This window comes from Phyllobates terribilis, unplaced genomic scaffold (genome assembly GCF_046119375.1).
Source record: "Phyllobates terribilis strain yellow unplaced genomic scaffold, ASM4611937v1 Scaffold_66__1_contigs__length_7565176, whole genome shotgun sequence".
NCBI lineage: Eukaryota > Metazoa > Chordata > Amphibia > Anura > Dendrobatidae > Phyllobates > Phyllobates terribilis.
In genome coordinates this window covers 1,484,472-1,628,650 of record NW_027362826.1, presented here as the reverse complement: position 1 = coordinate 1,628,650, position 144,179 = coordinate 1,484,472, and the positions used below count along the sequence as shown (strand labels likewise).

General features: G+C 47.2%; 2 protein-coding genes and 1 long non-coding RNA gene across 4 annotated transcripts; all 3 read right to left on the bottom strand.

Annotated features, from left to right (window-relative positions):
- Positions 1–41,236: 41,236 nt before the first annotated feature.
- Positions 41,237–62,781, bottom strand: LOC141193545 (dynein axonemal heavy chain 12-like). Of its 2 annotated transcripts, none has more exons than XM_073662143.1 (9): positions 62,689–62,781; positions 62,093–62,176; positions 60,441–60,629; positions 60,231–60,350; positions 59,053–59,242; positions 58,539–58,690; positions 57,946–58,087; positions 57,239–57,404; positions 41,237–41,646 (listed from the first exon to the last, which is right to left on the bottom strand). In XM_073662143.1, the coding sequence occupies exons 1-5, from the start codon at positions 62,716–62,718 to the stop codon at positions 59,081–59,083; spliced, it is 585 nt and encodes a 194-aa protein (XP_073518244.1). In that variant the 5' UTR covers positions 62,719–62,781; the 3' UTR covers positions 41,237–41,646; positions 57,239–57,404; positions 57,946–58,087; positions 58,539–58,690; positions 59,053–59,080. The 2 variants fall into 2 exon arrangements, with proteins under 2 accessions (XP_073518244.1, XP_073518245.1); XM_073662144.1 differs by having other exon boundaries at positions 57,946–58,084.
- A 581-nt stretch (positions 62,782–63,362) lies between these two features.
- Positions 63,363–74,637, bottom strand: LOC141193541 (dynein axonemal heavy chain 12-like). Its single transcript, XM_073662141.1, has 4 exons — positions 74,448–74,637; positions 71,703–71,822; positions 63,655–63,764; positions 63,363–63,555 (listed from the first exon to the last, which is right to left on the bottom strand). The coding sequence occupies exons 1-4, from the start codon at positions 74,559–74,561 to the stop codon at positions 63,363–63,365; spliced, it is 537 nt and encodes a 178-aa protein (XP_073518242.1). The 5' UTR covers positions 74,562–74,637.
- A 14,029-nt stretch (positions 74,638–88,666) lies between these two features.
- LOC141193544 (uncharacterized) lies at positions 88,667–100,391 on the bottom strand. The gene is made up of 4 exons (XR_012266457.1): positions 100,324–100,391; positions 92,726–92,832; positions 89,059–89,243; positions 88,667–88,767 (listed from the first exon to the last, which is right to left on the bottom strand). It is a non-coding gene; the product is annotated as an uncharacterized lncRNA (long non-coding RNA).
- Between the last annotated feature and the right edge of the window lie 43,788 nt (positions 100,392–144,179).

Genomic DNA, 144,179 nt, shown 5'->3' with positions numbered 1-144,179 from the left:
TAGGAGCAGGAGCTGAAGACCAGGGACTTGAGCTAAGCGGAGTTCGTCCTGGCAGAAGACTCTGAGAACCGGACACAGGAGTCTGAGGTTGCGGGGACTTATATATACCCAGCAGCAGAAACCCGCCGGCAGGGGATTTCAAGTCCTCTGGCCATAGAAGCCCGGAGGCTCAGTCACGAGCAAGGGACCAGCACTGCAATCGAGGAGCGGGGGCTATCAGAAGGCCCCAAGTCACCAGCCATACAGGTGAGCACCACACGGAACACTCAGGGACGTGGGCTACTTCCACTCGCTTACAGCAAGGTAGCCAGGAAGAGTGCAGATAGTCAGGGAGGCCTACAACTCCACCTGGCCAGGGGAACTCCAGTTTGCTCACAGACTGACCAGGCCTCTTATGCTAGCCAGTACTCCCGGGAGGGTCTGCCTTATCACCATCAGTAAAGACCCTGAACTGCACTGCAAAGCCTCTGAGTCGTTCCTGCTGCGCTCGTGTACCATCACTCCTATCATCCACACTCACTAGCCTGAGGCTATACTCCTCCCGTGGGGAGTTATACTACACTCTGCTGCCCTCACAACATCAGCCTCAGAGGTCTGCTCAGCAGCGGCGGTTCTTATTGACCGCAATCCACGGGTGGCGTAGTCGGACATTGCATTATACTGATACAGAGACTGCCACAATATTGGTCTGCTTTGTAAATGTTTTTTCCCAGCGATATGCGCTCCTGAAGGATGATGATGGAACTTGATATTCGGATTCAAAGAATTTTTATTTCAAACTAAAATACAACCGGTTTCGACTTCTTTGAGTCTTCCTCAGGTATAACATCATGCATATAAACAGATCTATCTACACACTTTTTATAGCAGATATCCTTGCTTGTCATTTTGGGTGGAGACTGAAAGATCTGTTTTTCAGACACACCCAGATACTCAGATATGCAGGATTTTGCACTCTGAGGAATCTAACAAAACCCATATACTAAATGACTTTCATACAGTTTAAAAAAAAAAAAAAATTTTTACACACAAATTTTTTTTTTTTTTTTTTTTCTCCTTTCCTTCCTTCCTTCACACAGAAAGTATTTTCTTTTCTAAAAACACTATAAATATAATTATAATTTTACCATATATAAAATGTCTTCTAAAATGTTATTGAACATACTAAAAGTTTGATTTCATACAGAAATGTAAAATCCTGCAAAAATGTACATTATGACAAAATTTAAAACCTTTTCTTTCTTCATATTAAAACCATTATCAAATGCAATTTAGTAGAAAAAAAAAAAAAAAAAAAAAAAAATATATATATATATATATACATATACACATACACATATATATATATACATACATACACACACATACACATACATGCACACATGCATACATACACACGAAAAAATATATATATATATGCATGCACATGCATACCTGTCGACATTTGCATGTCAAATACCCTCTATAATATCATTTAATCCATCTGGGTATAATGTACCCAGACGGAAGATCCAATATGATTCTTTCCGGTTTAAATTACAAAATGACAAGCAAGGATATCTGCTATAAAAAGTGTGTAGATAGATCTGTTTATATGCATGATGTTATACCTGAGGAAGACTCAAAGAAGTCGAAACCGGTTGTATTTTAGTTTGAAATAAAAATTCTTTGAATCCGAATATCAAGTTCCATCATCATCCTTCAGGAGCGCATATTGCTGGGAAAAAACATTTACAAAGTGGTATTGCCTATGAAAGCTCTGTCCAGTGCTCTCATCAGCTCCCAGATTTCTGCAGCAAACTGAATGGAAAGAGGAATGGAGTGATCCACTGATTGGATTTACATGCTTTACCTCAAGATACCAAATAGGTGAGTGGATTTATACTGAGTATATACCCTTGGAATCTAACTACTACACTTAGAAGCCTGCGCTTCCTATTTTCTCTCCCTACAATCCCCTCTTGTTTCACACAATATTGGTCTGGCCACCCTGAGCCACGGGACCGGGTCGCCACTACTACTCCCAGCATTGCCCTGAAGTCCGGTCCCGGGTGCCCCATGGCCCAGGGGGCGCGTCATATAGATAATAGATAGATGATAGATAGTCCTATGATATGAGATAGAGGTCGTTATAGACAGGTTTATACACTCTCTCCCGAAGTCGGTAAAATCCTGGGTTGCCCAGGGAGATCCCTATAATGCTGATGACTTGGTGGGGTTGGTGGAAAGATACCAGGCGGTTGAGAGTCCGTTGGGAAAACAAGGGGTCGTAGCCTCTCAATACTGGGGTTCCCAAAAGGTGGCGGACACCCAAAAGAAGCGAGCTAGCGCCACACCTGGGGGGCATCCTAGAGTTCAGGAGGGGTCTGAGTTGCTGCCCAAGGTCCCACCCCATAATATAGTGTGTTGGAGATGTCATACCCCTGGCCATATTGCCTCCCGGTGTCCCATAACCTCTGAACCAATGGACTGTAACATGGGCCGGCGTTGCTCTTATTTTGCCTACCCCGCCTGCAGCGCGGTTCGTCAACATGGCGAGGGCCCTCAGGCATGCTCAGTGTCAGTTAACGGGGCACAAGTCTCTGGACTATTGGTCTCAGGAAGTTTGGTGACCCTGATAAGGGCCACACTCCCTCATCGGCTGGTTTCTGGGAAGGTGGTGGATGTCCGGTGTATCCATGGGGACGCTAAGAACTATCCTGTGGCCCAGGTGGATGTAAACACAGACTGTGGCACCACATCTCATGAAGTGGCGGTCGTTAAGGACCTATTGCATCCCATAATAATTGGACGTTACTTTGCATTATTCTGGGGAATGTGGGGGAAAGCGGGGACACCTGGTTGCTTGGACGACAGCCAGATCGCCCCTAAGGAAACTTACCCTCAGAACATAGTAGATGAGTTTCCCATGTGTGTGCTGGTGGGCAATGAGGATGAAGTAGCATCCCCTGAGTCCAATATCCCTGAGCTGGAGGTGTCCGAGGGAAACTTTGGAACTGCCCAACTCAGGGATTTAACTCTGAAAGGGGCCTTTGAAAATGTTACTGTGCTAAATGGGGTGCCTCAGGAACCGGGGGCTGACACTCAGTTCCCTCATTTTGCTGTGAATGGGGATTTGCTGTACAGAATAACCAAGCCAAGGGGTGAGGTAATAGAACAGTTGCTGGTGCCAGGGCCCTATAGACGCAGGGTGTTAGACATGGCTCATTCTCATGTGTTGGGTGGTCACCTGGGTGCAGACAAGATTCAAGAACGGATCCTCCAAAGATTCTACTGGCCAGGTTGCTATAGAGAAATATAGAGTTATTGTCGTTCCTGCCCCACATGCCAGATAACCTCCCCAGTGGCCCACTTCCGCAGTCCCCTAGTGCCACTACCAGTCATCGAGGTTCCATTCGAACGCATAGCAATGGATTTAGTGGGGCCTCTGGTCAAGTCCGCCCAAGGGCATCAGTATATCCTGGTGGTATTAGATTATGCTACATGGTATCTGGAGGCCGTACCACTACGAAACTCCTCCACCAGGTGTATAGCCCGGGAGTTAGTCCACATGTTTTCAAGAACCGGGTTGCCTAACGAGATCCTAACAGACCAAGGAACTCCATTTATGTCGAAGGTCATGAGGGAATTGTGCAAGACACTGCAGATTGCACAACTGAGAACCTCCGTGTACTCTCCCCAGACGGACGGACTGGTAGAGAGGTTTAACAAAACCTTGAAAGCAATGTTGAGGAAAGCAGTGGAAAAGGATGGCCGAGACTGGGACTATATGTTGTTCGCCATGAGGGAAGTTCCCAAAGCTTCCACAGGTTTCTCCCCGTTTGAACCACTCTATGGACGACACCCTCAGGACTCCTGGAGGTGGAGAAAGAGTCCTGGGAAGCTGAGACCACTCCCTATAGGAGAGTGGTGGAGCACGTTGCCCAGATGCAAGAGAGGATTGCCCATGTGATGCCCATTGTGAGGGAGCACCTCCTCAAGGCACAAGAGGCACAGTCCAGGGTGTATAATAGGTTGGCCAGGGTGAGATCGTTCAACCCAGGAGATCGAGTGCTTGTGCTAGTCCCACAGTGGAGAGCAAGTTCATGGCCAAGTGGCAGGGCCCCTATGAGGTGGTAGAGAAAGTGGGGGAAGTCAACTTTAAGATCCACCAACCAGGGAAGAGGAAGCCCTACCAAATTTACCATGTTAACTTGATTAAGCCATGGCAAGATAGAGAGCCTGCGGAAGCTCCCTGTTTAGTGGCTGAGGCTGAGGCCGATGTGAAAGAGGTCAAGGTGGCAGAGTCACTGTCACATGCCCAAAAGCAACAGTGCAAAGAGTTGTTACAGCGAAATAAAGACATGTTTTCGGAGTTGCCAGGACTCACTCAGGTCATAGAGCATGAGGTTCTCACACAGCCTCATGTTCGCGTCAATCTAAAACCATACCAGATCCCCGAAGCCCGCAGAGAGGTGATCTCTAAAGAAGTAAGGCGGATGCTAAACCTGGGAGTCATTGAAGAGTCCAAAAGTGGATGGTCCAGTCCTATAGTCTTAGTGCCGAAACCAGATGGGGAATGGCGGTTTTGCAACGACTATAGGAAGCTGAAGGAGGTCTCAAAGTTCGACGCCTACCCAATGCCTAGGGTAGATGAGCTTATCGAAAGGCTAGGACCCGCTCGGTACATCACCACTCTGGACCTCACCAAAGGATATTGGCAAATTCCCCTGTCCAAAGAGGCTAAGGAGAAGACAGCCTTCTCGACGCCAATACGTCAGGATGCCGTTTGGGTTGAAGGGAGCTCCGGCCACCTTCCAGAGAGCCATGGACCGGATCTTAGCACCCCACAAAGAGTATGCAGCGGCCTACCTAGATGCTATCGTCATATTTAGCCAGTGACTTTGGATTCAGGGAGTTTGGAAGGGAGGACTTAGGACTGAATTGCTGACTGTATTTCATTCTTTCTTTACTTTACTTTTTACTTAATTAATCCACCTGACCTACTTAGCTGATTCCCCCGTCCATACTTGATACTTAATTCATCCCCCGTCCATACTTAACTGATCCCCTGCCAATATCTAATTGATACACTTGCACATCCCTAATTGATCCCCGTCCATACACCTATATATAAATAATTGTGTTTTGTACTTGTATATATATACTGACTGTATCCCCATATTTAGAATGACGTCCATGTTGGACGGAGCCGTGCAGTGTACATCTTGCGCAATGTATGCATTCCGTGAGCACCCACTCGAGGATCCATACTGCTGCGAGAGATGTGAGCATATCGTGCACTTGGAAGCCCAAATTCTGGATCTAAGTGCTCAGATAGCGGTACTGAGGAGCATCGACAACATAGAACGGAGTTTGCTGCTCACCGAGCAGACACTCAATGGGTCAATACTGGGGGTGGAGCATAGAGGGGAAGTGCAGGCTGAACAGGCAGGGAGCTGGATAACAGTAAGGAGGGATAGAGGGAAGAAGTATAGGAAGGCTGGTTCAGAACCGGCATTATTGGAGCATGACAGATCCTCTGACCGCCGGGGGAGTGTATGCTCCAGTAATGAGGGGGAGGGGGGAAGTGTAGGGCAGGCAAGACAGGTTCTGGTAGTGGGTGACTCTATTATTAGGGGGACAGACAGGGCAATCTGTCACAAAGACCGGGATCGCCGAACGGTGTGCTGCCTCCCTGGCGCTCGAGTCCGGCACATCGCGGATCGGGTTGACAGGTTACTGGGTGGGGCTGGCGAAGACCCAGCGGTCATGGTCCACATCGGCACCAATGACAAAGTGAGTGGTAGATGGAGGGTCCTTAAAAATGATTTCAGGGACCTAGGTAGGAAGCTTAGGGCAAGGACCTCCAAGGTAGTTTTCTCAGAAATACTACCAATCCCGCGAGCCACACAGGAGCGCCAACAGGAAGTTAGGGAGGTGAATAAGTGGCTAAAGAGTTGTTGCAAGGCAGAAGGGTTTGGGTTCATGGAGAACTGGGCCGACTTCGCGGTCGGATACAGGCTCTACCGTAGGGACGGGCTGCACCTCAATGGGGAGGGTGCAGCGGTGCTGGGGAAGAAGATAGCTAATAGGTTGGAGGAGTTTTTAAACTAGAGACGGGGGGGGGGGAACCAAGGAAATAGGTGGGATGTGAGGCAAGCAAGGGGGAAGGGGAGAAGTGAATATAATGAGGGTGGAGAGGGGGGTGGGGATAGTACAGTTAGATCGTTAGAGAAGAATAGGATGCTAAATAACCCCAAAGTTTTATCTTGCATGCTGACCAACGCAAGAAGCCTGACCAATAAGGCGGATGAGCTGCGGGCGCTTATATGGGAGGAGAGGTATGACATCGTAGGTATAACAGAGACTTGGCTAGACGATAGCTACGACTGGGCGGTAAATTTATTAGATTATAGTTTATTTAGAAGGGACCGGAAACAGGGGAAAGGCGGAGGAGTCTGCTTATATGTAAAGTCATGTCTAAAACCCAGACTAAGGGAAGATATAGGAGAGGGAGAAGAGGGGGTCGAGTCCATGTGGGTAGAGATAGTGGGAACTAAAAATAATAATAAAATATTACTGGGGGTCTGCTATAAGCCACCCAATATAACAGAGGAGAATGAGAATCTGCTATTAGGACAAATAGACAAAGTAGCAAAACATAATGAAGTGATTGTAATGGGGGATTTCAACTACCCGGATATTGACTGGGAAACAGAAACCTGTAGATCTCAGAAAGGAAAAAGGTTCTTGACAAATATTAAGGATAATTATCTCTCTCAACTAGTGCAGGAACCAACGAGAGGGAAGGCCGTGTTGGACTTAATATTGACTAATAGGCCTGATAGAATAACTGAGGTACAGATAGGGGGGCACCTAGGTAATAGCGACCATAATATTATCGACTTCAAAATGCCCTTCAGTAGGGTTATCAATAAGGGAACAACAAAAACATTAAACTTTAGGAGGGCGAAGTTTGATCAGCTGAAAGAAAGCCTTCAACTTATTGACTGGGACAAAGTTCTTAATCAAAGGAATACGAATAGTAAATGGGAAACCTTCAAAAGAATTCTGAATACTCAGTGCGAGAGGTATATACCATATGGGAATAAAAGGGCCAGAAATAAGAGGAAACCAATATGGTTGAACAAGAACGTAAAAGGGGCGTTAAATAGCAAAAAAGAGGCATTCAAGAGATTAAAACAGGAAAACAGTAAGGAGGCACTAATGTGTTACAAGGAAAAAACGAGAACATGTAAAAAACAAATAAAAATAGCGAAGGAGGAAACAGAGAGACGTATTGCTAGGGAAAGTAGATCAAATCCCAAACTGTTCTTTACGTATATAAATAGTAAAAGGATTAAATCGGATAATATTGGACCAATAAAAAGTGAGGAAGGCAAAATCATAGAGAAAGATGAGGATAAAGCTAATCTATTAAATAATTTTTTTTCGACAACTTTCACAAAGGAAATCAAACTAACAGGAGAAATGAGAAGTGACAAGCTTAATCCTCCACTAAGTATGACAAATCTAACCCAAGCTGGGGTACAGAAACGCCTCAGTAACATTAAAATAAACAAATCACCAGGACCTGATGGCATACACCCACGTGTACTAAGGGAACTAAGTAATGTGATAGACAGACCGTTATATCTTATATTTAAGGACTCTGTTGAGACTGGGTCTGTGCCACTTGATTGGCGACAGGCGAATGTAGTGCCAATATTCAAAAAGGGAGCGAAAAGTGACGCCGGAAACTATCGGCCGGTGAGTCTGACGTCCGTTGTGGGCAAAATTTTTGAAAGCTTCATTAAAGAGGCAATTACGGAGCATCTTGATGCTAATAATCTTTTAATCCCGAACCAACATGGATTCATGAGGAATCGCTCCTGCCAAACAAACCTGATTGACTTCTACGAGGAGATTAGCTCTCGAGTAGATCAGGGGGAACCAGTGGATGTCGAGTATCTCGACTTCTCAAAAGCTTTCGATAGCGTGCCACATAATAGGTTGGTATACAAAATGAGAATGATGGGGCTGGGGGAAAATGTCTGCAAGTGGGTAGCTAACTGGCTAAGGGATAGAAGGCAGAGGGTGGTTATAAATGGAATATACTCAGATTGGGTAAGCGTCACTAGAGGGGTTCTTTACGGTAAGAGCAGTGAGAATATGGAATTCACAGAGTGAGGAGACGGTGATGTCAGATTCACTACACCAGTTCAAGCGGGGACTGGATGCATTTCTAGATACCAGGCAGATTTCAGCATATACTTAAAAATAAAATAAAATAGTAAGTTGATACAGGGATTTATTCTGACTGCTGGTTTCAGAGTCAGGAGAGAATTTTTCCTCAGGTGAAGATTGGCCAAATCATTTGGGGTTTTTGCCCTCCTCTGGATCAACTTTACCAATTACAGAACTAACAGGTCGAACTTGATGGACGCAAGTCTTTATTCGGCTTTACTAACTACGTTTACAAACTATGTTACTATGTTTTGGAAGAATGTTCTCTGGTCAGATGAGACAAAAGTCGAGCTTTTTGGGAAAAACCATCAACATAGAGTGTACAGGAAAAAAAAGAGGCATTCAAAGAAAAGAACATGGTCCCTACAGTCAAACATGGCGGAGGTTCCCTGATGTTTTGGGGTTGCTTTGCTGCCTCTGGCACTGGACTGCTTGACAGTGTGCATGGCATTATGAAGTCTGAAGACTACCAACAAATTTTGCAGCATAATGTAGGGCCCAGTGTGAGAAAGCTGGGTCGCCCTTAGAGGTCATGGGTCTTCCAGCAGGACAATGACCCAAAACACACTTCCAAAAGCACTATAAAATGGTTTTAGAGAAAGCACTGGAGACTTCCAAGGTGGCCAGCAATGAGTCCAGACCTGAATCCCATAGAACACCTGTGGAGAGATCACAAAATGGCAGTTTGGAGAAGGCACCCTTGAAATATCAGGGACCTGGAGCAGTTTGCCAAAGAAGAATGGTCTACAATTCCAGCAGAGCATTGTAAGAAACTCATTGATGGTTACCGGAAGCGGTTGTTCGCAGTTATTTTGGCTAAAGGTTGTGCAACCAAGTATTAGGCTGAGGGTGCCAATACTTTTGTCTGGCCCATTTTTGGAGTTTTGTGTGAAATGATCAATGATTTGATTTTTGCTTCATTCTCTTTTGTGTTTTTTCCTTGCAAGCAAATTAAATGAAGATAATAATACCAAAGAATTTGTGATTGCAATCATTTTCAGGAAGAAACTGAGTATTATCTGATAGAATTGCAGGGGTGCCAATACTTTTGGCCACCACTGTAATAAGTGAGCTGTCATTTATTCATAAGACGTTCTATTCTTCAGAGCTGAGACTGTAAAATAAAAAGTGAAGAATAAAATATCTGATGACTGTTCTTTCACTGTGAGTAAGAAACAGATAATAAAATTAAAGGAAAAATAACTGAGGGGAGAACCCTGCAGGTTTATTGTCCTTCTATAGCTGTATGGTGGCAGGATGGTGACACTGCTGGAGTCCTGGTGAGGATCTGCATGATATTCATTTCTGTTGACTTTTTATTGCCAACATATTCTGCAGTGATGTACATATAGTCCCTGCCCACAATGCGGTACACATGAGGGACAATTTCATATTAAGCCAAGTAACCTATGATGTCAAGGTCTCATATTTACAAGGTGCTTATTGGCAATCTGAGCCGGCGAATGGCTCTGTGTCCGTATATTCGCTATATACTGCCCGTAATATCTTGTAGAAAGCTCACAGTGACTAAAATGTATAAATAGTTCTCTTTGGAGAATTTAATTAGATCCATTCATACCTTACCTTATAATGAGGACTTAAAGGGCTTTTATAACTAGGTAAAACAAGCTTAACGGGACTGTTCAGGACTTATATATTAATGACCGATTTTAGGATAAGTCATCAACAGGGTGGGACTGGGCTGGCGGGGTACCCTTCTGCAGAGGAGAGGGGGAGAAGAGAATGAAAAAATAAAAAAACCTGCGGTTTTAAGGGGCACGGGCCCTTTAAAAGCGCAGGCACAGTGTATGCAGGGACGCGCGCACGCGGCGTTCATTACCTGAACCGCCGCGACACACGTCCCAGTGAAGCAGCTGAAGCTGCGCGTCTCCCTTCCCCGGCCGGCGTATGACGTCACCGGAGAAGGAGGACACCGCACGGGAGAGCAGGAAGGTAAGAGGTGTCTGTGTGTGTGTCTGTGTGTATATGAGTGGATGCAGAATGGGATGGGCCCCTGGCTGGACACACAAGGGGGGGCCCGGCTAGACACACAAGGGGGGACCCTGGCTGGACACACAAGGGGGGGCCCGGATGGACACACAAGGGGGGCCTTGCTGGACACACAAGGGGGAGCCCTGGCTGGACACACAAGGGGAAGCCCTGGCTGGACACACAAGGGGGAGCCCTGACTGGACACACAAGGGGGAGCCCTGACTGGACACACAAGAGGGAACCCTGGCTGGACACACAAGGGGGAGTCCTGGCTGGACACACAAGGGGGAGCCCTGGCTGGACACACAAGGGGGAGCCCTGACTGGACACACAAGGGGGAGCCCTGGCTGGACACACAAGGGGGGAGCTGGATGGACACACAAGGGGAAACCCTGGCTGGACCCACAAGGGGGAGCCCTGGCTGGACACACAAGGGGAAGCCCTGACTGGACACACAAGAGGGAACCCTGGCTGGACACACAAGGGGGAACCCTGGCTGGACACACAAGGGGGAACACTGGCTGGACACACAAGGGTGAGAGCCTGGCTGGACACACAAGGGGGAACCCTGGCTGGACACACAAGGGGGGGAGCCTGGCTGGACACATAAGGGGGAGCCTGGCTGGACACATGGGAAAGGGTGGGCAGGATGGCTATATGGTGGGGCAGGCTGGACACATGGAGGCCAGGATGGATATGTGAGGGGGATGGATATATGGGGGGGCCGGATATATGGGGGGCGGGGCAGGCTGGACACATGATGGCCAGGATGGATATGTGGGGGGCAGGCTGGACACATGGGGGGCTAGGATAGATATGTGGAGGGGCAGGCTCGATACACGTGGGCTAGGATAAATATATGGAGGGGCCACGCTGGACATATGGGGGCCAGTATGGATATATGGGGGGGTGTCAGGATGGATATATGCAGGGGGGAAGGGCAGGATGGATATATGAGGGGGCAGGCTGGACACATGGAGGCCAGGATGGATATATGGGGGGCAGGCTGGAAACATGGAGGCCAGGATGGATATATTGTGGGGGGCAGGCTGGACACATGGAGGCCAGGAAGGATATGTAGGGGGGGCATTCTGGACACATGGAGGCCAGGATGGATATATGGGGGGCAGGCTTGACACATGGGGCTTTAGGAAAGATATATGGGAGGGGGCAGGTTGGACACATGGAGGCCAGGACAGATATATGGGGGGGGCAGACTGGAAACATGGAGGCCAGGATGGATATGTGGGGGAGCAGGCTGGACACATGGAGGCCAGGATGGATATATGGGGGGAACAGGAGGGCCACATGGGGGACTAGGATGGGTATATGGGAGGGGGCAGGCTCGATACACGTGGGCTAGGATAAATATATGGAGGGGTCACACTGGACATATGGGGGCCAGAAGGGATATATGGGGGGTGTCAGGATGGATATATGCAGGGAAGGGGGGGCCAGGATGGATATATGGGGGTGCCAGGCTGAACAAGGGACTTAATTACTGTTTGGGGCCAGATTGAGGAACATACTTTATTAGTTTATGGTGGCCAGTGAGGAACATTATTATTTTAGAGTCCAATTAGAGACATTATTACTTCTGTAATATAATTTACTTTTTAGGAAATTGTTTTCCATGGGATAGGACAAAAGCGGGCTCCTGTTACTGTGCAGGGCGGCACTATATCGCTTTTTTTCTTCAACTGGTGTAGTGTAGAAGTCGGGGGGTGGAGTGGGAATATTCCCTAGAAGAGATCAGTTATTGATAACTGTGTGTTATTTTCTGCAGAGATGATTCCTGGCTGGAAGAAGTGATGGCCGTCTGTGCCAGATGAAGAAGAAAAGCGAAGATGAAGGACTTCACCTAGAGACGTCACTGGTGAGTCAGTGTATTACATGTGACTCGCCCCCTGGGCCGTGGGGCACTCGGATCCGGGCAATAGGGAGACGATGGGGGTAGTAGTGGCGACCCGGTTCCGTGGCTCAGGGTGGTCAGGCCAATGGTAGTCTGCTATGTTCTGCTGATAATGTCCGACTACGCCACCCGTGGATTGCGGTTATTAGGAACCGCCGCTGCATGCAGACCGCTGGGACTGATGAGGTGTGCAGCTAGGGTAGTGTGACTCTCCACGGGAAGAGTGCGGCCCCAGGGCAGTATAATGGATGTTGGGAGTGATGGTAGTGGGAGTCCCAGTGCTGATAGTGCTGGAGGAGCAAGGAGCACACAGACAACAGGTTGCAGTCCAGGGTCTTTACTAAACAGGTAAACTGACCCACAAACAGTCCCGGCTAGGAGGGGACCTGGATGTCTGAGAGCAACGGGGAAATTGGCCCTGGTCAGGGTGAGGGTGTAGGCCTACCGTGCTTTCTGCGCTCCTTCTGACTATCTCCTCCTGATAGGGTAACAGCCCACGTTTCCGAGCTTTCCGTGTTTTCTCGCCTGTATGGCCTGCGACGTGGGTTCCTTTCTGCTCCCAGCCTTGTATGGCTTTACTGGTCCCTTCTGTTGTGGCAGGGCCTCCAGGCTTCTTAGGCCAAGGAATATACAGTCCCTTGCGGACTGGTTCTCTGCTGGGGGGTGTGGAATCCTTCCAGCCTCAGACACCAAAGTCTGGTAGATTAAGTCTATTATCTGCCAAGACAGGCTTGCTTCGCCTCTTGTCTCTGGCTTGTGGCTCTCCTCCTGCCACACTTCCTCTTAGGTGCAGTGCAACTGTCTTTCCCTGCTCTGCTGAGACACGTCTCAGTCCTGAGACAGGTCATCTGGGTTCTCTCTAACCCTGCCCCCAGCACCAGCTTTTATAGGGGCAGCCTGCTCCCCCTACTGGCCTGAGACAGGAGGCATTGCATGCTAATGTTCCCCTGACTAGAGAACCTCCCCCCTGCTCTCAGACACAGCTTTAATTACACTTGTGGCATCCAGGCCAGGGTGACACATTCCCCCCTAGTGAAATTTAGTACTCCGGGACTAAACAGTAAACAAAGACAATATGCATAACAATAAAACATTAATAGACAGACGACGCACAAATTGAGTTCTTAAGGTCACAGTGTGGCCTGTGACCGGGTGTCCATATCACCAGCACAACGGGGAGCCTTAACCAGGTGGGGGTCTGTCCTACCCCAAGTCCTTCACAGTCTTAGTTCATTCCTGGGTTAGGCTCGGAACGCAGTCCATACAAGGTCCCGGTTATAAAAAGTCCATAACCTGTGAGTCCTTACGGTAGCTGCAAGAAACTGAAACAGAGTATTACCAAACATGCATGTAACTTTGCAAACAATTCAACATTTGGCAACAGGGTTATTTACAATTTTAGTACACTCTATATTCTCCAGCGAGCGGGTATCTGTCCCTTTGTGCTCCTGGTTGACCTACGTAGCCCACTATCTGGTGGTGGACTGACTTGGCTTTCCCCACTAGCGTTAGGGGTGCAGCTACCAGCTGGGTGTACAGGTAGGGCAGGCAGCTGTCTGCGGGTCCTTTGGCTTACCGCAGGCATGGCAGGCTCACTGTCAGCAGAGGGTTGACTCTCCTGGGCTGCTGGTACAGGCTCTTCTGCCTCTGGAACTGCTTGCTCCTCTTCACCTTCCGGCTCTGGTGTTGGTTGTTGCTGTGCCGGTTGCAGGAAATGCAGGACAGGTACCACTATGGCATCATTTATGCGAGTCCAGGACTGAGGAAACTCTCCGAGAACGGTGCTGATCATTTCTTCCTTGTCCTCTGCGGGTTCAAGGTCACTCTGATCCTCTTCTGCACTACGGAGTTGCTCGGGGCACCTTTTGAGATGGTCTCTGGAGACGACACTAGTGGTTTCTCCTCCGTCCTTGGTGATTACGCACACCTTTGGGTTGTCGTGGTCAGACTGCAGTACGGTGTAGGGTTCCCTTTCCCACTGGTCGTCCAACTTATGTAGCCTTCTTTTTCGCTTTAGGACTTGCTCACCAGGTTCTAGGGGACTAGCAGGGGCGTGTTGATTGAAGAGTCTTTCTTGCTTCTCTCTCACCTGGGCCAGGCTCTTCTCCACACTCTCCTGTACCTTCTTGTACTGCAGTTGCCTTTCCGTATCCCAGTCCGCATCCGGGGAGGTGTCCTCAGGTATTAGGACTCCCATCTCCAGGTCTACGGGCAGCTTTCCTGGTCTAGCTCGCATCAGGTAAGCCGGGGTGCAGTTTGTAGTATTCACCGGGATATTGTTGTATAGGTCTATCAGGTCCGGCAGTTTTTCTGGCCACAGGCTGCGTTCCTCCAGGGGCAACGTCTTCAGGAGATCAATGACTATATTGTTCATCTTCTCACACATCCCGTTGGTTTGGGGGTGGTAAGGCGTTGTACGAATCTTCTTACAGCCATAGAGGTTGCAGAACTCCTGGAAGATTTCAGCCTCGAACGCTGGACCCTGGTCTGTCAGGACCTGTTCCGGATACCCGTGTGGATGGCAGAAATATTGCTGGAAGGCTCTGGCCACTGTTTGGGCTGTCAAGTCCTTTACCGGGACCACCACTAGAAAACGGGAATAGTGGTCCACGATTGTCAGGGCATAGATGTATCCTGACCGGCTGGGAGCCAATTTGACATGGTCCAGAGCTACCAGCTCAAGAGGCTGCGTGGTGATGATGGGCCTCAAGGGTGTCTTCTGGCTGGCACGGTCCTTCCTCCTTAGGTGACAAGGGCCACAGTCTCTGCACCATTTTTCTACAGCTCCTCTCATGCCGACCCAAAAGAATCTTCCTCTTAGTAGGAACTCCAGTTTCTTCCAACCGAAGTGTCCCGCTCTGTCATGGTAAGCCCCCAGGACCATAGCTGCATCCCTCCTTGGGACCACGACTTGCCAGGTCAGCTCGTGCGTCCGGTGGTTGACAATCCTTCTGCACAACTTGCCTTCGTAGAGGAACAGCTTGCTCTTCTCCTTCCATAGCTGCTTGGCTTCCTCTGGGGCATCTGGATCTAAGCGGGCGTCTTCCCGGGTCAGCAGATCTTTCACCAGGCGGACTGCAGGGTCACTATCTTGGGTCTCGGCCCAGCTGTGGTGAGGTAGGGGATTCATCATCACAGTTGTTAGATCCTCCTCCTTCACGCGGTGAGAGTGTTGAGCGGCTCCATACCGGTGAAACGCGGGGAGTTCTACCTCCTCCAGCTCTTCTGGGTCTTCGTCACCTTCAGGTAAGTGAGGCATCCTTGATAGGGCGTCCGCGTTGGAGTTGGTTTTGCCTGCCCGGTACTTGATCACGAAGTCATAGTTGGAGAGACGGGCCATCCACCGCTGTTCCAGGGCACCCAGTCTTGCATTGTCCAGGTGTGTCAACGGGTTGTTGTCCGTGTACACGGTGAACTTTGCGGAGGCCAGGTAATGCTTGAAGCGTTCCGTCACGGCCCACACCACCGCCAAGAATTCTAGCTTGAAGGAGCTGTAATTCTCCGGGTTCCTCTCGGTGGGCCTCAGCTTCCGGTTGGCGTATGCGATCACCCGTTCTCTGCCCTGTTGGTTTTGGGACAATACGGCTCCCAGTCCCACATTACTGGCATCTGTGTGGAGAATGAAAGGCTGGCCATAATCAGGGTAGGCCAGGATCTCATCCCCTGTGAGGGCCATCTTTAGCTGGCGGAAGGACTCCTCTTCCGGTTTATCCCACTTGAAGGGCGGCTTTTGCCTCCTGGACTTAGACTGTCCGATCAGGAGGTCCTGCATAGGAGCTGCCATCTTGGTGAACCCGGGGATGAATCTTCGGTAGTAGCCTACCAACCCGAGAAACTGTCTCACCTCTTTGATGTTCGAGGGGCTTGGCCAGCTCTTGATTGCCGTGACCTTGTCAGGGTCGGGGGCCACTCCTTCCGCGCTTACCACGTGCCCTAGGTACTGGACCTTTGGTTTCAGCAGGTGACATTTCGATGGTTTCACCTTCAGGCCATAGCCTGCCAGGGCTTCGAACACCTCGGCCAGGTGCTTCAGATGGTCCTCGTAGGTCTTCGAATAGACGATCACGTCGTCCAGGTAAAGGAGGACCGTCTCGAAGTTTCGGTGCCCTAGACAGCATTCCATCAGCCGCTGGAAGGTCCCTGGTGCGTTCCAGAGCCCGAAAGGCATGCAGTTGAATTCGCTCAGTCCCATCGGGGTGGTGAAGGCGGTCTTCTCCTTGTCAGCCTCTGCCACAGGAACCTGCCAGTACCCGCTAGTAAGGTCCAAAGTAGAAAAGAAGTTAGCTGATTTTAGTGCGGCTAAAGACTCCTCTATTCTAGGCAGCGGATATGCGTCTTTGTGAGTGATACGGTTGATTTGTCTATAGTCGACACACATTCTCATGGTGCCGTCTTTCTTTTTGACCAGAACCAAGGGGGCTGCCCAGGGGCTACAGCTGTCTCTAATAACCCCAGCTTCTTTCATCTCTCTTAGCATGCCCCTTGCGTTCTGATAATGTGCAGGGGGTACAGGTCTGTGCCTCTCTTTTATCGGTGGGTGGCTCCCTGTGGGGATGTGGTGTTCTATCCCCTTTACTCTGCCGAAGTCTAGCGGGTGCTTACTAAAGACTCTCTCGTACTCCTGTACCACCCGGTAGACTCCTTGTTTTTGGTGCAGGGGAGTGGAGTCAGCACCCACGTGGAGTTTCTGGCACCAGTCCTCCTTTTGTTTCTGGGAGCCATTACCCTCCGCCTGAGGAGATGGAGGCAAGGGTTCCACGGCCCTGATAGCTTTGTGTTCGACCACAAACAGCTTGGCGAGTGTAGCGTACCTGGGTAAGTGTACCTCCCTCTCCCCAATGTTGAGGATGCGGACGGGCACCCTCCCATGACGGACATCAACCACCCCCCGGGCTGTCAAAATGGTGGGCCTGCTGTCTGAGTACACGGGTTCTACCATGGCTTGGTAGTCTCTACCTCTCAACCCGATTGCAGTCCGACACCAGATCATCATTTCACTTTTGGGAGGCATGGAAATGGGGAATGGGTCACTCAGTCTTACGCTACCGATCTCACCACCAGACAGTTCTACCTGCTGCCGTCTCATCAGGGCCTTTATCTCCTTGTTGAGAACTCTCTGTTGGCTGGAACTAGCATTCACCGCCACCTGTTGTAAGATTACAATTACCTCTGAAAGACAATTTTCAATTACATTAGTACCCACAGTTATTTTAGGGTGACTTTCACGACGGTCAATGTCCACAATAATCACTCCCTGTGCCGGTAGTTCAACTTTACCAATCTTAATGGTCATCTCCTTGAACCCCATCTGCGGCACGGGTAAGCCATTACTAGCGATGATGCTCAAGTTACCGTCTGGATACCGTGTGATATCAACATCAGTCCAATACTGCTTAAAAAGTACATAAGGGATAGTGGTTACTTGTGACCCAGTATCCAGCAAGGCGCTCATGGGGATACCGTCCAGCACCACGGGTAAAACCGGGCGCCCCCCAACGTACTTATTACGCCAATTGTAAGGGCCTGGTGATCTTATGCCTGGGGGTTGGCCCTCTGCCCCAGGTTAGACCCGTTTAAATTACAGTACCTGGAAATGTGTCCGGGCTGGTTGCATCGACGGCAAATGGGCTGTCCATCCTCTGCGTAGCGGTCTGTGGGCCTCCCTCGGAACGACGGGATCCTCCTCTGTCGATGCCATGGGACATCCTCCGGACTTGAAGCCAGCTCGATGGGTCTTGACGGGTCCACTTGCAACGCCTGGACGGTCCTGGTCAACGCCGCGACGCTCCTGGTCTGCTCCTGGACTTGTTGGTGCAGATCTTTCGACGGGGCTTGGTTCAGGGCCTGTGCATCAGCCTCCACGGAGTCCATAGAGGAGGGCGCCGCCTCCTGGTGGTAAGTGATAGCAGGGCGCCGGGGGTTTATAGCGCCACTGGTTGCAGATTCACAGAGCACCCTTATGGCCCTGTCCTTAAATTGGGCAAAGGTCAGGTCGAGGTTCTGAAAGAACATGAGGCGCAGTTGGGCCCTGTGGGCGCTAGACAGCAGACCTTCTATGAATTGTTCTGTTAGCAGCTTATCCGTTTCCTGCACACTGCCAGGGTCAGTTTGTTGAATAGCCCTCAAGGCTTCCTGCAGATTTAGGGCATAGTCTCTGATGCTGTCCTGTGCCCGCTGCTTACATCCATAGAACCTCATTTTAATCTCAGCGGAGGTACGTGTGTCAAAGGTACCCCGCAGCCGGGCCAGAATACCCTTCACAGTCCTTTTCTCCTCAGTGGGCCATGATTTTACCTCCCGCTGGGCTGCGCCAGTTAACTGCCCTGTTAATATGCTGACCTTCTGTTCCTCTGTCAGGGGGTAAACGTGGAACAAACTGTATAGCCTTTCCTTGAAGTCAGTTAGGGCATGGGGCTCCCCTGAGTATTTGGGCAGCCAGGCCGCTCCAGGGATGTAGGGCAAGGAAAAGGGCATCACCGCTGCTGCAGTTGCGTTGGTGGTAGTGGGCGCCTCTGTGTCCGTCATCTTCCTCCCCCCCTAGTTACGCGTGGCCTACCTTCCGACGATCCTCTTCTGTAGGCCGCGGCTCCGCTGCTGCTGCTATGGACGATGACCTGGCGTCGCGTCCTGATGACGTCAGCGTCGCTCTCTCTCCCTTCCAGGACCTTGCGCAGCGTCGGTGCGTGGGGCGGAGCTTCGGATCTCGCGCGGTTTTGACGTCCACGCCCCTCTTCTTCCCGCGCGGCGTCCTGAAGATGGCGTCCGATGGCGGGAAGCAGCTGCGGATGGCGGGAAGGCGGCAGAAGATGGCGGGAAACGGTCCAAGATGGCGTCCGATGGCGGGAATCGGCTCCGGATGGCGGGAAAAGACTCCGGACGGCGGGAAACTTTGCCACAGGTAAGTTACAAAAGTCTTTTTCAGGCACGCAGTACCCGGTGGTTGCGGGCACGAAATCCTGCCGACTACGCCAAAGCTGACTCGCCCCCTGGGCCGTGCGGCACTCGGATCCGGGCAATAGGGAGACGATGGGGGTAGTAGTGGCGACCCGGTTCCATGGCTCAGGGTGGTCAGGCCAATGGTAGTCTGCTATGTTCTGCTGATAATGTCCGACTACGCCACCCATGGATTGCGGTTATTAGGAACCGCCGCTGCCTGCAGACCGCTGGGACTGATGAGGTGTGCAGCTAGGGTAGTGTGACTCTCCACGGGAAGAGTGCGGCCCCAGGGCAGTATAATGGATGTTGGGAGTGATGGTAGTGGGAGTCCCAGTGCTGATAGTGCTGGAGGAGCAAGGAGCACACAGACAACAGGTTGCAGTCCAGGGTCTTTACTAAACAGGTAAACTGACCCACAAACAGTCCCGGCTAGGAGGGGACCTGGATGTCTGAGAGCAACGGGGAAATTGGCCCTGGTCAGGGTGAGGGTGTAGGCCTACCGTGCTTTCTGCGCTCCTTCTGGCTATCTCCTCCTGATAGGGTAACAGCCCACGTTTCCGAGCTTTCCATGTTTTCTCGCCTGTATGGCCTGCGACGTGGGTTCCTTTCTGCTCCCAGCCTTGTATGGCTTTACTGGTCCCTTCTGTTGTGGCAGGGCCTCCAGGCTTCTTAGGCCAAGGAATATACAGTCCCTTGCGGACTGGTTCTCTGCTGGGGGATGTGGAATCCTTCCAGCCTCAGACACCAAACTCTGGTAGATTAAGTCTGTTATCTGCCAAGACAGGCTCTCTTCGCCTCTTGTCTCTGGCTTGTGGCTCTCCTCCTGCCACACTTCCTCTTAGGTGCAGTGCAACTGTCTGTCCCTGCTCTGCTGAGACACGTCTCAGTCCTGAGACAGGTCATCTGGGTTCTCTCTAACCCTGCCCTCAGCACCAGCTTTTATAGGGGCAGCCTGCTCCCCCTACTGGCCTGAGACAGGAAGCATTGCATGCTAATGTTCCCCTGACTAGAGAACCTCCCCCCTGCTCTCAGACACAGCTTTAATTACACTTGTGGCATCCAGGCCAGGGTGACACACATGTACACTTACACTACACACGTGGTCAAAACTGTTGGTACCCCTCGTTTAATGAAAGAAAAACCCACAATGGTCACAGAAATAACTTGAATCTGACAAAAGTAATAATAAATTAAAAATCTATGAAAATGAACAAATGAAAGTCAGACATTGCTTTTCTGCTTCCACAGAATAAAAAAAAATAAATAAACTGATGAAACAGGCCTGGACAGAAATGATGGTTCTTCTTAACTTTATATTTTGCTGAACAACCTTTTGAGGCAATCACTGCAATCAAACGACTCCTGTAACTGTCAATGAGACTTCTGCACCTCTCCACAGGTATTTTGGCCACTCCTCATGAGCAAACTGCTCCAGTTGTCTCATGCTTGAAGGTTGCCTTTTCCAGACGGCATGTTTCAGCTCTTTCCAAAGATGCTCAATAGGATTTAGGTCAGGGCTCATAGAAGCCACTTCAGAATAGTCCAATGTTTTCCTCTTAGCCATTGTTGGGTGTTTTTAGCTGTGTGTTTTGGGTCATAATACTGTTGCAAGACCCATGACCTGCGACTGAGACCACGCTTTCTGACACTGGGCAGCACATTTCTCTCTAGAATCCCTTGATAGTCTTGAGATTTCATTGTACCCTGCACAGATTCAAGACACCCTGTGCCAGATGCGGCAGACCAGCCCCAAAACATAAAAGAGACTCCTCCATGTTTCACAGTAGGGACAGTGTTCTTATCTTGATATGCTTCATTTTTCCATCTGTGAACATAGATCTGATGTGCCTTGCCAAAAACTTCCATTTTTGTCTCATCTGTCCATAGGGCATTCTCCTAAAAGCTTTGTGACTTGTGAACAATGTAGTTTGGCAAATTCCAGTCTGGCTTTTTTATGATTTTTTTTCAACAATGGTGTACTCCTTGGTCGTCTCCCATGAAGTCCACTTTAGATCAAACAACGACGGATGGTGCGATCTGACACTGATGTTCCTTGAGCTTGAAGTTCACCTTTAATCTCTTTAGAAGTTTTCCTGGGCTCTTTTGTTACCATTCATATTATTCGTCTCTTTGATTTGTTATCAATTTTCCTCCTGCGGCCACGTCCAGGGAGGTTGGCTACAGTCCCATGGATCTTAAATTTCTGAATAATATGTGCAACTGTAGTTACAGGAACATCAAGCTGCTTGGAGATGGTCTTATAACCTTTACCTTTAACATGCTTGTCTATAATTTTCTTTCTAATCTCCTGAGACAACTCTTTCCTTTGCTTCCTTTGGTCCATGTTGAGTGTGGTACACACCATGTCACCAAACAGCACAGTGAGTATCTGTAGCCCTATATACAGGCCCACTGACTGATTACAAGATTGTCGACACCTGTGATGCTAATTAGTGGACACAACTTGATTTAACATGTCCCTTTTGTCACATTATTTTCAGGGGTACCATCATTTCTGTCCAGGCCTATTTCAAGAGTTAAATTTTTTTTTAAATTCTGTGGAAGCAGGGTTGAAAAGCAATGTCTGTCTTTCATTTGTTCATTTTCATCGATTTTTAATTTATTATTACTTTTGTCAGATTCAAGTTTTTTCTGTGACCATTGTGGGTTTTTCTTTCATTAAACGAGGGGTACCAACAATTTTGACCACTGGTGATCACTGTATTACCTATACACTATATACAGAGCTCCTGTCTATAATGTCACTGGTGATCACTGTGTTACCGGTACACTGACACTATATACAGAGCTCCTGTGTATAATGTTGCTGGTGGTAATAACAGTGTTGTTAGTATTGTGGTTTTGTATTCATGATCAGTATTGTAGTATTTGGTCACCTTGGGGTGGTAATATATGGTCTGGTCATAGTTTGGCCATATTTGTTCCTTGTATGTGGTATTATTCGGTCACTATGTAGTGGTAATATGTGATCTAGTCAAGGTGTGGCGATATTTGTCCCTTTTGTATGTGGTATTATTGGTGTTGATATAGTGGACTGTGTTGTGTATGGCGGTCATTTTATTCTCGCTGATCTTTCTCAGGAGTGGCTGCCGAAACCAGGAATGGTTGATTAATGCAGAATTGGTGACTTGTTTCTATTATACCTTTTCTCTGATTGTTCATCACCTGTTTTGGCTCCCACTCCTGAGAAAAAATACTGACTGGACACTGACCGAATACTGATAGTAGGGCCGTGGCCTTAGCGATTAAATACTTGGACCAGAGCGGCAGAGATGCACTTACAGGGGTTCTCCGGTGAAAACAAGTAATCACCTCTCCACAGGATCATTGATAATATTGATTGGTGGGGGTCTGACTGCTTGCACACACCGGCAGAATGTGGAGCTTTTCTCCCCATTAGACTGGAGCGGCATGTGAGATGCGACCACTGATCCATTCATTCTCTCAGTGGCTGTGAGCGCTGCTCTTTTTTGCAAGTCTCTAAGAGAATGAATAGAGCTGCGGTCAGACGTCCCACCTGCCGCAGCATTTTAAAATAGGGATAAGTGTTCTGTCAGGGATAAAACTTCCCCATTCTTCCGATAGGTGCGTTTTCCAATGTTCGGACACAAATGCTCAATAAGTGATCACCTATCCTGTAGAGCCCATGGATCGTTGATAACTTGTTTTAACTAGTGTTGAGCGAGTATGTTCTGTCCGAGTATGCTTGGGCCGAGCGCCGAGTATTTACAGCTGCTCGGTGATATGGTTGAATCGCTCCCGTGTGCATGATTTGCAACTGTTTGACAGCTTTAACCCCTTAACGACATGTCACGTATTAGTACGCGCATGTCGTTATCCTCCGGTTCAGTGAGGGCTCCGGCGCTGAGCCCGCACTGAACCAAGCACATGTCAGCTGATTATTACAGCTGACATGTGCCCGCAACAGGCGCGGGTGGAATCGCGATCCACCAGCGGCTGTTAACATATTAAATGCCGCTGTCAATCTCCGACAGCGGCATTTAATGCGCGCTTCCTGGAAGCGCGTCACTTACCCCGCCCATCGGCGACCCCGTCACATGATCGCGGGTCGGCGATGTGTGGTCATGACAACCCTGGGTCTGCAGCAGACACCAGTGGTTGTAATGATCCTGTCGCTATGAGCGCCATCTAGTGGTCGGCGCTCATAGGACAGGACCATTTCTGCTGCATACAGGGGAACTGCTGGTCCCCTGTATGTAGCAGAGGCGATCGGACAGTTGCTGCTTCAAGTCTCCTATGGAGACTACGGAAGCAAGCAAAAAGTGAAAAAAAAAAGTTTTAAAAAATATGAAAAAAAATAAAAAATGTAAAAGTTTAAATCACCCCCTAAAATCATAAAATAAACCCCACATACACATATTTGGCATTGCCGCGTTCAGAATCGCCTGATCTATCAATATAAAAATAGAATTAATGCGATCGGTAAATGGCGTAATGAGAAAAAAATTCTAAACGCCAGAATTACGTTTTTTGGTCACCGTAAAATTGCAATAAAATGCAATAACGGGCGATCAAAACATCGGATCTACCCCAAAATAGCATCTATAAAAACTTCAGCTCGGTTCACAAAAAATAAGCCCTCACCCTGCCCCAGATCCCGAAAAATGGAGACGCTACGGGTCTCGGAAAATGGCACCATTTTTTTTTTTTTTACCAAACTTTGGAATTTTTTTTCATCACTTAAATAAAAAAGAACCTATACATGTTTGGTGTCTACGAACTCGTAATGACCTGGAGAATAATAATGGCAGGTCAGTTTTAGCATTCAGTGAACGTGGTAAAAAAAATAAAAAAAAACCTCAGTGGTATTGCACTTTTTTTGCAATTTCACGGCGCTTGGAATTTTTTTCCCGTTTTCCCGTACACGGCATGGTAAAACTAGTAATGGCGTTAAAAAGTACAACTCGTCCCGCAAAAAATAAGCCCTAACATGGCCATATTGACCAAAAAATAAAAACGCTATGGCTCTGGGAACAAGTGGAGCAAAAAGCGAAAATGCAAAAACGGAAAATGCTCCGCGGCTTAAGGGGTTAATACATGTGAGGAATGTCTATTTCTTACACATTCCTCACATGTATTAAAACCGTCAAACAGTCGCAAATCATGCACACGGGAGCGATTCAACCATATCACCGAACAGCTATAAATACTCGGAGCTCGGCCCGAGCATACTCGCCGAAAGGGTTAACAGAACATACTCGCTCAACACTAGTTTTAACCAAAGAAGCCCTTTAATGCAAACATGTCCATCCCAGTTAGAGTGTCGCCCAGTAGATGTGCAGGAGCCGCCAGTCAATGCTCCACTATAACAGGGAGAGCGGATAACAGATATTTGCATCTTGCTGTAGGTGGGCCCCTAGAGTTAATTTCCCCTGTGGGCCCCAGACACCGCAGTCCGACCCTGGTCATCAATATCAGATCAGTGAGGTTCCAACACACGGCCCCCTCACCAATAAGACAGCAGCTGGAAATACTCAGCGTAGAGCCCAAACAGCACAGCGCTGTACACTGTGTAGTGGCCGATCTTGGTACTGCAGCTCCTATTGAAATGATTGTGATCTGAGCTGTAGTACCTGAAACCAGCCATTGCACAGTGTGCGGAGCTGTGCTATTCCAGCTCTTAACACTGTGTACATCATCTTGCAGAAGTAGCTGATGTCTGGGGATTTCAGGTGTCAGACCCCCACTAATCACTGTATGAGTTCTGCTCTACTCCTTTATTAAAGGGGTGGTCTTGTGTTCCTCTCATCAGAAGCTGAAGATTTACAGTTCTGGCCGGTGGCTTGGCTGAGCCGCTTGTCTGAATTGTGCCCTCTTGCATTCTGCGGGCAGAGGCGGCTTTGCCTCTGCAGAATGGGACAGGCACAGGGGCGCTGAAGTCCACCAGTCTGCAAGTGAGCGCTTCTTGCCAAGGAGACCAGCCACTTCTCAGGTGGTCAGTAACCATAGCAATGAGCTGTACACTGCAGAATTAAAAATCTTTTTCTTCTTGAGAACAGAGAAGATTTTGAATAAGAAGGAAATTGCAAAGTTTCTTGTTTTTACAAGCTCTTTGCAATCTTAGCCTTTTAATACATTCATTTTATTTAGTTATATATTTATTTTACTCTCTTATATAGCGCCGTTAGATTTTGTAGCACCTTACAGACATTATCATCACTGTCCCCATTGGGGCTCACAATATGAATTCCCTATCAGTATGTCTTTGGAGTGTGGGAGGAAACCGGAGAACCCGGAGGAAACCCACACAAACACGGGGAGAACATACAAACTCCTTGCAGATGTTGTCCTTGCTATTATATGAACCCAGCCCCACAGCGTTAATCATTGACCCACCATGTTGCCCACATTCCTCGGCTTTTTTAAGATTTTCTGCAATGAATAAGAACACTGAAGAAAATCTAGATTGATCAACATTTCCTATCACAAATGCAGTTGCTGCAAAACTTGTCCATAGTCCTGTTCCCAGCTGAAAATTGGATACAATTGTATCTTGTGTAGACAATGCTCTGTGAGCTAAATAGCCGGGATCCACTGCTACAAGGCAGGAAACAGACAGATTCTGCTGATGGGTTCTGCTCCCAGAGCATTATTCAGCCTGGACATCTCAGCTCAGAGCAAAACCAGCTATAAGGCTGTGTGCACACCTAGCAGATTTGATGCAGATTTACATGCGTTTTTTCTGCTAGAGAGAAGCGTTTTCACATGCATTTTTTCAAGCAATTTTCCAAGCGATTTTGAGCATCACTTGGAAAAGTGCTTGACAAGTTGATCACACAATATAAATCCATGCAACCGAAATGGATCTATAATGTGTGAACAACTTAGATGCTTTAAATGCAGCATCTATAGTAAAAAAAAGAATCAAAACGTTAATAAATAAAAAAAAAACAACTGTATATTCACCTCTCCGGCGGCCCCCGGTCTGCTCTCCGGTCTCCTCCGGTCTGCTCCCGGCCGCGTCTTCTCTCTTCAGCGTCCCGCAGTGTACGGTCAGGACCTGCGGTGACGTCATTTAGTCAGCTGATGGCCACGCGACCATCACCTGATGCCGACGTCAGCGGTCATGCGACCATCACCTGACTAAATGACGTCAGCGCAGGTCCTGACAGTACAGACAGCAGACCGGAGGAGACCGGAGAGCAGACCGGGGGCCGCCGGAGAGGTGAATATACAGGTTTTGTTTGTTTTTAACTTTTTTATTTCTTTTTTTCACCGCGTGGTAGCCGGGATGAAGAGGAGTTGTAGTCTCGTCTTCCTCCCAGATACCACACGCATCGCGAATAAGCTTCAGCGTAATCGCAGTAGAAATGGTCATGCTGCGTTTTGCAAAGTAATGCGAATTCGGCGCGCAAATTAGCGCATCATGTGCACAGCACATCCGAATTCACATGGCTTTGCATGGCAGACTGTTTTACAAGCGTTTTCGTGGCCGTAAAAATGCCGCAAAAACGCTACAAAAACGCTACGTGGGCACATAGCCTAAGGCTGTGTGCCCACGACGCGTATTTTAAGCGTTTCCGCATGGCAAAAACGCTGCAGAAACGCTTAAAGACGCATGTTAGAAGGTCTGCCATGTTCCCCAATGATAATCCGCATGTGCTGTGCACATGCTGCGGAAATTTCCGCTGCGGATTATCATTGCGGAAAAAAACGCAGCACTACCAATTATTTTGCGGAAGCGCAGCGTTTTCCTGGCCATTGACTTGCATTGGAACGCATGGATTCCGCTTCACTAGATAAGCACATGCGGAATACATGCGTTCAATGTGCGGATGGTACCCGCGTGTGGAGGATGGGAGACTCTCCTCCGGACCCGGGTACCATAGAACCTGTCAAAATAAAGAATAAAATAAAAAATAAATGTTATATTTACCTTCTGACGGCCCCCGCTGCGCTCGTCCTCCCATGTCGGCAGCTCGCGATGGACTGAAGGACCTGCGCTGACGTCATAGTCATGTGACGGCAGGTCCTTCAGTGTACCGCGATCTGCCGGCAGCCAGGACGGAGCGAAGCGAGACTGCGGGGGCCATCGGAAGGTAAGTATAGATTTATTTTTTTATTTTTAACCAGTCGTTGGGGTCACACTATATAAATCCATGCCGTTTTCATGGATTTCTATAGTGTGACCAAGTTGTCAAGCACTTTCCAAGTGATGCTAAAATCGCTTGTAAAGCGCTTGTCAACCCGCATGCGGAAATGCATGTGAAGAACGCTCCACTTCTGCATGTCCCTGGCAGGAAAAACGCATGTACAATCCGCATATACAATCCGCATGTACAATCCGCGTGTACAATCCGCATATACAATCCGCATGTACAATCCGCATGTACAATCCGCGTGTACAATCCGCGTGTACAATCCGCATATACAATCCGCATGTACAATCCGCATATACAATCCGCATGTACAATCCGCATGTACAATCCGCATATACAATCCGCATGTACAATCCGCGTGTACAATCCGCATATACAATCCGCATGTACAATCCGCATGTACAATCCGCATGTACAATCCGCATGTACAATCCGCGTGTACAATCCGCATGTATAATCCGCATGTACAATCCGCATGTACAATCCGCATGTACAATCCGCGTGTACAATCCGCATATACAATCCGCATGTACAATCCGCATGTACAATCCGCGTGTACAATCCGCGTGTACAATCCGCATATACAATCCGCATGTACAATCCGCGTGTACAATCCGCATATACAATCCGCGTGTACAATCCGCATATACAATCCGCGTGTACAATCCGCGTGTACAATCCGCGTGTACAATCCGCGTGTACAATCCGCATGTACAATCCGCATGTACAATCCGCATATACAATCCGCATGTACAATCCGCGTGTACAATCCGCATATACAATCCGCGTGTACAATCCGCATGTACAATCCGCGTGTACAATCCGCGTGTACAATCCGCATGTACAATCCGCATGTACAATCCGCATGTACAATCCGCATGTACAATCCGCATGCGTTTTTTCTGCCAGCGAGATGCAGAAACGCTCAGGAAAAATCCGGAGCTTTTGTGCATCGTGGGCACATAGCCTAAGTCTCTGCATTTGTCTGCTTACACATCAGTACATTTCTGAACACATTCAGCAAAAATTGCAGTACATTTGTTAAAATTGGGCATATAGCATACTATAGGTGCTTCTCATAAAATTAGAATATCATCAAAAAGTTAATTTATTTCAGTTCTTCAATACAAATAGTAAAACTCATATTATATAGAGTCATTACAGACAGAGTGATCTATTTCAAGTGTTTATTTCTGTTAATGCTATTATCTCAGTAAATTAGAATACTTTATAACACCAGCTTGAAAAATGTTTTTAAAATCTGAAATGTTGTCCTACTGAAATGTATGTTCAGTAAATGCCCTCAATACTTGGCCAGGCTCCTTTTGCATCAATTACTGCATCAATGCGGCAATGTGGCATGGAGGCGATTAGCCTGTGGCACTGCTGAGGTGTTATGGAAGCCCAGGTTGCTTTGATAGCAGCCTTCAGCTCGTCTGCATTGTTGGGTCTGGTGTCTCTCATCTTCCTCTTGACAATACCCGATAGATTCTCTGGCCAATCAAGCTCAGTGATACTGTTGTGTGTAAACCAGGTATTGGTACTTTTGGCAGTGTGGACAGGGGCCAAGTCCTGCTGGAAAATGACATTTCCATCTCCAAAAAGCTTGTGGGCAGAGGGAAGCATGAAGGGCTCTACAATGTCCTGGTAGACGGGTGCGCTGACTTTGGTCTTGATAAAACACAGTGGACCTACACCAGCAGATGACACGGCTCCCCAAACCATCACCGATTGTGGAAACTTCACACGAGACCTCAAGCAGCTTGGATTGTGGCCTCTCCACTCTTCCTCCAGACTCTGGGACCTTGATTTCCAAATTAAATGCAACATTTACTTTCATCGGAAAACAACACCTTGGACCACTGAGCAACAGTCCAGGTGTTTTTCTCCTTGGCCCAGGTAAGATGCTTCTGGCGTTGTCTATTGGTGATGAGTGGCTCGACACAAGGAATGTGACACTTGTAGCCCATGTCCTGGATACGTCTGTGTGTGGTGGCTCTTGAAGCAATGACTCCAGCAGCAGTCCACTCCTTGTGAATCTCCCCCAAATGTTTGAATGTCCTTTCCTTAACAATCTTTTCAAGGCTGCGGTTATCCCGGTTGCTTGTGCACCTCTTCCTACCACACTTTTTCATTCCACTCAACTTTCCATAAATATGCTTGGATACAGCACTCTGTTAACAGCCAGCTTCTTTAGCAATGACCTTTTGTGGTTTACACTCCTTGTGGAGTGTGTCAATGACTGCCTTCTGGACATCTGTCAAGTCAGCAGTCTTCCCCATGATTGTGGAGCCTACTGAAACAGACAAAGGGACCTTTTTAAATGCGTAAGAAGCCTTTGCAGGTGTTTTTTGTTAATTATTCTAATTTACTGAGATAATGACTTTTGTGTTTTCATTGGCTGTAAGCCATCATTATCAACATTAACAGAAATAAACACTTGAAATAGATCACTCTGTAATGACTCTGTATAATATATGAGTTTCACTTTTTGGATTGAAGAACTGAAATAAATAAACTTTTTGATGATATTCTAATTTTGTGAGAAGCACCTGTATGTTTGATGCATCTCATTAGCTAAGCTCAACCTCTTCCTTGCTTCACCTCAATTTGAGCCATAAATTGTGATATTTCATTTTGGTGCATTTTATGACTCCTCTTTGTCACACTTTTCTCATAACTATTTTTTTTCTAACTGAGGGAAAATAACAAAATCTTATTTGTTGTACTCAAGTTTTCACAGAAACATCTGATAAAGTGTTGACTTATTTTTCTGGGTTAAACTCTTCCTTTTGGCCCTCTATATATTTGAGTTTGACAGCCCTGATGTAGATGGATGATGATGTGGCAAGAAGGGGCAGAGGGGCAGAGCCTCCTGGCTCTCAGCTTCGCTCTCCACTGCTCACAGGAGACAGCAGTTACTTCACAAATGTAACTGATAGAAAAGATGTCACGTAATAGGGGGTCAGGGGAGCGATGTGCTGCAGGAGGGGGAAGATTAGCCAGGGGAGTGGTGTGCTGCAGGAAGGGGAGGGGATTAGGCAGGGGTGCGATGTGCTGCAGGAAGGGGAGGGGATTAGGCAGGGGTGCAATGTGCTGCAGAAAGGTGAGGGGATTAGGCAGGGGTGCGATGTGCTGCAGGAAGGGGAAGGGATTAGGCAGGGGTGCAATGTGCTGCAGGAGGGGGAGGCTTAGGCAGGGGAGCGATGTGCTGCAAGAAAAGGAGGAGTAGGCAGGCGACTGATGAAATGCAGGAGAGAGAGGATTAGGCAGGAAGCGATGTACTACAGGAGAGGGAGAATTAGGCAGGGTAGCAATGTGATGCAGGAGGAGGATTAAGCAGTTAGAGATGTGCTGCAGAAATAACCAGTATATAGATGAGTGGAGCGATGTACTGCAGCACGGTGCTGAGAGGAGTGATATACTGCAGTCAGTGGCTGTATAGGCAGACAGCGAAATGTTGCTGGAGGGGATTAGACAGGAGAGCGATGTGCTGCATGAGGAGAAGGCTTAGGCAGGAGAGAGATGAGCTGCAGGAGGTGGAGGATTAGGCAGTGAGCGATGTGCTGCAGGAGGGGGAGGATTAGGCAGGTGAGCGATGTGCCGCAGGAGAGGGAGGATTAGGCAGGGAGCGATATGCTGCAGGAGGTGGAGGATTTGGCAGTTGCCGATGTGGTGCAAGAGGGAATTTGGCAGTGGGCGATGTGGTGCAGGAAGGGGGAGATTTAGAAAGGGCACAATGTGCTGCAAGGAGGGGAGGATTAGATGGGAGCAATGTGCTGCAGGAGTGGGAGAATTAAGCGGTGAGAAATATGCTGCAGGACGGGGAGGGTTAGGCAGGGGAGCAATGTGCTGCAGGTGGAAGGAGAATCTGTGACTACAGCCCAGTGTTTAAGGTTTATTGGAGCCTGTCTTTTATATATTTTATTGTTTTTTTTCTGACAAAACTGCATAACATCTGACATGAAGTCCGCTTAGCAGTCACTGTCCCTGTAGATTGTTACTGTCCAGGTTCACCGCGGTCTCTTTTTGTTTTTAGTGCCAATCTGACAGCAGTGAAGGTTCCGCTGATAATGGCGGTCGGGTTCCGAATAGAATGTTCATGTCTGTTCTCATTGTAGTAACATCACGGAATATGCTAATTTCTTCTGACCACACCCGATGACTGAATAAAGGCGCCTCACCCACTTGTCTATGTCATCACTTTGTGGTGTCACAATGATCTAAGGGGATAAAAAAAACGCTCCTGGCAGCTTTACAGTCGTCCCTTCGTGTTAAAGGAGCAGGATGATAGAACCGCACCATGCCAGCCAGAAGAAAAGAAAGTGGAGCCCTTCAAGATGATGAAGCAAGAAAGCAGACTGTGGAAGGCCATCCAGGACCAAGAGCATCATGAGGGCCTGGTAACGTATACTACACAACTGTTCTGTATATGCTCATGCCATGTACACCTATGGTGGCCGATTCATCAAGGCTGGTGGATTTCTATACCAGCATTCATGAAGCGCCTATTGGAGGAACGTGCACCAAATTCATTAAAAAGACTAAACCTCTTAATGAATTTGACTCATCCTTAAAGGGGTTGTTCCCTTTCAATAAATGAATGTCCCTAGCTGCAGGTCATTTAATTAAAAAAAAGAGGTTCCACCATCTCAGAGCTGCAGCAGCTCAGTGCGCTCAGCTGGGCAGTCCGTCTGATTACATTTGTTGGCTGCGGCAGTATTGAGGTGATGTCAGTGCCATACACAATCCCAGGAATGGGTCAGGACAGCACAGTTTGATTCTTTATACCTGCAGCCAGGGTCATTCATTTATTGAAATATCCCCTTAAAGCTGACGTACTACACCTCAAGAAATGTACTCCAGTCAAAAGATGGAGTCAATTTCAGTCCTAATTTACACCACTTTTCCAGCCTAATTTGTAATAAGTTTTCAGGTAAAGCTAAGCCACAAGCGGTCCAGATAAGCTCTGTTCACTATTTAAGAAGTTAAAAGAGTGGGTGTAAAAAGGTCAGAGTATTTAAATGTAAGTTGCGCAGGAATTTACTGAGATTCAAACAGTTGTGCAACACATTTCCGGTGAAAACTGCTTGATGAAAAATGTTCCTTGAATAATATAACATTTCAGGTTAGTGGTAATAGATTTTGTTATGTTACGTTGATCCAGGGAACTAGTCTGATTGCCATATGTGGAGTCGGGAAGGAATTTTTCCCCTAATATGGGGCAATTAGCATCTGCCTCATGGGGTTTTTGCCTTCCTCTGGATCAACACATTAGCTTTTAGGTTGAACTTGATGGACTTGTGTCTTTCAACCTTAAAACTATGAAACTGTCCCTGTATTGAGGTTCAAGGGTGAAGCCCAGGGTTCATTTGGAACCATCAGAAATGGTGTGTTTTGCGCCCAGTCTGTCCAAGAAAGCCTGTTTGAGCCAATGGCCTCAGAAATATCCTAACATTTAAGAAAGTAGCAATAGTTAGGGTGGGTGATCCATTCTAGCCTTAAGTTCGCCCCTCCAGTCAGCATCTACTATGTAGATGCAATCCAAGGCCCTGTAATAAGTCTTTATCACTGTACAGGGCTGTAAGAGTGAAGGCCAGAGTTCCTTTGGAACCTGTAGGATAGACTGGCTTTTGCCAAGTCTTTCCAAAGAAGCTTTTTTGAGCCATAGGTCTTAGACAGGTCCTAACAAGAAAGTGGCATTACATAGGTTTTTCTTTAGTTAGGATTGATTCAACTACTCAAGCCTGAAGCGCACTCCTCCGGCCAGCAGCTACTCTGTAGATGCAACCCTGGGCCTATGGTAACTATCTATCCCAGTGCAGGGGTGTAATGGTAAAAACCAGGGTTCCCTTGGGATCTGCAGAATGGAGTAGCTTGCGCCAAGTCTGTCCGAGAAAGCCTTTTTGAGCTGATGGATTTAAACAAATTTCAACATTTAGGAAAAAAGCATTAATCTATTTCAGTTAGAGTTAATTCAATTACTCTGGCATAAAGATCTTAATTCACTTTGTCTAAAGGAAGTTAGTTGGCAAATTTTTATTGTGTGAACAATGAGGTTATGAAACTGTCTACCACATGAACTTGAAATACTTAATTTTCTAAAAAAAATTCAAGGAGGGCATGTGTGTGCCTTTCTTGAATAATATAAAATTGCAGGTTATTCGTACTAGATTTTGATATGGGACATTGATCCAGGGAACTAGTCTGATTGCCATATGTGAAGTCGGGAAGGAATTTTTCCCCTAATATGGGGCAATTAGCATCTGCCTCATGGGTTTTTTCCTTCCTCTGGATCAACACATTAGCTTTTAGGTTGAACTTGATGGACTTGTGTCTTTCAACCTTAAAACTATGAAACTGTCCCTGTATTGAGGTTCAAGGGTGAAGCCCAGGGTTCATTTGGAACCATCAGAAATGGTGTGTTTTGCGCCCAGTCTGTCCGAGGAAGCCTGTTTGAGCCAACAGCCTCAGAAATATCCTAACATTTAAGAAAGTAGCAATAGTTAGGGTTGGCTGAACTATTCTAGCCTTAAGTTTGCCCCTCCAGTCAGCATCTACTATGTAGATGCAATCAAGGCCCTGTAATAAGTCTTTATCGCTGTACAGGGCTGTAAGAGTGAAGGCCAGAGTTCCTTTGGAACCTGTAGGATAGACTGGCTTTTGCCAAGCCTTTCCAAAGAAGCTTTTTTGAGCCATAGGCCTCAGACAGGTCCTAACAAGAAAGTGTTATTACATAGGTTTTTCTTTAGTTAGGCTTGATTCACCTACTCAAGCCTCAAGCGCACTCCTCCGGCCAGCAGATACTCTGTAGATGCAACCCTGGGCCTATGGTAAGTATCTATCCCTGTACAGGGGTGTAATGGTAAAAACCAGGGTTCCCTTGGGATCTGCAGAATGCAGTAGCTTGCGCCAAGTCTGTCCGAGGAAGTCTGTTTGAGCCAACAGCCTTAAACAGATCCCAGTATTTAGGAAAAAAAAAGCTTTAGTTAGAGTTGAATCAACCACTATAGCCTCAAGCTCGCTCCTCCGGCCAGCAGCTACTCTTTAGATGCAGCCCTGGGCCTATGGTAAGTATCTATCCCTATACAGGGGTGTAATGGTAAAGGCCAGGGTTCCCTTGGGATCTGCAGAATGGAGTAGCTTGCGCCAAGTCTGTCCGAGAAAGCCTTTTTGAGCTGATGGATTTAAACAAATTTCAACATTTAGGAAAAAAGCATTCATTTATTTCAGTTAGAGTTAGTTCAATTACTGTAGCATAAAGATCCTCATTCACTTTGTCTACAGGAAGTTAGTTGGCAAATTTTTATTGTGTGAGCAATGAGGTTATGGAACTCTCTACCACATGAACTTGAAATACTTAATTTTCTAAAAAAAATTCAAGGAGGGCATGTGTGTGCCTTTCTTGAATAATATAGAATTGCAGGTTATCCGTACTAGATTTTGTTATGGGACATTGATCCAGGGAACTAGTCTGATTGCCATATGTGGAGTCGGGAAGGAATTTTTCCCCTAATATGGGGCAATTAGCATCTGCCTCATGGGGTTTTTGCCTTCCTCTGGATCAACACATTAGCTTTTAGGTTGAACTTGATGGACTTGTGTCTTTCAACCTTAAAACTATGAAACTGTCCCTGTATTGAGGTTCAAGGGTGAAGCCCAGGGTTCATTTGGAACCATCAGAAATGGTGTGTTTTGCGCCCAGTCTGTCCAAGGAAACCTGTTTGAGCCAACGGCCTCAGAAATATCTTAACATTTAAGAAAGTAGCAATAGTTAGGGTTGGCTGAACCATTCTAGCCTTAAGTTTGCCCCTCCAGTCAGCATCTACTATGTAGATGCATTCAAGGCCATGTAATAAGTCTTTATCGCTGTACAGGGCTGTAAGAGTGAAGGCCAGAGTTCCTTTGGAACCTGTAGGATAGACTGGCTTTTGCCAAGTCTTTCCAAATAAGCTTTTTTGAGCCATAGGCCTCAGACAGGTCCTAACAACAAAGTGTCATTAGATAGGATTATCTTTAGTTAGGATTGATTCAACTACTCAAGCCTCAAGCGCACTCCTCCGGCCAGCAGCTACTCTGTAGATGCAACCCTGGGCCTATGGTAAGTATCTATCCCTGTACAGGGGTGTAATGGTAAAAACCAGGGTTCCCTTGGGATCTGCAGAATGGAGTAGCTTGCGCCAAGTCTGTCCGAGGAAGTCTGTTTGAGCCAACAGCCTTAAACAGATCCCAGTATTTAAGGAAAAAAGAGCTTTAGTTAGAGTTGAATCAACCACTATAGCCTCAAGCTCGCTCCTCCGGCCAGCAGCTACTCTGTAGATGCAGCCCTGGGCCTATGGTAAGTATCTATCCCTATACAGGGGTGTAATGGTAAAGGCCAGGGTTCCCTTGGGATCTGCAGAATGGAGTAGCTTGCGCCAAGTCTGTCCGAGGAAGCCTTTTTGAGCCAATGGCCTTAGACAGAACCCATCATTTAGTAATAAAAAAGCTTTACTTAGAGTTATAGCCTCAAGCTCGCTCCTCTGGCAAGCAGCTACTCTGTAGATGCAACCATGAGCATGTGGTAAGTCTCCATTCCTGTACAGGGGTGTAATGGTAAAGGTCAGGGTTCCTTTTGACCTGCTTATGCCAAGTCTGTCCGAGGAAGCCGTTTTGAGCTGATGGCTCTACACAGATCCTAATGTTTAGGAAAAAAGCTTTTGTTTATTTCAGTTAGATTAAAAGTAAAGCCAACAAAAGAGAATTTAACTTTCCCCCAAAAATCAATTATTAATATAGCATTTACCTGCCCAGATCTCAGAACTAATGCACTATTAGGATGTAGCAATCCCATATAATTTTTGGGTAAAGTTTTAATACTATGTAATCACCCCCCTCCATTAATTGGTAATATGTGAGTGGTTGTCGCATCAGTATTTTGCACCTGTATTGCTGTCATCGTTATTATATGGTATGATTAGTACTGAGACCTAGGCAGGTAAACACTGTTGCCCTTTTTTTGCTGTGATAATTCCTGAATTTTGGTGGGAATTTAAATTTGTCTTTGCTTTTAATGTTAGTGTAGGGACTCGCAAGCATGAGGACCCTTGACGCGGGTTGCGAGCTTGTGTATTTTGGCCAAAATATTTACTAATACCTCATATATATCATATATATTTTTTGCACGTTATTTTTATTCAGGGTGCAGCCAGACCCATCAATGTTGGCCTTGTAAACTAGGGTGTCTGTCTTCATGGGGTGCACTTAAAAAGTGCTGGGCAGCCCGCCTAATCTAATAGTTTGGGCTTCACTAATAGGCTGTAAGCCAGACATTGTGCACTACCTGTGTGTGACCAGTGCCCTATACAAGGCTTATTTGTGTGCAGTTTTAATACTAAGCAATCACCCCCTCCATGAATTGGTAGGTTGTGAGTGGTTGTCTCATCAATATTTTGCACCTGTGTTGCTGACTTCTTCATTATATGGGTTTGCTGCATCCTTGTAATTATTGTTGCTGTATTTGCTGTGTTAATTCTTGAATTTTGGTGGGAACTTTAATTCCTTGTTTTTGTGACTTTGCTTTTAATGTTAGTGTAGGGACTCGTAAGTATGAGGACCCTTGAGCAGGTTGCGAGCTTGTATATTTTGGCCAAAATATCGACCAATACCTCATATATATCATATATATTTTTTACATGCTATTTTTATTCAGGGTGCAGCCAAGCCCATCTACAGGTGCATCTCACAAAATTAGAATATCACCAGAAAAGTTAATTTAATTCAGTTCTTCAATACAAAAAGTGAAACTCATATATTATATAGAGCCATTACACACAGAGTGATCTATTTCACGTGTTTATTTCTGTTAATGTTGATGATTATGGCTTACAGCCAATGAAAACTCAAAAGTCATTATTTCAATTAATTAGAATACCTTATAACAACAGCTTGAAAAATGTTTTCAAAATCCAAAATGTTATCCTACTGAAATCTATGTTCAATAAATGCCCTCAATACTTGGTCGGGGATCCTTTTACATCAATTACTGCATCAATGCGGCAATATGGCATGGAGGGATCAGCCTGTGGCACTGCTGAGGGGTTATGGAAGCCCAGGTGGCTTTGATAGAAGCCTTCAGCTCGTCTGCATTGTTGGGTCTGGTGTCTCTCATTTTCCTCTTGACAATACCCCATAGATTCTTTATGGGGTTAAGGTCAGGCGAGTTTGCTGCAAATCAAGCACAGTGATACTGTTGTGTGTAAACCAGGTATTAGTACTTTTGTCAGTGTGGACAGGGGCCAAGTCCTGCTGGAAAATGACATTTCCATCTCCAAAAAGCTTGGCGTAGCTAAGGTTTTGGTTCAGGGGGCCGAAACTTCTGAGTGGGCCTCTAACCAGGTAACCCTGATTCCAACTATAGCGGCGCACCCAGATAGTGGATGTAGGAAAACCTCAGCAGATGACCGCGCTGTTACTAAAAATAATCTCTATACAAAGACCAGCACTGATATTACCGCCATATGGTGACATATATTGATAGATGCCAGTCCTGCAGAACATATAAGAGATCACAGCTCAGTTATATATAGTACCTTACAGCTGACGTTCTTTCTGATTAAATTGTTCACTTTTCCCGTCTTTTCCATCTGGCCCAGACCGACACGACAACTTCTCCAGCCAGGGCTCAGAGTCTCAGGTATACAGAGATCACAACAAAGACACATTTGACTCCTTACATTTCAGGCACTGACCACATCTATCCCCAACCTGCACAAACTTCTCATCCTGCTGATACCCCAATACTGAGCCTCTGCTGCAAAATGTGTCCCTATTACTGCACCTACTGTGTGCCCTCTAGATGGTAAAACAAACCTCTAAAATAAAGTAATGCCGTGTGCAAGTGTCCTAGAAAACAGTGCCCACATTGTGCACCCTACAAAGTAATAGTGCCCCTTCGACAGTCACGATAACCTGAGTTCCCCTATAACAATAAGTGCCCACCTAAGATTTAATAATGTCCTGAGTCTCCCCCCCATGTAGAGCTCCGCTCTAACCAGTATGATGTTCTCCTATTCACTATATAATTCCCCCTCACTGTATAGTACCCCCACACAGTATACTGACCCCTTAGTAGCCCCCAAGCTGATGGCTCCAACACTGTATGATGGCCTCCACACCATACAAAGATCCCACATTATCTCCCACACTGTATGATGGCCCCCACACTGTTCAAAGAACCCACATTATCTCCCACACTGTATAAATAGCCTACATATAGTATAATGCACCAGATAGTCCTCAATATAGTATAATGCACTCCCCATAGTCCTTCATATAGTATAATGCACCCCCATAGGCAGAGTCTGTAGTATAATGCCCCCCATAGTATAATGCACCAGATAGTCCTCAATATAGTATAATGCACTCCCCATAGTCCTTCGTATAGTATAATGCGCCCCTATAGGCAGAGTCTGTAGTAAAATGCTCCCCCCATTGACAGAGTCTGTAGTATAAAGCTCCCCCCCATAGGCAGAGTCTGTAGTATAATGCTCCACCCATCATCATAGGCAGAGTCTGTGGTATAATGCCCCCCCATAGGCAGAGTCTGCAGTATAATGCCCCCCCCATAGGCAGAGTCTGTAGTATAATGCTCCCCCCTCCTCATAGGCAGAGTCTGTAGTATAATGCCCCCCCCTTCCTCATAGGCAGAATCTGTAGTATAATGCCCCCCCATCTCATAGGCAGAGTCTGTGGTATAATGCCCCCCCATCTCATAGGCAGCGTCTGTAGTATAATGCCCCACCTATAGGCAGAGTCTGTAGTAAAATGCACCCCCCATAGGCAGAGTCTGTAGTATAATGCTCCCCCTCTTATAGGCAGAGTCTGTAGTACAATGTCCCCCCCATAGGCAGAGTCTGTAGTATAATGCCCTCCCCTGCTCATAAACAGAGTCTGTAGTATAATGCCCCCCATAGGCAGAGTCTGTAGTATAATGCACCTCCCCCTTCCCATAGGCAGAGTCTGTAATATAATGCCGCCCCCCACCCGGCAAAAAATAAATAAACGGTACTCACCTCTCCTCCTGGTTCCCTCGCTGCTCAGAGCACCCAGCCCGCACACATCTTCAGCACAGCGGGCCGGGCGCCAAGTGATGATGCCAGAGACGTCAGTCACAGAAGGGACTAATGGGAGAGAGATCCGCGCTCCCTCTCTCATCAGTAAACTTGCGGCGGTGACGGGCGGTGGGGCCCGATGCTGGCACCAGGGGCATGCCAGATACAGTTACACTGGCGTAGCCCTGGATGGGCCCCCTAAGAGCGAGGGGCCCGGGGCCACCGCCCCTTTGCCGCCCTGGTAGCTATGATACTGTGGCGGAGGGAAGCATGAAATGCTCTAAAATTTCCTGGTAGACGGCTGCGCTGACTTTGGTGTTGAAAAAACACAGTGGACCTACACCAGCACATGACATGGCTCCCCAAACCATCACTGATTGTGGAAACTTCACACTAGACCTCAAGCAGCTTGGATCGTGGCCTCTCCACTCTTCTTCCAGACTCTGGGACCTTGATTTCAAATGAAAATTGGAACTCTGGGACCTTGTGGAGTGTGTCAATGACTGCCTTCTGGACATCTGTCAAGTCAGCAGTCTTCACCATGATTGTGGAGCCTACTGAAACAGACTAAGGGACCTTTTTAAATGCTTAGGAAGTCTTTGCAGGTGTTTTTTGTTAATTATTTTAATTTACTGAGTTAATGACTTTTGTGTTTTCATTGGCTGTAAGCCATAATCATCGACATTAACAGAAATAAACACTTGAAATAGATCACTGTGTTTGCAATGACTCTATATAATATATGAGGTTCACTTTTTGCATTGAAGAACTGAAATAAATTAACTTTTTGATGATATTCTAATTTTGTGAGATGCACCTATATGTTATGGCCTTGTAAATTAGAGTGTCTATCTTCATGGGTTGCACTTAAATAGTGCTGGGCAGCCCATGTTCTGGCCTCAGCAGCGAATTTAGCTATCCAGGGAATCTAGTCACTTAATGTGTATATCAGTTCTGACATTATGTTGCTTGCATTTGAATCCTGTCTATTTTTTATTGTTTGATAACTGCACTGTCTGCTAGTGATTTAATGTATTTGCTCTCGGGCACTCGGAGCCGGGCAATAGGGAGAAGATGGGGGTAGTGGTGGCAACCCGGTCCGTGGCTCAGGGTGGTCAGGCCAGTGGCAGTCCTTTATAAGTTTTAAGTAATGTCCGACTACGCCACCCGTGGATTGCGGTCAGTGCTAACCGCCGCTGCAGTGCAGACCTCTGGGGCAGATGTAAATGTGCAGCTCCGAATAGTACAACTCCCCACGGGAAGAGTAGGGCCCCAGGGTAGTGTATGATGGATGATGGAGGAGATGATTCCAACCGCATTAGCCAGGAAACGGAGGCCTCTTAAACAGTTCAGGGTCTTTATTAGAACAGGTAAAACGACCCAGAAACAGGCCCGGCTAGGAGGGGGCCTGGATGTCTGAGAGCAAGTGGGAAGCTGGCCCTGGTCAGAGTGAGGGTGTCGGCCTACCGTGCTCTCTGTGCTCCTTCTGGCTATTTCCCTTCTGGTAATGTAACAGCCCACATTCCTGAGCTCACCGTGTCCTCTCGCCCTTATGGCTTGCAACTTGGGTCCCTTGCTACTCCCGGCCTGGTACGGCTCTGCTGGTCCCTTCTGCTGTGGCGGAGCCTCCGGGCTTCTTAGGCCAAGGAACATACAGTCCCCTGCGGACTGGTTATCTGCTGTAGGATGTGGAATCCTCACAGCCTCAGACACCAAAGTCTGGAAGATTAGTTTCTTTATCTGCCAGGACAGACTCACTTCGCCTTTTGTCGCTGGCTCATGGCTCTCCTACTGCCACACGTCCTCTTAGGCTGCAACACAACTGTCTGTCCCTGCTCTGGGACACCTCTCAATCCAGAGACAGGTTGTCCAGTTCTCTCTAACCCTGCCCCCAGTTCCACCTTTTATAGGGGCAGCCTGCTCCCCCTACTGGCCTGTGACAGGAGGTATTGCATGCTAATGGCCCTTGACTAGAGGACCTCCCCCTTGCTCTCAGACACAGCTTTATTATACATTTGTGTTATCCAGGCCAGGGTGACACATTCCCCCCTAGTAAAATTTTGTACTCCGGGACTAAACAATAAACAAAGATCATATGCATGACCATAAAACATTATCAGGCAAGTGACGCACAGATTGAGTTCTTAAGGTCACAGTGTGGTCTGTGACCGGGTGTCCATTTTCACCAACACAACGGGGAGCCTTAACCAGGTGGGGGTCTGTCCTAGCCCCAAGTCCTTTACAGTCTTAGTTCATTCCTTGGTCAGGCTCCGAACGCAGTCCATACAAAGTCCCGGTTATTAAAAGTCCATAACCTTTGAGTCCGTACGGTAACTGTAAGAAACTGAAATACACAATTACTAATCATGCATGTAAATTTGCAAACATTTCAACACTTGGCAACAGGGTTATTTACAGTTTTAGTGCACCCTATATTCTCCAGCGAGCGGGTATCTGCCCCTTTGTGCTTCTGGTTGACCTGCGTAACCCACTGTCTGGTGGTGGACCAACCTGGTTTTCTTCACTAGCGTTAGGGGTAGAGCTACCAGCTTGGTGTACAGGTAGGGCAGGCAGCTGTCTACGGGTCCTTTGGCTCATCGCAGGCATGGCAGGCTCACTGTCAGCAGAGGGTTGATTCTCCTGGGCTGCTGGTACAGGCTCTTCTGCCTCTGGAACTGCTTGCTCTTCTTCACCTTCCGGCTCTGGTGTAGGTTGTTGCTGAGCCGGTTGCAGGAAATGCAGGACGGGTACCACTATGGCATCGTTTATTCGAGTCCAGGACTGAGGGAACTCTCAGAGAACGGTGCTGATCATTTCTTCCTTGTCCTCTGCGGGTTCAAGGTCACTTTGATCCTCTTCTGCACTACGGAGTTGTTCGGGGCACCTTTTTAGGTGGTCTCTGGAGACGGTACTAGTGGTTTCTCCTCCATCCTTGGTGATCACGCACACCTTCGAGTTGTCATGATCAGACTGCAGTACGGTGTAGGGTTCCCTTTCCCACTGGTCGTCCATCTTATGTAGCCTTCTCTTTCGCTTCAGGACCTGCTCACCAGGTTCTAGGGGACCAGCAGGGGCGTGTTGGTTGAAGAGTCTTTCTTGCCTTTCTCTCACCTGGGCCAGGCTCTTCTCCACACTCTCCTGTACATTCTTGTACTGCAGTCGCCTCTCCGAATCCCAGTCCGCATCCAGGGAGGTGTCCTCAGGTGTTAGGACTCCCATCTCCAGATCTAGGGGCAGCTTACCTGGTCTGGCTCGCATCAGGTAAGCCGGGGTGCAGTTTGTAGCGTTCACCGGGATATGGTTGTATAAGTCTATCAGGTCCGGCAGTTTTTCTGGCCACAGGCTGCATTCCTCCAGGGGCAACGTCTTCAGGAGATCAATGACTATATTGTTCATTTAATCACACATCCCATTGGTTTGTGGGCGGTAAGGCGTTGTCCGAATCTTCTTACAGCCATAGAGGTTGCAGAACTCTTGCAAGATTTCAGCTCCGAACGCTGGACCCTGGTCCGTCAGGACCTGTTCCGGATACCCGTGTGGACGGCAGAAGTATTGCTGGAAGGCTCTGGCCGCCGTTTGGGCTGTCAAGTCTTTTACCGGGACCACCACTAGAAAACGGGAATAGTGGTCCACGATTGTCAGGGCGTAGATGTATCCTGACCGGCTTGGAGCCAATTTGACGTGGTCCAGAGCTACCAGCTCAAGAGGCTGCTGGGTGACGATGGGCTTCAAGGGTGTCTTCTGGCTGGTGCGGTCTTTTCTCCTTAAGTTACAAGGGCCACAGTCCCTGCACCACTTCTCTACAGCCCCTCTCATGCCGACCCAAAAGAGCCGTCCTCTTAGCAGGAACTCCAGTTTCTTCCAACCGAAGTGCCCCGCTCTGTCATGGTAAGCCCGCAGGACCATAGCTGCATCCCGCCTTGGGACCACGACTTGCCAGGTCAGCTCTTGTGTCCGGTGGTTGACAAGTCTTCTGTACAGCTTGCCTTCATAGAGGAACAGCTTGCTCTTCTCTTTCCATAGCTGCTTGGCTTCCTCTGGAGCATCCGGATCTAAGCGGGCATCTTCCTGGGTCAGCAGATCTTTCACCAGGCGGATTGCAGGGTCACTATCTTGGGTCTCGGCCCAGCTGTGGTGAGGTAGGGGATTGATCATAACGGTTGTTAAATCTTCCTCCTTCACGCGGTGGGAGTATTGAGCGGCCCCATACCGGTGAAACGCGGGGAGTTCTACCTCCTCCAGCTCTTCTGGGTCTTCGTCACCTTCAGGTAAGTGAGGCATTCTCGATAGGGCATCAGCGTTGGCATTGGTTTTGCCTGCCCGGTACTTGATCACGAAGTCATAATTGGAGAGACGGGCCATCCACCGCTGTTCCAGGGCACCAAGTCTTGCACTGTCTAGGTGTGTTAACGGGTTGTTGTCCGTGTACACAGTGAACTTTGCGGAGGTCAGGTAATGCTTGAAGCGTTCCGTTAGGGCCCACACCACCGCCAAGAATTCTAGCTTGAAGGAGCTGTAATTCTCCGGGTTCCTCTCGGTGGGCCTCAGCTTCCGACTGGCGTACGCGATCACTCTTTCTCTGCCCTGTTGGTTTTGTGACAGTACGGCTCCCAGTCCCACATTACTGGCGTCTGTGTGGAGAATAAAAGGCTGGCCATAATCAGGGTAGGCCAGGATCTCATCCCCTGTGAGGGCCATCTTCAACTGACGGAAGGACTCCTCTTCCGGTTTATCCCACTTGAAGGGTGGCTTTTGGCTTCTGGACTTAGACTGTCCTATCAGGAAGTCCTGCATAGGAGCTGCCATCTTAGTGAACCCGGGGATGAACCTTCGGTAGTAGCCTACCAACCAGAGGAATTGCCTCACTTCCTTGATGTTCGAAGGGCTTGGCCAGCTCTTGATTGCCGTGACCTTCTCAGGGTCAGGGGCTACTCCTTCCGCACTTACCACGTGCCCTAGGTACTGGACCTTCGGTTTCAACAGGTGACACTTTGATGGTTTCACCTTCAGGCCATAGCCTGCCAGGGCTTCGAACACCTCGGCCAGGTGCTTTAGATGGTGCTCGTAAGTCTTCGAATAGACGATCACGTCGTCCAGGTAAAGGAGGACAGTCTCGAAGTTTCGGTGCCCTAGACAGCATTCCATCAGCCTCTGGAAGGTCCCTGGTGCGTTCCAGAGCCCGAAGGGCATACAGTTGAACTCGCTCAGTCCCATCGGGGTGGTGAAGGCGGTCTTCTCCTTGTCAGCCTCTGCCACAGGAACCTGCCAGTACCCGCTAGTAAGGTCCAAAGTAGAAAAGAAGTTAGCTGATTTTAGTGCGGCTAAAGACTCTTCTATTCTAGGCAGCGGATATGCGTCTTTGTGGGTGATACGGTTGATTTGTCTATAGTCCACGCACATTCTCATGGTGCCGTCTTTCTTTTTTACCAGAACCAGGGGGGCTGCCCAGGGGCTACAGCTATCTCTAATGTCCCCAGCTTCTTTCATTTCCCGCAGCATACCTTTGGCGTTCTGATAATGTGCAGGGGGTACAGGCCTGTGTCTCTCTTTTATTGGTGGGTGGCTCCCTGTGGGGATGTGGTGTTCTATCCCTTTTACTCTGCCGAAGTCTAGCGGGTGCTTACTAAAGACTCTCTCGTACTCCTGTACCACCCGGTAGACTCCTTGTTTTTGGTGCAGGGGAGTGGAGTCAGCACCCACATGGAGTTTCTGGCACCAGTCCTCCTTTTGTTTCTGGGAGCCATTACTCTCCGCCTGTGGAGAGGGAGGCAAAGGTTCCACGGCCCTGATAGCTTTGTGCTCAACAGCAAACAGTTTGGCAAGTGTAGCGTACCTGGGTAAGTGTACCTCCCTCTCCCCAATGTTGAGAATGTGAACGGGCACCCTCCCATGACGGACATCAACCACCCCCCAGGCTGTCAAAATGGTGGGCCTGCTGTCTGAGTACACGGGTTCTACCATGGCTTGGTAGTCTCTACCTCTCAACCCGATTGCAGTCCGACACCAGATCATCATTTCACTTTTGGGAGGCATGGAAATGGGGAATGGGTCACTCAGTCTTACGCTACCGATCTCACCACCAGACAGTTCTACCTGCTGCCGTCTCATCAGGGCTTTTATCTCCTTGTTGAGGACTCTCTGTTGGCTGGAACTAGCATTCACTGCCACCTGTTGTAGAATTACAATTACCTCTGAAAGACAATTTTCAATCACGTTAGTACCCACAGTTATTTTAGGGTGACTTTCACGACGGTCAATGTCCACAATAATCACTCCCTGTGCCGGTAGTTCAACTTTACCAATTTTAATGGTCATTTCCTTGAACCCCATCTGCGGCACGGGCAAGCCATTACTGGCGATGATGCTCAAGTCACTGTCTGGGTACCGTGTTATATCAGCATCAGTCCAATACTGCTTAAAAAGTACATAAGGGATAGTAGTTACTTGCGACCCGGTATCCAGCAAGGCGCTCATGGGGATACCGTTCAGCACCACGGGTAAAACCGGGCGCCCCCCCCAACGTACTTATCACGCCAATTATAAGGGCCTGGTGATCTTATGCCTGGGGGTTGGCTCTCTGCCCCAGGTTGGACCCGTTTAAATTACAGTACCTGGAAATGTGTCCGGGCTGGTTGCATCGACGGCAAATGGGCTGTCCATCCTCTGCGTAGCGATCTGTGGGCCTCCCTCGGAACGACGGGGTCCTCCTCTGTCGACGCCACGGGACATTCTCCGGACTTGAAGCCAACTCGATGGGTCTTGACGGGTCCACTTGTAACGCCTGGACGGTCCTGGTCAATGCCGCAACGCTCCTGGTCAGCTCCTGGACTTGGTGATGCAGATCTTTCGACGGGGCTTGGTTCAGGGCCTGTGCATCGTCCCCCACAGAGTCCACAGAGGAGGGCGCCGCCTTCTGGTGGTAGGTGAGAGCAGGGCGCCGGGGGTTTATAGCGCCACTTGTTGCGGGTTCACGGAGCACCCTTATGGCCCTGTCCTTGAATTGGGCAAAGGTCAGATCAGGGTTCTGAAAGAACATGAGGCGCAGCTGGGTCCTGTGGGCGCTAGACAGCAGACCTTCTATGAACTGTTCTGTTAGTAGCTTATCCGTATCCTGCACGCTGCCAGGGTCAGCTTGTTTGATCGCTCTCAAGGCTTCCTGCAAATTTAGGGCATAGTCTCTGATGCTGTCCTGTGCCCGCTGCTTACATCCGTAGAACCGCATTTTAATTTCAGCGGAGGTACGTGTATCAAAGGTACCCCGCAGCCGGGCCAGAATGTCCTTTACGGTCCTTTTCTCCTCAGCGGGCCATTACTTTACCTCCCGCTGGGCTGTGCCAGTTAACTGCCCTGTCAGTATGCTAATCTTCTGTTCCTCTGTCAGGGGGTAAACTTGGAACAAACTGTACAGCCTTTCCTTAAAGTCAGTTAGGGCATGGGGCTCCCCTGAATACTTAGGCAACCAGGCCCTCCATTGACGTAGGGCAGGGAAAATGGCATCACCGCTGCTGCAGCTGTGCTGGTGGTAGTGGGCGCCTCAGTGTCCGACATCTTCCTCCCCCCTAGTTAAGCGTGGTCTACCTTCTGACGATCCTCTTCTGTAGGCCGCGACTCCGCTGGTGCTGCTCCGGACGAGGACCTGCGTCGCGTCCTGATGACGTCAGCGTCGCTCTCTCTCCCTTCCAGGACCTTACGCAGCGTCGGTGCGTGGGGCGGAGATTCGGGTCTCGCGCGGTTTGGACGTCCACGCCCCTCCTCTTCCCGCGCAGCGTCCTGAAGATGGCATCCGTTGGCGGGAAAACGGCTGAAGATGGCGGGAACCGACGGAAGATGGCGGGAGACGGTTGAAAATGGCGGGAAACGGCTCCGGGTGGTGGAAAAACTCTTCTTCAGGTACGTGTACAGTCTTTTTCAGGCACGCAATACCCGTTTGTGGCGGGTTGGTTACAATCCTGCCGACTACGCCAAAGCTGACTCACCCCCTGGGCCGTGGGACACTCGGAGCCGGGCAATAGGGAGACGATGGGGGTAGTGGTGGCAACCCGGTCCGTGGCTTAGGGTGGTCAGGCCAGTGGCAGTCCTTTATAAGTTTTAAGTAATGTCCGACTACGCCACCCGTGGATTGCGGTCAGTGCTAACCGCCGCTGCAGTGCAGACCTCTGGGGCAGATGTAAATGTGCAGCTCCGAATAGTACAACTCCCCACGGGAAGAGTAGGGCCCCAGGGCAGTGTATGATGGATGATGGAGGGGATGATTCCAACCGCGTTAGCCAGGAAACGGAGGCCTCTTAAACAGTTCAGGGTCTTTATTAGAACAGGTAAAACGACCCAGAAACAGGCCCGGCTAGGAGGGGGCCTGGATGTCTGAGAGCAAGTGGGAAGCTGGCCCTGGTCAAGATGAGGGTGTCGGCCTACCGTGCTCTCTGTGCTCCTTCTGGCTATTTCCCTTCTGGTAATGTAACAGCCCACGTTCCTGAGCTCACCGTGTCCTCTCGCCCGTATGGCTTGCAACTTGGGTCCCTTGCTACTCCCGGCCTGGTACGGCTCTGTTGGTCCCTTCTGCTATGGCGGAGCCTCCGGGCTTCTTAGGCCAAGGAACATACAGTCCCCTGCGGACTGGTTATCTGCTGTAGGATGTGGAATCCTCACAGCCTCAGACACCAAAGTCTGGAAGATTAGTTTCTTTATCTGCCAGGACAGACTCACTTCGCCTTTTGTCGCTGGCTCGTGGCTCTCCTACTGCCACACGTCCTCTTAGGCTGCAACACAACTGTCTGTCCCGGCTCTGGGACACCTCTCAATCCAGAGACAGGTTGTCCAGTTCTCTCTAACCCTGCCCCCAGTTCCAGCTTTTATAGGGGCAGCCTGCTCCCCCTACTGGCCTGTGACAGGAGGTATTGCATGCTAATGGCCCTTGACTAGAGGACCTCCCCTTTGCTCTCAGACACAGCTTTATTATACATTTGTGGCATCCAGGCCAGGGTGACACACATTGTGGTCCTGTTCTTGTCACAGTTTGGGCAGCGACCATTATTTCCTCTTCTCTTCTGATCGAGAAGTTCCCTTATCACTCATCTTGTAAAGTGGCACAGAGCGGTAGTCGTGACTGAACGTCTGTCTGATTTCGCTCTGGCACTTTACAGACAATGGGTGTCCCAGTCCCAGTGTGGTCTAGGGTGTGGGGTGCAGCACATTCTCTTGTAGGCCGCAGGCCTCCACTGCCTTCAGGCTTCTTTCCTCAGAAGCCGCCGCACACAATTTAGGGGACACAAAGTTCTTTGTAACAGTCAAACATATACTTGACAGTTCTAGTTCATCAGGTGGGTACAGACAGGATAAGGCACAGCAATTCACATTATCCTCCTTCTTAGCATAACTCCTCTTCAGCCCTGTTGCTAGCTCATCCTGTATTTCTCGTCCACCTCTGCAGTGCACCCGGGACTGGCCTTCAACTTCCATCTATGCAGGTCCCTGTCCATCTTCCTTTGTACTTCAGAGTACACAAAGTATCCGGCAGCTCCTATACCAGACCTTAGGCTCTGGACGTGACTGGAGCGATTGCTCTGGATCCCAGTAATGCCTCCCACTGCCTGGAACAAGTGACACATGCTGCCCCTAGCAGCCCACCGCACCTGAACTTCACCTTCACTATGCACTTCACTAACTCTCACTGAACTCACACTATTCTGACTCCATGACTAAGCTGCAAGCATAGGGCGCTGTGAGACACCGTTTCTAGGCTGTCTCTTTACCGTACTCACACATAGTGATGTCTTCAGATAGTTTAACTCGACTGCAAGAAGCACATTGTTGAAGATTCAGAAGAAGATTTATTTTCTAGCAGAATACTCGATGATGTGCAAATGTACAGCAGGTAAAAAGACTTTTTTAGAAACGGGCTGGAAGCACATAAGCTTCTAACATGGCTGAAAATGGTGAATGAGGAAGAAGAATGGAGAAGAAGGGAGGGGTTACTGACATCACAGCTACATCTGAGAGAGACAGGGAGAGACAAAGGACAAACTTATAAGAAAGGAAAACCTAACTGCATAGCAACAAAACAGCAACTTAATGATAGTGCAATATGGTCTGTAAGATTCCCAAATCATGGGACATGGCGCACACTATCAGGAAATGCCCCTCTTTTTATTAACACTAGTGCCCATCCACTGCACTAGTTCTATCAATAACTATTTCCTATCTCATATACTAAACCTATTATCCTTATCCTATGTGTTATGCAATTCAAAAATTCTATAAACAAATTAGGAAATCCCAGAATTATAATAGAAACCCTAAAATACAAATGTTATTAAATCTCATTAAAAGCGGGACATATATCACCTTAAGTGAAAACAAATTAGTCACACCCCTAACGATAGACCCTTATTCAGACTGCCGGAAGAAGCACTTCTCAATCAGAGGCAGGCCACACCCATTGAGTACTATATACAGTGGGTACGGAAAGCATTCAGACCCCTTTACATTTTTCACTCCTTGTTTCATTGCAGCCATTTGGTAAATTCTAAAAAGTTCATTTTTTTTTCTCACTAAAGTACACTCTGCACCCCATCTTGACTGAAAAAAAACAGAAATGTAGAAATTTTTGCAAATTTATTAAAAAAGGAAAACTGAAATATCACATGGTCATAAATATTCAGACCCTTTGCTCATATTTAAGTCACATGCTGTCCATTTCCTTGTGATCCTCCTTGAGATGGTTCTACTCTTTCATTGGAGTCCAGCTGTGTTTAATTAAACTGATAGGACTTGATTTGGAAAGGCACACACCTGTCTATATAAGACCTCACAGCTCACAGTGCATGTCAGACCAAATGAGAATCATGAGCTCAAAGGAACTGCCTGTTACGATGTTAGTAGATACCCTGAAGTCCAATGGCGTGGGCCAAAAGCAGAGACTGAGACAAGAGTAGTGTGAAAGTCTATTTTAAACTCAAGTGCAAAAGATCACAGCAAACAGTTTATGAAGGTAAGTTCATTCCAAACAACACTTCTTAGAACCTAATCTGTAAGGCACGGCCTTCATTACTATTAGGGTATGTAAACGTTAACGATAGTCCAAGTTTACTTAGGTACAGTAATATGCAAACAGAAATAAGGATAGTAAGCAGACGTAGGCATTCCTCAGTTGATTGTGGACTCACGTAGTGCAGAAGAGAAGACAAACTGGAATATGGATCTGGATATTGAAGAATGCAGGAGGTGCAGCGGAGGAAACAGCGATGTCTTAAACCAGAATGAGGGAAATTATGCCAGAATAGGGACAATATGCCAGAGAGGAGCCCATGATGGGGGAAAATGTTATAGCATGAGGTCTGACCCAATTCCCAACTCCATTTGCTGAAATGCAGCCCCAAACTTACAGGACCCTTCACCGTGGTTATGCATCACTATTGACCACAGACACTCATTATTGTTCTGCTCTCCAGCCCTTCAGTGAACAAACTCCCTACAGTAACAACCACATTTTTCATATTTTGGCTCAACCGCGCACAACTTGCCAATCCCCCCCCCCTCCTTCCCCGTTTTCTCTGTTTTAATGCAGTGACTCAGCGTCACTTGGCCTTGTTTTGATGTGGAAGATATGGCTTTTTCACCATAATTCTGCTATGAAGACCACTTCTGGCCAGTCTTCTCTGAACAGTAGATGAGTGAAGCTGAGTCCCACTGGTTGCTGCCAGTTCTGAGCTGATGGCACTGCTGGACATCTTCCGCTTTTGAAGGAAAGTAACCATAATGTGTCATACATCTGCTGCACTAAGTTTCCTTGGCCGACCACTGCATCTATTGACCTCAACCTTGCACATTTTCTTGTGCTTCTTCACTAGTGCTTGAATGACACATCTTGAACCCTCAATCTGCTTTGAAATTTGTGCCTTAGAGACCTTGCTGATGTAGTATAACTTCCTTGTGTATTCTTGCTCAGTCTTGCCATGGTGTATGACCAGACACCTGACTGCATTATTACAAAATCCCTGACTTTGCGCAGGTGTACCTAGAAGAATTGACGCTGTTTTAAAGTGAAAAGTTGGTCACACCAAATATTGATTGGATCTAGATTTTTCGTTTGTTCATTCACTTGTATTTTGTTAATTGATTAAATAGATCATTAACATTTCTATTTTTGAAGCGTTCTTACTTTACAGCATTTTTTCTACACATTTCTAAAAATTATTTTTATGTGTCTTTTATTTGCTCATTAATAATCTGATATACCTTTTGGTATTTTGTGTATAGTTGTTTTTTTGCTGTTGGGGTAAATTGTAGGATATTGATTTCAGAGGGGTTTCCTGATCCTTTGATTGTAGGAATGAGTGGTATATATGTGCTAATAAATTAGGACAAACGTAGGAAATTTAGGAAAAAAATTGGACATATCGGCAGTAATAACATGCTGATTGTGATGTCATGAAGATGACTTGAATTTCCACCATTAAGAGAACAGCATTGCTGGTCATTTATATTAAGTAAATTGGATATTCATTCTTCTTGATTGTGATGTCATGAAGATGACTTGAATTTCAACCAATCAGAGATCAGCATGTTTCAGGTCACCCAGATAGAACAGTCCATGAAACATGAGTCACGGCCACTGTGAGGTCATAATGCTGATTAGAATTTCCACCAATCAGAAAACAGAATTGCCCAGAAGAACCACCCAGGAGGTATGAGTCATCGCCACTGTGAGGTCATAATGCTGACCAATCACAGAGCAGCCATGCCCAGATTTTCCACCAATCACAGAGCAGGCACCCCCAGATTTTCCACCAATCAGAGATAAGCAGTGGGTATAAATAGCAGCCACACCCAGATTTTCCACCAATCAGAGATCAGCAGTGGGTATAAATAGCTGCTGCCGCCTGCCCGGCTTAGCCTTGCACTGGTTGGGTCTCTCTCTTTTTCTCTCTCTTGGTATCTCCCGGTATCTATCCCTCCCCTCTCTCTCTCTCTCTCTTTGACCCAACGGCCCTCTTAAGGGCTACCCCAAATGTGTAAAAGATAGAACCAATATTTGTGTTGTTTGTCCGTTTTATGAGCCTGTGATTAACCCCTTCCCACTCTTTGCTATATATATATATATATATATATATATATATATATATATATATATATTTATTATGTGCAGGTGGGCCTTAAAGGGATTTTCCAGGACAAACATTTTGATGGCTTATCCCCTGGTTAGCTCATTAATATCAGATTTGTGGTGGTCCGGCACACGGCACCTCCACTAATCAGCTGTTTGCAGCTTCGGCCGAGGTCAGATGTAAACAGTGTTGAGGAGCTGAAAAATCACTGATCTGTTCACTCTGTAGTGGCCGCTCCCTGGTGCTGCAGATCAGCTCCTATTACATGAATATTAGCTGATCTGCAGGACCCACAGTACAGTGAATGGAGCTGTGATGTTCAATCTTCACACTATTTACACTTGAGCGCTGCAATCAGCTGATGGGTAGAGCCGGTGCCGCGTGTCGGAGCCCCACCGATCTGATATTGATAACCCATCCCCAGGATAAATCATCATTATTATACTACTCATACATGAAGAAAGCGAGGTGGCACACCGATTTAATAAAATCTTCTTTTATTCCATTTCCATTAAAAATACAGGGAAGCGGCGCCTTTTGCGGACGACGGCCGTTTCGCGTGTCTATCACGCTTCTACGGGTCGAGGCATATGGTCATGGGGGTGTGCAGGGGTTAAAATACTCCCGACCCCACCCCCTGCACCAAACAGCCATACAAAATGTTACAACAAAAAATACATTAAAAACAACCACCCAGGAGGTATGAGTCATCGCCACTGTGAGGTCATAATGCTGACCAATCACAGAGCAGCCACACCCAGTTTTTCCACCAATCAGAGCAGCCATACCCAGATTTTCCACCAATCAGAGATCAGCAGTGGGTATAAATAGCCGCTGCCGCCTGCCCGGCTTAGCCTTGCACTGGTTGGGTCTCTCTTTTTTCCCTCTCTTGGTATCTCCCGGTATCTCTCCCTTCCCTCTCTCTTCTCTCCCTCCCCTCTCTCTTCTCTCTCTCTCTTTGACCCAATGGCCCTCTTAAGGGCTACCCCAAATGTGTAAAAGATAGAACCAATATTTGTGTTGTTTGTCCGTTTTATGGATGGAGCGAGACATGATGTCCCAGATGTGTCCCGGATTCAGGTCTGGGGAACGGGCGGGCCAGTCCATAGCTTCAATGCCTTCATCTTGCAGGAACTGCTGACACACTCCAGCCACATGAGGTCTGGCATTGTCCGGCATTAGGAGGAACCCAGGGCCAACTGCACCAGCATATGGTCTCACAAGGGGTCTGAGGATCTCATCTCGGTACCTAATGGCAGTCAGGCTACCTCTGCCGAGCACAAGGAGGGCTGTGCGGCCATCCAAAGAAATGCCACAGAACACCAGGATTGGCAAAGTCGCCAGTCTGAGGATCTCATCTCGGTACCTAATGGCAGTCAGGCTACCTCTGCCGAGCACAAGGAGGGCTGTGCGGCCATCCAAAGAAATGCCACAGAACACCAGGATTGGCAAAGTCGCCACTGGCGCCCTGTGCTCTTCACAGATGAAAGCAGGTTCACACTGAGCACATGTAACAGACGTGACAGAGTCTGGAGACGCCGTGGAGAGCGATCTGCTGCCTGCAACATCCCTCAGCATGACCGGTTTGGTAGTGGGTCAGTAATGGTGTGGGGTGGCATTTGTTTGGAGGGCCGCACAGTTCCCTTTATTTTTTGAGCAGTGCATATACATATATAAAATGTTCCTCCCCCACCATGTGACATACTGCATACCTCATAGGGACAGCAGTCAGGAAGCACCAGTAGTACCAGCAGCTCCCACAGTACAATGCAAATGTAGCATTCTCAGCGTGTACTGACCAATGCTGTCCACCAGGTGGCATCAGCAGGAAATTACAGGGATGAGACAAGCACTGCATGACAGCCCCGCCCCAATCTGCCCTATACCAGACACGCCCCCTACCAACGCCCCACCCCCGCTGCCATGACAACCGAATTGTTTAATGGCAGAATGAGACCTTATATGAGCAAAGAAGTAGCGGCCGGAGAGCGGGGTCCGCACAGGTGAGCGCCCCCATAACACAGTGTATGTACTGCACGTCAGCTCTATGGCAGACTGTCACCTGTGCTGGATCCAGTACGTGTTACACTTATATCTGTACAGAGACACAGAGGACGCAGCGGGGCCCTGTTGCTATATATTTGTGTGTGTGTATATATACAGTATATATATATGTGTGTGTATATACAGTATATATATATATATATATATATATATGTGTGTCTATATACAATATATATATGTGTGTGTGTATATACAGTATATATGTGTGTGTGTCTATATACAGTATATATGTGTGTGTGTCTATATACAGTATATATATATATGTGTGTGTGTGTATATATACACAATATATATATGTGTTGTGTATATATACAATATATATATATATATATATATATATGTGTGTGTGTGTATATATATATATATATATGTGTGTGTATATATACAGTATATATATGTGTGTGTATATACAGTACAGAAAAAAGTTTGGACACACCTTCTCATTTAAAGATTTTTCTGGATTTTCATGACTTTGAAAATTGTACATTCACACTGAAAGCATCAAAACTATGAATTAACACATGTGGAATTATATACTTAACAAAAAAAGTGTGAAACAACTGAAAATATGTCTTATATTCTAGGTTCTTCAGAGTAGCCACCTTTTGGTTTGATGACTGCTTTGCACACTCTTGGCATTCTCTTGATGAGCTTCAAGAGGTAGTCACCGGAAATGGTCTTCCAACAATCTTGAAGGAGTTCCCAGAGATGCTTAGCACTTGTTGGCCCTTTTGACTTCACTCTGCGGTCCAGCTCACCCCAAACCATCTCGATTGGGTTCAGGTCTGGTGACTGTGGAGGCCAGGTCATCTGGCATAGCACCCCATGACTCTTCCTCTTAGTCCAATAGCCCTTACACAGCCTGGAGGTGTGTTTGGGGTCATTGTCCTGTTGAAAAATAAATGATGGTCCAACTAAACGCAAACCGGATGGAATAGCATGCCGCTGCAAGATGCTGTGGTAGCCATGCTGGATCAGTATGCCTTCAATTTTGAATAAATCCCCAACTGTGTCACCAGCAAAGCACCCCCACACCATCACACCTCCTCCTCCATGCTTCACAGTGGGAACCAGGCATGTAGAGTCCATCCGTTCACCTTTTCTGGGTCACACAAAGACACGGTGGTTGGAACCAAAGATCTCAAATTTGGACTCATCAGACCAAAGCACAGATTTCAACTGGTCTAATGTCCATTCCTTGTGTTCTTTAGCCCAAACAAGTCTCTTCTGCTTATTGCCTGTCCTTAGCAGTGGTTTCCTAGCAGCTATTTTACCATGAAGGCCTGCTGCACAAAGTCTCCTCTTAACAGTTGTTGTAGAGATGTGTCTGCTGCTAGAACTCTGTGTGTGTCATGGGTGTGTCGCCACGAAGATCGTCGCGACTACACAGCCTGACTTCTCGCAGCTGAGTTTTTGGTGCTTTGTTTTTTGTTGTTGTGAGGGAGTTAATTCTCTCTCTCTGTGCTTGACGAGGCTCAGCCTCGCCCAGCTGCAGTTAATGCTGCAGTATTGGGATTCCTTCAAATACCTGCTGGTCTGTTAGGGAAGTTGTCGGTGAAAGCATTTCTTGCAGACCTTCAGAGTGGATCGTTGTTTGGTGGAGTTCAGAGGAGTATGCGGTGTGGTTTGTTCCCTTCCTCCCTTTATCATTTATCTCCTAACCTGTTGTTGTTCCCTCTGTAATTGTGGTGTTAGTTTTTGTATGCAAGGTGGTTTTTGGTTTTCCCCTTGTACTGTCTCGTTTGTCTAGTACTGTGTTTTGGGCATTTTCTATCCTGTTTCCCATTGTTGTGATCGGGGTCCTTCTCAGGACTAGATTACTTAGGTTCAGGGATATTCAGAAGTTTATGGTTACGCTGGCGGCCTGGACCTCTGTACCATTAACAGTACCTCCAGGTTGAGGGATTAGTCAGGGCCCCCGTCTAGGGTCAGCTCAGGCCCCTGACCCCCCTGTACGCTCTGACAGCGTGACAGTGTGGCATTGACCTGGTCTCTAATCTGAGCTGCTGTTAACCTGCGATTTCTGAGGCTGGTGACTCGGATAAACTTATCCTCAGAAGCAGAGTTGACTCTTGGTCTTCCTTTCCTGGGGCAGTCCTCGTGAGCCAGTTTCTTTGTAGCGCTTGATGGTTTTTGCAACTGCACTTGGGGACACTTTCAAAGTTTGCCCAATCTTTCGCACTGACTGACCTTCATTTCTTAAAGTAATGATGGCCACTCGTTTTTCTTTACTTAGCTGCTTTTTTCTTGCCATAATACAAATTCTAACAGTCTATTCAGTAGGACTATCAGCTGTGTATCCACCAGACTTCTGCACAACACAACTGATGGTCCCAACCCCTTTTATAAGGCAAGAAATCCCACTTATTAAACCTGACAGGGCACACCTGTGAAGTGAAAACCATTTCCGGTGACTACCTCTTGAAGCTCATCAAGAGAATGCCAAGAGTGTGCAAAGCAGTCATCAAAGCAAAAGGTGGCTACTTTGAAGAACCTAGAATATAAGACATATTTTCAGTTGTTTCACACTTTTTTGCTAAGTATATAATTCCACATGTGTTAATTCATAGTTTTGATGCCTTCAGTGTGAATGTACAATTTTCATAGTCATGAAAATACAGAAAAATCTTTAAATGAGAAGGGGTGTCCAAACTTTTGGTCTGTACTGTATATATATATACATACATACACACGCTGCATATATACGTATAGTGGAAAAGATAAAAGAAAACTTACAAATAAAAAACTAATTTTTTTTGCGAATATTACCAATTCCCGTGGTCTAATAACTGCTGCAGGAGCTCGATAGGTGGCTGTGCTCCATATTTTTCTAATGCCGGCATGTTCATATCATCCACAAATATGACGCATTTCTTCCCCATCTGAGGTCGTACACGCCTTTCCGTCTTTTGTCCAGTCTGTCCATGATGATATTCTAGAATAAGATGCAAACTATGTGTCGGAAGATTCAATAGGTTGACCACTACTGCGGTGTCTCATTTTCAGGTAGAAAACATCACATGACCGCTGCAGCCAAATCAGCGGCTATTGATTGGCTTCAGAATTGATGTTTCATTCGACCTAGAAGAACTAGTCTTCTAGCTCTCTTTTCTGGCTCAGAAAGAAAGTCACCACTGCAGGCGATCATCTGACACTGGTTGGCTTCATTGACATCTCCTGGTCGAAAAGGAAGTGAAGAGACCGATGGGGACACAGGCGGCAGCGTGGAGAAGCGACAGGGTATTTTTTTTGTTTTAAGACACACATGGGTCCATCAACCCATTTAAATGTATGTCTGACCATCTAATACACAGATCTTCAGGGTCTGCGAGAGAGACCTCTGTTGTTTGTGGGTCTCCTCTCTGGCTCATAGCAGAGGGTCCTAAGTGGCGTATCCCCCCCAATGACATCTATATATCGTAATGAAGCAACCTCTTTCATTTGTCAGAAGGCAGGGTGATAAAAAGAAGACAAACCTGAATCTGATTGGCACTGGTGCGAGCAGAAAAGTTGATGAAGAAGGGAAAGAATTTTTTTTTGTCCAGATTGTTCATCAGTTTGTCTTTGACGTAAATAGATTTCTCTGTCCCCGTCAGTCCCACAAATAAGAGTGGTCTGCTAAAAAAGGAAAGTAGTTTGTAGGACAACCATAAAATCAAACATTTTACAGTGTTGAGAATAAAACTACTAATTTAGGCCCGAATTCAGACGTCCGATAAACACCATCCATGTACGGACCAAGATCTCCGGACCCAAACTCGCCAGCCTCATGGATGTCTATGAGGCTGTCAATTTCAGGTCAGGGGTCCCGCGGCCCGTCCGTCCATCGTGATATGTGTTTCCCGTCCTTAAGTAACTAGCAAACTATTTTCATTTATACAAACTGTATTTAGTACAGACATAAAACAGACAGGTGTGAATGGCGGCCAGTTTTCTGTGTATAGACCAATAGGGTTTCCTAATTCGACTCCACTATCCGAATGGTTTTCCCATACAATAAGTAATTGTGATGGCAAAATGGATAATTGTCAACAAGGTTTCCTAATAAGAGTCATTTTGTTACTCTTACTTGGTGTTTTTGATGCACATATCCATGAGGAAGGTGTATCTGACAGTATCCATAGTTGGCACAATGATATCTTGGATTTTGGTGCTTTTGTCCCACGTGGCTGTGCCTTTAATAAACTCATTCCAGTGAACCCAGCGCCCTCGGCCTTTTAACTTCAAAGAAAAAAAAAGTAGTTACAACTTTGATAAACCATATTCGGACACATTTGATGTAAGGATAAGAGAGCACTGACACATTACATAAGTTTGACATTTAGGTCCTGTTCACACTGCGTTTATGCAGCATGTCTATTACTTTGCCAGAGGATCTGACGGAATCCACTTAGGTCATTGGACTCCATGTCTCCTTCTGAATTCAGTTTTTCGGGGATTCAATCAGAACCTCTGGCAGAGTCATAGATATACGGCATAAACACAGTGTGAACATGTCCTAAGAGACCTAAGATAATAACCCAAAGGCCAAAGTTATAAGTTGCTGAGCATTAGGCTTGATTTCCATGAAGAAATCCCTTTACCTCGTACATGTAGTCATAGACCAGGCCTTTATCGTCCAAAGGACATTCCCATTTCCCCACGGAGGACAGGAAAGGGCTCTGATCGATCTTTCCTGTGACAATTTCTTTGAAAAAAAACATCAAACTTCACTCGGCTGTCGGTGTCACAACAGCCGCCAATGGACCAAACCAGGGAGAAAGCAAAACTGGCCTAAAAGAGAAGAAAAGGGATACAATATACAGCGGGCGAAATAAGTATTGAACACGTCACCAATTTTCTAAGTAAATATATTTCTAAAGGTGCTATTGACATGCAATTCTCAGCAGACGTCAGGAACCTGCCTCTAACAATCGCGGATGACGTGGTCGAGCTTCAAAGGAGACCGTGATTTTTGCTATATGCAGCAATGGTGTAGCATTGCTGTATATAGCACAAGCGATCAGACGATCGCAGCTTTAAGTTCCCTAAGGGGGCTAATAAATACAGAGAAAAGTTACAAAAAATGTTTTAAAAAGTATGAAAAAAAACAAAAAAAAAACCCATAAAACTTGAAATGGGTTTTTTCCCCCAGTAAAAACAGAGAAAATACGTTTTACAAAAAATACACATATGTGGTATCGCCGCATTCAGAAAAGTCCAATCTATCAAAATATAAAAATAATTAACCCGATCAGTAAACGGCGTAACGAGAAAAAAAATCAAGAACGACAAAATTATGTTTTTCTGGTTGATGCAGTATCACAAAAAATGCTGTAAGAAGCGATAAAAATGTAATATCTATCGCAATATGGTATCAACAAAAACATTGTCTCGTACCACAAAAAATAAGCTCTCAAACAGCTCCATCGACTAAAAAATGAAAACGTCACGGGTCTCGGAAAATGGTGACACAACCCAAAAAAATGTTTTTTCCCAAACCTCTAATTTTTTTTTTTCACTACCAATCTAATAAAAAAACTGGACATGTTTGGTATCGGTGTAATCGTACTGAGGAGTGAATCATATTGCTAAGTAATTTTACCACACAATGTACACCGTAAAAACAATTCCCAAAAAATAATGTCAGAATTGTGATATTTTCACAATTTCTCTCCACTTGGAATTATTTCCCCGTTTTCCAGGAGCATAGGAAAGCACTGTCTATACCTGCAGATGGATCAGCCACACTGTGTATGGGATCGGCAGATCTTCCACTTACCAGGATCCAGATACGAATGTTCTTATTATTCGGATCCTCTCTCACCACATCAAAAATCAGCATCTCCAATAATGGTGTGAGTGATATTACCACATTGCCATTGCTGGTTGTCACCAGATCCTATGAGGAAAGACATTAGGACACTGAGGGTAAATCTAGACTACAAACTTGCGCAATGCTCCTACAATTGAGAGGACACATGGCGCCCACCTTGCACTGCTTTCGGAGGAATCGAAGGGAAGGTTGGACGAGCCACTTAAAGAGTTCCTCTAGAAGAGCGAGGTGGTCCTTAGTCTTCAGTGCATCGGGAAGGGTGCTGAGCCAGGACCTCACCAGGGGCGCCCAGCCCAGTTGTTGGGGTTCCAGATAAATCATACCGCAGCGGCTAACAGTGGCGGGCTGGAGAGAGAGATATACTAAGTAGGGTTGCCCTAAGACACAAGCCCATCCAGTTATCTAATTATCTCGCTGGGTGGATGAAAAACAGTCTACAAAGTCGTTTCCAAGTGTCCTGACGTTTCCATCATCCATAGATTACATAGACATCCATTTATTTGAGTAGAAGCTATGTAACATTACATTTTCCCTACATTCAGTGCTGGTGTCAGGAACTGGATCCTCACCATTTAGATGATTGTTGTAGTAGCACCAGAATGAAAGGGACTGACAATCCCTTTAATTATAGCGACTAAAGTGAATGTAGAGATGACTGTCAGTAGCGTAACTAGAGTCCGATGGGCCCCCATTGCAACATTTGGACCCCCTGCATGTTGGTCAGATGTATGGGCCCTTATAGTGTTCTAAATCCTATAAGGACATACGTGTTGCACCTCCTACCCCATTATGTAGTAATATCCCCCATATTGGGCTCCTTCCTGGTATATATGTCCCCTGTTCTGGCCCCATCCTGGTATATATATCCCCCATCCTAGTGTACATGTCCCTTATCCTGGGCCCCACCTTGATATATATATCCCCCATCCTGGTATATATGTCCCTTATCCTGGGCCCCACCTTGATACATATATCCCCCATCCTGGTATATTTTTCCCCCATTCTGGTATATATATCCCCCATCCTAGTATATATATCCCCCATCCTGGTATATATATCCCCCATCCTAGTATATATATTCCCCATCCTGGTATATATATATATCCCCATCCTAGTATATATATCCCCCATCCTGGTATATGTCCCCCATTCTGCCGTTGTACTTTAATGCATAGGAAAAAAATAAATGATTCTGCTCTCTTTTCCTCCGCTCCCCCGCTGTGCGCCATCCTCTTCTGAAGCCAGCATCTGACTTCAGAGTGCAAGCTTCGGGAGCATATGATGTCACTGTCATGCACCCTCAGTCACGTGCACGCCGACATCAGCTGCTGGCTTCTGATTAGCCGGCAGCGTGCATTGTCGTGCACAGACCCAACAGGTCTCTGCGCCTCAATACACTTCGTCTGAATGTGCGTTCGGGGGTGCACATGCAGTTGAAGTTTGCGCTGATGTCGGCGGGCCCCTCACCTGCACAGGCCCAGTCGCGACCTCTGCAACCGCGATCATTACACCCCTGATGACTGTGTATGTAGGACTTCCAAATCGGTGAATGGAAGAGTTGCTCGTGCTGCCAAACTCTCCTTTCACAGCGGCACAAGATGGGGCCTCATATTCGAGAAAAGTTAGGGTGGGTGCCAGAGGAGAGACCCTCATCTATCAGACAATTATGGCCATTTTGTGGATATGCTTTAAAAGATGAGAATACCTCTAAAATTCAACCCTATAACTAAATCTGATTAGTTAGCATTAGATCCCCCGATGTACAAGTATATGGGAACTCCTCTCTTATAGGATGAGTGAAAACCTACCGACGCCTGGGAAAGGTCCATTGTTTCAAAAATCAGACTCATCTGAGGTGACATCTGAATGATCTCCCCACTCATCAAGCAACGCTAAAAATAACAGGACATATTTAAAACAATATTAAATGTTGAACAAATGAATAATAACTTAATCCACGGAGTCTGATCAGTAACCTCATAAAGGATCATTGTAAGCTTTAGTGGAGAAAGTACAATCATTATGTGCACAAATTAATATCTGAAAAAAGTGCAAAAATCTAGTAGCTGATTTATAATTGGAAGATGATCCTGCAATGAATATCTTTTAAAGCGTCTCTCTCCACATACAATACATAAGTCCTCTACTAAAGGCTTATTTCCATCTTCATGAATGGATATTGTCGGATAGTGTTAGGAAATACAAACAGTTTTTGCAATTTACTGCTAATTAAAGATATATAAAGATGCCATAAAATCTAATGTTTTCTATTCTCCATCATGGCTGTAGATATACATGGAGGATAACTTTTTGTATCACTTTTTGTTATGCTACATGGTGATGAAAACAGAAAAGGATATAAATAAAAAAAAAAAAGTTTTCACAAAGTAAAATAGAGAGTTACCTTTTTATTATCATCTAGGACGGTGTTCATACTTTCTATCCCTAGCGTATCAATAGGTCCATCAAAGATAACCCATTTTCTTTCCGGGGTCTCAGATAACGAAAACTCCCGGAAAGTATTAGCGACAATCCCATCGGTCCACTGCAAATGAAGAGAGGCATCAATAAAATTGCTCTTCCCATAAAATCCAGTACAATCCCACAATTGAACGGATTATTAAAGGGAATGCCTGGGATTATGATATTGATGATGCACATGTATTGACTACACGTGGCCCCTATTGAAGTGAACGTGGCGGCACCGGGAGAGACCGCAAGTAAGTGATTTGCATATACGCGGTCACATGCCAACTAGAAGTGCATGACCTCACTCAAAGCAAGTGTATTGAGTGAGGCCAGACACAGTCTATTCAGAATGTGGCTGGAAGTATGCAAATTTATGCTAATTTCTGGCATAAATAATACAATTTGTTGCTTCCATGTCTGATGGGGAAAATAAAACAGTTTCCAATTTTTGTGCAAACAGGGGGTAAGCAATAATAAAATGATTGTCCGGCAATGTATGGCTGGGATCTATGTCTCTGAAGGAACCCCATCTACCATGTCCATAAGCCATAAAAGGGGAGATTTTCCCATTTTCAGCAAAGATATTAGTATTATAAACAATAATTCCAATCATAGACGAACCTCATGTGACACTGGATCAAACTGCCCGAACAGCTGCCCCATGGTGATGGCTTTAGGGTTCACTGTCCGGTAAATCACTTTTTCTTCTTCGCACCCTCGCTCATTCATAAGAGACAGCGTATCAGCGAGGACGTGGAGGACCTTCGTTTTTCCAGAGAACGGCTCTCCAACCAACATAAAACTGCACGGGATAAACAAAACGCAGCATGGTCCATTGTATAAAATGGAAACCGCGAAGAATAAATCCCCCGTCCCATGGACTTCTGTAGTTCCAGCTTACCCGTGTCTGACAATCATCATCTCATACGTCTGGATCATGTCCTCCAGGAAGACCTTCTCGGGCTGGATGTTGTGTCCAGCACAGCTCTCCTGTGCGCATTCAAGGAAATCCTGAGCAAAAGGAAGGTAAAATATTTCATCAGTCTGTTTACAGTGGATCCAATTAGAGGTGGGAGAATACATTTTCAGGACCCAGATCAGTATTCTGTGGCCGCTGGACGGGACCCCTGAGAGCCGCCTCTTAGCTGCCGGCATCCCCGGCTCCTCTTCTGATTATATGGCCTGGTGTACATCATGCTGCAACCATAACATCATGCCAGGCCGGCTAATCTGAAGAAGAGCCGGGGGGCAGGAAGAAATAAGGTGGCTCTCAGGGGTCTCATTCAGTGCCCACTACTGACCTGATGTCACACACAGTGTAGGAAAGACAAAGTGCGACACAAAGGGATGAGGGGAAGGGAGCCCCGACACTAGGGAAAGGGGGAAATGGAGACCTCCTAGGCTGATCTGCAATCACCCTGTCTCCCCTACCGACTCTATATTGGTTCCTCACCAATTGCCGTACAGGAACCTATCCCTGTATTTCCTTAGCGTTTGGCCCTGGATAGGGAAGGGGGGGGGTGAGCACTAGTCGATCCCCACTGACAACTAAAGACAGCAAGGGGAGACAGACACGGGGGAAGTAGCTTAGCTTGAGTCGACTTCAGAGAGATGGCACACACATCCTCTTAGCACCAGAGAGGAAGTAAGAACTGTACTTGCTCCAAGCCTTCACAAGGGGTCATGTGAATATCACTGGCACCTCTGTGTAGCAACCAGGAAGTATTTAAACACCCAGGCCTGATTGTCAATTAGAGCAGGAGGGAGGTAGCCGCTGGGTCCTACAGTGAGACCGCTAAGAAGATGTCTGTAATGCCAAACGAAGGGATCTCCTGCAACCAACTGCAGGGCGACTGTCACATCTGACGCACCCATGACACCTGGCCATTGGATCAGTCTCCTGCAAATTGATTCATTCATCTAAAAAAAAATGTCTCCATAATCTACAACTAAACTAGCGATAAATCACTCACAGATGTTTCAACCATTTTTTTTCTACATCAGATCATCTTGCATTGGAGGTATAAGTGAGCCCCCTTACCGCTGGTGCCCCTGTGCAGCTGCCCAGGTTGCACTAATGGGACCGGACGATGAGTGACAAGGTCATGTAACCCAATTCCAAAGCAGTGGATCAGGATCGGGTGATTTCAATGGGATTGGTCTACCATCTACTGTGTATGGGGGCCTCATGACAGATTATGTTGGGGGACATAAAAATCGGCCGGTTGGAATTTAATCACCCGATCCTTACTTTCTGACCGTGAAATTAGCAGCTGCCATAAGATTCTGGCAGCGACTCTGTCATAGAGAAAACAGGAGCGAGCATTCCTGAATATGGGGGAGCCGGGAAAGACGGAAGGAAGGAAGGAAGGGAGACACAGATCCATTACTAGTGGGTTGGCGGAGCCCCACAGGGATAGTTCACCTCAGATTTATAAAAAAGTGACGACCGGCCCCTCCAACTTAAGCTCCTCCTACTCCCATGTTCTCCAGTCCGTACACAAGCTAAGGAAGAGCAGACAACACCAGCAGAACAGTACAACCCATTCTGAAAAATTCAGAAATGTGAGAAAACAGGTTATGCAAATAACAGCAAAAAAACACACAGTCCTAGGTACAACTCACTGGACCTGACAACTGCGATGAGCTGGCGATGCTGGAAAAGAGCCCTAGTGCGCCAACCCCAGACCAGATGACCGCCATCAGGAAAGGGTCGCGCCGCATCTAGAAACAAAAAAATACTTCTGCCATGGGAGGGTGCTGTGTCTCCCTTCCTTCCTTCGCTGAAAAGGATTTTACAGGTAAGTTCTTACCAAAATCCGTCTTTCAGCAGCAGAAGGGAAGGAAGGGAGACACAGATCCATTACTAGTGGGACGTCCCAAAGCAGTCCAAAATTCTAGGGTGGGAAATAGTGGCAGAATCTCCAACACACCAACAACTTAGGTAAGTGCGCAACCAGCGCCGAATAAAAAATAAAATAAAATAAAGAGGTAACTTAAACCACCGCCGCCTGCAGGACCCTGCGTCCCAAGGCCGCATCGGCGGAAGCACTCACGTCCACTTTATAAAATTTAGTAAAGGTGTGAACGGAGCGCCAGGTAGCCGCCCGGCAGAGCTGCGCTGCCGAGGTCCCCTGACGAAAAGCCCATGACGAACCAACAGCCCTCGTGGAATGAGCTCGAACTTTAACCGGACAAGGCTCGCCCTTGAGCCGGTACGCTTCCAGGATAGCCGAACGTATCCACCGAGCTATAGTGTCCTTGGAAGCACGCTGACCACGTCGACGACCAGCAGGAATCACAAAAAGAGAGTCCAATTTCCGAAAACCTTGCATGATTGTAAGATAGAACTTCAATGCCCGCACCAAATCCAACGAGTGCAAGGCCCACTCCTTTGGACTCTTCGGCTTCAGACAGAGAGAAGGTAACACGATGTCCTGATTGACGTGGAAATGCGACACCACTTTAGGTAAAAAATCTCCACGGGTACGAAGCACCACACGATCCGGAAGAAATTCCAGAAAAGGTGGCGAGCAAGACAGTGCCGCCAACTCCGAAACCCTTCTCAAAGAGGTGACCGCTACCAGGAAGGCCACCTTCCAAGAAAGCAAGTAAAGCGTAGCTGAATCCATACGCTCAAAAGGCTCATGCTGAAGAGCTTCCAGGAATAGATTAAGCCGCCAAGGAGCCACAACCGCCTCCCGAGGCGGAAACTGACGAGCAACCCCATGAAAAAAAGAACGCACGTCCCTACGTGAAGCAATAGCCCTTCGAAAAAGCGCGGATAGTGCAGATACCTGACCTCGTAAGGTACCAACTGCTAGACCCTTGGCCAAACCATATTGCAGAAAAGCCAAGAAGTTGGGGATGGAAAAAACCCTCGGGTTCCTTGACGATCCAGAACACCAAGAATAAAAAGACTCCCAAGTTCTGTGATAAATCCTAGTCGTGGCTGGACCTCTGGCAGAAATAACCTCGGACGAAAAACCACGACGGTTCAAGATCTCGGTCTCAAGTGCCACGCCGTCAAACAAAGTGACTTCAGGTCCGGATGACGAATGGGCTCTTGGATTAACAGGTCCGGGCGAAGAGGCAGTGGAAACGGAGGCGCCGCCAGAAGAGACACCAGCGTCGAACACCACGTCCTCCGTGGCCAATCCGGCGCTACCAAAATTGCTGATACTCTTTCCAGTTTGATCCGCCAAATCACCAAAGGAAGTAAGGATACTGGCGGAAACACATAGATCAGCTCGAACTGGTCCCACGGGGCCACTAGAGCATCTACCGCCACAGCCTCCGGGTCCCTGTACCTGGACATGAATGTCGGAACCCTGGCGTTCAGCCTGGATGCCATCAAATCCACCTGAGGAGTCCCCCACCGGGAGCACAGCAGTGCAAACACTTCCGGATGAAGACTCCATTCTCCGGGATCCACCTGCTTGCGACTGAGGAAGTCCGCCGAGATATTCAGCACACCTGGGATATGAATCGCGGAGATGGCTGGAACCCTGGACTCGGCCCAAACCAGGATCCGAGAGACCTCCATCATGAGTCTGGAACTCCTCGTCCCGCCCTGATGGTTGATATACGCGACAGCCGTCGCATTGTCCGACTGAATCCGGACCGGCAGACCGCTCAAAAGGACCGTCCAATGTCGGAGGCAGAGAAAAATTGCTCTCAACTCATGTTGATCGGTAGAGACGACTCCTCTGACGACCAGACCCCCTGAACCCAGAGGTCGTTCCAAACCCCCCCCCAGCCAGTCAGGCTGGCATCGGTGGAAATCACCGACCACCTTGGGAGAAGAAAGGATTTCCCCAGGGATAGAGTTTCCGGACGTAACCACCATCCAAGAGACTCTCGCACCCTGCGGGAGATAAAGACCGAGCGATCCAGTGAAGTCGGCGATCGATCCCAACTGGTCAGAATAAGATTTTGGAGATCCCGGGAATGAAATTGTGCAAACGGTACGGCTTCCATTGTCGCCACCATCAGACCCAGAAGGCGCATGCATTCCCGAAGGGACATTGCCATCGCCGACCTCATAGCCTGGACATGGCGACGAAGGTTCGTTTGTTTGTCCGGAGGCAGGGACACCACTGCCCGTACTGTGTCGAAATGCATCCCCAAGAACAGGATTGACTGCGTCGGTTTTAATGACGACTTCTTCCAATTGACCAGCCACCCGAAGTCCTCCAGGTGCTGGAGGGAGAGATCGCGAGCAGTCATCGCCTCCTCCGCTGTGGGCGACACAATCAACAGGTCGTCCAGGTTGGGTAGAATCATAACTCCTTGTTTTCGAAGAAGCGCCATGAGTGGCGCCAGAATCTTTGTAAAAACCCTGGGTGCCGAGGCCAACCCGAATGGTAGGGCCACAAACTGGTAATGGGCCTGACCTATGGCGAAACGCAGGAAACGCTGGTGAGCTCTGCCGATAGGGACATGCAAATAGGTGTCGCGGATGTCGATCGACACCAAGAAATCGTACTGCGACAGGGCCGCTACGACAGAGCGGAGAGACTCCATGCGGAATTTCCGGGTCCGGACATGCAGATTCAAATCTTTGAGATCCAGAATGGGGCGAAACTTGTCCTCCTTTTTGGTGACCACAAAAAGGTTGGAGTAAAACCCCTTTCCCCGGTCCTCTGGCGGAACCGGGACCACCACACCCTGCTGCAGAAGAGTGTCTACCTCCCGCAGCAGTGCTGCAGCCAGCTTGGGCTCGGACGGGGTGCGTGACTGACGAAACCTGTCCGGGGGACGAGAGTGAAACTCTATGAAATAGCCTGCCAACATAACTCGCGTCACCCAGGCGTCCGAAATGTGGGACGCCCAAATCGACCCGAATTGTAGCAGACGACCTACCACCCGAGAGCCCTCGAGCGGAATCCTGGCGTCAGTCCGCCTTAGCGGGCTTCTTGTCAACCTCCCGTTTGTCCTGACGGAAATGTTGCTTCCAGGAAATACGGGATTTCTGGGTGGACTTCTTACCGGAAGCCGAGGGACGACCCGATCCCCAAGAAGGCTGACCGAACCGCCCCCTGGTCCGAAAGGACCGACGACCACCACTGGCACTTGACCTGCCAGACGTGGAAGCCGCCGCCTTCCGCTGAGGCAAGGCAGCATCCTTAGCCTTGGCCTTAGCAATCAGCTCCGTGAGGTCCGAACCAAAAAGATGACCGCCTTTGTACGCTAGACTAAGCAAACCTTGTTTGGATACTGCGTCTCCAGTCCACTGTTTATGCCACAGTGCTCTCCTGACTGTGACGGCCGAAGATTGAGACCTGGACAGAATGGAAGTAGTATCCAGTACTGCGTCCCTGCCATAATGTGTCGCCTCTTCCAACAGCTGGAAAAGCCTTTCCACTTCCGACAGCGGAGTTCCATCCTGCCATGCCGTCCGCAGCTGGTCCAACCACCGCAGAGAAGCCTCACCGGCCCACATGGCCCCCAAGACTACACGGAATCCATGACCCGCGGCCTCGTAGATGGACTTCGCCGCTAACTCCGTTCTTCTGTCCAGAGGCTCCTGAAGACTGGCCTTCCCTTTAACAGGAAGCAAGGAAGATTTGCTAAGCTGAGACAGAGGAAGGTCCACTTCAGGGGAGGGAACCCAATTAGCGATCGTCTCCGTGGCGCAGGGATACAAGGCATAAAAAAAACGCATCCCCTGGAAGCATTTATCCGGACACCGGCGTTCTTTCTCCACTGCCTCGTTAAGTTCATCATGCGCCGGTAATGTTGAACGAGCCCGACGCGACTCCTGATACAGCCGGGCCGACTTGCCAGGCTTTGTCAGCTCTTCAGACAGCTGTAACGCTTCCCGCATGGCTCCAATAAGAGCATCCACGCGGCCCGAAAGCGAAGCAGGACGACTCTGCCGATCCTCATCCTCAGAATCGGAGATTTCACCAACCGAGCTTGTTGGTGAATCTGGAGCCTCCGATGCACCGCACGGAGGAGACAGCGCCACCCTCTGGCGCTTCTTGCCTCGTGGTGTCGGTTGCGACTTAGCTGACACCCAATGACCCAGGAGGTTAGAAAGACTGTCAATGGAGCGGGTGAGAGCCTCCACTTTAACATCACTAAGGGTCGAACTTGACGCCGTCGAAGACCTGGGTGTATCAGAAATGCGAGACCGATCCTGAAACGGATCGGGAGAGAGGTCCGCGCCCCCTGGTCCCTGATCCGTCATGCCTCCCACATCAGATGCCAGCATGTTAGAATGAGTATGGTAACCTAGGGTGTGCGAAAATAGCTAACACAGCCTGCTTCCACAAAAAAAAAATTCCCCCCTTTTTTTTTTTTTTTAACTTTTAAGGCACTGAAGGGTTAAAACTCTCCTCTAGAGAGAGTTACCCCAGCCCTGCAGAGCAAAAGTTAACCTAACAAACTGGGGAGAAGCGCCCTCTGAAACAGAAGTGTGCACCCCCAGAAAGAGTTAACAGCCCTGTTGAGCAGACGCCTTCAGAAGGGGTTAATGCTGCTGACACGCTAAATACCTCACTGCCTTAAGAGGTCAGAGAAGTGAGAGTGTCCAGAAAAGCGGTAGCGGCAAATAGCACCTTGCCTGCCTTAGCAGGTCAGCCAAGGTGCTCTGCAATGGAAAGAACAAAAAGGGAGCCTCTGCCTACAGGCAGAAACGACTCACCAGTGCCGCGGTGACTGCTCCTTCTGAGCTGTGAGGGCGGTGAACGGGGAGCAGAGAGCCGGAGGTGCACGTGGAGGGAAGCCGGAAGGAGGGAGAGGGGCGGAGAGCTCAGCGCGCGCTAAGCCAGGAGCTTCCTGTCAGAACTACAATGACAGGAAGCCGAACGACGCGAAGCCCGGCCCCCCGAGCTCACTCACAGAGCCCGCGCTCAGAGAGAAAGCGCGCGCTCTCCTGAAGGCTTCCTGCCTAAAAGTGACGGCAGGAAGCCAAGATAATAAAGCCACGCCCCCCGTTCCAACGGAGCCGTGCTCCTCCGTCCCTGCTCCCCAGCCCCCAGGGTCAGAGAATGCAGCGGTGATCCTCATACACCGTCTGCAAATACAGAAAAGCAGAAAATCACCACATGAAATAACGGCGGCGGCCGCACTCATACACAGAGCACTTACCCCGCTGTGCGCCACAGGGACCCCCAGGGATGTGTGGTGCTGTGACCCCACAGGCGGTGTGCGTCTCTGCCAGGAAGCGCCCTATGTACCCCGGGGCCGGCAGGTTACTGCGGGGACCTCCTTAAGGGGTACGCAGGTCTGCCAGGGGAGGGCAGGGGTCCCGGCAGCGCCGAGACCCCCTGAGACCTCTAGACCACGGGGGGTCCAGGTCTCCTTTGGTAAAAATAAAAAATCTTCTGAGGAGCTGCAAAGGCAGCGACTATCCTCTGCGACCTCAAATTTCAGACTGGAGAACATGGGAGTAGGAGGAGCTTAAGTTGGAGGGGCCGGCCGTCACTTTTTATAAATCTGAGGTGATCTATCCCTGTGGGGCTCCGCCAACCCACTAGTAATGGATCTGTGTCTCCCTTCCTTCCCTTCTGCTGCTGAAAGATAACTATCATCCAAATGATAGCTGGCCAGCTATATAGGAGCTATCACTTGCCATTAATATGCAATTTTATTACCTGGTGTAAATGCCGCTGTTCTCCTGAATCCGGTGCGGTTTTTCTTTTGCTCCTGCACCTCTCCATTCCTGAGATATAGCCTCTTTATAGAAATCTAGTTCATAATTTTTAATAGCCAAGTGGGCGTGGTCATCAAGTCCTCTCTGTGGGAGTCTTCAGGAAGGCCTTGCCCAGTTGGCTTAAAGGGCTAGAGGAGAGTGACAGATGTCAGGAACGGAGAGGAGCAGGAAGAAAAGAAAAACAATGCCGGAGTCAGGAGAACAGCGGCATTTACATATTTATGGCGAGGGACAAGTCCTCTTTAAGTCTTGGAAAACCCCTTTAAGACACTATTATATTTTAATACCTTATAGTCGGCTTCCGGAAGTTGAATGCCAGGGAACAGGTCACTGGTAATCCCATTGAACAGAGGAATATCATGAGACAAAAATTTGGGTTCGTTTACATCCTTAATTGACGGCAAGAGCTAAATAGAATGAAAAAGGATTAAATGATAAAATAATTCATATACAATATGACATGAAACAATATTAAAAGTGAAGAACCCCATTACAAAGGAGCAGTCAGCTCTTGTGGTATGTCTGTATTAGTAAAGAATAGTATTCTCCAAAAAATAAGTATGAAACCTCTTTTCCTAAAACTCTACATTGTATCGTCCCTCTGTTATACCTCCTGGAAATGTATGTGTAAATGACATATAATGTATATATAATCTATATAGGGGACAACCCTATACAATCTGACTGTGCCCAAACAGTGGTGACATTGTCAGACTGTGTAGGGTACTTGTTATTGCCAGATTTCAATTAATTCCTACATTTCCAGGAATGATAAAAGAGGAACGGAACGCTGCTGAGTTGCAGTAAATTATGCTGCAGAATTGTTTCTCCATAGGGAATAGATGTGGCCTCTGTGTTGCACTGTTAATTGCCGGCTGCAGAATGAGTTAAGTGAGATACTGTCAGTGAACTCGTTTTTGCTGGCTGACGGGGAGTTTGTAAATGTTTTATCTGTCTTTTTCTGAGCTCCTCTCAGTTTATTTATGACCACAGACCTTATCAAAATTGAATGTGCAGGGAATCAAAAAGCCGGTGAAAGCCAAGCGATGCAAAATTTTTAATAAAAAACAATTGTTAAGATGATTTTTAGCCTAAAATACATGCGTTTAAGTTAAAAATCAAACTGTCCCATAAGATGAACAAGCTACGTGTTTAACAACTATAGTTTTGACACTTTTGCACAGATGAGATCTAACAAGCCAGGAACAGTAATGTGCAGACATTATTTGCAAGTCTCTGTCTGCTATTATAAAATCAGACAGCTGTAATTTTTGTGATCCAAATGCTTCTCGGTAAGATGGTAATGCTGTCCTATACGAGATGTAAAGCGACCAACAGTTCAGAACTTACAAGAATCTCTTCATTTTCATGGGGGAATTTCAGCTTCAGATTGCCAGCAGCGGTCAGCACAGCCTTTACTGCACGCATCCCATAATCATAATGGAACTGGGACGAGAGCGGCTCCGAGCACAGCCGGGAAGTCATTACCATCTTCACCGAGAGAGGTTTAGCGTGCAGAAAAGCGTAAGAATAAAGGCCGATCTCCGCAATCAGAGCATAGTTGGGGACCATCATTGCTACAGTCCGGAAAAGAACCAGAAATGCGCAAACCAGATGGGTCAGTCAACAAATTAAACTAAATTACTGTAAACTAGGCAGAGAGCCGGGGAACCCATTCTGTCCATTTACACTATCCTCCACCTCAGACCTAAAAGTGATGTGTCTATTCCACATCAGAGGAAAGTCAGTCAAAGTGTGGTTAAAGGGGTATTCCCATCTCCAAGATCCAGTCCCAATATGTAATAGGGGTAATAATAATAATGTTTGCAAATATCTCCAATTAGAAATGTAGTATAGTTCTTCTGATTAGCTATGTTGCTTACCCCCATGTGCAGGACATTGCAGTAGCTTAGGTTTCCATGGTTACGACCACTCATAGTAACAGTTAGTTACTTGCTAGTGGTCGTAACCATGGATACCTAAGCTACTGCTATGTCCTGCACATGGGGTAAGCGACATAGCTAATCAGAAGAACTATACTACATTTCCAATTGGAGGTATTTGCTATTAATATTATTATTACACCTATTACATATTGGGATAGAATCTTGGAGATGGGAATACTCCTTTAACACTTTCCAAATCTCTCTCCACACCTCTACTGTGTCCATTTTGGAAAATAGGAGAATGGGACATCAATATTAAGGAGCTTGCAGAAATGAGGGCATCAGGTGTGGTGATTATACATAGGAAATGTGCAATCTCATATAGGTTTGGGGGAGAATAATCCCTTTGATGAAATCTTATGTTTCTTTTGTAAACCTAGCATTTACTTGAAAGTTTGTGAACCCCTCAAAAATTTCTGTATTACTGCATAAATTTGACTTAAAGCTACATCAGTCTGTGAGGTCACAAAGTAACTCAAGGTAACCGCTAAGCAACTAAAGGCCTCTCCTCACATTAGCTAATGTAATTGTTCATGAGTCCACCATCAGAAAGACAATGAACAACAATGGCGAGCATGGCAGGATTGCAAGGAGAAAGGCAATGCGATTTAAAATGTCACTGCTAAAACTCACCTGGGCACATCAATAGCTAACTGGAATAATGCTTTGTGGAAGGATGAGGCCAAGATAGAGATTTTAAGTGAGAAGCTATATGTTTGCAGAAAGAAAATACTGCATTACAGCATAAGAACCTCCTATCATCTATGAAACACAAAGATGGTAATCGTAACCTGCTTTGGGCCTGTTTTGCTGCACTTGGCCAAGGACGGCTGCCATCATTGATGGAACAATGAATTCTAAAATCTATCAGCAAATGCTAAAGGAAAATATCAGGATATCAGTTCATGTAATGAATCTCAAGAAAACGTGGGTCATGCAGCAAGACAATGGCCCAAAGACACAAGTCGCTCTACAAAAGAATGGTTGAATAAACATAAAGCTTTGGAATGGCCGAGTCATAGTCCTGAGCTTAATCCTATAGAAATGTTGTGGAAGGACCCGATGCAAGGCACTGGGACTCTTTACCTTGAGGTTATCCGGCAGCTCAGAACGTCCCGCGTAGCCAGGATTCATGGTAATGGCTAAGAAGCAATTTGGGTTAAGCTTCAGCTCTGTTCCTTCGAAGTTGAACATGTCCATCTTCGTCTGGATGGCTCTCTGGATGCGGAGAATCTGTTGGGCCACCACGGACAACACCTCCAGCTCAATATGGTTAAACTCATCAAAACACACCCATGTTCCCGATGATGCCAGCCCTTTGAAAAACTAAAAAAAAGTATATACAGTACAGACCAAAAGTTTGGACACACCTCATTTAAAGATTTTCTGCATTTACATGACTATGAAAATTGTACATTCACACTGAAGGCATCAAATTATTAATTAACACATGTGGAATTATATACTTAACAAAAAAGTGTGAAACAACTGAAAATATGTCTTATATTCTAGGTTCTTCAAAGTAGCCACCTTTTGCTTTGATGACTGCTTTGCACACTCTTGGCATTCTCTTGATGAGCTTCAAGAGGTAGTCACCGGAAATGGTCTTCCAACAATCTTGAAGGAGTTCCCAGAGATGCTTAGCACTTGTTGGCCCTTTTGCCTTCACTCTGCGGTTCAGCTCAACCCAAACCATCTCTATTGGGTTCAGGTCTGGTGACTGCAGTGCAGGTCATCTGGCGTAGCCCCCCATCACTCTCCCTCTTGGTCAAATAGCCCTTACACAGCCTGGAGGTGTGTTTGGGGTCATTGTCCCGTTGAAAAATAAATAGCATGCTGCTGCAAGATGCTGTGGTAGCCATGCTGGTTCATTATGCCTTCAATTTTGAATAAATCCCAAACAGTGTCACCAGCAAAGCACCCCCACACCATCACACCTCCTCCTCCATGCTTCACGGTGGGAACCAGGCATGTAGAGTCCATCCGTTCACTTTTTCTGCGTCGCACAAAGACACGGTGGCTGGAACCAAAGATCTCAAATTTGGACTCATCAGACCAAAGCACAATTTTCCACTGGTCTAATGTCCATTCCTTGTGTTCTTTAGCCCAAACAACTCTCTTCTGCTTGTTTCCTAGCAGCTATTTTACCATGAAGGCCTGCTGCACAAAGTCTCCTCTTAACAGTTGTTGTAGAGATGTGTCTGCTGCTAGAACTCTGTGTGGCATTGACCTGGTCTCTAATCTGAGCTGCTGTTAACCTGCGATTTCTGAGGCTGGTGACTCGGATAAACTTATCCTCAGAAGCAGAGGTGACTCTTGGTCTTCCTTTCTTGGGGCTGTCCTCATGTGAGCCAGTTTCTTAGTAGCGCTTGATGGTTTTTGCAACTGCACTTGGGGACACTTTCAAAGTTTTCCCAATTTTTCGCACTGACTGACCTTCATTTCTTAAAGTAATGATGGCCACTCGTTTTTCTTTACTTAGCTGCTTATTTCTTGCCATAATACAAATTCTAACAGTCTATTCAATAGGACTATCAGCTGTGTATCCACCATACTTCTGCACAACGCAACTGATGGTCCCAACACCATTTATAAGGCAAGAAATCCCACTTATTAAACCTGACAGGGCACACCTGTGAAGTGAAAACCATTTCCGGTGACTACCTCTTGAAGCTCATCAAGAGAACGCCAAGAGTGTGCAAAGCAGTCATCAAAGCAAAAGGTAGCTACTTTGAAGAACCTAGAATATAAGACATATTTTCTGTTATTTCACACGTTTTTGTTAAGTATATAATTCCACATGTGTTAATTCATAGTTTTGATGCTTTCAGTGTGAATGTACAATTTTCATAGTCATGAAAATACAGGAAAATCTTTAAATGAGAATGTGTGTCCAAACTTTTGGTCTGTACTATATAATCAAAAGATGTCAGCAGAACATCGGATGGAGTCAGTTTATTATCTGCAATGGAGCAGCTTAACATTGTATGTACCTTTCACATTGCTATGTAGTCCAAACCATCAGAGCAGTTAAAGACCACACACTGCACGGCCAGCGCCTTGGCCAAATCTTTGGTGGTCTCAGTTTTTCCTGTGCCGGCCGGACCTTCTGGAGCTCCACCAAGATTTAGATAAAAAGCACCGATCTACCAATGAAACATGAAAGAACTGGTATGAAATATCAATAATAATTGCTAATAAGTTTCATGCATCATACAAAAGTCAAAAACATTTCTGAGCATAACCCATCACATCATAGCAGAGTCCGCTAGCATCGGTCAGTGAGCGGAGTGATGACCAGGCGTGGGGAGCTGCCCAGGTACTCATAGGCGGACTTCACATTGCAGTTGATGATTCGCACTCTCGCATTCTCATTCTCCCAGTAATAGCGGAGTTGGGCAAGCCACCGGAAGTCTGTTCATGAGAAACTCCTGAGGAATGTAGGAAAAGATAGTCAACCTCTAAGACACTGCAGAATCACAAGGGAGAGTTTCTAAAGGGAAGGCAAATGCACATACATTATAGGACAAAACTCCTAGTCACCAAATTCTGCTTTTTTCATTTAGTCCCATTGCCCACGGTGTATAACATCCGGACTCTCAGCCCCCAGTTTATAAAATCCGGCCTCTCGCCTCCCCCGGTGTATAACATCCACCCCTCGCCCCTAGTTTAGTATAACATCTCTCCCCTCGCCCCCCCTCCAGTGTATAAAATCCATCCCCTCAACCCCACTGTATAACATCCAACCCCAAGCGCTCCATTGCATAACATCTGGCCCCCAGGGTATAACATCCGGCCCCCAGCCCCGGTGTATAACATCTGTCCCCTCGCTCCCTCCCCCCGGTGTATAACATCTGTCCCCTCGCTCCCTCCCCCTGGTGTATAACATCCGGCCTCTCGCCCCCCCGGTGTATAATATCCGTCCCCTTGCTCCTCAGTGTATAACATCCAGCCCTCGGACTTGTATAACATCTAGCCCCTCGTACCCCTAGGGTATAACATCTGGCCCCTCGGCCTTGTATAACATTAAGACTCTCGCCCCCCACCAGTGTATAACATCAATCCCCACGCCCCCGGTGTATAATATCCGTCCCCTCACCCCGGTATATAATATCCGTCCCCTTGCTCCTCAGTGTATAACATCCAGCCCTCGGACTTGTATAACATCTAGCCCCTCGTACCCCTAGGGTATAACATCTGGCCCCTCGGCCTTGTATAACATTAAGACTCTCGCCCCCCACCAGTGTATAACATCAATCCCCACGCCCCCCGGTGTATAACATCCGCCCTCCCATGCGGTGTGCTGTTACTAACATATGACAGAATGGCTGGTGGTGCAGAGCCCTCTGATACCAGCGCGGTCCTGTAATAGGAGCCACCGGGGTAACAAGTCTGGATATTACATTTCTTCCCTCCTAAATCTTCCCCCATCACATGTGAGTGATATTATTAAGGAGTGGAAGGAACTGCAGCAACTCAGGAGACCCCAGAACATTACAGAGCGGGGTCACTGAGTGCTGAGGAGCAGAGGGCAGAACGCTCTCCTGACTCCATAACTGCAGAGTCCAGATCTACTTTGGTAACAACATCACCACAAACACTGCGCCCCCGCCTGGAGCTTTATGGCCGAGCAGCTGCATGCAGCCTTACATCACCAAGCACGATGCCGAGCGTCGGATGGAGTGGTGTGAAGCCGCCACCACAGGACTCTGGAGGAGACCTGTTCTGTGCAGTGACGGATCACACTTCTCTATCTGGCATCTGATGGACGAGTCTGGATTTGGTGAATGCCAGGAGAACGTTACCCTATTAACTGCATTGTGCCCGCTGGGCAGTTTGGTGGTGGAGGTATGGCCTTGTTTTTAGGGGGTGGTCTAGGCCCCTTAGTTCCAGTGAAAAGATATCTTAATGCTTCAGCACAAGACATTTTGTTATGCACACGTCCGGGCTGAGCGGCGTGTGCGTGTGATTGTAGTGATTCCACTGGACCATGAACCGGAGAGTGCCTGGAGGGGCGTGACTAAGTATCTGGCCGATCCGACCAAGATGGCACGACGGCATACGACGCCAGTGCACCAGGGAGAAACCGGGCAGAGGGACCAGGTGCTACTCCAGGTCAAACTCCGGACACGGGGGTTGACCCACACAGGGATTACTGGATCAGGCTGGTTAGGCTGGCGCACAGACTGGAGGGTATAGGCAGGCACGACTGGTATGCAGGCAGGCGGGTAAAGGCAAGTGCAGCTAGAGTGCAGACAGGGAGGCACTAGCAGGTAGGAACACAGGCGGGATAGGACCCAGTACACACTGGGACTCAGGAACAATACAGGTAGAGGGGTACAGGCAAGCACAGCTAGAGTGCAGACAGGGAGGCACTAGCAGGTAGGAACACAGGCGGGATAGGACCCAGTACACACTGGGACTCAGGAACAGGCAGGTTAGGCTGGCACAGACTGGTGGATATAAGCAAACACGGCAGGTATGCAGATGGGTGGATACAGGCGAGTATGCAGGCAGGGAGGTACTGGCCGAAAGGACGGGCTGGAGCACAGAAAGGTTAAGACCCAGTACAGACTGGGTCACAGAACCGCAGATGCGGTAGACAACCACAGCAGAGAGGGAACGCCCGAAGCGGTGGGCAAGAACAGAGCAGGACAGGGCTGCAGGAGGAGCGAGCACAAGCAGGGCAGGACAGGACTGCCGGAGCAGCGGGCACAAGCAGGGCAGGACAGGACTGCCGGAGCAGCGGGCAGAAGCAGGGCAGGACAGGACTGCCGGAGCAGCGGGCAGAAGCAGGGCAGGACAGGACTGCCGGAGCAGCGGGCAGAAGCAGGGCAGGACAGGACTGCCGGAGCAGCGGGCAGAAGCAGAGCAGGCTAGAACCGCCGGAGTGGTAAGCAAAGGGGTCAGAGCAGACTAGAACCGCCGGAGCGGTGAGCAAGGAGTCAGAGCAGGCTAGAACCACCGGAGCAGTGAGCAAAGGAGTCAGAGCAGGCTAGAACCGCCGGAGCGGTGAGCAAAGGAGTCAGAGCAGGCTAGAACCGCCAGAGCGGTGAGCAAAGGAGTCAGAGCAGGCTAGGCTGAGTAGGGGGGACAGGGCTCTGTACACACGGAACAGACAGGAAGGGAAAGGCAGAGCCAGACACCCACAGGGTACTTGCAGTGAAGTAGCGAGTGGACCACAAACTCACAAACGGGAGTACAGAGACAACAAGCAGGAGTTAGGTACGAGTTCAGACTCTGCAGAAAAAGGAAGGGAACGGACATAGAGGCAAAACAGGTAAAGGATAGGAGAGAGTTCAGACTGGAACTGAGTGTACGGAGGAGACCGACACTGCAGCGGGATACAGGAGCGGGTCTGGGAATACGGCCCCCAGAGAGGCAGGACGAACAGGCAAGGAGCGTGTTCAGACAGGACAGACAAGATACAGGAACAGGTCTAGGTAATCGGCCCCTAGAAGGCAGGAGGAACAGGCTAGGAGCGTGTTCAGACAGGTCAGACAAGATACAGGAACAGGTCTAGGTAATCGGCCCCTAGAAGGCAGGAGGAACAGGCTAGGAGCGTGTTCAGACAGGCCTGGAAATACAGCCTCCAGGATAGGCAGACAAGAGAACACAGAACGGGACCTGGCACCTTCAGAGTGCAAGCACACACTGAAAGAAACACTATGCTCAGGCAGGGATAGATGGGCGCAGCTGAGCTATATACCAGGTGACAGACAGCAATAGGCTGAGGACGCACAAGAGGTGTGACCCACAGCAGGTACAAAAAGCAGGAAGTGATCGGGCGCCGCCCTTAAGCAGCAGAAACAGACACAAACAGACAGCATGGAGGGAAGCCAGAGAGACATTCTGGACAGGAGATCAAGTGCGCGCTCTTGCACAGTGGGAGATGGACCACTATGCAAGGACGCCGCCAGGTATGTTACACATTTTAAACAATTGTAGCTTCCAACCCTAAGGGAATAGAAGAGCAGAACTGTTTCCCACACGTTCTCAACCTCAACCCCACTAAACACCTTTAGGATGATTAATTAGAACAAATACTGGAGAATGGCAGCATAAATATGTCACCGCCACATAGGGAAGAACAATGTCAGGCACACATCAATTACATTGCCATATGTCTGCTCAGGCTTAGAATGGCTGACCACTCGGAGAATGACATAATACCTACAAAGAAACCGAACAAAAGGTCATTAAAGGAATTGACATAAAACCCCTTTATTAGTCCATCCATGGTTATAGAACGACACTGCACAGAGGAGGGCGCACACACCATTGATAGAAAATATTACAAACCGCACCTAGGCCATCCAAACCACTGACTATAAAGAAGATCAATTGTGGCAATGAGTCATATACAGGGGATGCCGACACATACAGATGCCAAAACATTCCTATATAGGGACCACCATCTCAATATGCAGAAATGACTACTGCCCCATAGACGTCATTGTAAGTACACCCCAAGATTGCTTTACTGTGACAAGATCAATTGTGTCCTATGAAAACTCAAAGAAAAGAGGGGGGAACATAACATAGATATGGAAAGAACATAGGAATATGGTGAAATGTATGAAGGTGCTCGGCATATTGAGCTGTGATATCTGTAGAGGGACGGACTCCATATTAACATCCTGGATATGGATTAGAATAGGAGGCCATAAAAGCCCCTGTAGGTGTAATGTGGAGGGGGCACAATACCTTTCTCCATGTAGTGTATAATAAATAGAACATGGTATTGGAAAGTTTGCTGCCAGCCATGATGTTTGCACAAACCTGTTTCGATCATTTCCCTGACCACGTCACGAGCGTGCCCCTCTATGGTGACGAGAGCCCCCAATGTGCTGCGAGTCTGCTGGGACAATTTGCCTCCTCGCAAATTGCTCCAAATACCCAGATGTACCTCTATAAAACCCTGCTACAAACAGCATGGAAAACTCAATGCAGATGGATTCATTTTATGCTGGTATTATGGGAAATCCCATACAATGTCTTCCCTTATTGGTAGATATGACGAGAGTAGAGATGAGTGAATGGATTTGCAGGACTCTGGTCCAACAGTCCGGTCAGTATTCCACGGCCGCAGGACCGGAGCCCCGTGAACCGGCATCTCCGGCTCCTCTTTTGATGTCGATGTCATAGTTGTGGTGTGAGGCACAAATGACATCACGCCTGGCCGGCTAATCAAAAGAGGAGCCAGGGATGCCGGCATGTAAGAGGCGGTTAGCAAGGCTCCCATCCAACAGCCACAGACTACTAACCTGCTCTCTTAGACCAAGGTCCTGCAAATTTAGTTGCGCATCTCTAGACAAGATGCATGAATCAATGCAAAATCCCAACAATACTATGGAGCCTTTTGGGTACCTTCAAGATATTGAGCCGCTGTACAACTGCAACCCCCAGGAGAAGACCCCTGGGCAAGAACACTACATGGGCTCTTTGCAGTCTAATAACGTACTGTGAAATAAGCTGCTTGCATCTTTGGATGTGAATGTGGGTCCCCTTACCTCTGTTGCACCAATGGTATATCCCCCCCTGGAAACTCCTATAAGCTGCGTCTCTGGGTATGACAGTCTATTAGCAGGAGAACTCATGAAGTCTGTCTATGAATGTATATATATGTATTTCTCCCAGAAAATTATTACAATTACACGTTTTGTTGTTCACATGTTTATTTCATTTGTGTATATTGGAACAACACAAAAAGAAGATATTAGTCAACAATTTTGGTTCTCAAGTCCTCAGACAGTTCTCTTCTCCTCTTTCTGTTCTCCCTGCTTAGTGTGGCACGTAACAACGCAAAGACTGAGTCAACTTTTCCCCTTTGTATCAGGTTTCAGGTGTGATTTTCATATTGCCCGCACCTTTTACTTGCCACAGGTGACTTTGAACGAGCATCACATGCTTGAAACAAAATTGTTTACCCACAATTTTGGAAAGATGCCAACAATTTTGTCCGACCCATTTATGGGGTTTTGTGTGAAATTATATCCAATTTGCCTTTTTTTGTGTTGTTCCAATACATACAAAGGAAATAAACATGTGTATAACAGAAAATACACATGCAATTTTTTATGGAAAAATACTTCATTTTCTGGAACAACTTCAAGGGTGCCAACACTTCCGGCCATGACTGTTTATAGTGAAGCAACCTTGATCAGTAAAGGAGCTTATGCCGTACCTCCGGGCCACTGCCGATAGCTTCATGCACTTCACTTGTCCAGAACATGAGACACACAGAGCACGACCTGTCCCGGCCATTCCCTCACCCAGTCTTTTCTTGCAGTCGCAGGGTATGCCTTTTAAAAAACAAAGTTAAATTACGTTGACAGAAGCATTTAAGAGAGGGACAACCTTACTAGTATTATCTAGCAAATTCATTTCTACCGATTGCAGGTAGAAGATCTGCTACCTGGCTCTATTGCAAGAGATACATCATCCACAAATCATTCACTGCCGCCAAATAATCTTATACAAATATAAAAGAACTAGATGGTGGCCCGATTCTAATGCATCGGGTATTCTAGAATAGGTATGCGGCCGACCGGGTGCAATCAGCAGAGCTGTGTTTAAATTTGGCGCCAAAATCGCTGATTGGTCGCGTTCGGCAACCGCGACCAATCAGCAAAGCGGTGTTTAAATTTGGCGGCTATATCGATGATTGGTCGCGGGCGGCGGCCGCGACCAATCAGCGAACCGTGTTAGTGAGGACTGGAGAGCGTGTTTAAATTTGGCACCAAAATCGCTGATTAGTCGCGACCAATCAGCCGAGCGGTGTTTAAATTTGGCGCCAATACTGCTGACTGGTCATGGCCGCCGACCGCGACCAATCAGCAGAGCGATGCAGAGCGGGGTTTAAATTCGGCGCCAAAATCACAGATTGGTCGCCGGCCGCGACCAAACAGCAGAGCATTCTTTAAATTTGGCGCCAAAATCGCTGATTGGTCGAGGCCGGCGACAGCGAACAATCAGCAGAGCGTTGTTTAAATTTGGCGCCAATCTCGCTGATTGGTCGCGGATGGCGGCCGCGACCAATCAGCAGAGCGGCGTTTAAATTTGGCGCCAATCTCGCTGATTGGTCGCGGCTGGCGGCCGCGACCAATCAGCAGTGCGGTGTTTAAATTTGGCACCAAAATCGCTGATGAGTCTTTGCCGGCGACCGCGACCAATCAGCACAGCGGGGTTTACATTTGGCCCCAATGCTGCTGATTGGTCTCGGCCGGCGACCGTGACCAATCAGCAGAGCGTTGTTTAAATTTGGCACCAAAAACGCAGATTGGTCGCGGCCGGTGGTTGCGACCAATCAGCAGAGTGAGGTTTAAATTTGGCGCCAATACTGCTGACTGGTCACGGCCGATAACCGCGACCAATCAGCAGAGCGTTGTTTAAATTTTGCGCCAATACTGCTGATTGATCTCGGCCAGCGACCGCGATCAATCAGCAGAGCGTTGCTTAAATTTGGCGCCAATCTCGTTGATTGGACGCGTCCGGCGTCCGCGTCCAATCAGCACAGCAGTGTTTAAATGTGGCGGCAAGATCGGTGAATGGTCGCGGCCGCTATTTAAATGTGGCGCCCAAATCGGTGATTGGTTGCGGGCAGCGGACGCGACCAATCAGCAGAGCGGTGTTTAACTTTAGCGCCAAGATCACTGATTGGTCGGGTGTGGAGAGCGCGACCAATCAGCGAATCGTATTGGTGAGGAGCGGGGAGCGGAATCGTATTAGAGAGGACAGGGGAGCGCCCCTGCCTGTGCGGCTACTTCCGCTGCGAGAACCCGGGACATGAGCGGGCGCTCGGAGCAGAAGTATCCTGACCCGCAGCGCCGCTCCCCGGTCCTCCCTTCACACCCTAGCCGCTGATGTCCCCACAGTATCCGCAGGGTGTTACAAAGGTCCGGACATTTGTGTTCAAAATCGCTGATTGGTCGCTGGCGCTGCCCGCGACCAATCACCGATTTGGGCGCCAATTTTAAATATCGGCCGCGACCAATCACCGATCTTGGCTCCACATTTAAACACCGCTGTGCTGATTGGTCGCCGACGCTGGGCGCAACCAATCACCGATTTTGGCGCCACATTTAAATTTAAATAGCGGCCGCGACCAATTGGATGTCAGCGCCGCTCCCCGGTCCTCCCTTCACACCCTAGCCGCATGGATGTCAGCGCCGCTGCCTGTGCGGATAGTTCCGCTGCAAGAACCCGGGACATGAGCGGGCGCTCGCAGCAGAAGTATCCGGACTCGCAGCGCCGCTCCCCGGTCCTCCCTTCACACCCTAGCCACTGATGTCCCCACAGTATCCGCATGGTGTTACAAAGGTCAGGACATCTGTGTTAAAAATCGCTGATTGGTCGCTGGCGCTGGCCGCGACCAATCACCGATCTTGGCGGCAAATTCAAACACCGCTGTGCTGATTGGTCGCCGACGCTGTGCGCGACCAATCACCAATTTTGGAGGCACATTTAAATAGCGTCCGCGACCAATCAGTACAGCGGTGTTTAAATGTTGAGCCAAGATCGGTGATTGGTCGCGGCCGATATTTAAATTTGGCGCCTAAATCGGTGATTGGTCGGCGGCAGCGTCAGCGACCAATCAGCGATTTTTAACACAAATGTCCGGACCTTTGTAACACCATGCGGATACTGTGGGGACATCAGCGGCTAGGGTGTGAAGGGAGGACCGGGGAGCGGCGCTGCGGGTCGGGATACTTCTGCTGCGAGCGCCCGCTCATGTCCCGGGTTCTCGGAGCGGAAGTATCCGCACAGGCAGCGGCGCTGACATCCATGCGGCTAGGGCGTGAAGGGAGCAACGGGGAGCGGCGCTGACATCCAATTGGTCGCGGCCGCTATTTAAATGTGCCGCACAAATCGGTGATTGGTCGCCGACTTGGCCCGCAACCAATCACTGATCTTGCGGCCAAAGTTAAACACTACGGTGCTAATTGGTCGCGGACGCTGACAGCGACCAATCACCGATTTGGGCGCCACATTCAAATATCGGCCGCGACCAATCACCGATCTTGGCTCCACATTTAAACACCGCTGTGCTGATTGGTCGCCGACGCTGGGCGCGACCAATCACCGATTTTGGTGCCACATTTAAATAGCGTCCGCGACCAATCCGCACAGCGGTGTTTAAATGTGGAGCCAAGATCGGTGATTGGTCGCGGCCGATATTTGAATGTGGCGCCCAAATCGGTGATTGGTCGCTGTCAGCGGCCGCGACCAATCAGCACCGTAGTGTTTAACTTTTGCGGCAAGATCCGTGATTGGTTGTGGGCCAAGACCGCGACCAATCACCGATTTGTGCGGCACTTTTAAATAGCGTCCGCGACCAATTGGATGTCAGCGCCGCTCCCCGTTCCTCCCTTCACACCCTAGCCGCATGGATGTCAGCGGCGCTGCCTGTGCGGATACTTCCGCTCCGAGAACCCGGGACATGAGCGGGCGCTCGGAGCAGAAGTATCCCGACCCGCAGCGCCGCTCCCCGGTCCTCCCTTCACACCCTAGCCGCTGATGTCCCCACAGTATCCGCATGGTGTTACAAAGGTCCGGACATTTGTGTTAAAAATCGCTGATTGGTCGCTGGCGCTGCCCGCGACCAATGACCGATTTGGGCGCCAAATTTAAATATCGGCCGCGACCAATCACCGATCTTGGCTCCACATTTAAACACCGCTGTGCTGATTGGTCGCGGCTGATATTTAAATTTGGCGCCCAAATCGGTGATTGGTCGCGGGCAGCGCCCGCGACCAATCAGCGATTTTTAACACAAATGTCCGGACCTTTGTAAGACCATGCGGATACTGTGGGGACATCAGCGGCTAGGGTGTGAAGGGAGGACCGGGGAGCGGCGCTGCGAGTCCAGATACTTCTGCTGCGAGCGCCCGCTCATGTCCCGGGTTTTCGGAGCGGAAGTATCCGCACAGGCAGCGCCGCTGACATCCATGCGGTTAGGGTGTGAAGGGAGGACCGGGGAGCGGCGCTGACATCCATGCGGCTAGGGTGTGAAGGGAGGACCGAGGAGTGGCGCTGACATCCAATTGGTCACGGACGCTATTTAAAAGTGCCGCACAAATCGGTGATTGGTCGCTGTCTTGGCCCGCGACCAATGACTGATCTTGGCGCCAAAGTTAAACACTATTGTGCTGATTGGTCGCGGACGCTGACCGCGACCAATCACCGATTTGGGCGCCAAATTGAAATATCGGCCGCGACCAATCACCGATTTTGGCGCCAAATTTAAATATCGGCCGCGACCAATCACCACAGCGGTGTTTAAATGTGGAGCCAAGATCGGTGATTGGTCGCGGGCAGCGTCGGCGACCAATCAGCACAGCGGTGTTTAAGTTTTGCGCTAAGATCAGTGATTGGTCGGGTCCGAAGACCGCGATCAATCATCGAATCGTCTTGGTGAGGACCGGGGAGCGGCGCTGCCTGTGCGGCTACTTCCGCTGCGAGAACCCGGGACATAGCGGGCGCTCACAGCAGAAGTATCCCGACCCGCAGCGCCGCTCCCCGGTCCTCCCTTCCGCATGGAGGTCAGCGACGCCGGCGGTCCTTCCGCTGCTACCGGCTGCATCTCCATCCCGCAGATGGGTCCGTCGGTCGGGTTCCTTCTGCTGTTGCCGGCCGGGAGATGAGCGCCTTGCGCCGGTCATCTCCCGGCTGCATCGCCGCTCAGCTCCGTCCCGCAGATGAGCCGCTAACGGCCGCCATCTTTTTTTAGAAATCCCCCGGCGCTGATTGGCCGCTGCCGGACCAATGAGCGACGCGGGATTTCCTGGACAGACAGACACACAGACAGACAGACAGACGGGATAAGACGATTATATATATAGACTAGATTAGTTCCAATTAATGCTTTTGGTCTGTAGGTAGATCCGTACCATTCGTAACCGAGCAATAACATCATGCACGCTCCTTAACATGACATCTTCCCCTTGGATGAGCCACTTCTCCACGGCCCCCCGAGCCTCGGAGGTGGAGATGGTCTGGATGAGCTCTACGCGTTCCCCCTCGGTGCTGTACATGGCTTTGATGTCCAGGTTAGGAAGGAACTCCAGCTTTGCGATGCCTTCAAAGCCCTTCTTTAGATGTGGTTGGACCCGCAGAGGGTCTTTAGTCTCAGAGAGAATTTCTAGCATTTCATCGTTGGACAGGAAGAAAAAGCTAAAGCGAAAATGCACAATATGATAAAGATGTCATTAAAGTATTGGGTCAGGCGCCATTTGTATTAGTGTCTATGTGAGAAAATAGAAAAGCAAAGCTTTAAAGTAAAGATTCAGTCCCCATACACATTGGATTAAAATAGTTTAAACCTGACGATTGCAGCAGGACCGGCCTACCCACTGATGTGTATGGGGGTCTCCTGACTCTCCCCCGATAGAGGATGTCAGGGCCAGAAGGATAGGGCAGATGGGATTTCAATACCCGGTCTTTTGGTTCTCAGGGGAGATAACCCGCTGCCGGAGGTGTCCAGTACCGACTTTCTCCTCTCTCCCCATTAAATCAGCAGAATAGGTGGGAGTCAGGAGAAATAGCCAAATAACCATTCAGACCACGGGTATCTCATATGTCATGCGTATGGTTAGCTTAAAGGGGCTATCCAGCTTTGGGAACTTTTTTTTATTTAACTGAAATGTGTATTCCCATCTCCAGGATTCTACCCCAATATGTAGTATGCGTAATAATAATAATATTAGCAAATACCTCCAATTAGAAGTTTAGTATAGTTCTTCTGATTTGTTTTGTCGCTTACCCCATGTGCAGGGCATTGCAGTAGCTTAGGTTACGACCACTAGCAAATAACTGTCACTATATGAGTGGTCGTAACCATGGATACCGAAGCTACTGCAATGCCTTGCACATGGGGAAAGCGACATAGTGAATCAGAAGAACTATACTACACTTCTAATTGGAGGTATTTGCTAATATTATTATTATTACTACGCCTACTACATATTGGGATAGGATCTTGGAGATGGGAATACCCATTTAATTGCGAGTATTTGCGACAATTCAGTTTCATTAAAAATGTTGCACCGTTAGGCTTTTTGTTTCCTGCACATTCAGCTTTGATGTGATCTGTGGTCATAAATCGGCTAAGAGGAGCTGAAAAAAGACAGATTAAAAATAAGTCCAATAGCCAGCGCAACACAGAGCCAATAGAAGGCAAACAGTGCAAAATTATTAATGAAATCCAATTACAAAAATGATTTCAATGCGTTTAAATAAGAAAAAAAAATATTTAAGGAATATATACAATCATTGCAACAAGTGAAACGACTATACGGTGGGAAAAAAGCCTCTTCTTCTCCAGCCCTTTCATGATTTTATCCAGAAGCACATTGCTGTCCTGAAGTTTCTCCAGAAGTCCGGTCAGAGAAGTGGCGCTTAAAACCTAAAACAAAGTAGATAGCCCATAAGTAAGATTCCATTACATAGTTATAGAGACTGAAAAAAGGTCACATTCATTGACTATTGTGCCAATAGTTTATATTAAAAGAAAAATTAGAACCTATTTGGATAGAAAATAGAAGATGCGGGAGGCTGGAGTCCAGGCAGTGCGGAGCCCCATAACCCGGGATCCTTGTGATGGAAGCATCAGGACACGGACTCTTGGAAAACATCAATCCTGGATGCAAGATGACCGTGCTTTCTTGTATCAGTCCACCATGAAGCATCCATTTACCTTCGGGTCTTTAACGCAATGTTTCATGATCTCTCTCCAGTTTCTGTCCACAGTCTGGAATAAGCGTCCTTCTTCAGGCATTTGCTGCATGATGTCCTCAGAAGAGAAGATTAAAGCCACTGGGTCGGCACCTTCAGCCATTCATCAATGGTTTCCTGGATCCTTATCAGTCGTTCCTCCCATTGCTTAAAGGAGGAGAGCAAAAAGTTAATTACACATAAAATGAAAAGGATAGAAAAAAAATGCTATCATTTTAGAAGATAAATTATCAATGGATATGAATTCTGAATTGTTGGACATTTGTAGGGAAAGTTTGGCGAGACTCCTTGATACCATCCCCTTTACATGTAAGCTGGAGCCGCATGTAACTTTAGCCTCGGAGATCCTAATGAAACCTTAGCTTCTGCTAATAAGCAAGTGAAGATTTTAAGCTGAGTGACAACATTTACTGTGGGTGGGAACTCCTTAATCCCTTCAGGACCGGATAATTTTTTGTTTTGCATTTTTTCCTTCCCTTCTTCAAAAAGCCATACATTTTTTAATTTTTCCATTGATATAGCTGCAAGAGGCTATGTAATGTGCTGTAGCTTAACCCCTTCCCAACATATGACATACTGTTAAGCCATATGCCATGTTCCTGCAGATGTGCAAAATTTGGACCTGGGCCCCCACCAGCATGTTGGTCAGATGTATGGGCCCTTATAGCATTCTAGATCCGATAATGATGCGCGTGTTCGTCCCTGCCTTGGATGTTTCCCATTGTAGCCCCATCCTATAATAATGTCTCTCATTCTAGGCCCCTTCCTGGTATAATGTTCCCCATCCTGCGCCCCTTCCTGTTATAATATCCCCGATCCTGGGCCTCTTCCTGTTATAATATCCACCTTCTGTGTATAATACCCCCCATCCTGAGCCCCTTTCAGCAATAACGTCCCAATCCTGGGCTCCTTCCTGGTATAATGTCCTTGGTCCTGGGCCTCTTACTGTAATAATGTCCCCCATCCTGGCCCCTTCCTGTAACAATGTCCCCAATCCTGGTACAATGTCCCCCATCCTATAACAATGTCCTCCATCCTGGTATCCTGTCCCCCATCCTAGGCCCCATTCTGGTATAATGACCTCCATCCTTGTGCCCTTCCTGGTGTAATGTCCTTCATCCTGGCCCATGTCATGGTATAATGACCCCCATTCTGGTATAATGCTCCCTATCCTGGGCCCTTTCCTTGTATAATGTTCCCCATCCTGGGCCCCTTTTTTATATAATGCTCCCCATCCTGGGCCCCTTCCTTGTCTAATTCTCCCCACCCTGAGCCCCTTCCTTGTCTAATGCTCCCCATCCTTGGCCCTTTCCTGGTATAATGTTCTGTTGTTCTTTTGTAATACATTAAATAAACAAAAATAAATGATTCTTCTTACCTTCCTGCGCTCCCACGACATGCGGCGTCTTCTTCTGTAGCTGATTTCAGTGTGCCGGCAAGGGCAGCGCATGACGTCACTTCCATGCGTCGCTCGTGACTGGCACGCCGACATCAGCTACTGGCCTTTGATTGGCTGGCGGCATGCATTGCAGCTCAGGGACCCGGCATGTCCCTGCGCAGCAATATACTTCAGCCGAATGTGCGTCCTCAGACTGTGGAAGTGCCATACATATATGAGATGGGAATACCACTCTGCCACTGTGCGCTCCTTTATGCACTTTACCCTCCTTTTTGGCACTCTTTGTGGTAAGAGACTACCTTAAAAAATGTTTTATGTGACATGTATCTGATTATTTGTGGGCAGGAGCATTATTTAGATGGATACCTGATGCATATGGCAAGTGTAAATCCAATGACTATGGAATACTTATGGATTACTTTTTGATATATTATTACACTCATTGGATTGTCTTGATATACTAACCTTATGCTATATTATCTATATTGCTCATGTCCCACTGTGACCATATGCGTGACCATATATGTATACTTTGTAACATATCTTGCTACATTGGTAATCTAATTAGTGTCTTTATACTATCCGTATTATGTCATTTCTCTTTTTACTATGTACGTTTTTTAACTTGATGGAATAAAAATTTATATTTTTTACGCCAATTAACTCTTTCTTCTCCTATGTACCCATGTGTTTCATGAGTTGGCTCAGTTTGGCAAATCTGGGATATATTTCCCCCCGGATATGCCAACTTTACCCCTATAGGGTCTATTTAGTTGTATCACTCTGAGTCTATGTCTGATCCAGAGATACAATAATGAACATGAATCCTTATATATCACGGATCTTGCAGCCGCCTTTACCTGCTTGGACATAAGTGTTACATAGTTACATAGTTTAAAAGGCCGAAAAAAGACAAGCGTCCATCCAGTTCAGCCTATTTCTTGTACACTGCAGCTATTCCGCAGCGTTGATCCAGGGGAAGGCAAAAAAAAACCATGCGGTATAGGCCAATTTACATCATTGAGGAAAAATTCACTTCCCGACTCCAATCTGGCAGTCAGATTAAATCCCTGGATTAATTAACTATCACTAAGCATAAGATGTAATTTTATTGTTCTCAAGAAAGGCGTCCAGTCCTCTCTTGAACTCATTAAGTGAGTTGGACATCACCACTTCCTCTCCCAGAGAATTCCAGAGTCTCACAGCTCTGACCGTAAAGAATCCCCTTCTATGCTGGTGCAGGAACCTCCTTTCCTCCAGACGCATAGTGTGCCCCCTCGTCTTTGTCACCATCCTTGGTATAAACAGGTCATGGGAGAGATCTCTGTACAGCCCCCTGATGTATTTATACATGTTTATGAGGTCTCCCCTAAGCCTTCTCTTTTCCAACGTAAATAGGCCTAATTTGGACAACCTCTCTGGGTATTCTAGTCCCTCCATTCCCTTTATTACCTTAGTCGCCCTCCTTTGTACCCTCTCTAGCTCCAATATGTCTTTCCTGAGTACCGGAGCCCAGAACTGTGCACAATATTCTAAGTGCGGCCTTACCAGCGCTTTATACAGAGGAAGAACAATGTTCTCATCATATGCCCCTATTCCTCTTCTGATGCATGCCATGACTCTATTTGCCTTCACAGCTGCTGCCTGACACTGGGCACTCCAATTTAATTTGCTGTTAACCAAGACGCCCAGGTCCTTCTCCATGTCAGATTTCCCCAACGGTTTCCCATTTAATATGTATGGGTGACTGCTGTTTTTCTTTCCCATGTGCATGACCTTACATTTATCGGCATTGAACCCCATTTGCCATTTTTTGGCCCAACTCCCCAATTTATCTAAATCCTCCTGTAGCTGTGCCCTATCCTCATCTGTATTAACTACGTTACAAAGTTTAGTATCATCTGCAAATATTGCTATTTTACTATGCAACCCTTCCACTAGATCATTAATAAGTATATTAAATAATATAGGGCCCAAGACAGACCCTTGAGGCACCCCGCTAGTCGAGACGCAGTTATAAAAGGAATCCAATTTGTCCGCATTAATCAACTGCAGGGCATCTTGATTGGCAAATAGATTGATCACGTTGGGGTACCAAGTGTTCAGCAACTTTTCTTCTGTCTTGGCACAAGCCAAGGATCCGCTGTTCCTCAGGGATTCACATGCTACAGGACCCCTGGACCTGACAAAGAATAAAGCACTTTATCATATTAAACCTGACAGGGCACACCTGTGAAGTGAAGACCATTTCCGGTGACTACCTCTAGAAGCTCATCAAGAGAATGCCAAGAGTGTGCAAAGCAGTCATCAAAGCAAAAGGTGGCTACTTTGAAGAACCTAGAATATAAGACATATTTTCAGTTGTTTCACACTTTTTTGTTAAGTATATAATTCCACATGTGTTAATTCATAGTTTTGATGCCTTCAGTGTGAATGTACAATTTTCATAGTCATGAAAATACAGAAAAAGCTTTAAATGAGAAGGTGTGTCCAAACTTTTGGTCTGTACTGTATATATCCACCCATATACAGTATACATATACACACATATACAGTATACATATATACACACCCATATACAGTATACATATATATACACACATATACAGTATACATATACACACCCATATACAGTATACATATATATACACACATATACAGTATACATATATACACACATATACAGTATACATATATACACACATATACAGTATGCATATATACACCCATATACAGTATACATATATACACACATATACCAGTATACATATATATACACCCATATACAGTATACATATATATACACACTTATACAGTATACATATATACACACCCAGTATACAGTATATATATATATACACACCCATATACTGTATATATATATATATATACACACCCATATACAGTATACATATATACACACATATACAGTATACATATATACACACATATACAGTATACATATATACACATATATACACACATATACACACACATACCAGTATACATATATATATACACACGCCCATATACAGTATACAGTGCTGGCCAAAAGTATTGGCACCCCTGCAATTCTGTCAGATAATGCTCAATTTCTTCCTGAAAATGATTGCAATCATAAATTCTTTGGTATTATTCTCTTCATTTAATTTGTCTTCAATGAAAAAAACACAAAAAGAATTGTCCTAAAGCCAGATTGGATATAATTCCACACCAAACCTAAAAAAGGGGGTGGACAAAAGTATTGGCACCCTTTGAAAAATCATGTGATGCTTCTCTAATTCGTGTAATTAACAGCACCTGTAACTTACCTGTGGCACCTAACAGGTGTTGGCAATAGCTAAATCACACTTGCAGCCAGTTAACATGGATTAAAGTTGACTCAGCCTCTGTCCTGTGTCCTTGTGTGTACCACATTGAGCATGGAGAAAAGAAAGAAGACCAAAGAACTGTCTGAGGACTTGAGAAACCAAATTGTGAGGAAGCATGAGCAATCTCAAGGCTACAAGTCCATCTCCAAAGACCTGAATGTTCCTGTGTCTTCCGTGCGCAGTGTCATCAAGAAGTGTAAAGCCCATGGCACTGTGGCTAACCTCCCTAGATGTGGACGGAAAAAAAAATTGACGAGAGATTTCAACGCAAGATTGTGCGGACGGTGGATAAAGAACCTCGACTAACATCCAAACAAGTTCAAGCTGCCCTGCAGTCCGAGGGTACAGCAGTGTCAACCCATACTATCCGTTGGCATCTGAATGAAAAGGGACTGTATGGTAGGATACCCAGGAAGACCCCACTTCTTACCCCGAGACATAAAAAAGCCAGGCTGGAGTTTGCCAAAACTTACCTGAGAAAGCCTAAAACGTTTTGGAAGAATGTTCTCTGGTCAGATGAGACAAAAGTAGAGCTTTTTGGGAAAAAGCATCAACATAGAGTGTACAGGAAAAAAAAAGAGGCATTCAAAGAAAAGAACACGGTCCCTACAGTCAAACATGGCGGAGGTTCCCTGATGTTTTGGGGTTGCTTTGCTGCCTCTGGCACTGGACTGCTTGACCGTGTGCATGGCATTATGAAGTCTGAAGACTACCAACAAATTTTGCAGCATAATGTAGGGCCCAGTGTGAGAAAGATGGGTTTCCCTCAGAGGTCATGGGTCTTCCAGCAGGACAATGACCCAAAACACACTTCCAAAAGCACTATAAAATGGTTTTAGAGAAAGCACTGGAGACTTCTAAGGTGGCCAGCAATGAGTCCAGACCTGAATCCCATAGAACACCTGTGGAGAGATCGCAAAATGGCAGTTTGGAGAAGGCTCCCTTCAAATATCAGGGACCTGGAGCAGTTTGAAGTGACCGCGGGCAAGGCCGCGCATTGGTATCTATGATCTGGCCCAGCAAGATCCCCACACACAGACTCTATCTTGACAACCGTATCTTTACTCGCATACATTTTTAACACAGCAAAGAAAAAAAAACAATAAATGACAACCGTAAATATGCACAGTAATAACGTGTACTGATAAGCTGACCCTCACTGTCCCTACTCACACGTTACCAGTCCTTTACTCCAGAAGGATGTGTCCCCCGTCGCAGGCCTGTCTGTCTTTGCAGGAAGGCGTCCCAGCCGGAAAAAAAAACAGGAACAGCAGAATTCGCGGAAACAAAGGAAGGGATACTTCGGCCTCTCGCCAGAGGTCCCGCTTACAGTCTCTCTGATCCGGATAGAAGCTCTGGTGGGTCCCCTTATGTAGTCCACACTCCAGTAGCAGGGAGTGTAACAGCTGAATCCTTCAGCAGTGCAGGAGCTGGGGAAGGCTCCGAGGATATGGTGTCAGATAGAAGAAATCACGTTGAGAGTCTCTCCTGCGCCACACACGAGGGCCTGCACACCGTCCTGGCTCTTTTCACAGACCACAGCAGACTCTGCGCGCGCTTTTTCCTGCTTCCCACTTTGGTCACGTGACTCTCTAGGGCGGGACACAGGAGGCTCAGTCTTTTTCTCTGTCATCACACCCTGCGCAGGTGCAACCTCTGGCCACAAGGTGGCAACATCATCCTGTGTAATCACTTCTGTAACAGGCTCTATATCAATTATCACAGAACAGCCAGAGACGGCCAGCTCACTACAAGTTTGCCAAAGAAGAATGGTCTACAATTCCAGCAGAGCATTGTAAGAAACTCATTGATGGTTACCGGAAGCGGTTGTTCGCAGTTATTTTGGCTAAAGGTTGTGCAACCAAGTATTAGGCTGAGGGTGCCAATACTTTTGTCCGGCCCATTTTTGGAGTTTTGTGTGAAATGATCAATGATTTTATTTTTGCTTCATTCTCTTTTGTGTTTTTCCTTGCAAGCAAATTAAATGAAGATAATAATACCAAAGAATTTGTGATTGCAATCATTTTCAGGAAGAAACTGAGTATTATCTGACAGAATTGCAGGGGTGCCAATACTTTTGGCCACCACTGTACATATATATATACACACACATACAGCATACATATATACACCCATATACAGTATACATATACACACATCTACAGTATACATATATATACACCTATATACAGTATACATATATACACACCCATATACAGTATACATATATACACAGTATAGATATACACACACATATACAGTATACATATATATACACACACATACAGTATACATATATACACACCCATATACAGTATACATATACACACCCATATACAGTATACATATATACACACCCATATACAGTATACATATACAGTACAGACCAAAAGTTTGGACACACCTTCTCATTTGAAGATTTTTCTGTATTTTCATGTCTTTGAAAATTGTACATTCACACTGAAGGCATCAAAACTATGAATTAACACATGTATAATTATATACTTAACAAAAAAGTGTGAAACAACTGAAAATATGTCTTATATTCTAGGTTCTTCAAAGTAGCCACCTTTTGCTTTGATGACTGCTTTGCACACTCTTGGCATTCTCTTGATGAGCTTCAAGAGGTAGTCACCGGAAATGGTTTTCACTTCACAGGTATGCCCTGTCAGGTTTAATAAGTGGGATTTCTTGCCTTATAAATGGGGTTGGGACCATCAGTTGTGTTGTGCAGAAGTCTGGTGGATTCACAACTGATAGTCCTACTGAATTGACTGTTAGCTGTTTTTTTCTTGCCATAATACAAATTCTAAGTAAAGAAAAACTAGTGGCCATCATTACTTTAAGAAATGAAGGTCTGTCAGTCCGAAAAATTGGGAAAACTTTGAAAGTGTCCCCAAATGCAGTTGCAAAAACCATCAAGCGCTACAAAGAAACTGGCTCACATGAGGACCGCCCCAGGAAAGGAAGACCAAGAGTCACCTCTGCTTCTGAGGATAAGTCTATCCGAGTCACCAGCCTCAGAAATCGCAGGTTAACAGCAGCTCAGATTAGAGACCAGGTCAATGCCACACAGAGTTCTAGCAGCAGACACATCTCTTTAACAACTGTTAAGAGGAGACTTTGTGCAGCAGGCCTTCATGGTTTAATAGCTGCTAGGAAACCACTGCTAAGGACAGGCAGCAAGCAGAAGAGACTTGTTTGGGCTAAAGAACACAAGGAATGAACATTAGACCAGTGGAAATCTGTGCTTTGGTCTGATGAGTCCAAATTTGAGATCTTTGGTTCCAACCACCGTGTCTTTGTGCGACGCAGAAAAGGTGAACGGATGGACTCTACATGCCTGGTTCCCACCGTGAAGCATGGAGGAGGAGGTGTGATAGTGTGGGGGTGCTTTGCTGGTGACACTGTTGGGGATTTATTCAAAATTGAAGGCATACTGAACCAGCATGGCTACCACAGCATCTCGCAGAAGCATGCTATTCCATCCTGTTTGCGCTTAGCTGGACCATCATTTATTTTTCAACAGGACAATGACCCCAAACACACCTCCAGGATGTGTAAGGGCTATTTGACCAAGAAGGAGACTGATGGGGTGCTACCTGGCCTCCACAGTCACCAGACCTGAACCCAATCCAGATGGAACTGGACCGCAGAGTGAAGGCAAAAGGGCCAACAAGTGCTAAGCATCTCTGGGAACTCCTTCAAGATTGTTGGAAGACCATTTCCGGTGACTACCTCTTGAAACTCATCAAGAGAATGCCAAGAGTGTGCAAAGCAGTCATCAAAGCAAAAGGTGGCTACTTTGAAGAACCTAGAATATAAGACATATTTTCAGTTGTTTCACACTTTTTTGTTAAGTATATAATTCCACATGTGTTAATTCATACTTTTGATGCCTTCAATGTGAAAGTACAATTTTCATAATCATGAAAATACAGAAAAATCTTTAAATAAGAGGTTGTGTCCAAACTTTTGGTCTGTACTGTATATATACATACAGTATGCATATACACATATACAGTATACATATATATATATATACATACATATAGAGTATCTATAATATAACGCTACAAGCGTCCCTCTGTCTGAAGCCTTTATAGTCTGCGCTAGTGCGACACGCCTGCACAGTCTGGCTCCAGACTGAAGAACGCATGGAGCCGTTACAGGTAAGAGGAGTGTATGGTGCTGGAGATCGAGGTATGCGTATACACTGAACACATACCGCGATCTCTGGCGCCATACTTACATACTTACCTGACCGGGATGAGCGCTACCGCGGCGCCTCTGTTCGGTCCAGAGTCCGGGGGAAGAGGGAGGCATTGAAATCGGCACATGCGCATAGCGCTATCCGGCGCCATTTTACTGAAGACACATTTGCAATGTGTCTTCAGCAAAATGGAGCCGGACAACGTGGTATGAGCACACGCGTACTTCGGCGCCGCACTCCTCCCCCGGCCTCCAGCAGAACGGGAAACAGCGCTGGAGCACAGGGAAGAAAGGTGAGTATAAGTGTTTATTTTCTTGTATGTGTGTGTAGCATGATAGGGATGAGGGGTGCCATACATACCAGGATTGGGGGGTGAGGGGTGCCATACATACCAGGATTGGGGGGTGAGGGGTGCCATACATACCAGGATTGGGGGGCGAGAGGACCATACATACCAGGATTGGCGGGTGAGGGGACTATCCATACCAGGATTGGGGGGTGAGGGGTGCCATGCATACCAGGATTGGGGGGTAAGGGGACCATGCATAACAGGATTGGGGGTGAGGGGACCATGCATAACAGGATTGGGGGTGAGGGGTGCCATGCATAACAGGATTGGGGGTGAGGGGTGCCATGCATATCAGGATAGGGATGAGGGGTACCATGCATACCAGGATTGGGGATGTGAGGGGGTACCATAGATACCAGAATAGGGATGAGGGGGTACCATGCATACCAGGATTGGGGGTGAGGGGTACCATGTATACCAGAATTGGGGGGTGAGGGGACCATGCATACCAGGATTGGGGCTGAGGGGTGCCATGTATACCAGAATTGGGGGGGGGACCATGCATACCAGGATTGGGGATGAGGGGTGCCATGCATACCAGGATTGGGGAATGAGGGGTGCCATGCATACCAGGATTGGGGAATGAGGGGTGCCATGCATACCAGGATTGGGGAATGAGGGGTGCCATGCATACCAGGATTGGGGGTGAGGGGTGCCATGCATACCAGGATTGGGGAATGAGGGGTGCCAAGTATACCAGGATTGGGGGTGAGGGGTGCCATGCATACCAGGATTGGGGGGTGAGGGGTGCCATGTATACCAGGATTGGGAGGTGAGGTGACCATGCATACCATGATTGGGGAATGAGGGATGCCATGTATACCAGAATTGGGGGGTGAGGGGACCATACATACCAGGATTGGGGGGTGAGGGGACCATGCATACCAGAATTAGGGGGTGAGGGGTGCCATGTATACCAGGATTGGGGAATGAGAGATGCCATGTATACCAGAATTGAGGGGTGAGGGGACCATGTATACCAGGATTGGGGGATGAGGGGTGCCATGTATACCAGGATTGGGGGTGAGGGGTGCCATGCATACCAGGATTGGAGAATGAGGGGTGCCATGTATACCAGGATTGGGGGGTGAGGGGACCATGCATACCAGGATTGGGGGGTGATGGGTGCCATGTATACCAGGATTGGGGAATGAGGGGTGCCATGCATACCAGGATTGGGGAATGAGGGGTGCCATGCATACCAGGATTGGGGAATGAGGGGTGCCATGCATACCAGGATTGGGGGTGAGGGGTGCCATGCATACCAGGATTGGGGGGTGAGGGGTGCCATGTATACCAGGATTGGGAGGTGAGGGGACCATGCATACCAGGATTGGGGAATGAGGTGTGCCATGCATACTAGGATTGGGGGGTGAGGGGACCATACATACCATGATTGGGGGGTGAGGTGTGTCATGCATACCAGGGTTGGGGGGTGAGGGGACCATACATACCATGATTGGGGAATGAGGTGTGCCATGTATACCAGGATTGGGGGGTGGAGGGACCATGCATACCACAATAGGATGGGGGCAGCACAAATACCAGGATGGGAGACCATATACCAATAAAAATGCTCGCCACCCGGGCGTAGAACGGGTTCAATAGCTAGTACATATATACACGCATATATACAGTAATACAGCATATACATACACATATATATACTGTATATCCCCACACACACACACATATATACAGTAATACAGCATATACATACACATATATACTGTATATACACACACACATATATATATATATATCTGGCGACAGGGCCCCGCTGCGTCCTCTGTGTCTCTGCACAGATATAAATAACACGTACTGGATCCAGCACAGGTGACAGTCTGCCATAGAGCTGACGTGCAGTACATACACTGTGTTATGGGGGCGCTCACCTGTGCGGACCCCGCGCTCCGGCCGCTACTTCTCTGCTCATATAAGGTCTCTCTTTCTGCCATTAAATAATTCGGTTGTCATGGCAGCGGAGGCGGGGCGTTGGTAGGGGGCGTGTCTGATATAGGACAGATTGGGGCGGGGCTGTCATGCAGTGCTTGTCTCATCGATGTAATTTCCTGCTGTTGCCACCTGGTGGACAGAATTGGTCAGTACACGCTGAGAATGCTCACATGGTGGGGGAGGGGCAGCTTATATATGTATATACACAGTCACAATGCAGTTAGGGTTATGTTCACACAGTGTTTATTTAAACGATTTTTTCCACATTATAAAACTCAGTGTTGTCAGGAAAAGCATTGCATGTATTTTTGATGTATGCCTCACACTAAATACATTTTTGAAGATTTTTTTTTAATCTTCCATCCTATACTCGGGCACTGGCTGTATATTGTTGTGGCCCCGGGACTTGCTTAGATCCGCTGGGTGGCATTGCCAGCTACATTGCAGTAAATGGGTGACCTGAAATCCCACATTTATCCTGTGACCAGTTAGGGACTGTTTTTTCTTAAAGAAGGGGCTCGAGTTATTAATCCCAGACAATCCATTAATGGAGTTTCCAGTAGTATAATAATGATGATTTATCCTGGGGATGGGTTATCAATATCAGATCGGTGGGGCTCCGACACGCGGCACCGGCTCTACCCATCAGCTGATTGCAGCGCTCAAGTGTAAATAGTGTGAAGATCTGAACATCACTGCTCCATTCACTGTACTGCGGGTCCTGCAAGTCAGCTAATATTCATGTAATAGGAGCTGATCTGCAGCACCAGGGAGCGGCCACTACACAGTGACCAGAGCTGTGATGTTCAGCTCCTCAACAATGTTTACATCTGATCTCGACCGAAGCTGCAAACAGCTGATTAGTGGAGGTGCCACGTGCCGGACCCCCACAAATCTGATATTAATGAGCTAACCAGGGGATAAGCCATCAATATGTTTGTCCTGGAAATTCCCTTTAAGGCCCACCTGCACATACTATGTATATAATATATATATATATATATGGCAAAGAGTGGGAAGGGGTTAATCAAAGGCTCATAAAACGGACAAACAACACGAATATTGGTTTCTATCTTTTACACATTTGGGGTAGCCCTTAAGAGGGCCGGAGAGAGAGAGAGAGAGAAAGAGAGAGAGAGAGAAGAGAGAGAGAAGAGAGAGAGAAGAGAGAGAGAGAAGAGAGAGAGAAGAGAGAGAGAAAGAGAGAGAGAGAAGAGAGAGAGAAGAGAGAGAGAGAAGAGAGAGAGAGGAGAGAGAGAGAAGAGAGAGAGAAGAGAGAGAGAGAGAGAGAGAGAGAAGAGAGAGAGAGAGACCAAGAGAGAGGAAAAAAAAGAGAGACCCAACCAGTGCAAGGCTAAGCCGGGCAGGTGGTAGCGGCTATTTATACCCACTGCTGATCTCTGATTGGTGGAAGATCTGGGTGTGGCTGCTCTCTGATTGGTGGAAAATCTGGGTGTGGCTGCTCTGTGATTGGTCAGCATTATGACCTCACAGTGGTGATGACTCATACCTCCTGGGTGGTTCTTCTGGGCGGTTCTGTTTTCTGACTGGTGGAAATTCTAATCAGCATTATGACCTCACAGTGGCCGTGACTCATGTTTCATGGACTGTTCTATCTGGGTGACCTGAAACATGCTGATCTCTGATTGGTGGAAATTCAAGTCATCTTCATGACATCACAATCAGCATGTTATTACTGCTGAGATGTTCAGTTTTTTCCTAAATTTCCTACGTTTTGTCCTAATTTATTAGCACATATATACCACTCATTCCTACAATCAAAGGATCAGGAAACCACTCTGAAATCAATATCCTACAATTTACCCCAACAGCAAAAAAACAACTATACACAAAATACCAAAAGAGATATCAGATTATTAATGAGCAAATAAAAGACACCATCACATAAAAATAATCTTTAGAAAGGTGTAGAAAAAATGCTGTAAAGTAAGAACGCTTCAAAAATAGAAATGTTAATGATTTATTTAATCAATTAACAAAATACAAAGTGAATGAACAAACGAAAAATCTAGATCCAATCAATATTTGGTGTGACCAACTTTTCACTTTAAAACAGCATCAATTATTCCAGGTACACCGGCGCAAAGTCAGGGATTTTGTAATAATACAGTCAGGTGTCTGGTCATACACCATGGCAAGACTGAGCAAGAATACACAAGGAAGTTATACTACAACAGCAAGGTCTCTAAGGCACAAATTTCAAAGCAGATTAAGGGTTCAAGATTAGAGATGAGCGTTGTTCTGCTCGAACTATTCGCCAATCTCAAATTCGAGCTGTTTTGGGCGGTGTTCGAGCCGGTCGGCGAACACGAACAATTTGAGAAAAATTCGGCTGTTCGAGGTTATGTTCGATAACTGTTCGTGCACCAAAATCATAACTGGATTTTTTCTCAGTAATGATGAAAATTAATGTTAATACGCAGTTTGAGTGTACAGCGGGGCGGGGGGAGGGGCAGGGGATGGATCTCTGCAGGAACAATGAAGATCTCCATTTTTTTTTCTCTTTCCCGCATTTGCAGTGGGGAGGTGCAATCTGTCAGCCTATCAGCAGCGCACACACGGAGCGAAGTGCTTTTTTTCACACAAGCAAGGGCATGTGTGATTGGCAGTGTATGTCACATGTCCTTGCCCTATAAGACCAAGCCATTTTCCCAGTCGCCACCATTTTCTCACTGCTGCAGCTGCGTGTTAGACGGCACCGCTGTTGCTGTGTGCGCTATACCTTGTTAATTTCAAGCCAATTTTCGCACAAATATACAGATAGCTTGGGAGTAGGGACTAGTTGTGATTGCAGTCCTTTTAAGGACTAGGTTACAGCATTTCCTACGACTTTTATCAGGCAGGTCTGTGCTCTTAAATAGATAGATTGTGGGAGTAAAGACTAATTGTAATTGGAGTCCTTTTCAGGACTAGGTTACATCAGTTCCTATCAGTTTTTGCCAGGCAGGTCTGTGCCAGTGCTGTGCAAGTTTTTTTCACAGCATTTGGCTGAATCTAGCAAAGCTAATCCTTTTTGGCCTATTGCAGAGTGTGTTAGTCAGTGGAGTAGCCTATCTGTGTTGCAAGATATACCACCTGTGTATATGTAGCACCCTGAGGATTCGGCTGCTACAGGGGTATTGCACCTCAACCCAGAGGTGTGATATTCCACTCCCGGGTAAGGATGGAGTGTGGACCTGAGCTCGGTAGGCTGCATGCACTACACACATCCCATTTCCGAGGAACAGACCAACGGTACTCCCACTTAGAAATGTGCAGGTACGACCGAGTCTGTTCCTGGCTGGAGTGGGAGGGGGGTGGTACATCCCAAGTAGTGTAGGGGCAGATAGGGGGAGCAGCCTGGGTAAAGATAGGAGCTCATTGGGTGCTGGTCACCTGAGCTCACACATAGAGGGTGTATATAAGGTGGGCACCAACTAAGAACAGGGTCAGTTGCAGAGAGAAAGTCAGCGAGCAGAGGAGAAGAGGGACCCAGAGTGAGAGAGGAGAAAGAGAGACCCAGAGGGGGAACCAGAAGAAAAGGACTCCAAGAACCCAACTTAAATCCCCGGGTGAAGAGTCGGCACAGGGTACCGGAACCCAAGCTGGTGGGGGCAAAAACACTCCCCAGCCAGAGACCGGAGACCGTGGGCAGCGTTTGTCACGGTCACCCACCACATCCACCACGAAGGCATACCACGAGGAGGGTCAGGGAACCCAAGGCCAAGGGTCTCCCAACAGAAGGCCCGAGGGAGCTGGACCTGGGTGGATCAATAGTGGGGACGGCCAGAGAAAGGACAGAAGGAGAGCTCAGGGTCACGCTCCGGACTTATTTGGGAGTTGGCTGGATCCAGAACCTGGTGGACGCAGCACGGCTCGGGAGGTCACTCGAAGCTGGAGTGACCAGAACATCAGCAGTGAGTAAACATCCTAAACTGCATAACCCGACTCTGTCTCTGATTGCCGTCTACACTGCATCACCACAACTCCCATCCTCTGCACCTGATCCCCCTGAGGCTATACCCCACCCGTTGGGGGTTATATCACCAAAGCTGCACCTACACCACCAGCCTCAGCGGACCCTGCTGCAGCGGCGGCCACAGTGACCGCAACACAACGGGTGGCGTAGTCGACATTAAGAACTTAGTAACATCTGTAGGACTGCCACATACAACTGAGTTTGACACCCTGGGCACGGACAGGGTCACAGCCACTCGGAAGACTACAACTCCCATCTGATCCGGCTCCGGATATTCCCCCTAAAGAATATGGCCCAGGGGGCGCGTCAACTTTGGCGTAGTCGGCAGGATCACGTGCCCGCAACACCCGGGTACTGCGTGCCTGAAGGAAAGTGCAAGTTTACCTCAAGAAGAAGTCTCCTGCCGGTTCCGGAGGGTCCCCGCCATTGGACCCCATCACCAGTCGATTCCCGCCGGTTGTCCGCCATTAACAGCTTTTTCCCGCCATCTGCAGAGTTTCCCGCCACTGGGAAGCGATTCCCGCCATTTCCAAAGGTTTCCCGCCTTGGAAGAGCGGACGCCATTATGGGCGTGCCAGAGGGTGGTGAGAGGCCACCTCCCATCGTGGGCCAGGACCGAAAATGGCGCCAAAAGTGGAAACCGCCCCCACCAACAGAGACTGTGATGCTGGAGGTGTCTGTCAGCGTGAAAGAACCGCCCCTGGAGCTGACAGTCACCCAGTGGCCCCGGGACCGCCCTCGAAGTGGGAGGAGACGAAAGAAAAGAACGAAGATGGGTGCCGCCTGGAGCAGTCTGGAGCGAGCGCACCCGGAGGCAGGAAGCCTGGAGAAGAGTAGCAGAGAAGCTCACCCGGAGATGGCGAGAGAGCAGAGCAGCACCGGCCCGCTGGCCAGGAGCCTGCTGGAAGAAGAGCAGAGCAGCACCGACCCGTTGGTCAGGAGCCTGCTAGAAACCACGACCCCACTAGGCCTAGTGGAGGTCCTTGCACAGCTCCCCCGAGACCGGGAGTGTGCACAGACTGCCCTGGAGGGCCTCGCACGGAGGATGGCCCGGGTACAGCGAGAGACATTGGCGGAGTGGAGCCGAGAGATGGCCCAGCAAACCAAGACCCGGAGCACGCCAGCCAAGATGAGGAGACAGACCGCCTCTGAGGACGGCGCGGGAGGACCCAAGGCCGGAGACGGCGCCGAGAAGGGAGCCGAACGCATGGAGGCAGGTAAAGGGGACGTCTATACCCCAAACAAGGACACCGCTTACCTGCCCCAGCTCCCCGTCGCAGAGCCCGAAAGTCCCCCTGCTGTGCCCGAAAACGCCGTGTCACCGACGCAGACTAGGCCCCAACCGGAAGCCGCCGCCGCGACCCCTGTGACGCCATGCGCACCGACCCCGAGCGTGGCAAAACAGGAAGTAACACCAGCCTGGTCGCAGGGCCTAGAATTCCCGGGAGTCGCAGCACCAACAGCGCCCCCTACCTCCGCGGAGCCTCCGGCCTGGCCGCAAGGCCAGGTGGCCCAGGGCGCCGCCGTCCTAACGGTGCCCTTCACCTTCCAGGTGCCCCAGGCCTGGCCGCAAGGCCTGGGCAACCCGGGCGCCACCACCACCGCGCCCGCACCCGTAAAACCAAGGGTGCCGCGTCTGGGAGAGGACTTGTTGGCTCAGCACACGTGGCCGGACGGGCAGCCTTTCATCTGGCCCCAGAGGTATTATGAACTGGAGCACCAGAGGAGAGTTGGGGCCATGTGTGCACCCCTGATTCCGGCTCCGAAGCCCGTGATAAGGATCTCGCCCCCGCTTGAAGAGACCCAATTTGAGTGGGACCCCACCGGAGAAGACCTAATGGGGTTCACTCAGGAAACCAGGGCAGCTGCAGCGGAGCGTGCTGAGTGTTGCCGACAGCAGCTCGAGGAGTTTGCGAGGGAGCGGAGAGAGAGGCGGGTCCGGGAACAACAGGCTCAAATAAGGAGCGCCGAGCAGAAGAGCCGAACCAGGAGGGACCCCCGTGCAGCGCACAGTCCCCGCACCACCGGGACTGTAATAAAGTTTAACCTGCAGCATGGGTGGGGCTTCATCAGAGACAACAACACCCCCGGCGACGTCTTTGTCACGCGCAGAGATGTGGAGTCCCATCTGCCGGAGGGGCACAGAGGTCGTGACCTTTATATCGGGGACGAGGTCACCTTTACCCGGCACAAGTGTGCCAAAGGACCTTACGCCCTCCATGTGCATCGCCTGACGGAGGAGGAGCTGCGATGTGAGGAGGAAGAGCAAGAGGATCCGGACGGGTCTGAAGCTGAGATCCCCAAAGAAGGAGCAGGAGGAAGACGCTGTTGAGTACAGCGGAGCAGGTGCTGTAAATAGTTACCCGATCGGGGTATAAAGAAACTGTTATTGCTAATATAGTCCCCGTTGGGACCAGCGGAGTGAACTGTTTACCCGTTTACCTTAACCCCACAGGCTGAGGACTGTGAGCAGCCATTCCCTTTCCCTCCTTACCTGGCCGAGGACTGAGAGCGGCCATACCCTTGTACATAGTTGCGCTTCCTAAAGCGCCCCCTACCGGTTTTATAGGAAAACCATTTTTCTAGAAAGACTGTCGCACTGTACCCGGTCACACGTTGCACAGTGACCGGAGGAGGAGCCAGAGGCGACGAGAAAGTTTTATATATATAATGTTTTATATATTTTATATGTTTATGAAAAATTTTGCATGTTATGTGATGTTTTTGTCTTACAGCCCGAGGACGTGCTGTGATTTACCAGGGGGGAATGTAGCACCCTGAGGATTCGGCTGCTACAGGGGTATTGCACCTCAACCCAGAGGTGTGATATTCCACTCCCGGGTAAGGATGGAGTGTGGACCTGAGCTCGGTAGGCTGCATGCACTACACACATCCCATTTCCGAGGAACAGACCAACGGTACTCCCACTTAGAAATGTGCAGGTACGACCGAGTCTGTTCCTGGCTGGAGTGGGAGGGGGGTGGTACATCCCAAGTAGTGTAGGGGCAGATAGGGGGAGCAGCCTGGGTAAAGATAGGAGCTCATTGGGTGCTGGTCACCTGAGCTCACACATAGAGGGTGTATATAAGGTGGGCACCAACTAAGAACAGGGTCAGTTGCAGAGAGAAAGTCAGCGAGCAGAGGAGAAGAGGGACCCAGAGTGAGAGAGGAGAAAGAGAGACCCAGAGGGGGAACCAGAAGAAAAGGACTCCAAGAACCCAACTTAAATCCCCGGGTGAAGAGTCGGCACAGGGTACCGGAACCCAAGCTGGTGGGGGCAAAAACACTCCCCAGCCAGAGACCGGAGACCGTGGGCAGCGTTTGTCACGGTCACCCACCACATCCACCACGAAGGCATACCACGAGGAGGGTCAGGGAACCCAAGGCCAAGGGTCTCCCAACAGAAGGCCCGAGGGAGCTGGACCTGGGTGGATCAATAGTGGGGACGGCCAGAGAAAGGACAGAAGGAGAGCTCAGGGTCACGCTCCGGACTTATTTGGGAGTTGGCTGGATCCAGAACCTGGTGGACGCAGCACGGCTCGGGAGGTCACTCGAAGCTGGAGTGACCAGAACATCAGCAGTGAGTAAACATCCTAAACTGCATAACCCGACTCTGTCTCTGATTGCCGTCTACACTGCATCACCACAACTCCCATCCTCTGCACCTGATCCCCCTGAGGCTATACCCCACCCGTTGGGGGTTATATCACCAAAGCTGCACCTACACCACCAGCCTCAGCGGACCCTGCTGCAGCGGCGGCCACAGTGACCGCAACACAACGGGTGGCGTAGTCGACATTAAGAACTTAGTAACATCTGTAGGACTGCCACATACAACTGAGTTTGACACCCTGGGCACGGACCGGGTCACAGCCACTCGGAAGACTACAACTCCCATCTGATCCGGCTCCGGATATTCCCCCTAAAGAATATGGCCCAGGGGGCGCGTCATATAGAATACCAATTTTTTTACTGCACCTAGTGAAGTAAAATCTTTTGGGCATAGCATCATTCTATTAGTCCATCTATACTGACCTCCATCAGGTTGCAAACTGAATATAATTTTTTTCTGCATCTAGCTCTGAAAAAATATTTGGGCTTCTAGCAGTGTGTGGGACTTGGTCTATTAGTCCATCTATACTGACCTCCATCAGGTTGCAAATTGAATAAAAAAAATTTCTGCATCTAGCTCTGAAAAAATATTTGGGCTTCTAGCGGTGTGTGGGACTTGGTCTATTAGTCCATCTATACTGACCTCCATCAGGTTGCAAATTAAAAATAATTTTTTTCTGCATCTAACCCAGCCAATAGTTTTGGCCTAATACCACAGTTTGGCCACTCAGCTCTGCTCGGTTACCATCCATTGTTTTTTTGTGCAAACAACTCCAGAGTTGTGAATTAGTTAACCACCAAAATGAGTGGAAAAAGGCCTGCTGCTGGTGGAAAGGGGAATAGGCGTGTTGGGAAGGGGAAAAAAGGTTGTGTCCGTGGGGTAGGTGCAGAAGAAAGACCATCTTCCAGCCAAACTAAAATGTCTACTTCTTTTAGCGGACAATGTGATAAGATCCCTTTCTTACGGCCACGCCAATCGCTACAAATTCCAGATGAGGCACAAAAACAGCAGGTGCTTCAACGGATATCAAGTGCTCCTTTAAGTGGGCTCTCCTCCACATCAACTTCAACATCACAAATACTCCAGTCCTCAAAGGTGTCACCCAAATCGCACTTGCTTCCTCACAGCTCCCAAATCTCCAGCTGCCCGTCTGAGTATGAGGTAGAACAGATGGTTGAGTCTGCAGAGCTGTTTACTCATACTATAGCCTGGGAATCAGAGGTCGACTCCAGCGCTTCTGTGAATCCAGACGAGGAAATGATCTGTACTGATGCCCAGAATCTTTATGAGTCGGATCCAGGACCAGACGCAGAAGGTTCTGACCATAATGTAGACCCTCATTCCCAAACTGTAACTCCTGTTGGTGGAGACAATGAGGAAGACGATGATAAGACTCAAATACCTGATTGGAGCGACAACTTTAGTTTTTTGTCAGGGCAGGAACAGGTTGGCTCTGAGGACGACGGGTGTGATAACGCACAGGGTGATGATGATGAGGTCGGAGATCCCACTTACTGTCAACCCACAGTCAGCCAAGAGATGAGGTCAGCAGAGGAGGTGGAGGAAGATGCTAGTGACGACGAGGTCAGGTTGCGCCTTCCTGGACAGAGACGTAGTACTGGAAGCACGTAAACAACTGCATCCTCAAACACAACTCTGCCTCTCACCACAAGTCGTGGTGGCTCTTCAGGTCGCATGGGTGCTAAGCCTTGCATAGCCTGGGCATTTTTTCAGATCGATAAAGATGACCCAACTCGTGTTATCTGTAACATTTGTCAGCAAAAGCTAAGTAGAGGCCAAAAAATACATAGTTTGAGTACTTCATGCATGAACCGGCACATGGACATGAAGCATAAGTTGCAGTGGGAAGCTCAGTGTGCTACAATGCGGTCTAGCCGGCCGGGCCAACCACCGTCTGCCATATCTTGTGCATCCGCGGCCTCTTCATCCTCTGTGACTGGGGGGACAGCAGTCACACCTGTTTTGGGGCGCAGACCTGCCACCTCTTTACCCGCAACAGCCAGCGTGATTGGCAGGTCATCATTTTCTTTGGAGGTGGTAACACCAGCTGGTCTTGAGCGCTGTCCGACATCGATAGCACCACCTTTGGATCAAGGCAACCTAACATGTCCGCCTGCATCTTCCTCACAGACCGGCAGTTTGCCGGGGACACCCTTATCAACCCCGTCTAAGCACAATAGCCAGCCCTCGGTCCCTCAGATGTGGACAAGTAAAAGACCATTTCCTCCTAGCCATGAGAAAGCTAAGAGGTTGAATTTCACCATCTGCAAGCTCTTGGCTACAGAAATGCTGCCTTTCCGCCTGGTGGACACAGAGGATTTTCGAGACCTTATGTCCGTCGCAGTGCCCCAGTACCAGATGCCCAGTCGGCACTACTTCTCAAAGAAAGGTGTGCCTGCGCTCCACCAGCATGTCGCACACAACATCACCGCTTCTTTGAGAAACTCTGTGTGTGACAGGGTGCATTTCACCACAGACACTTGGACGAGTAGGCATGGACAGGGGCGTTACATGTCGCTGACTGGGCACTGGGTAACTATGGTGACAGCAGGACAAGGGGCTGCTGTCCAAGTCTTGCCGTCCCCACGAGTTGTGCGTCAATCCTCTTTATGTCATTTTTCCTCCACTGCTTCTGCCTCCTCAACCTCCTCTCGGTCTTCCACCTGCACCCAAAGCCTGTCTGGTCATGCCACAAGCTTTCTAACTGCGCAGAAGGGATCCTGCACACCTCCTTACTATGCTGGCAGTAGGGCTCAACGTCATCAGGCGGTTTTTACATTGAAATGTCTGGGAAATGTGAGTCACACAGCTGAGGAGTTGTGGTCAGCTCTGGAGAACCAATTTCATGAATGGTTGTCTCCACTGGACCTGAAACCAGGGAAGGCCGTGTGCGACAATGCTGCAAACCTGGGTGCGGCCCTTCGCCGGGGCAATGTCACACACGTGCCTTGTATGGCTCACGTGTTGAACCTGGTTGTCCAGCAATTTTTAGCCCACTATCCCAGACTAGATGGCCTTCTGCAGAGGGCACGGTCGCTGTGTGCTCACTTCCGCCGTTCGCATCCCGCAGCTCAGCGACTTACATCTCTACAGAAGTCGTTGGGCCTGCCACTTCACCGGCTAAAATGCGATGTGCCTACCCGGTGGAATTCAACTCTGCACATGTTGCAGCGACTGTGGCAGCACCGACAAGCCCTGGTGCAATACGTTCTGACGTATAGCCTGGGCCAACGAGATTCAGAGGTGGGGCAAATCACGCTGGAGGAGTGGTCTCAGATCAGGGACCTATGCACCCTTCTGCACAGTTTTGAAATGGCGACGAAGATGTTTAGTGCTGACGATGCCATTATCAGCATGACTATTCCGGTGATTTACATGCTGGAGCACATGTTAAACAGAATTCGGAGTCAGGTGGTGGCACAAGAGGAGGTGGAGGAAGTAGAGGAGGAGGAGTTGTATGCGGAAGGGCTAACATCTGCAAGGTCCAGACGGTCGGCAGCACCAAGGCGGCAGGCATGTGAGGGTGGGGGAGATGATTTTACCAGGGCGCATGGTAGCAGCCAAACTAGTGAGGAAGGTGCAGGAGCCCAGGAAGAAGTGGAGGACGAACTGATGGAAGACTCATCAGATGAGGGAGACCTTGATCACATTTCTGTTGTGCGAGGTTGGGGGGAGAGGACAGAGGAAGGAAGCATGATTGCTACCTCGCCACCAACACAACAGGGACTTGGTGCTCCTGGATGCGCAACACACATGAGTGCCTTCTTGCTGCACTACCTGCAACATGACCCTCGAATTGTGAGAATTAGAAATAATCCTGACTACTGGGTTGCCACACTGTTAGATCCCCGGTACAAAAGTAAATTTGCAGAAATTATTCCTGCCATAGAAAGGGATGCACGCATGCAGGAGTATCAGCAGAGACTGTTGCAGAATCTTACATGTGCTTTTCCACAAAATACCAGTGGTGCACGTAGTGAATCTCACAGTTCCAACTTGCCAACCGTGGGACCGTCAAGTGTTCAGCACTCAAACCGTAACAGAACCACAGTATCTGCTGGTAACATCAATTTTGCGGAATCATTTCACCACTTTTTTAGCCCATCCTTTGCAAGGCCACAGGAGACAAGAAGTCTGACACATAGTCAACGCCTAGAGACGATGGTACAGGAGTATCTCCAAGTAAACATTGAAGCCACGACTGTGTCACTGGACCCTTGCTCTTTTTGGGCTTCCAATCTGGATAAATGGCCGGAGCTAGCCACTTACGCCTTGGAGATCTTGTCATGCCCCGCAGCCAGCGTTCTGTCTGAACGTGTGTTCAGCGCTGCTGGTGGTGTGCTGACAGATAAGCGCACGCGGCTCTCCACTGATAATGTAGACAGACTCACGTTCATAAAGATGAACAAATCATGGATCCGAAACGACTTTTCTACCCCTGTGTCATCCTGGGGAGAGTAAAAGCTTGATGATTGGTTAAAATCACCCTACCAACCGTTTTAAGCTTTCAAATTACTAATCATGTTTATCTGTATCTTGACTGGAAAATAATTTGGGCTTTGTAGCAGTGTGCAGCACTGATCCTATTAGGCCATCTATAATAAGCTTCACCAGATTTAAAATTAAAAATAATTTTTAGCTGCATCTAGCCCGGAAAATAATTTTGGGGCTCCGAGATGCGCAAGACACATAAGTGCCTTCTTGCTGCACTACCTGCAGCATGACCCTCATATTGTCAGAATTCGAAGTAATCATGACTACTGGGTTGCCACACTCTTAGATCCCCCAAACTTTTCGATCAACCTTTTCATTTTAATAAAGACCAAAAAAATGGTCATTTTTGAAATTATAAGCATTAGCAGGTTGTTAGAAACTGAAATCAAACAGTTTTCAACTCAAAACTTTATTGTAGGTGATGTTACATTTTCACATAGGACCCCTTGTTCGAAAGGAGCTTCTGAACTCTCTCGTCCATTGAATTTGTCAGGTTTTGGATGGTTTCTGCTTCAATTGTTTTGCATGAGGACAGAATACCCTCCCAGAGCTGTTGCTTAGATGTGAACTGCCTCCCGCCATCATAGACACTCCTTTTAATGATGCTCCAAAGGTTCTGAATGGGGTAGAGGTCAGGGGAGCATGGGGGTCACACCATAAGTTTGTCCCCTTTTATGCCCATATCAGCCAGAGATGCAGATGTTTTATGTGCAGCATGAGATGGTGCATTATCATGCAGAAAAATGATCTTGCTGTGAAATACACGGTTCTTCTTCTTGAACCATGGCAGGAAGTGCTGTTTGAGAAAATCCACATACATTATGGAGTTCATCTTTAGCGCCTTCAGGGATCCTAAAGGGGCCGACAATCTCTCTCCCCATGATTCCAGCCCAAAACATTACTCCACCTCCTCCTTGTTGGCGCTGTAGCCGTGTTTGCGTGGGGTGTCCATCAACCAGCCATCCTCCACTCCATCCATCTGGACCATCGAGCGCTGCACGGCACTCATCCATGAACAAAACAGTTTTGAAATCAGTCTTCATGTAATGTTTGGCCCACTGGAGCCGTTTCTGCTTGTGTGAAGTGGATAGAGGAGGTCGACAGGATGGCATATGCACAGCTGCAAACCTCTGAAGGACCCTGCATCTTGTTGTTCGGGGGACGTTGGAGGCACAAGCAGCTTCAAAAACTTGTCTGCTGCTATGACAAGGCTTTTTTGCCGCTGCTGTTTCAACCTGACGTAATTGCCTGTAGGAAAGAGTCCTCAATTTGCCCTTATCAGCACGCACACGTGTGTACTGTGAATCAGCTACATACTTCTTGATTGCCAAGACACTTCATCCTGATCATCGCACAATGTTGATTCTAGTCATGCCTTGACCTAAACACTCCACAATTTGTTGCTTCTCAGCAGCCGACACATCCTTTTTCTTTCCCATTTTGGCAGAAAATGTAGGCTGCTTAATAATGTGAGAGAGCCTTCTTAAGTAGTCTTGCCTTTCATTGGACACACCTGCCAAACTAATTAGCACAGGTGTCTGCAATTGCTTACAGTGATATAAAGAGCCCTGACACACATCACCATCAATGAGTTTAACTGACAAACAAACAAATTCTTCCCTTATCACTCCTAAACACTTTTTGCATAATAATTTGGAACGCGGTGTACATGTGCTTTTCCACAAAACACCAGTGGTTCACGTAGTGAATCTTACAGTTCTAACTTGCCAACCGTGGTCTGTATGGAGTTGTTCAATAAAGGGCCCAAAATTAAGATAACATAGATGGGAGAGGTCTCTATGAATAGGAATTCCTAAGTATTTGATACCCTGTGAGGGCCAGGCAAAGGGAAAGTTGGACTGGATGGAATCCTATATGGATTTGGGGAGGGAGACATCGAGGGCCTCAGACTTCGCTGCATTGATTTTAAAATTTTACCATGTAACAAAGTGATCTATTTCAGCCATAACAGCAGGGATGGATATATGTGATTGAGTGATATATACTAGGACATCATCAGCAAATAGAGAGCACTTGTACTCGGTGCCTCCCACCTCAATCCACCTAATATTGGGGTTATGGCGAATTGATGAGAGCAGGTGCTCCGTCACTAGGATGTATAAGAGAGGGGACAGAGGACATCCCTGCCTTGTCCCATTGGTGATTGTGAAAGGTGATGAAAATGTTCTGACGCACCCCCTGGGCCTTGGGACACCCGGAGCCGGACCCTTTTTGGTGGATGCTGGTGGTTGTAGTCTTCGTGGCGGCGATCCGGTTCCGTGGCTCAGGGCGGTCAAACCAGTGGCGGAACTATTTATGTGGTTTTGATGTTTAAATGTCCGACTACGCCACCCGTGGATTGCGGTCAGAGTGAACCGCCGCTACAGGGCAGACCGCTAAGGCTGGTGTTGTGGGTGCAGCAGAGCGTAGCATAACTCCCCACGGGAGGAGTATAGCCTCAGGGCAGTGTATGCGGAGGATGGGGGTGATGGTGCAGGGCAGCAGCAGTAACGACACGGAGTCAGTGATGCAGTTCAGGGCCTTTACTCACAGTTCTTATTATCCAGACCACGTCTGCAGGTAACGGCTGCCCACGTCGTACTGTGCTCACCAGGTGAGGGGCTCAGACAACTCCCAGATAACTTTGGAGCGCTTCACAGGACCCCCTTTGTGTGTCCTTTGTCTTGCCTTTCTTACCAACACTTCTGTCCGGCTGCCTCGGGCCTCCTCTTGGTAAACTTGGCGCCAGTTTCCCTGACCCTATGTGGTGCCTTCCTAGCGGGTGGAGCAAGGGGCTGCACCACATAAAATGTCAGAGCCTCCGGTTTCTAGCTGAGGGTCGTTTCCTGCCTCCACTAGTTCGGGGACCGGTCTCCCCCTTTGGCCTGACCCCTCCACGCAGGTGGATTCGGGCGTGCGGTGGCGACTCGCCCGTCCGCACCCCTGGGATCCCTTCATTCCTCGTTCCTGGAGCCTTCTCCGCTCCTCTTCCTTCCTTCTCCCTCTTGCAGGCCTGGGCCTCTGTTACTAGGCCCGCCTCCGGAGCAGAGCTCATGCAGAGCCCCTGCTGCCTGCCACTTCTGCTCAGACTTCTCTGCACTGAACTAAGATGGTGCCCACCTTTTATACTCCCTTCTCAATGCACCCAGGAACTGCTTCCTCCCTGCTCCTGCACTGCAGGGTTCCCCTTCCTCAGTGTTCCCTCCCCCCACTCCAGCCAGGGACAGGGACTGTCGTGCCCATCTCAGGGGCATATTGGTCGCCCTGCCCCACGGCAATGTGGTGTAATGCATGCAGGTGTCGGGTCCTGATCCACACTCCATCCTTATCTGAGAGTGAGATATCACACCTCTGGGTGAGGTGCAATACGTCTGTAGCAACCGAGCCCTCGGTGCTACAGTTCCATTTATCTTCAGCCTAGGTGACGTATTGTGATACAGGGCCGTGATTTTGGCTATAAAAGGGTCCCCTAGACCCCTACCCCAAGCTTTTTAAGAGAATCATATATGGCGTGCCAGGAGACTCTATGGAATGCTTTCTCAGCATCCAACGAGAGTATCTACTTACAAATTTTTAACTGCATCTAGCCCAGGAAATACTTTGTGCCTAGTAGCAGTGTCTGCTAGTCAGCGGATTATCCCGGCTGTTAAGCAAGCTACACCACCTGTAGTTTGGACACTTAATTTTTTCAAAGGAAATGCTTCGGGACCACGGGATACTTAGTGAAGAGCATCAGGAGGCACCCCAAGGCATAGGGGCTGGGACTGGCACTAGGATGCCTTGCGGTGGACAGCCGAGCTCGATCCTTATAAAAGCTTTTTAACTGCAGCAGCTTTAGTGGACGCTACTGGAGCTGGAATTACGCGGCTGCTGGCATGAGACTTGCCCTCCAATAGATCCTTGTAAATGGATTTAAAGTGTATTCATTCAAATTAGAGGGACAATTTAAATTAAAAAGCTTAGAGCTGCCTCCACCACAGGGGGGCTCTCTCGACCCACCAGCGGACAGGCACCAGTATTGGGAGAGGGGGGCTGGCCGTCAGGGTTCACCGCGGCTCTGGCACAAACCCGGCGACACGGAGGTGGCACGGGCAGGAGCGGACTGGCCGTCTCGGCTTCTCACTTTTTGGATTTTAGAAGGGCATGACATGCCTATATCTGTGTCTCCCCCTCCTTTTACTCCTCCACCTCTTTTCTTTTCGCATGACTATATGTACTTGTCACTTTTCCATGTGTTAGTTGTGTCTTCTGAGCAGTTTGTCAGCTTTTGGACACCTTTGAAGGTGTTTTCTATGTGTTTCTATGTGTTTTTGTTTGCCTGCCATTGGTTTTAACGGTGTTCGAAGGTGTTCGACGAACAGTTCGACGAACAGTTCGGCGAACACACGGGTGTTCGACGAACCGAACCGAACTCGAACACTACGGGGGTGGCTCAACACTAATAAGGACGTCCTCTGTACGGTAACTTCAATTTAGATGTCTCAGTACAGAGGTGACTAGATCAGAGTTGCTGTAGTGAGATTCATAGTTTGTGTGCACCGTACTGTGTATAAGGACGTCCTCTGTACAGTAACTTCAGTATAGATGTCTCAGTACAGAGGTGACTAGATCAGAGTTGCTGTACTGAGATTCATAGTTTCTGTGCACTGTACTGTGTATAAGGACGTCCTCTGTACAGTAACTTCAGTCTAGATGTCTCAGTACAGAGGTGACTAGTTGGGAGTTGCTGTACTGAGATTCATAGTTTGTGTGCACCGTACTGTGTATAAGGACGTCCTCTGTACAGTAACCTCAATCTAGATGTCTCAGTACAGAGGTGACTAGATCAGAGTTGCTGCACTGAGGTCCATGATTTCTGTGCACTGTACTGTGTATAAGGACGTCCTCTATACAGTAACTTCAGTCTAGTTGTCTCAGTACAGAGGTAACTAGATCAGAGTTGCTGCAGTAAGGTTCATGATCTCTGTGCATTGTACTGTGTATAAGAATGTCCTCTGTATGGTAACCTCAATCTAGATGTCTCAGTACAGAGGTGACTAGATGGGAGTTGCTGTACTGAGATTCATAGTTTCTGTGCACTGTACTGTGTATAAGGACGTCCTCTGTACAGTAACTTCAGTCTAGTTGTCTTAGTACAGAGGTAACTAGATCAGAGTTGCTGTACTGAGGTCCATGATTTCTGTGCACTGTACTATGTATAAGGACGTCCTCTATACAGTAACTTCAGTCTAGATGTCTCAGTACAGAGGTGACTAGATCGGAGTTGCTGTACTGAGGTCCATGATTTCTGTGCACTGTACTGTGTATAAGAACGTCCTCTGTACAGTAACCTCATTCTAGATGTCTCAGTACAGAGGTGACTAGATCAGAGTTGCTGTACTGAGATTCATAGTTTGTGTGCACCGTACTGTGTATAAGGACGTCCTCTGTACAGTAACTTCAGTATAGATGTCTCAGTACAGAGGTGACTGGATCGGAATTGCAGCACTGAGGTCCATGATCTCTGTGCACTGTACTGTGTATAAGGACGTCCTCTGTACAGTAACTCCATTCTAGATGTCTCAGTACAGAGGTGACTAGATCAGAGTTGCTGTAGTGAGATTCATAGTTTGTGTGCACCGTACTGTGTATAAGGACGTCATCTGTACAGTAACTTCAGTATAGATGTCTCAGTACAGAGGTGACTAGATCAGAGTTGCTGTAGTGAGATTCATAGTTTGTGTGCACCGTACTGTGTATAAGGACGTCCTCTGTACAGGTATTTCAGTATAGTTGTCTCAGTACAGAGGTAACTAGATCAGAGTTGCTGTACTGAGATACCTAGTTTGTGTGCACCGTACTGTGTATAAGGACGTCCCCTGTACGGTAACTTCAATTTAGATGTCTCAGTACAGAGGTGACTAGATCAGAGTTGCTGTAGTGAGATTCATAGTTTGTGTGCACCGTACTGTGTATAAAGACGTCCTCTGTACAGGTATTTCAGTATAGTTGTCTCAGTACAGAGGTAACTAGATCAGAGTTGCTGTACTGAGATTCATAGTTTGTGTGCACCGTACTGTGTATGAGGACGTCCTCTGTACATTAACCTCATTCTAGATGTCTCAGTACAGAGGTGACTAGATCGGAGTTGCTGTACTGAGGTCCATGATCTCTGTGTACTGTACTGTGTATAAGGACGTCCTCTGTACAGTAACTTCAATCTAGATGTCTCAGTACAAAGGTGATTAGATCAGAGTTGCTGCAGTAAGGTTCATGATCTCTGTGCACCGTACTGTGTATAAGGACGTCCTCTGTACGGTAACTTCAATTTAGATGTCTCAGTACAGAGGTGACTAGATCAGAGTTGCTGTACTGAGATTCATAGTTTGTGTGCACCGTACTGTGTATGAGGACGTCCTCTGTACATTAACCTCATTCTAGATGTCTCAGTACAGAGGTGACTAGATCGGAGTTGCTGTACTGAGGTCCATGATCTCTGTGTACTGTACTGTGTATAAGGACGTCCTCTGTACAGTAACTTCAATCTAGATGTCTCAGTACAAAGGTGATTAGATCAGAGTTGCTGCAGTAAGGTTCATGATCTCTGTGCACTGTACTGTGTATAAGGACGTCCTCTGTACAGTAACTTCAGTCTAGATGTCTCAGTACAGAGGTGACTAGATCAGAGTTGCTGTACTGAGATTCATAGTTTGTGTGCACCGTACTGTGTATAAGGACGTCCTCTGTACAGTAACTTCAGTCTAGTTGTCTTAGTAAAGAGGTGACTAGATCAGAGTTGCTGTACTGAGATTCATAGTTTGTGTGCACTGTACTGTGTATAAGGACGTCCTCTGTACAGTAAACTCAATCTAGATGTCTCAGTACAGAGGTGACTAGATCAGAGTTGCTGCAGTAAGTTTCATGATTTCTGTGCACTGTACTGTGTATAAGGACGTCCTCTGTGCAGTAACTTCAGTCTAGATGTCTCAGTACAGAGGTAACTAGATCAGAGTTGCTGTACTGAGATTCATAGTTTGTGTGCACCGTACTGTGTATAAGGACGTCCTCTATACAGTAACTTCAGTATAGATGTCTCAGTACAGAGGTGACTAGATCAGAGTTGCTGTAGTGAGATTCATAGTTTCTGTGCACCGTACTGTGTATAAGGACGTCCTCTGTACAGTAACCTTAGTCTAGATGTCTCAGTACAGAGGTGACTGGATCGGAGTTGCAGCACTGAGGTCCATGATCTCAGTGCACTGTACTGTGTATAAGGACGTCCTCTGTACAGTAACTTCAATTTAGATGTCTCAGTACAGAGGTGACTAGATCAGAGTTGCTGTAGTGAGATTCATAGTTTGTGTGCACCGTACTGTGTATAAGGACGTCATCTGTACAGTAACTTCAGTATAGATGTCTCAGTACAGAGGTGACTAGATCAGAGTTGCTGTACTGAGATTCATAGTTTCTGTGCACTGTACTGTGTATAAGGACGTCCTCTGTACAGTAACTTCAGTCTAGTTGTCTCAGTACAGAGGTTACTAGATCAGAGTTGCTGTACTGAGATTCATAGTTTGTGTGCACTGTACTGTGTATAAGGACGTCCTCTGTACAGTAACTTCAGTTTAGATGTCTCAGTACAGAGGTGACTAGTTGGGAGTTGCTGTACTGAGATTCATAGTTTGTGTGCACCGTACTGTGTATAAGGACGTTCTCTGTACAGTAACCTCAATCTAGATGTCTCAGTACAGAGGTGACTAGATCAGAGTTGCTGCACTGAGGTCCATGATTTCTGTGCACTGTACTGTGTATAAGGACGTCCTCTATACAGTAACTTCAGTCTAGTTGTCTCAGTACAGAGGTAACTAGATCAGAGTTGCTGCAGTAAGGTTCATGATCTCTGTGCATTGTACTGTGTATAAGAATGTCCTCTGTATGGTAACCTCAATCTAGATGTCTCAGTACAGAGGTGACTAGATGGGAGTTGCTGTACTGAGATTCATAGTTTCTGTGCACTGTACTGTGTATAAGGACGTCCTCTGTACAGTAACTTCAGTCTAGTTGTCTTAGTACAGAGGTAACTAGATCAGAGTTGCTGTATTGAGGTCCATGATTTCTGTGCACTGTACTATGTATAAGGACGTCCTCTATACAGTAACTTCAGTCTAGATGTCTCAGTACAGAGGTGACTAGATCGGAGTTGCTGTACTGAGGTCCATGATTTCTGTGCACTGTACTGTGTATAAGAACGTCCTCTGTACAGTAACCTCAATCTAGATGTCTCAGTACAGAGGTGACTAGATCAGAGTTGCTGTACTGAGATTCAAAGTTTGTGTGCACCGTACTGTTTATAAGGACGTCCTCTGTACAGTAACTTCAGTATAGATGTCTCAGTACAGAGGTGACTAGATCGGAGTTGCAGCACTGAGGTCCATGATCTCTGTGCACTGTACTGTGTATAAGGACGTCCTCTGTACAGTAACTCCATTCTAGATGTCTCAGTACAGAGGTAACTAGATCAGAGTTGCTGTACTGAGATTCATAGTTTGTGTGCACCGTACTGTGTATAAGGACGTCCTCTGTACGGTAACTTCAATTTAGATGTCTCAGTACAGAGGTGACTAGATCAGAGTTGCTGCAGTAAGGTTCATGATCTCTGTGCACTGTACTGTGTATAAGGACGTCCTCTGTACAGTAACTTCAGTCTAGTTGTCTCAGTACAGAGGTAACTAGATCAGAGTTGCTGTACTGAGATTCCTAGTTTGTGTGCACCGCACTGTGTATAAGGACGTCCTCTGTACAGGTATTTCAGTATAGTTGTCTCAGTACAGAGGTAACTAGATCAGAGTTGCTGTACTGAGATTCATAGTTTGTGTGCACCGTCCTGTGTATGAGGACGTCCTCTGTACAGTAACCTCAATCTAGATGTCTCAGTACAGAGGTGACTAGATCAGAGTTGCTGCAGTAAGGTTCATGATTCTGTGCACTGTACTGTGTATAAGGACTTCCTCTGTACAGTAACTTCAGTCTAGATGTCTCAGTACAGAGGTGACTAGATCAGAGTTGCTGCAGTAAGGTTCATGATTTCTGTGCACTGTACTGTGTATAAGGACGTCCTCTGTACAGTAACTTCAGTCTTGATGTCTCAGTACAGAGGTGACTAGATCGGAGTTGCTGTACTGAGGTCCATGATCTCTGTGTACTGTACTGTGTATAAGGACATCCTCTGTACAGTAACTTCAGTCTATTTGTCTCAGTACAGAGGTAACTAGATCAGAGTTGCTGTACTGAGATTCATAGTTTGTGTGCACTGTACTGTGTATAAGGACGTCCTCTGTACAGTAACTGCAGTCTAGATGTCTCAGTACAGAGGTGACCAGATCAGAGTTGCTGTACTGAGATTCATAGTTTGTGTGCACTGTACTGTTTATAAGGACGTCCTCTGTACAGTAACTTCAATGTAGATGTCTCAGTACAGAGGTGACTAGATCAGAGTTGCAGCACTGAGGTCCATGATCTCTGTGCACTGTACTGTGTATAAGGACGTCCTCTGTACGGTAACTTCAATTTAGATGTCTCAGTGCAGAGGTGACTAGATCAGAGTTGCTGTAGTGAGATTCATAGTTTGTGTGCACCGTACTGTGTATAAGGACGTCCTCTGTACAGTAACTTCAGTATAGATGTCTCAGTACAGAGGTGACTAGATCAGAGTTGCTGTACTGAGATTCATAGTTTCTGTGCACTGTACTGTGTATAAGGACGTCCTCTGTACAGTAACTTCAGTCTAGTTGTCTCAGTAGACATGTGACTAGATCAGAGTTGCTGTACTGAGATTCATAGTTTGTGTGCACTGTACTGTGTATAAGGACGTCCTCTGTACAGTAACTTCAGTCTAGTTATCTCAGTACAGAGGTTACTAGATCAGAGTTGCTGTACTGAGATTCATAGTTTGTGTGCACTGTACTGTGTATAAGGACGTCCTCTGTACAGTAACTTCAGTCTAGATGTCTCAGTACAGAGGTGACTAGTTGGGAGTTGCTGTACTGAGATTCATAGTTTGTGTGCACCGTACTGTGTATAAGGACGTCCTCTGTACAGTAACCTCAATCTAGATGTCTCAGTACAGAGGTGACTAGATCAGAGTTGCTGCACTGAGGTCCATGATTTCTGTGCACTGTACTGTGTATAAGGACGTCCTCTGTACAGTAACTTCAGTCTAGTTGTCTTAGTACAGAGGTAACTAGATCAGCGTTGCTGTACTGAGGTCCATGATTTCTGTGCACTGTACTATGTATAAGGACGTCCTCTATACAGTAACTTCAGTCTAGATGTCTCAGTACAGAGGTGACTAGATCAGAGTTGCTGCAGTAAGGTTCATGATTTCTGTGCACTGTACTGTGTATAAGGACGTCCTCTGTACAGTAACTTCAGTCTAGATGTCTCAGTACAGAGGTGACTAGATCGGAGTTGCTGTACTGAGGTCCATGATCTCTGTGTACTGTACTGTGTATAAGGACATCCTCTGTACAGTAACTTCAGTCTATTTGTCTCAGTACATAGGTAAGTAGATCAGAGTTGCTGTACTGAGATTCATAGTTTGTGTGCACTGTACTGTGTATAAGGACGTCCTCTGTACAGTAACTTCAATCTAGATGTCTCAGTACAGAGGTGACTAGATCGGAGTTGCTGTACTGAGGTCTATGATATCTGTGCACTGTACTGTGTATAAGGACGTCCTCTGTACAGTAACTTCAGTATATTTGTCTCAGTACAGAGGTAACTAGATCAGAGTTGCTGTACTGAGATTCATAGTTTGTGTGCACCCTACTGTGTATAAGGACGTCCTCTGTACAGTAACTTCAGTCTAGATGTCTCAGTACAGAGGTGACTAGATCGGAGTTGCTGTACTGAGGTCCATGATCTCTGTGCACCGTACTGTGTATAAGGACGTCCTCTGTACAGTAACTTCAGTCTAGATGTCTCAGTACAGAGGTGACTAGATCAGAGTTGCTGTACTGAGATTCATAGTTTGTGTGCACCCTACTGTGTATAAGGACGTCCTCTGTACATTAACCTCATTCTAGATGTCTCAGTACAGAGGTGACTAGATCGGAGTTGCTGTACTGAGGTCCATGATCTCTGTGCACCGTACTGTGTATAAGGACGTCCTATGTACAGTAACCTCAATTTAGATGTCTCAGTACAGAGGTGACTAGATCAGATTTGCTGCAGAAAGGTCCATGATCTCTGTGCACTGTACTGTGTATAAGGACGTCCTCTGTACAGTAACTTCAGTCTAGATGTCTCAGTACAGAGGTGACTAGATCAGAGTTGCTGTACTGAGATTCATAGTTTGTGTGCACTGTACTGTGTATAAGGACGTCCTCTGTACAGTAACTTCAATTTAGATGTCTCAGTACAGAGGTGACTAGATCAGAGTTGCAGCACTGAGGTCCATGATCTCTGTGCACCGTACTGTGTATAAGGACGTCCTCTGTACGGTAACTTCAATTTAGATGTCTCAGTACAGAGGTGACTAGATCAGAGTTGCTGTAGTGAGATTCATAGTTTCTGTGCACCGTACTGTGTATAAGGACGTCCTCTGTACAGTAACCTTAGTCTAGATGTCTCAGTACAGAGGTGACTGGATCGGAGTTGCAGCACTGAGGTCCATGATCTCTGTGCACTGTACTGTGTATAAGGACGTCCTCTGTACAGTAACTTCAATTTAGATGTCTCAGTACAGAGGTGACTAGATCAGAGTTGCTGTAGTGAGATTCATAGTTTGTGTGCACCGTACTGTGTATAAGGACGTCATCTGTACAGTAACTTCAGTATAGATGTCTCAGTACAGAGGTGACTAGATCAGAGTTGCTGTACTGAGATTCATAGTTTCTGTGCACTGTACTGTGTATAAGGACGTCCTCTGTACAGTAACTTCAGTCTAGTTGTCTCAGTACAGAGGTTACTAGATCAGAGTTGCTGTACTGAGATTCATAGTTTGTGTGCACTGTACTGTGTATAAGGACGTCCTCTGTACAGTAACTTCAGTTTAGATGTCTCAGTACAGAGGTGACTAGTTGGGAGTTGCTGTACTGAGATTCATAGTTTGTGTGCACCGTACTGTGTATAAGGACGTCCTCTGTACAGTAACCTCAATCTAGATGTCTCAGTACAGAGGTGACTAGATCAGAGTTGCTGCACTGAGGTCCATGATTTCTGTGCACTGTACTGTGTATAAGGACGTCCTCTATACAGTAACTTCAGTCTAGTTGTCTCAGTACAGAGGTAACTAGATCAGAGTTGCTGCAGTAAGGTTCATGATCTCTGTGCATTGTACTGTGTATAAGAATGTCCTCTGTATGGTAACCTCAATCTAGATGTCTCAGTACAGAGGTGACTAGATGGGAGTTGCTGTACTGAGATTCATAGTTTCTGTGCACTGTACTGTGTATAAGGACGTCCTCTGTACAGTAACTTCAGTCTAGTTGTCTTAGTACAGAGGTACCTAGATCAGAGTTGCTGTATTGAGGTCCATGATTTCTGTGCACTGTACTATGTATAAGGACGTCCTCTATACAGTAACTTCAGTCTAGATGTCTCAGTACAGAGGTGACTAGATCGGAGTTGCTGTACTGAGGTCCATGATTTCTGTGCACTGTACTGTGTATAAGAACGTCCTCTGTACAGTAACCTCAATCTAGATGTCTCAGTACAGAGGTGACTAGATCAGAGTTGCTGTACTGAGATTCAAAGTTTGTGTGCACCGTACTGTTTATAAGGACGTCCTCTGTACAGTAACTTCAGTATAGATGTCTCAGTACAGAGGTGACTAGATCGGAGTTGCTGTACTGAGGTCCATGATCTCTGTGCACTGTACTGTGTATAAGGACGTCCTCTGTACAGTAACTCCATTCTAGATGTCTCAGTACAGAGGTAACTAGATCAGAGTTGCTGTACTGAGATTCATAGTTTGTGTGCACCGTACTGTGTATAAGGACGTCCTCTGTACAGGTATTTCAGTATAGTTGTCTCAGTACAGAGGTAACTAGATCAGAGTTGCTGTACTGAGATTCATAGTTTGTGTGCACCGTCCTGTGTATGAGGACGTCCTCTGTACAGTAACCTCAATCTAGATGTCTCAGTACAGAGGTGACTAGATCAGAGTTGCTGCAGTAAGGTTCATGATTTCTGTGCACTGTACTGTGTATAAGGACTTCCTCTGTACAGTAACTTCAGTCTAGATGTCTCAGTACAGAGGTGACTAGATCAGAGTTGCTGCAGTAAGGTTCATGATTTCTGTGCACTGTACTGTGTATAAGGACGTCCTCTGTACAGTAACTTCAGTCTTGATGTCTCAGTACAGAGGTGACTAGATCGGAGTTGCTGTACTGAGGTCCATGATCTCTGTGTACTGTACTGTGTATAAGGACATCCTCTGTACAGTAACTTCAGTCTATTTGTCTCAGTACAGAGGTAACTAGATCAGAGTTGCTGTACTGAGATTCATAGTTTGTGTGCACTGTACTGTGTATAAGGACGTCCTCTGTACAGTAACTTCAGTCTAGATGTCTCAGTACAGAGGTGACCAGATCAGAGTTGCTGTACTGAGATTCATAGTTTGTGTGCACTGTACTGTTTATAAGGACGTCCTCTGTACAGTAACTTCAATGTAGATGTCTCAGTACAGAGGTGACTAGATCAGAGTTGCAGCACTGAGGTCCATGATCTCTGTGCACTGTACTGTGTATAAGGACGTCCTCTGTACGGTAACTTCAATTTAGATGTCTCAGTACAGAGGTGACTAGATCAGAGTTGCTGTAGTGAGATTCATAGTTTGTGTGCACCGTACTGTGTATAAGGACGTCCTCTGTACAGTAACTTCAGTATAGATGTCTCAGTACAGAGGTGACTAGATCAGAGTTGCTGTACTGAGATTCATAGTTTCTGTGCACTGTACTGTGTATAAGGACGTCCTCTGTACAGTAACTTCAGTATAGATGTCTCAGTACAGAGGTGACTAGATCAGAGTTGCTGTACTGAGATTCATAGTTTCTGTGCACTGTACTGTGTATAAGGACGTCCTCTGTACAGTAACTTCAGTCTAGTTGTCTCAGTAGACATGTGACTAGATCAGAGTTGCTGTACTGAGATTCATAGTTTGTGTGCACTGTACTGTGTATAAGGACGTCCTCTGTACAGTAACTTCAGTCTAGTTATCTCAGTACAGAGGTTACTAGATCAGAGTTGCTGTACTGAGATTCATAGTTTGTGTGCACTGTACTGTGTATAAGGACGTGCTCTGTACAGTAACTTCAGTCTAGATGTCTCAGTACAGAGGTGACTAGTTGGGAGTTGCTGTACTGAGATTCATAGTTTGTGTGCACCGTACTGTGTATAAGGACGTCCTCTGTACAGTAACCTCAATCTAGATGTCTCAGTACAGAGGTGACTAGATCAGAGTTGCTGCACTGAGGTCCATGATTTCTGTGCACTGTACTGTGTATAAGGACGTCCTGTATACAGTAACTTCAGTCTAGTTGTCTCAGTACAGAGGTAACTAGATCAGAGTTGCTGCAGTAACGTTCATGATCTCTGTGCATTGTACTGTGTATAAGAACGTCCTCTGTATGGTAACCTCAATCTAGATGTCTCAGTACAGAGGTGACTAGATGGGAGTTGCTGTACTGAGATTCATAGTTTCTGTGCACTGTACTGTGTATAAGGACGTCCTCTGTACAGTAACTTCAGTCTAGTTGTCTTAGTACAGAGGTAACTAGATCAGAGTTGCTGTACTGAGGTCCATGATTTCTGTGCACTGTACTATGTATAAGGACGTCCTCTATACAGTAACTTCAGTCTAGATGTCTCAGTACAGAGGTAACTAGTTCAGAGTTGCTGTACTGAGATTCATAGTTTGTGTGCACCGTACTGTGTATGAGGACGTCCTCTGTACAGTAACCTCAATCTAGATGTCTCAGTACAGAGGTGACTAGATCAGAGTTGCTGCAGTAAGGTTCATGATTTCTGTGCACTGTACTGTGTATAAGGACGTCCTCTGTACAGTAACTTCAGTCTAGATGTCTCAGTACAGAGGTGACTAGATCAGAGTTGCTGCAGTAAGGTTCATGATTTCTGTGCACTGTACTGTGTATAAGGACGTCCTCTGTACAGTAACTTCAGTCTAGATGTCTCAGTACAGAGGTGACTAGATCAGAGTTGTTGCAGTAAGGTTCATGATTTCTGTGCACTGTACTGTGTATAAGGACGTCCTCTGTACAGTAACTTCAGTCTAGATGTCTTAGTACAGAGGTGACTAGATCGGAGTTGCTGTACTGAGGTCCATGATCTCTGTGTACTGTACTGTGTATAAGGACATCCTCTGTACAGTAACTTCAGTCTATTTGTCTCAGTACATAGGTAAGTAGATCAGAGTTGCTGTACTGAGATTCATAGTTTGTGTGCACTGTACTGTGTATAAGGACGTCCTCTGTACAGTAACTTCAATCTAGATGTCTCAGTACAGAGGTGACTAGATCGGAGTTGCTGTACTGAGGTCTATGATATCTGTGCACTGTACTGTGTATAAGGATGTCCTCTGTACAGTAACTTCAGTATATTTGTCTAAGTACAGAGGTAACTAGATCAGAGTTGCTGTACTGAGATTCATAGTTTGTGTGCACCCTACTGTGTATAAGGACGTCCTCTGTACAGTAACTTCAGTCTAGATGTCTCAGTACAGAGGTGACTAGATCGGAGTTGCTGTACTGAGGTCCATGATCTCTGTGCACCGTACTGTGTATAAGGACGTCCTCTGTACAGTAACTTCAGTCTAGATGTCTCAGTACAGAGGTGACTAGATCAGAGTTGCTGTACTGAGATTCATAGTTTGTGTGCACCCTACTGTGTATAAGGACGTCCTCTGTACATTAACCTCATTCTAGATGTCTCAGTACAGAGGTGACTAGATCGGAGTTGCTGTACTGAGGTCCATGATCTCTGTGCACCGTACTGTGTATAAGGACGTCCTCTGTACAGTAACCTCAATTTAGATGTCTCAGTACAGAGGTGACTAGATCAGATTTGCTGCAGAAAGGTCCATGATCTCTGTGCACTGTACTGTGTATAAGGACGTCCTCTGTACAGTAACTTCAGTCTAGATGTCTCAGTACAGAGGTGACTAGATCAGAGTTGCTGTACTGAGATTCATAGTTTGTGTGCACTGTACTGTGTATAAGGACGTCCTCTGTACAGTAACCTCAATCTAGATGTCTCAGTACAGAGGTGACTAGATCAGAGTTGCTGTACTGAGGTCCATGATCTCTGTGCACTGTACTGTGTATAAGGACGTCCTCTGTACAGTAACTTCAATTTAGATGTCTCAGTACAGAGGTGACTAGATCAGAGTTGCAGCACTGAGGTCCATGATCTCTGTGCACTGTACTGTGTATAAGGACGTCCTCTGTACGGTAACTTCAATTTAGATGTCTCAGTACAGAGGTGACTAGATCAGAGTTGCTGTAGTGAGATTCATAGTTTGTGGGCACCGTACTGTGTATAAGGACGTCCTCTGTACAGTAACTTTAGTATAGATGTCTCAGTACAGAGGTGACTAGATCAGAGTTGCTGTACTGAGATTCATAGTTTCTGTGCACTGTACTGTGTATAAGGACGTCCTCTGTACAGTAACTTCAGTCTAGTTGTCTCAGTACACATGTGACTAGATCAGAGTTGCTGTACTGAGATTCATAGTTTGTGTGCACTGTACTGTGTATAAGGACGTCCTCTGTACAGTAACTTCAGTCTAGTTGTCTCAGTACAGAGGTTATTAGATCAGAGTTGCTGTACTGAGATTCATAGTTTGTGTGCACTGTACTGTGTATAAGGACGTCCTCTGTACAGTAACTTCAGTCTAGATGTCTCAGTACAGAGGTGACTAGATCAGAGTTGCTGCACTGAGGTCCATGATTTCTGTGCACTGTACTGTGTATAAGGACGTCCTCTATACAGTACCTTCAGTCTAGTTGTCTCAGTACAGAGGTAACTAGATCAGAGTTGCTGCAGTAGGGTTCATGATCTCTGTGCATTGTACTGTGTATAAGAACGTCCTCTGTATGGTAACCTCAATCTAGATGTCTCAGTACAGAGGTGACTAGATGGGAGTTGCTGTACTGAGATTCATAGTTTCTGTGCACTGTACTGTGTATAAGGACGTCCTCTGTACAGTAACTTCAGTCTAGTTGTCTTAGTACAGAGGTAACTAGATCAGAGTTGCTGTACTGAGGTCCATGATTTCTGTGCACTGTACTATGTATAAGGACGTCCTCTATACAGTAACTTCAGTCTAGATGTCTCAGTACAGAGGTGACTAGATTGGAGTTGCTATACTGAGGTCCATGATTTCTGTGCACTCTACTGTGTATAAGGACGTCCTCTGTACAGTAACCTCAATCTACATGTCTCAATACAGAGGTGACTAGATCAGAGTTGCTGTACTGAGATTCATAGTTTGTGTGCACCGTACTGTGTATAAGGACGTCCTCTGTACAGTAACTCCATTCTAGATGTCTCAGTACAGAGGTAACTAGATCAGAGTTGCTGTACTGAGATTCCTAGTTTGTGTGCACCGTACTGTGCATAAGGACGTCCTCTGTACGGTAACTTCAATTTAGATATCTCAGTACAGAGGTGACTAGATCAGAGTTGCTGTAGTGAGATTCATAGTTTGTGTGCACCGTACTGTGTATAAGGACGTCCTCTGTACAGTAACTTCAGTCTAGTTGTCTCATTACAGAGGTGACTAGATCAGAGTTGCTGCAGTAAGGTTCATGATCTCTGTGCACTGTACTGTGTATAAGGACGTCCTCTGTACAGTAACTTCAGTCTAGATGTCTCAGTACAGAGGTGACTAGATCAGAGTTGCTGTACTGAGATTTATAGTTTGTGTGCACCGTACTGTGTATAAGGACGTCCTCTGTACAGTAACTTCAGTCTAGTTGTCTCAGTACAGAAGTGACTAGATCAGAGTTGCTGTACTGATATTCATAGTTTGTGTGCACTGTACTGTGTATAAGGAGGTCCTCTGTACAGTAACTTCAGTCTAGTTGTCTCAGTACGGAGGTAACTAGATCAGAGTTGCTGTACTGATATTCATAGTTTGTGTGCACTGTACTGTGTATAAGGACGTCCTCTGTACAGTAACTTCAATCTAGATATCTCAGTACAGAGGTGACTAGATCAGAGTTGCAGCTGTAAGGTTCATGATCTCTGTGCACTGTACTGTGTATAAGGACGTCCTCTGTACAGTAACTTCAGTCTAGTTGTCTCAGTACAGAGGTAACTAGATCAGAGTTGCTGTACTGAGATTCCTAGTTTGTGTGTACCGTACTGTGTATAAGGACGTCCTCTGTACAGGTATTTCAGTATAGTTGTCTCAGTACAGAGGTAACTAGATCAGAGTTGCTGTACTGAGATTCATAGTTTGTGTGCACCGTACTGTGTATGAGGACGTCCTCTGTACAGTAACCTCAATCTAGATGTTTCAGTACAGAGGTGACTAGATCAGAGTTGCTGCAGTAAGGTTCATGATTTCTGTGCACTGTACTGTGTATAAGGACGTCCTCTGTACAGTAACTTCAGTCTAGATGTCTCAGTACAGAGGTGACTAGATCAGAGTTGCTGCAGTAAGGTTCATGATTTCTGTGCACTGTACTGTGTATAAGGACGTCCTCTGTACAGTAACTTCAGTCTAGATGTCTCAGTACAGAGGTTACTAGATCGGAGTTGCTGTACTGAGGTCCATGATCTCTGTGTACTGTACTGTGTATAAGGACGTCCTCTGTACAGTAACTTCAGTCTATTTGTCTCAGTACAGAGGTAACTAGATCAGAGTTGCTGTACTGAGATTCATAGTTTGTGTGCACTGTACTGTGTATAAGGACGTCCTCTGTACAGTAACTTCAATCTAGATGTCTCAGTACAGAGGTGACTAGATCGGAGTTGCTGTACTGAGGTCCATGATCTCTCTGCACTGTACTGTGTATAAGGACGTCCTCTGTACAGTAACTTCAGTCTATTTGTCTCAGTACAGAGGTAACTAGATCAGAGTTGCTGTACTGAGATTCATAGTTTGTGTGCACCCTACTGTGTATAAGGACGTCCTCTGTACAGTAACTTCAGTCTAGATGTCTCAGTACAGAGGTGACTAGATCGGAGTTGCTGCACTGAGGTCCATGATCTCTGTGCACCGTACTGTGTATAAGGACGTCCTCTGTACAGTAACTTCAGTCTAGATGTCTCAGTACAGAGGTGACTAGATCAGAGTTGCTGTACTGAGATTCATAGTTTGTGTGCACCCTACTGTGTATAAGGACGTCCTCTGTACATTAACCTCATTCTAGATGTCTCAGTACAGAGGTGACTAGATCGGAGTTGCTGTACTGAGGTCCATGATCTCTGTGCACCGTACTGTGTATAAGGACGTCCTCTGTACAGTAACCTCAATTTAGATGTCTCAGTACAGAGGTGACTAGATCAGATTTGCTGCAGAAAGGTCCATGATCTCTGTGCACTGTACTGTGTATAAGGACGTCCTCTGTACAGTAACTTCAGTCTAGATGTCTCAGTACAGAGGTGACTAGATCAGAGTTGCTGTACTGAGATTCATAGTTTGTGTGCACTGTACTGTGTATAAGAACGTCCTCTGTACAGTAACTTCAGTATAGATGTCTCAGTACAGAGGTGACTAGATCAGAGTTGCTGTACTGAGATTCATAGTTTCTGTGCACTGTACTGTGTATAAGGACGTCCTCTGTACAGTAACTTCAGTCTAGTTGTCTCAGTACAGAGGTGACTAGATCAGAGTTGCTGTACTGAGATTCATAGTTTGTGTGTACTGTACTGTGTATAAGGACGTCCTCTGTACAGTAACTTCAGTCTAGATGTCTCAGTACAGAGGTGACTAGTTGGGAGTTGCTGTACTGAGATTCATAGTTTGTGTGCACCGTACTGTGTATAAGGACGTCCTCTGTACAGTAACCTCAATCTAGATGTCTCAGTACAGAGGTGACTAGATCAGAGTTGCTGCACTGAGGTTCATAGTTTGTGTGCACTGTACTGTGTATAAGGACGTTCTCTGTACAGTAACTTCAGTATAGATGTCTCAGTACAGAGGTGACTAGATCGGAGTTGCAGCACTGAGGTCCATGATCTCTGTGTACTGTACTGTGTATAAGGACGTCCTCTGTACGGTAACTTCAATTTAGATGTCTCAGTACAGAGGTGACTAGATCAGAGTTGCTGTAGTGAGATTCATAGTTTGTGTGCACCGTACTGTGTATAAGGACGTCCTCTGTACGGTAACTTCAGTCTAGTTGTCTCAGTACAGAGCTAAGTAGATCAGAGTTGCTGTATTGAGATTCATAGTTTGTGTGCACCGTACTGTGTATAAGGACGTCCTCTGTACGGTAACTTCAGTCTAGTTGTCTCAGTACAGAGGTAACTAGATCAGAGTTGCTGTACTGAGATTCCTAGTTTGTGTGCACCGTACTGTGTATAAGGACGTCCTCTGTACAGTAACTTCAGTCTAGTTGTCTCATTACAGAGGTGACTAGATCAGAGTTGCTGCAGTAAGGTTCATGATCTCTGTGCACTGTACTGTGTATAAGGAAGTCCTCTGTACAGTAACTTCAGTCTAGATGTCTCAGTACAGAGGTGACTAGATCGGAGTTGCTGTAGTGAGATTCATAGTTTGTGTGCACTGTACTGTGTATAAGGACGTCCTCTGTACAGTAGCTTCAGTCTAGATGTCTCAGTACAGAGGTGACTAGATGGGAGTTGCTGTACTGAGATTCATAGTTTGTGTGCACCGTACTGTGTATAAGGACGTCCTCTATACAGTAACTTCAGTCTAGTTGTCTCAGTACAGAGGTGACTAGATCGGAGTTGCTGTACTGATATTCATAGTTTGTGTGCACTGTACTGTGTATAAGGACGTCCTCTGTACAGTAACTTCAATCTAGATGTCTCAGTACAGAGGTGACTAGATCAGAGTTGCTGCAGTAAGGTCCATGATTTCTGTGCACTGTACTGTGTATAAGGACGTGCTCTGTACAGTAACTTCAGTCTAGTTGTCTCAGTACAGAGGTAACTAGATCAGAGTTGCTGTACTGAGATTCATAGTTTGTGTGCACCGTACTGTGTATAAGGACGTCCTCTGTACAGTAACTTCAGTCTAGTTGTCTCAGTACAGAGGTGACTAGATCGGAGTTGCTGTACTGATATTCATAGTTTGTGTGCACTGTACTGTGTATAAGGACGTCCTCTGTACAGTAACCACAATCTAGATGTCTCAGTACAGAGGTGACTAGATCGGAGTTGCTGCAGTAAGGTTCATGATTTCTGTGCACTGTACTGTGTATAAGGACGTCCTCTGTGCAGTAACCTCAATCTAGATGTCTCAGTACAGAGGTGACTAGATCGGAGTTGCTGTACTGAGGTCAATGATCTCTGTGTACTGTACTGTGTATAAGGACGTCCTCTGTACAGTAACTTCAGTCTATTTGTCTCAGTACAGAGGTAACTAGATCAGAGTTGCTGTACTGAGATTCATAGTTTGTGTGGACTGCAGGATAGGATTAGATACACAGCTCAGTAGACAGTATCACACAGGATAGGATTAGATACACAGCTCAGCAGACAGTATCACACAGTTGAGGATTAGATACATCGCTCAGCAGACATTATCACACAGGAGAGGATTAGATACACAGCATGGGATTAGATACACAGCTCAGCAGACAGTATCACACAGGAGAGGATTAGATACACAGCTCAGCAGACAGTATCACACAGGAGAGGATTAGATACACAGCTCAGCAGACGGTATCACACATGAGAGGATTAGATACACAGCTCAGCACACAGTATCTCACAGGAGAAGATTAGATACACGGCTCAGCAGACAGTATCTCACAGGAGAGAATTAGATACATGACTCAGCAGACAGTATCACACAGGAGAGGATTAGATACACAGCTCAGCAGACAGTATCACACATTAGAGGATTAGATACACAGCTCAGCAGACAGTATCACACAGGGGAGGATTGGATACACAGCTCAGCAGACAGTATCACACAGGATGGGATTAGATAAACAGCTCAGCAGACAGTATCACACAGGATGGGATTAGATACACAGCTCAGCAGACAGTATCACACAGGAGAGAATTGGATACACAGCTCAGCAGACGGTATCACACAGGAGAGGATTAGATACACGGCTCAGCAGACAGTATCACACAGGAGAGGATTAGATACACAGCTCAGCAGACAGTATCACACAGGAGAGGATTGGATACACAGCTCAGCAGACAGTATCACACAGGAGAGGATTAGATACACAGCTCAGCAGACAGTATCACACAGGAGAGGATTATATACACAGCTCAGCAGACAGTATCGCACAGGAGAGGATTAGATACACGGCTCAGCAGACAGTATCACACAGGAGAGGATTAGATACACAGCTCAGCAGACAGTATCACACAGGAGAGGATTAGATACACAGCTCAGCAGACAGTACCACACAGGAGAAGATTAGATACACAGCTCAGCAGACGGTATCACACAGGAGAGGATTAGATACACAGCTCAGCAGACAGTATCACACAGGAGAGGATTAGATACATAGCTCAGCAGACTGTATCACACAGGAGAGGATTAGATACACAGCTCAGCAGACAGTATCACACAGGACAGGATTAGATACATAGCTCAGCAGACAGTATCACACAGGAGAGGATTAGATACACTGCTCAACAGACAGTATCACACAGGACAGGATTAGATACATAGCTCAGCAGACAGTATCACACAGGAGAGGATTAGATACACTGCTCAACAGACAGTATCACACAGGACAGGATTAGATACATAGCTCAGCAGACGGTATCACACATGAGAGGATTAGATACACTGCTCTGCAGACAGTATCACACAGGAGAGGATTAGATACACAGCTCAGCAGACAGTATCACACAGTAGAGGATTAGATACTTGGCTCAGCAGACAGTATCACACAGGAGAGGATTAGATACACAGCTCAGCAGACAGTATCGCACAGGAGAGGATTAGATACACCGCTCAGCAGACAGTATCACACAGGATAGGATTAGATACACGGCTCAGCAGACAGTATCACACAGGAGAGGATTAGATACACCGCTCAGCAGACAGTATCACACAGGACAGGATTAGATACACATCTCAGCAGACAGTATCACACAGGATAGGATTAGATACACATCTCAGCAGACAGTATTACACAGGAGAGGATTAGATACACAGCATAGGATTAGATACACAGCTCAGCAGACAGTATCACACAGCATAGGATTAGATACACAGCTCAGCAGACAGTATCACACAGGAGAGGATTAGATACACAGCTCAGCAGACAGTATCACACAGGAGAGGATTAGATACATGGCTCAGCAGACATTATCACACAGGAGAGGATTAGATACACAGCATAGGATTAGATACACAGCTCAGCAGACAGTATCACACAGGAGAGGATTAGATACACAGCTCAGCAGACAGTATCACACAGGAGAGGATTAGATACATGGCTCAGCAGACATTATCACACAGGAGAGGATTAGATACACAGCATAGGATTAGATACACAGCTCAGCAGACAGTATCACACAGGAGAGGATTAGATACACAGCTCAGCAGACAGTGTCACACAGGACAGGATTAGATACACAGCTCAGCAGACAGTATCTCACAGGAGGGGATTAGATACACAGCTCAGCAGACAGTATCACACAGGAGGGGATTAGATACACAGCTCAGCAGACAGTATCACACAGGATAAGATTAGATACACTGCTCAGCAGACGGTATCACACAGCATAGGATTAGATACACAGCTCAGCACACAGTATCTCACAGGAGAAGATTAGATACACAGCTCAGCAGACAGTATCACACAGGAGAAGATTAGATACACAGCTCAGCAGACAGTATCACACAGGATAAGATTAGATACACTGCTCAGCAGACGGTATCACACAGCATAGGATTAGATACACAGCTCAGCACACAGTATCTCACAGGAGAAGATTAGATACACAGCTCAGCAGACAGTATCACACAGGAGAGGATTAGATACACAGCTCAGCAGACAGTATCACACAGGATAAGATTAGATACACTGCTCAGCAGACGGTATCACACAGCATAGGATTAGATACACAGCTCAGCACACAGTATCTCACAGGAGAAGATTAGATACACGGCTCAGCAGACAGTATCACACAGGAGAAGATTAGATACACAGCTCAGCAGACAGTATCACACAGGAGAGGATTAGATACACAGCTCAGCAGACAGTATCACACAGGAGAGGATTAGATACACAGCTCAGCAGACAGTATCACACAGGAGAAGATTAGATACACAGCTCAGCAGACAGTATCACACAGGAGAGGAATAGATACACAGCTCAGCAGACAGTATCACACAGGAAGGGATTAGATACACAGCTCAGCAGACAGTATCACACAGGATAAGATTAGATACATAGCTCAGCAGACGGTATCACACATGAGAGGATTAGATACACAGCTCAGCACACAGTATCTCACAGGAGAGAATTAGATACATGACTCAGAAGACAGTATCACACAGGAGAGGATTAGATACACGGCTCAGCAGACAGTATCACACAGGAGAGGATTAGATACACAGCTCAGCAGACAGTATTGCAGAGGATAGGATTAGATACACAGCTCAGCAGACGGTATCACACAGGACAGGATTAGATACACTGCTCAGCAGACGGTATCACACAGAATAGGATTAGATACACAGCTCAGCAGACAGTATCACACAGGATAGGATTAGATAAACTGCTCATCAGACAGTATCACACAGGAGAGGATTAGATACACAGCTCAGCAGACAGTATCACACAGGAGAGGATGAGATACACGGTTCAGCAGACAGTATCACACAGGAGAGGATTAGATACACAGCTCAGCAGACAGTATCACACAGGAGAAGATTAGATACACGGCTCAGCAGACGGTATCACACAGGAGAGGATTAGATACACAGCTCAGCAGACAGTACCACACAGGAGAAGATTAGATACACGGCTCAGCAGACGGTATCACACAGGAGAGGATTAGATACACAGCTCAGCAGACAGTATCACACAGGAGAGGATTAGATACATAGCTCAGCAGACTGTATCACACAGGAGAGGATTAGATACACAGCTCAGCAGACAGTATTACACTGGAGAGGATTAGATAAACAGCATAGGATTAGATACACAGCTCAGCAGACAGTATCACACAGGACAGGATTAGATACACAGCTCAGCAGACAGTATCACACAGGAGAGGATTAGATACACTGCTCAACAGACAGTATCACACAGGACAGGATTAGATACATAGCTCAGCAGACAGTATCACACAGAATTGGATTAGATACACTGCTCAACAGACAGTATCACACAGGACAGGATTAGATACATAGCTCAGCAGACGGTATCACACATGAGAGGATTAGATACACTGCTCTGCAGACAGTATCACACAGGAGAGGATTAGATACACAACTCAGCACACAGTATCACACAGGAGAGGATTACATACACGGCTCTGCAGACAGTATCACACAGGAGAGGATTAGATACACGGCTCAGCAGATAGTATCACACTGGGGAGGATTAGATACACGGCTCAGCAGATAGTATCACACTGGGGAGGATTAGATACACGGCTCAGCAGATAGTATCACACTGGGGAGGATTAGATACACGGCTCAGTAGATAGTATCACACTGGGGAGGATTAGATACACAGCTCAGCAGACAGTATCGCACAGGAGAGGATTAAATACACGGCTCTGCAGACAGTATCACACAGGATAGGATTAGATACACGGCTCAGCAGATAGTATCACACTGGGGAGGATTAGATACACAGCTCAGCAGACAGTATCACACAGTAGAGGATTAGATACCTGGCTCAGCAGACAGTATCACACAGGAGAGGATTAGATACACAGCTCAGCAGACAGTATCACACAGGAGAGGATTAGATACACAGCTCAGCAGACAGTATCACACAGGAGAGGATTAGATACACGGCTCAGCAGACAGTATCACACAGTATAAGATTACATACACTGCTCAGCAGAGAGTATCACACAGGAGAGGATTAGATACACAGCTCAGCAGACAGTATCACACAGTAAAAGATTAGATACACGGCTCAGCAGACAGTATCACACAGGAGAGGATTAGATATACAGCTCAGCAGACAATATCACACAGGAGAGGCTTCGATACACAGCTCAGCAGACAGTATCACACAGGATAAGATTAGATACACTGCTCAGCAGACAGTATCACACAGGAGAGGATTAGATACACAGCTCAGCAGACAGTGTCACACAGGAGAAGATTAGTTACACGGCTCAGCAGACAGTATCACACAGTAAAAGATTAGATACACGGCTCAGCAGACAGTATCACACAGTAAAAGATTAGATACACTGCTCAGCAGACAGTATCACACAGCATAGGATTAGATACACAGCTCAGCAGACAGTATCACACAGTATAAGATTAGATACACTGCTCAGCAGACAGTATCACACAGGAGAGGATTAGATACACGGCTCAGCAGACAGTATCACACAGTATAAGATTAGATACACAGCTCAGCAGACAGTATCACACAGTATAGGATTAGATACACAGCTCAGCAGACAGTATCGCACAGGAGAGGATTAGATACACGGCTCTGCAGACAGTATCACACAGGATAGGATTAGAAACACGGCTCAGGAGATAGTATCACACTGGGGAGGATTAGATACACAGCTCAGCAGACAGTATCACACAGGAGAGGATTAGATACTTGGCTCAGCAGACAGTATCACACAGTAGAGGATTAGATACACTGCTCTGCAGATAGTATCACACAGGAGGGGATTAGATACACAGCTCAGCAGACAGTATAACACCGTATAAGATTAGATACACTGCTCAGCAGACAGTATCACACAGCATAGGATTAGATACACGGCTCAGCAGACAGTATCACACAGGACAGGATTAGATACACCGCTCAGCAGACAGTATCACACAGGATAGGATTAGATAAACCGCTCAGCAGACAGTATCACACAGGGGAGGATTAGATACACCACTCAGCAGACAGTATTACACAGGAGAGGATTAGATACACCGCTCAGCAGACAGTATCACACAGGATAGGATTAGATACACGGCTCAGCAGACAGTATCACACAGGAGAGGATTAGATACACCGCTCAGCAGACAGTATCACACAGGATAGGATTAGATACACATCTCAGCAGACAGTATCACACAGGATAGGATTAGATACACATCTCAGCAGACAGTATTACACAGGAGAGGATTAGATACACAGCATAGGATTAGATACACAGCTCAGCAGACAGTATCACACAGCATAGGATTAGATACACAGCTCAGCAGACAGTATCACACAGGAGAGGATTAGATACACAGCTCAGCAGACAGTATCACACAGGAGAGGATTAGATACATGGCTCAGCAGACATTATCACACAGGAGAGGATTAGATACACAGCATAGGATTAGATACACAGCTCAGCAGACAGTATCACACAGGAGAGGATTAGATACACAGCTCAGCAGACAGTGTCACACAGGAGAGGATTAGATACACAGCTCAGCAGACAGTATCACACAGGAGGGGATTAGATACACAGCTCAGCAGACAGTATCACACAGGAGGGGATTAGATACACAGCTCAGCAGACAGTATCACACAGGATAAGATTAGATACACTGCTCAGCAGACGGTATCACACAGCATAGGATTAGATACACAGCTCAGCACACAGTATCTCACAGGAGAAGATTAGATACACAGTTCAGCAGACAGTATCACACAGGATAGGATTAGATACACAGCTCAGCACACAGTGTCACACAGGAGAAGATTAGATACACAGCTCAGCAGACAGTATCACACAGGAGAGGATTAGATACACAGCTCAGCAGACAGTATCACACAGGATAAGATTAGATACACTGCTCAGCAGACGGTATCACACAGCATAGGATTAGATACACAGCTCAGCACACAGTATCTCACAGGAGAAGATTAGATACACGGCTCAGCAGACAGTATCACACAGGAGAAGATTAGATACACAGCTCAGCAGACAGTACCACACAGGAGAGGATTAGATACACAGCTCAGCAGACAGTATCACACAGGAGAGGATTAGATACACAGCTCAGCAGACAGTATCACACAGGAGAAGATTAGATACACAGCTCAGCAGACAGTATCACACAGGAGAGGATTAGATACACAGCTCAGCAGACAGTATCACACAGGAGGAGATTAGATACACAGCTCAGCAGACAGTATCACACAGGATAAGATTAGATACATAGCTCAGCAGACGGTATCACACATGAGAGGATTAGATACACAGCTCAGCAGACAGTATCACACAGGATAAGATTAGATACATAGCTCAGCAGACAGTATCACACAGGAGGGGATTAGATACACAGCTCAGCAGACAGTATCACACAGGAGAAGATTAGATACACGGCTCAGCAGACAGTATCTCACAGGAGAGAATTAGATACATGATTCAGAAGACAGTATCACACAGGAGAGGATTAGATACACGGCTCAGCAGACAGTATCACACAGGAGAGGATTAGATACACAGCTCAGCAGACAGTATTGCAGAGGATAGGATTAGATACACAGCTCAGCAGACGGTATCACACAGGACAGGATTAGATACACTGCTCAGCAGACGGTATCACACAGAATAGGATTAGATACACAGCTCAGCAGACAGTATCACACAGGATAGGATTAGATAAACTGCTCATCAGACAGTATCACACAGGAGAGGATTAGATACACAGCTCAGCAGACAGTATCACACAGGAGAGGATGAGATACACGGTTCAGCAGACAGTATCACACAGGGTAGGATTAGATACATTGCTCAGCAGACAGTATCACACAGTAGAGGATTAGATACACGGCTCAGCAGACAGTATCACACAGGATAGGATTAGATACACAGCTCAGCAGACAGTATCACACAGGACAGCATTAGATACACAGCTCAGCAGACAGTATTGCAGAGGATAGGATTAGATACACAGCTCAGCAGACAGTATCACACAGGATAGGTTTAGATACACAGCTCAGAAGACAGTATCACACAGGAGAGGATTAGATACACTGCTCAGCAGACGGTATCACACAGAATAGGATTAGATACACAGCTCAGCAGACAGTATCACACAGGAGAGGATTAGATACACGGCTCAGCAGACAGTATCACACAGGATAGGATTAGATACACAGCTCAGCAGACAGTATCACACAGGACAGCATTAGATACACAGCTCAGCAGACAGTATTGCAGAGGATAGGATTAGATACACAGCTCAGCAGACAGTATCACACAGGATAGGTTTAGATACACAGCTCAGAAGACAGTATCACACAGGAGAGGATTAGATACACTGCTCAGCAGACGGTATCACACAGAATAGGATTAGATACACAGCTCAGCAGACAGTATCACACAGGAGAGGATTAGATACACTGCTCAGCAGACAGTATCACACAGGAGAGGATTAGATACACAGCTCAGCAGACGGTATCACACAGGACAGGATTAGATACACAGCTCAGCAGACAGTATCACACAGGATAGGATTCTATACACTACTCAGCAGACGGTATCACACAGAAGAGGATTAGATACACAGCTCAGCACACAGTATCTCACAGGATTGGATTAGATACACTGCTCAACAGACAGTATCACACCGGATAGGATTAGATACACAGCTCAGCAGACAATATCACACAGGAGAGGATTAGATACACAGCTCAGCAGACAGTATCACCCAGGAGAGGATTAGAAACACAGCTCAGCAGACAGTATCACACAGGATAGGATTAAATACACAGTTCAGCAGATGGTATCACACAGGAGAAGATTAGATACACAGCTCAGCAGACAGTATCACACAGGGTAGGATTAGAGATACAGCTCAGCAGACACTATCACACAGGAGAGGATTAGATACACAGCTCAGCAGACAGTATCACACAGGAGAGGATTAGATACACAGCTCAGCAGACAGTATCACACAGGATAGGATTAGATACACAGCTCAGCAGACAGTATCACACAGGAGAAGATTAGATACACAGCTCAGCAGACAGTATCACACAGGAGAAGATTAGATACACAGCTCAGCAGACAGTATCACACAGGAGAGGATTAGTTACACGGCTCAGCAAACAGTATCACACAGTAAAAGATTAGATACACTGCTCAGCAGACAGTATCACACAGCATAGGATTAGTTACACGGCTCAGCAAACAGTATCACACAGTAAAAGATTAGATACACTGCTCAGCAGACAGTATCACACAGCATAGGATTAGATACACAGCTCAGCAGACAGTATCGCACAGGAGACGATAAGATACACGGCTCTGCAGACAGTATCGCACAGGAGAGGATTAGATATACGGCTCTGCAGACAGTATCACACTGGGGAGGATTAGATACACAGCTCAGCAGACAGTATCACACAGGACAGGATTAGATAAATTGCTCAGCAGACAGTATCACACAGGAGAGGATTAGATACACAGCTCAGCAGACAGCATCACACAGGAGAGGATTAGATACACAGCTCAGCAGACAGTATCACACAGGATAGGATTAGATACACAGCTCAGCAGACAGTATCACACAGGGTAGGATTAGATGCACAGCTCAGCAGACAGTATCACACAGGAGAGGATTAGATACACAGCTCAGCAGACAGTATCACACAGCATAGGATTAGTTACACGGCTCAGCAAACAGTATCACACAGTAAAAGATTAGATACACTGCTCAGCAGACAGTATCACACAGCATAGGATTAGTTACACGGCTCAGCAAACAGTATCACACAGTAAAAGATTAGATACACTGCTCAGCAGACAGTATCACACAGCATAGGATTAGATACACAGCTCAGCAGACAGTATCGCACAGGAGACGATAAGATACACGGCTCTGCAGACAGTATCGCACAGGAGAGGATTAGATATACGGCTCTGCAGACAGTATCACACTGGGGAGGATTAGATACACAGCTCAGCAGACAGTATCACACAGGAGAGGATTAGATACACAGCTCAGCAGACAGTATCACACAGGAGGGGATTAGATACACGGCTCAGCAGACAGTATCACACGGGAGTGGATTAGATACACGGCTCAGCAGACAGTATCGCACAGGGCGGGATTAGATACACGACTCAGCAGACAGTATCACACAGGAGAGGATTAGATACACAGCTCAGCAGATGGTATCACACAGGAGAGAATTGGATACACAGCTCAGCAGACGGTATCACACAGGAGAGGATTAGATACACGGCTCAGCAGAGAGTATCACACAGGAGAGGATTAGATACACAGCTCAGCAGACAGTATCACACAGGAGAGGATTGGATACACAGCTCAGCAGACAGTATCACACAGGAGAGGATTAGATACACAGCTCAGCAGACAGTATCGCACAGGAGAGGATTAGATACACGGCTCAGCA

Coding starts and splice junctions, on each gene's coding strand:
- LOC141193541 (XM_073662141.1), bottom strand. CDS start 74,561: ATGGACATGTTCAACTTCGAAGGAACAGAGCTGAAGCTTAACCCAAAT. Junction 71,823..74,447: donor AGCTGCCGGATAACCTCAAG/GTAAAGAGTCCC, acceptor CATTCTATTTAG/CTCTTGCCGTCAATTAAGGA. Junction 63,556..63,654: donor ATGATGATTGTCAGACACGG/GTAAGCTGGAAC, acceptor TATCCCGTGCAG/TTTTATGTTGGTTGGAGAGC.
- LOC141193545 (XM_073662143.1), bottom strand. CDS start 62,718: ATGAACACCGTCCTAGATGATAATAAAAAG. Junction 60,630..62,092: donor TGGACCTTTCCCAGGCGTCG/GTAGGTTTTCAC, acceptor CTCTCTCTCCAG/CCCGCCACTGTTAGCCGCTG. Junction 59,243..60,230: donor ACATTCGTATCTGGATCCTG/GTAAGTGGAAGA, acceptor CTTCTCTTTTAG/GCCAGTTTTGCTTTCTCCCT.